The following is a 144,179-nucleotide window of genomic DNA, read 5'->3' as shown; positions in this document are numbered from 1 at the left end:
TGGCATAGGCAGTAATGGAAGATGGTTCTCCAAAACAGCATTGATGTACCTGAACCACAAGATCATCTTTTCTCTTCCTGCAGTCCTCTGCCTCATTCACTCCACACCTTCTGACTCTTGCAACAAAGAAAACAGGTTTCCTAAAAACAAGTGTGATTCATTTCCAGAGCAGGTCTATCCTGTGGACTGAAAGAAGTAGAGCCCTATTGAAAACTAGGTCATGATTGTGTAATAAACTACATTTATCAACTACATATGAAAAAGGAAGCTGTGTTAAGGTTGTATCTTTTCTCCTTTGATAAAAGAAAAAAGCCATCTTGGTGTATGGGCATCCACATGGGTCATCAGTTGGCCTGGAACCTGTTTGTCTATCTACAAATATCTGCCACTTGATTTGGGTAGGTGATAACAGTAATAAGTTGTCACTTCCTATCTAGACCAGCACTGGGGGGTGGAGGTAGGAGCACCATCTTGCCCGAGGCTTTCAGATGTTTGCTGTACATAACAGAAGGGCAAGACTCAAATCCTAGGTGTTAGTCCAGGCACAAGAAAGGGATGTGCTCTAGTCAGTGTGCACTGGCTCCTCTACCGGACTTCTCCAAGCTTGACCCATTCTGCCCCATGCTATTCATCCTGTCCCTGTGCTTCTCTCTTCCTACCTGTGGTTCCTTGTCCTACTCCCAGTCTCTACTCTTCAGGTTTTTCATCCTAGTCTCAGTTTTATTGCTCAGCAAGTTCTAGTCTCTCTCTTTAGAGTCCCTCTATCCTCCACTGTCTTTGCTCAGTGGCCCACACTGTTTATCAATAAAATGATTAAGGTGTTGAAGGTGCTGATTCACAGGAAAAGACTAATTGAACAGAGTCCAGCATAGTGGTTAGCTTTCTTGATAGTGACTAAGAGTGGAACATAACTGTCTACAAACATTTTGAGGGAGTCGTATCAAGAAGAAATATTAAAGCATGGTACAGAGATACACAGGTAGAAATGATCATGGCATTAAAAGAAAAATAGTCTAAATATGAGGAAAAAATCTGCTGAGAATATACTAGAATAGTGTTCTGGGTGGGGAAGGGTAAAGGGAGAGGAGCAGAACTTCTCTGTCATAACTAAACTGGACGAACCAATTAAACTTATTGGTACATATGTTTCCTGCAAGTACTGCAATGAGCCCTTTAAAATATTCAGCAGAAGTACTCTAGGTCCAAATAACATTTGATAAATTTTAGATTCTCAAGGGCAGGAGAATTCTTGCTTTAGATCATCATCCCACATCTGAGAAGCTGGGTAGAATCTTTTGCCCAGTGTGGCCACATTTAGTGTTTGGCCAACAACAGGCAGAAGCCAAAAGTACTCCTTTAAATACTGAAGTAGTTTCTGGCCAATTTGGTCTCTTGTTATTAGACACGTATATAAACTTGAGGAAATTGACACTGAGAATCATACTTACTAGTGAGCAGGTGTCAATTTTAGTTTGTTTTAAGCCCTGGTCAGTGGATGATAATTTAGTTAAATCTTTTGTGCCTCAATGGTGTCATGTGGAGCCTTCTGATACGGCAGCTTGATAGGTGATGGTTGGTAACACCAAAATACTTGCTTTATGCATTTGCAAAGTTCAGGAAGGACTACAAGTTTCCATACAAAAACCATTTCTTTAATTCCTACCCTTAACAAAGATACTGGAGAAGAGGTGTTCATGTTTTACATCTGGATCTTTCCTCTGGAACATCAGAAGCAAACACAAATTAATGGACAGATGTAGCTTCTTTCCAGTCCAGGCACTGTACTTGAATAGAGACAGCCACCCAGAAATAAGCCTGGAATAGGATATTCCTTTTTCTTGGACACCTGATTTCAGTAGACTTTGGACAGGTCTGTATGGATGATCATGCATCTAGTTTTTCTAAATCTCCCCTTCATCTTGCCCTTAGCCTCAAGAAATGAGCATAAACTTAAGTTAAAGAAGTTCTCATACTTTTTAGAGCTAGTAAAGCTTTTCCTTTTAAGATGAAAGGTGATCAGGGTTCTAATTTTGTTTGGAGGGTAGGGATGTGGTGGTGGCAGTGGTGTCTTACTGTTCCTTATCTGGCAAAAGATCTGTCACCACAGAAGAAATCTGTTTAAAACTATGGGCTTGACTTTCATTGCTTTGCAAAATCATCCCTTTGAAAGAAATGCATTTAAAGCATTGATTGAAACAGATTACTATCCCTGATTATAGGGAAGGGAGAATGCTTCCGCTTGCTACTTGTTTTTGTTCTAGATAACTTGAGTTGCAAGGAATCGGGATCTAATGTGGAAAATCTGGTTACCAGACTTCCTTTCTGAGATTGACCTCTCTTCACCATCTTTGTTGCCGGAAGTTCTTTGGATATATTTTATTATGGCCATTAATATGAAGTGATGTTTTGTACCATTTTATTTTTTTAGGTGTGTTGGTATAAGACAAGGCTAGAAAGGGTGTGGCCAAGTTTCAACATCTCATGAGTAAGGTAGCATACCTGCTGATATTTACAGACCTAGTGTCTTGGATAAGAGGAAGAATTTAGTGCTAAAATAATTTTAGCTAGGAAAGATTTAACTAAATCTTTACAGGTCTGACAAAACCACCCATCATTGAAAAGGTATTTAAAGCCAAACACACCTTGGTATTACCAAATTAGGTATGCTTATCTTTAAAAATTGGCAAGCAGCCACATTTCACTTATATAATCCCCACTACCAAAAATAATCTAGAAGAAAGTGGGACAAAGTATCTAACTCAATTCAGACTGATGGGTACCACCAATGGGAAAAATCTTCATTAACCTATCAGTTCTCAGCACTTGTTGATGTAATGAATCCAAAAAAACCTATTGCTGAAGCGTAGAGGACTCCTGGTTGATGGCTACAAGACAGTTGGCTATCATGAGTCCCATTTGATTCTGTTTCCACAGGTATAGAATGCCAAGCTAACCAAGCATCAGCTACCTCTGAAGAGTGCACTGTTGCATGGGGTGTCTGCAATGTAAGTAAACTGCTTTACTGATCAGCTGTTTTGAAAAGATTGGTGCCCCTCTTTCTCCATTCTGATTTGAGACATGGGAAAGTCAGTTAAATAATATGGTCTAAAATAATTCACTAGGAGTGCGAAATGTCAAGGTCTGGCTTCTCAGCGAGGCATAGAGAAGCTGGGAAGCGAAAAATAGAAAAATAAGGATTGAGAATGTGGTGGAGGATATATACTTCCATTGCTCAGATTTTTGCTAATTTAGGAATTTAATTTTGAGTATATGATTTATTTTTGAATATTCAGGGGACTAGCTCATACTTCAGAGTTGTCCTACCATCAGAGACCAGCATTATTTAGATGTGAATGCCCAGTTATTCTTGATATGCAGGGTTATGAGGGACCAGGGGTTTTTTTTGCTGACTAGAGTGTTTCCTCTTGATCATTAGAGACAAATATCATTTGTAGAGACCTACTGAATTCATAGCAGAAGTACAGTGTGCAGTGGTTCCTTTAATCTTGCATGTTCCTGTGCGTGCACCTTGTGCCCGCGCGCCGCCCTCCCCCCCCCCTCCGATTAGTAGAGGACCCTGCCACACACTACTGATCAGCAGGGAAGCTAAAACTGCGGTTTTAAACATGCTGCTGTTTTTGCCTCCCCTATCTAAGCAGGAAAGAGCAGGGCTGTCTGGGGCACCTCAGCCAATCAGTGGCGGGAGGCAAAAACAACACCATATTTAAAACTACAGTTTTTGCCACCCTGCTGATCAGAAGCAAGCTGCAAGCAGGGCCCCTCCACCAATTGGCAGGGGCACAGGGGAACCTGCAAGATTAAAGGAACCACAGTGCACCCCACTTCCACCATTAAGACGGTCTGAACTCAACAAGTATGCAAGCCATTCTGGCCATGAACTGAAGGGGAAAGACTAACTAAAAGGGCTGCATGAAGGCACTACTGTTTGTATGCTAGGCCCTAGTTCATGTTACAAAACTCCTGTGTACTGGAACAAATTACACTGTGCTAGTATCTAAGAATGTCTCAAGCCTGATTTTCTTTTTTATTGTTTGTAAACCAATTTAAAAAAAAAGGGAACACAGGCAGGATTAAATCATGTTTTTAACAGTGTTGGGGCACTTGGGTGTCAGAACTGAGATTCCCAACATCATCTCTTTTTTTTTACTGGTAAATGGGACTGATTTTTTTTTATTTTATTTTTTTAAGAGCCATATTAGGAGAAAAGGACTGTTTGCAGTTTCTCCCTTTTCTTGTCTCCCAAGATGGCTTTAATTCAGACTTTGGTTGCGATCCCTTGCAGAAAGTATTTGTACACCCACATCATTCTTGCCTTACAAGATTTCACTCTGAAATCCCTGTCCTTATTGTTTTGGGGCCATGCTTTTTATAAAGTCTCTACTCTGCCAATACTGGCAAATCTTAAGCACTGCACTCTCTCCTTGGTCAATTATTTGCCATTTCATTACCTGTTGTACAGCTTCTCCATCATCACTGTGTTGACTTCCCCATTCCTCCTAGAAATAAGATTGAAAACCTCTCCTTTCTTGCTTGTTATTAGTCAGGTGGCTGCCAGCTCTCCTTACGTTGTCTAGACCACCCCCGCCCCTCCAACTGTTTTCCCCTGCTGACTGACATTTCTGTTAACTTCTGTGCTGAGATGCCCTGAGCAGTACATCATGAAACTAACTTGGACCTTCTCTTCCAGCATGCTTTCCATTTTCACTGCATCTCTCGCTGGCTCAAGACTCGCCAGGTGTGTCCATTAGACAACAGAGAATGGGAGTTCCAAAAGTACGTATTTTGTGCAATTCCTGACATGGAAAATGCAGTGGTCCATCCATTAGATCTTTTGGTAGATACTGATGCTAGGTGCTTGAATAATCATTTCTTGGGAGTTTTTGGGTCTGGCTACATACTCTCCCATGGGAGGGAGAGTAGTTTTACACTGATGCTGCCCTAGTCACCTGCCAGCATTTAAGGTTCTAAAGTGAGTCCAAGTAGCTCCAAAGTAAATGAGAGCAATTATAAACTATATTGATGCACTCTCTTGAGAGCAGAGGCAAGTGGATTTAGCTGAAAGCAGAGCCTCAGATGAATGTTGAGCTGTCACACAAGTAGCTTGGATTCAGAAATTGGCCTGTATAGTGTCCATTGGTCTGAAATATTTATCTCAAGGTGCCAAAATCAAGTCACATTCATTTTGATTTTTGCCATGTCGATCTTATTTTTTTAAACCCTATCACAGTTGCAAAAGAGTAAAGGCAACTGCAATAGCTTGGCTTGGTGCATATTTGCAGAACCAAGTGAATGAGCCAGATCAGTGGTCTTGCTTTAAAAAAAAAAAAAAAAGACCTCTTATTAAAACAGGCTGAGGAGCTACCAGTCAGAATTGAGGAGCATTTGACAGGTGTGTGTGGGTGTCCAAGTGAGTAAAGACACGGAGTACTGTGGGTTGGGATTAAGATACCTTACATTGGTAGTAGGGAGCTTTGCCTAGTACCTTCTGCCCTCTGCTTCATTTTAACTGCATCATTTCTTGACCTGTCTTTATTACAGACATTTTTCCCCCTAAATTGCAGCCAGATTTAAAAAACCAACAAACCATAAAACAGTGTATTAAGACATTTTAGGACACATTTGGGCACTGTAGGCATGTATTTATATAAATGATCACTATTGCGACAACTTTTGCACCCTAATGCAGGACTTTAACACTTCACTATGGGAGCCATAGTTGAAAACATGGCTCAGTAATACCTGTTCTGTTTGGTTAGTGAGTATATTGTCAGGGTTTCACTATGAGACAAAATGAATACAAATACTTGGTGATATATCTGGGGTAGTGACATACTCCAGGTTTGTTTCACTCGAGACAAATCTGAGAATTAGTGTTCAGAACAAACTACTAATATGAACCTGCCTATAAAATGGTGGGCTGATTAATGTCCTGGTCAGCACTAATATCTGACAGACTTGATATAACTATTTTTCATTATCTTAAGAACCTTCTTAGTGTTACCACTGGGTTTGATGCACATATTTGCATACTGCATGTTAATTGGATATTAACCATTGTGGCCTTATCAGAAAACTTGGCACTAGTGCTCAATATATAAAACACCTTAACATGACATCTTTTTGTATTTTCAGGTATGGGCACTAGAGAGAGAGTGACCAAGCACATTGTTCTGTCATTAGCATGATTAATTCACTTCATGAAGGTGTCTGTTTTAGATGTTGTTGGCAGCAGTTATGTCGTACTTTGTTTTGATCTTAATGTAACCATATTGTGTACTGTCAAATAAAATCTTGTTGTAACCTCCCTTTAACTTTGTCTTGAGTGTTTGTGAATGGAATGATTGTAAGCAGGGGAGGGACATCTCCAGAAGGCAGGGAGTCAACTAAGCTTTTATTGATTGGTTTACTGCTGGGGCTGGTTTTGGGAACTGAAGTTCTGTGTTCCATTAGACAATATCCTGTTAGGCCACTCTCCCTAATCTCCAACCTGGAAGGATTAGTTTTGGGAGTCAGTGCCACTTCTTTAAGCAGTTGAGCCACCATCTTGGACTGATTTGAGGTCAAGGTGAGCTTTGCCATGTACTTCAATAGAAAGAGGATCTGCCCTTTAATTTTGGGCCAGCTGAGAGTATAATTTGTGCAAGTAGTATTTCTGATCTGGACACTGCTCTGTTAGAAGTTGGATCAAAATGGCTCAGTTACGCCATGCAGTGCAAGTTTCCCTGATGGAAATTATTCCCCATTGCTTCTGATTATGAAATTTGATTAGGACAGGTGACTGACAGAGGAAAAGATCCTTAACCATTCCCAGTTCCAAGTCCATGCCTTTTGGTTCTGGTGAACTGAGTTTCTATGTTGCTAGTTATAAAATAAGTAAATAAACAAAAACCCTTTTACAGTTAAAGTGCAAATAAAGCCCCTCCCTCAATTAGCTGACGTTCTAAAGTAGACAACTTTAAAGCCACGAACTCATGTTGAATGAGCAAGATAGAATTAATGGGGTTTCACCTGTACGTCCCAGGACAGATTAAGTCCAGACCTACATTGGCCAGAACTTGTTACTGTCTGTAGGCTACAGAGTAACCTATATTAATTTTGATCTGTCCCATTTCCTCTGGCCAATGTCCATATTGTTAAAATGTGATTGAGTAGACAGGCCAAGATCTCAAATGACCACATAGAATAAATTCCTTTTGTTACAAGAGACTGTTCTTCCATAATAGTAATTATGCACACAGTAGATCAACCTTTGGGAATGTGATTAGCGTGTCAGGCAGCATACCCTGGGTTAGCATTCTTTCTCCCAACTGAAAGTTGAGGGCTTTAGATGACCAGTGGGTGAAGCTGTCCCCAGATGGCAGATGCCTCCCTGCTCCAGTTCTGTGAATGGGGCAGTATCAGGTCTTTGTGCTGCTGCAGGCAGCAAAGTACAGTGTGGTCTGGGTAATTGCAAAGCTGACAGTACAGAGCAGGAGTCAAGACACCTGACTTGCAGGCCTACCTGAGTGACTAGTGACAGCACTGGCAACACATGCAGCTTCACGATATGCTTTGCACACATGAGTTGTGCTTCCTGAACAAGCTGCCTGTTGTCAGAAGAGCAGCCAAGATAGCAAGGGACAATGGAGTACACTGTACAAAGGCAGCATGTGATGGTGGCTCCCTGCTTTTCCATTTCCCTCGCTTATGGCCTTAGTCTAGTTGTGAGGGAATTTCTGGAGAAGAGTGCAGATGCTGCTGCTGATGGTCAAAGGAGGCCCCGTCACCCCTTCAGCCAATCCTGTACAATGTACCACTCACTTAGAGCTGCAGGGGTTGCCCAAGCTGTTGTGCCACCAAATAAAGCAGAAGGATAGAACTCTACGAGATCAGGACACCTCTTTAAGCAGAGAGTAGCCGTGGTGATAGTGCAACCTGTGGACATGTCTAGGTGAGCTCAGACAGACACTTGCCATCCACTCGGCAGCTGCTCCTGAAGAAGCTAGTTGATGTCTTAAGTCTGTTTGAGATCACAGGGATGGTCAGTGAAGATACTGTGATCAACCTGTGCTATGCTGTGGTGCTGGGGAGAGAACTGATGTACATGCAGAAAATTTGACTTCCACCTGCAAGCAGTCTGGGAGATTACCATGTCTAGGCATTAGGAAAAGAGGGTGCTACTGGATGGCAACATATCTGAACCTTCAGTTTACAGCTGTTCCTGGGCTTTGTACAAGCTATGTACAAGGAACTAAAGAAGATGCTTGCCTAGAAACGTCTGTTTGCCTGCACCAAGGATCCCCATAAAATGTTCTCTCAGCTGGTGCCAGACCTGTCAGGAAGTCAAAATGCTTGAGCTGCCAGACCAACAGAACTTCCACTGGCAAAAATTCCAGGATTTACTTAGACTCAAATTGTGACAAAAATACAAAGTGTTTTCAGAGCTAGAATTTCATGTACAAAATGTCAAAATTTTGGACAAAAATAAGCACTTGTGGAATTCAATGTCTAAAATGCCAGAATGTTTCAATTTTGATACTTTCCACACTTTTTTAATGTCAAGAAAAGGTTGTGTTTTATTGCAGCCTGGAAGAACAACTATGCCAGGGGCCATTTTGACTTCAATTTTGACTGTCATTCAGAGCAGGGAAGGCAGGGCAGAAGGAAGTTAAGAGGGCTGTTTTGAATGGACCCTTCACCACCTCCATTTTTCTGCCTCTGCCCACCCACACACTTAATAAAGCCAACAACAAGCAATGAATGGAAGGGAGAAAGAATCCTTTTAATACCTCCAAAAGGAGTGCAAAGACCACAACGCACTTAAAAGGATTCTGGCACCTGAGAGCACTTCACTGTTGTAGGAAGACAGCCAGGTATGGCTGCCTGTCACCTGTGTAACACCAACCCCTTGGTGAGGCAGGCGAGGGAGTTGGGGAGATAACATATATAGACCACCAATCTCTCTCACTGAAAGAGTTAAGTTACAGAAACAAAGAGTAATCCTTCCAGCAGACAGCATGTTGACTGGGGACTAGGTTATAATTACCCTACAGGTGATCCAAAACCCTGCCAGTATTCCCTCTCAGGTTCCATGAAAATCCCCATGCACGCATGTAACCCAGCTCCCTCCAGGCTTCCACAATGAAAGCAAAAATTGGACTGGAAACAGAAAAATTTTGAAAAAACCCCAAACCTACATATGGAAATCTTCTGTGAATATGCAAATGCAATGAGAGCAAAACCTGGGCCTGCTTTCAGAAAAAAAATGTAAGGAAACAAAGTGACGTACATAGGGAATGAGACACATTTCTTCCCAGCACTTCCTTCCCAACCACAGTAAAATAAAATGCATCAGCAGTGTTAATTTCATGACTGTGATAAGTAAACCAAATGCTGTGCAAAGGCACTCACTGTTTTCAAAGTTTGTGTGAAAAAATAGCAAAAGTAAACTAAGGCAGGGGATAAAGGTATGTTCCTTCACATACCACCTGTCAGTTTCCTCTCCATCCCTCCAGGGGACCTAGTGGCCAAAATTCCCCCAAGCAGTGTCCTCCTCCACCTCCTTCTCTCCACCATGGCCTCAGGGTCTTCCAGCAAGTAGCTGCTGCTGTCCTCTTTCACTCCCACGCTGGGTGAGGTTCTTGGGAAGCCAGCATCTATTAATTCTGATCAGCCAAAGTCTCTCAACATTTGTTGTAGAAAGGCTCAATCTTCTGTTGCATAGCAAGAGCAGCTGCTGCCTCAAGTAGATGCTTAACAATGGGAATGGGAGGTGGCTGACCATCAGCATATACAGTGGTAGTCATACTGCCTTCCTTGGTTTATCACACTGCCTTGATTGGTTTATCAGGCTGTTGGGAAAATTGCACCAGGCAAGCTTCACCTTCCTGTCTGCCTTAAGCAACGGCATTCTCTGCCTCTGTGGAGTGCAGGACTCCAACTCTTCCTCATTTGACTTCTTCCAACATATATGTTCATCCCAAAGGAGAATGAAGGGCCCCCAAATATCCACAAATCCCTTCTCTCCAATGTGTTACCACAGGAGATATGACAGCATGGGATGACAGCACCATGAGGCTTGTCTGTGAGCCTGCGGATCTTTCAGCAGGCTCCCAGTGGTATGAAAATCTCCCTGCAGGGATCAGTGCCAAGGTCAGTCCTGAACTGTTCACCCAGATGGACCTTGGGTTTGTCTCAATATTCTTGCAAGGTGATGGGGGTGGAGTAAGAGGAGATGCCCCTTCAATCTAGGTGAGAAGGGGGGATGCACTAGATTATCTCTTCCTCTTTAGACACATGGAAATAGGGAGACACAGACTTTTAGGCAACTTACTAATATAGGGGTTAAATTGTGAATGTCCATTGGAGGCACATTTGAGATTAGTTGCATCCATGCAGGATGACTTTGAGCAGGCTGAGATGAGCAAGAACCTGCTGTTCAACAGAACTGCACAGCAAATTCTTGGTGGAGGGAGCACAATAAACAAGCAGGCAATTGTGAGCTCTGCCTCAGCAGGTTTCCTGGATCTTCCAGGCCTCCTGTGTTCTCATCTCAGCCTTGGGCTTCATTTTGCAGACAGTCATTGAGAGGTGATAACCTGTGCAATAGCTTCCTCAGCCCCCATCATTCTCTGATTCCATCCCTTTGAATCTATATACGTCACAAAGCAAGCTCTTTCTCCTCATCTCTCCATAGCACAAATTAAAGTACCTGTATGCTCTGAGCTGGTGACACTTGCTTGTCACAGGCAGCATCACTGTTATCCTTCGTATAGTTAATTCCTCTTAGTTAGTAATTAGTCTTTAATAAAACTTCCAGGTTTCTTATTTATTTATTTATTTATTCACTTTATGTATAACTCAGGGCAGTTTACGGTAAGAAGCAGAATAAAAGCGGATAGAATAGAATACAAAACAAAAGCTTCTTCAACAGTATTGCAGCTGAGCCTGGCTTTGCCAAGTGCCTGTCCAAAGAGGAAGGACTTACAGCATTTTTGGAAGATGTCCAGAATCAGGCTCTGGTGGGCCTCAAAGGGGAGGGTGTTCCAGAGCTGAAGAGCAACTACTGAGAATGACCTCCCATGTGTTTTTGCCAAGTGAGCTTGGTTCACTGATGCTACTAATAAGAGAATGCTCCCAGCTGATCTTGGGGATCTTACAGAGAAACTGGTTCCTTGGGTATATGGGGCCCAGGTTGTTTAGGCTAGGACCATTTCATTTTATCTTTATGTTTATAATTCTGTAAACAGTTTTGTTTCAGTACTGACTTCCTGTTACATCAGAAATCTCTGGGTTTCAAATGCTGCTATTCACTAGTGCTGCTAGCAAAAGATGACCATATAAACCAGCCATACCTTACTTTGAGATGATACCAACAGAGTTCAGGGATTAGTTTAAATCTATTTTAGCTGAAGGTCAGTTGCTATCCAAAACTTCTCTATAACCGTCTGGTGATGGCCACCCCTGTTACTACACATTGCTCCTCTTGGCTATATCTAGTATTCCCAACAAACTGCAAACAAGAGGGGATTTACTGTTCAAAGGCTGTGACCTGTTTTGTGACAAAATGGATAATGTTTTAAGATCTTTTATGGACTGAAAAATAAGTCTTAAATCTTTAGGGGTCTTTGTCTTAGGCCCAGAGTGAAAACATGTTAGATCTCAAGGATACCACAGACAGCCTTCATATCACCAGCATAGGCCACCAAAGCCTTTGAATAAAAGATGAAAGACTTCCAAAAGGAGAAATTCTACAACAACTTCCACTGCTTTCCAGCTACCTCCTTCCTCCTCAGACAGAGCAGCCTCCCTTTTAGCTTCAGATGTCCCTATTATTTTCCCTTCCTTTGGCCATGGGTTAGCTCATTTTCCAGCATGCCTGATCCACCCTAATTTACGTGAGTGAGTGACTGGGGGACCCTCTGACAGGCCACTACAAGATACAATTCCATTCTTTACCTCCTAATTCCCTTTCCCCATCCTCATTGAGGGACCCCTTTCACTGGAGGACATTAAAACTAGAAGCAAAATCTTTCATAAATCTTGGTGTAATAGAAAAGGTATATTATCAAAGGGGAGAGGGTTTTATTTCAGATAATTCTTTATCCCAAAGAAGACGGGAAGTATTCATTGCAAAAAATTGAAGGCTTACTTCAGAACCACCAAGTTCAGAACAGTGTCTCTACCACTAATCATTCCATCCCTATATCCAAAGGGGTGGCCTGCTGCTTTCAACCTTTAGGATGCCTATTTTCATATTGCCATTCATCCTGCCCACAGATTCCTCCTGTGCTTCATAATAAGCAGTTGTCATTATCAATATCACTTCCTTCCCTTTGGATTTGCAACAGCTGTGTGTTCATAAGGTACCTGTCAATTATAGTTCCTTACGTCAAAAGATTGGGTCTCTGAGGGTTTCTGTGTTTGGGCAAGGAGCTGATGCAAGGTCACTTAATGTAGTACATGCATGAAAATCTCAGGAACATCTGAGGTTTCATCCCTTAGGCTTATTAGTAAATTATAAAAAGATAGTTTTTATACCCCACCAAGACACAACCTCAGCAAAGGCTTCTCTGCTTCTGGATGGATTCTGAGCTATGTTGAACCTCTGTGTCCACCACCAGGCATCACCAAGTTTCTTTGCAACCTACACAAAGAGGATCAAAGCCAAACAGGCATCAGTGACTATCCCACATATCAGACTGTGTTACTGATTGATTGGTATACCCCTGCAAGTCAGGTGTTACCTCATTCAGTGAGAGTTCACTCCAGGTCAGAAGCTTCCTTAAGAAATGTATCGGAGATATCTGTATGGTTGTCTGCATCCACTCTATCAAAATAATAGACACATGTTCAAGCTGCAGGAGATGATTCATAATTCAACAGGATGGTGCTACATAGACTCTTCACCTAGACTTCTTGCAGCCGTGTCTATCTAGAGCTACTGTTGGGAAGTCACCAACCACAGAATATGTATGGCATACAAGCTGTAGGTTACTTAAGTCCACAATAACTTAAAGTTCTTTGAGCTGTTTAGTCCACACAACTATTTCATGACTCACCATCCATTGCCTCTGCTTACACCACAGGGCCTTTTCCTGTCAAATGAACTGGGATGGTTGGGATTTCTTTGTCCCTTTTAACTGTCTGGTCTCAATGCAAGATTGCATCACACTAGTGGATATCACTGATTACAAAATCTTTTGACTCGGGTGCACTGGTCAGTGGAATATGTATATGGACTGACCATCTTGAGGGAAGAGAAACATAAGTTATTATGCTGGTAATGGACTGTTTTTGAGTATTGCATCTTTGTAATCCAGAAGGTGCCAGTGAGGAAAGTGTGTTAATTTGTCTGTTAAGTTAGTCCTTCACAAAGCATGCCTAGAGCAGCAGCTCCTGTTTATATGTGTGTTACCTGTGTTAGAGTTTAAGAAAGTGGTAGCTGAGCACACCCCTGAGAATAAGGAACACAGGCAGCGTGGAGTTGGGGGTGAGGGCCTGGACATTCAAGGATCTTTGTGATTTGCATTTTTGAAAATGACACATGTCTCCAGAAAAGTAAAAAAAGTCCTTTTGAAGCACCCAAATGGCCATTTTTTGACTGCACTGTCTTTCTAACATATTGGTCTCAACCACCAAATGTATAAAATAAGGATGGCAACAGCTACAAACTCATCAATGTGTTGTTAGAACAGATTAGTCAATGTTTGTATAGGTTTCTGGAGGAGCAAAGTTCACCATACTGGTAAATACTTATGTGGGAAATGTGTACAGTAATTTCTCATTATTATATATATGGGGTTTATTCTAAGTCTGTTTAAAAAAAAGAAGTCGCAATAAAAATGACTTAAATTGAGACTGTGTAGAGATGGCAAAATTTCGGTGATGAGTGATGACGGGATCAAAAATGATCTGCATCTAACTTCCTGTCTTCCATTTGTCTGTCCTGAACAGCCACTTCCTGTCCCATTGGCCTGATTTCAAACAACAGGCAGCAGGTCCTATGCAGTAATATTCAACATCCTCAGGGCATGTTGCATATGATTTCACCTGTTCCTTTGAGTCATAGTAAGATTTGTTTAAAATGTATTTATCTTCTTTTTGGGTTTTTTTGGTGAAACACCCTGAGTGCAAGAGAGATTTAAGTTAGATCTAAGGTTTATGCTCTTCTTTGAACAATTTTTCATCTTTCAGATTTCATATTGACCTCTAAAACATAATGTGCAATTAGCCACTGTATCATATTTCCTATTCTGTATGCAGTGTTGAATCACAATATTAGAGAAATATTTGGTATTAGAGAGAATAGCAAAGAAAACTACAAGCCATAAAAAACAATGCTAGAAGCCATGTGGTATAAAGGGAATGTTTTTTCAAGTTTTCCAGAATTGTTCACTCATAATTCTGCATAAAGATTTTAGTCAGTCAGAGAATTACAGATTGTTCTTCTGTTTATTTCATATTTATTCCATGCCTACCCTTTACAAAAGTATTCTCTGGACTTGATTCATCACAACTCTTGAATTCTGAGGTAGCAGTAGGATCCTGGAGTACTTTCCACCTATGGTTTGTTTTAAGAAGCTACAACCATTTCCTCCCTCTTAAGGCTGGATTGACAGGTAAATACTAAAGACCTGTACCTAGAGTCTCAACTCCTGGCGTTATGTAATGAAGTCAAGAATCTCAACTTACATTTTACTCAAATAATATAAACTTTCTAGCCATCATGGTTGTAAAGTGAAGCTTGAAAACAGGAACCAGTGCAACTGAGCCAGAGATGTCTACCTAAGCCCTCAGAGAGCCTGAAGCAATACTTACAAAGGTGTGAACATCTTTACGCATCTCAGTGGCATGTTTAACTGTAAGAGCCTTGTCACACATTGCACTTAGACAGTGGCGGGCAATTATTTTGGGCAGAGGGCTGCTTACTGAGTTTTGGTAAACCATCAAGGGCCGCATGATAGGCAACCGGGGCAGATAAATACTAATTTTCTAAATTTTTTAGGGGCCCACAGGCCGGATAGAATGGCCTGGCGGGCTGCATCCGGCCCCTGGGCTGCATTTTGCCCACCCCTGATTTAGGATGTTTAACTGTACTTAAAATGCTAGTGTCTGAGCATTCAAGCAATAATACACATTGTAAGCAAAGTTAGGACTTTGTAAGCATCATAGCGTAGCAAAGTTAGGACTTTTCTGGCGAGGGATATCTTCAAATTGTTTTACTTAACACATGTTGAGCTAATGTCCCATCCGACTACTCCACAGAGGACCAGGAGACTGTGCAGTTGTTGTTCCCACCCCCCACCACACACTGCAGTGCACTGGAGAAGTCTTCAAGGGCTCCATTGCTTAGGACATGTTTTATTTAAGTCATGGTAAGCATTACTGCTCAGCAACATTTCTAACTCATACTAACACTTATTACGATCTAAATCAAGCTGTCCTAAGTACAATGTTTGGCAAGGTGATAAAACCCACTCTTCTAAGGCAGCCCTGCAAATGTCCCCTTAGCAGAGGATCCTGTATGTCAGGAGGAGAGGTATGCAATGGGCTCAGCCCACCCCCTTTCAGGCAGATAGGATCAAAGGATCATAGAAAGTCAGGGCTGGAAGGGACCTCATATGGTCATCTAGTCAAGCCCCCTCCTCAAGGCAGAATCATTCCTGACTAAACCATCCCATCCAACCAGCCAAGTGTCCGTCAGACATACCTGATAGGATAAGAACATGGGCATAGGCCCTGTGGCCACCCTTGGGCTCCCAAAAGTGGGGGTGCCCTGCTTTGTTACACAGCCCTTGCCACAAAATGGAAGACTGTGTGAAGACCATTTGAATGCTATAGCTAAATAAAAAAAGCAACTGCCTGGTCCATAATGGAGTGGACCCCAGCAAACGTATAATGCCAGTGCTCAGAAAAAGCAATTTATATACTTTTGAGTGGGTGCATCTACACATTGCAGTTCAGTGACATTGGTACAGTGCCGTGCTTTAGTGCTTCCTTTTGGAAGTACTAAAGCATGGCGCAATATAGTCAGTTGCTGCACCATGCGCTTGGCACACAAGTGAATTTCACTGCCACATCGCCATAACGGTGCACTATACCTAGGGAGTGTGCCACTATGGTGATGTAGCTGGCAACTACGTGTAGACATACATAATCGCTATGTTGCCATAGCATGCTGCATGGTGACGTAGCGTGTCGCTGTGTCACTGTAGGGCGACGTAGACATGCCCAGTGTTATTTAAAAGGTTGGTTACAATCTTGAAAGCCAAGAATGGTCTGGAGCCTAATTACTATCAAGACCACCTTTCCTCCTATGTCCTAGCATTACAGGTCAGACAACTGGGAGCAAACTACAACTGTTACCTTCCAGAAGTGAATTTTTCAAGGTTAGTAAGCTGGGAGCAGAGTTTTAAAAGTATTTAAGTGTTTAAAAATGCAGACAGGTGCAGAGTGGGATTTTCAAAGGCACCAAGATACCTAACTCCCATTTCTATCAATATATCTATTTCTACCTTTAGATACCTTCAAAATCTGGTCCTAGGTGTTCTCACTTTAGACCCCTTGCTCTGGAATTCACTTCTGAAAGGTACGGCAAAGCCTGGATTTTTCAGCCTTCAAACAGTGATAGGATTATTTGAAAAAGGTACTCAAATGGTGATCAACAGTCATTATGGTGAGGGGAGGGCCTCAGTTTGGCAGTGGCCATAGTGTTCATGCAGTTATTCATGTGTATAACACTATGCTCTAAGGATTTGTCTGGCTTTGATAAACAGTATCCAGGTGCTAAAGCAGAAGATGATTCAGACATTTCTAAAATAAGGAACCCATTTTGGACACTGCATTTTTTTTCTTCACTTCCTCTTCTTCCCTTTTTTTTGAGCAACTGGATGTAATCTATATGTTATAGCTAGACAATGTCAGGGTTAGGCTAAGGACTCATGCCCTGCAGCCTGATGGGTCATCTGAACCCAGTAAACTAAATAGGGCCATCTGAGCCTTAATCTGGAGGGGAAAGACTAAGTGAGGCTTCTGCCCTGAAGCTGGAGTAACTGAGCCTAACTAGCCCTAGCCCCTTCTCTCTGACTGGTTCTGGGTCAGCTCTTAAGGACCCCCTGCCCCTTCCCTCCCCCCCCCCCCCACCCCCCCCCAGCACCTGTGCCTTGGTGCACAACTTACAGGTCTCCAATCCTTGTGTGTCTCCAGTGCTGGTAACTCTTCCTCTGACCCCTTGATTCCTGGTTAACCCTCTGGCTCCGTGTTTGGAATTCAGTTTGATCTTGGCTTGCTTCCTGGTGTCTGATTCTTGGTTAACCCTTTGGCTTGGTGTTTTGGACTTTGGTTTGACCTCAGCCTGCTTCCTGACCTCTGATCTCTGGTTTGTCCTTTGGTTCAGTTTTGGACTCTGAGCTTTGGTCCCCGCAACTCTGTTTGGAGCTTGGGTTGACCTTGGTTACTCCCAACCCACAGGTTATCTGTGCATCCCCACCAGTCCTCACTTCTGGCACCACCCAGTAGGCCTGACTCCCTTGTGAACTGACAGACATGCTTTGCCTGTTGTTTCTCCATGGGAGTTACAGTGGGATTGGGATTGGAAGGTGGTTGCATATTAGGTCATGTATGAATTGAAAGCAATGCCTCTGAAAGAGTTACGTAGCTGTGAGTATGGGTGCGTATATACATGTATAGATCCTGGATCACACAGCAAGGGGACTGCCACCCTCATCGTGATCCTGGATGCAAGTGAGGTCTCTGCTGGAGCTTCACATGTGCTTTGAGTTCTGAGTTCACCAGCTGGTTGGCATGGTATCTTGCTGGAGTCCCTGCTTTCATGTGGTTCTGGAGGCCAAGGTATGAGTGCCACTGTTGTTCACAGCAGTCCAAGATAAAGATGACTTTAAGGTTTCTTCATTCCTCCTGGATTCTGTCTGTTCTGGGAGCTGATATGACTCCTGGTGTGTGAGAACTGCCCTTGGAATTGCTGTAACCCTGGGTAGCCTCCTGTGGGCTTCCAAGACTCTTGTAGGCTCAGATCAAGTGTATATTTGTAAAACTCCCTGTGAGATCTCAGCCATGCCTTGCAGGCCCCTTGAGAGTCAGCCATAAAATAAATGAGCAGATTATGGGGAAGCAGTTGCTCAATATGTCTTTCCTAGACCTTAACTCAGTATTGCATCCAGCTCCTCACCTGGTTTCTGTCCAGCCTTTCCTCTAGTTCCTACTCCAAGTTTCTTAGTTTTGTGTTAATTTCCCTGGCCCTCGCATGGATGTTTGGATCTGGGCCTTTGGCTCACTCATTGGTCATCAATTCAAGACAAGACCTCGTCCTTCCCCTTTAGTCCAACCACAACTCTGGACTGGGAGCTCCCTGGGGGTTCAGCAGGGCCTGCATATGAATGGTCCTCCCTGGGGCTGTTGCATTTCATTCATATCCCCAAATGCTGCTGGAGTAAGGCCAGAACTTGGCCTTAGTTTTTAGGTTTTAGCCTTTCTTGTGGGAAATCTTGCAAGAAGTTTAGTGTCTCCTCAAAGCAGATGTTTGTCCAGACCAGTAAACGGCTGTGGAATCAGAAAAAATATATGCCTTAAACTTTGATTATTTTAGTTATAAGATGACATAACTGCTTTGTGTAGAATTGCTGGCTCTGTACAGTAGAACAGATAAGGGCAAGTGTTTGTTCTTTGTAACTCTTCTGCAAATGCTTCGCTCACCGCGGCCTTGAAGGTAAAAAAAAAAAAGTATGTACAAAGTAGATTTCCAGGTGCAAGAAGGAGGTTTGTGAACTAACCTCACCTCCCTCATAATTCCCATCCTGATTACAGCAAAGAAATAATGAAGTAATATTATAGCCGCTTTTCATGCTAATTTCACTATATGATCACGTGAGTTGTAAGCGACTGTTAAAAAGTATATAAGCCTCCTGATTTTGCTCTTGGGGGGGGACCCCTTCCAAGTGCTTGGGAAATCCATGTCATTTTGGAACTCCCCCTACAGCTGTAGTTTCTTTTGAATAAAAGCTTCTGCTGACCTGACCCAAAAGTACTCTGTGTGTGTTTCCACGACACTACAACAGAACCTGTCTTTAATTAAAACTGCTGCTCCAAAGAGGCTTACACCTGGAAGAACCCTGTGTATTGAAGGATCACTTCAGCAGGCCCTCGTAGAGCTGCACGGCAGCTGAAATAGGAAGGGAGCGCTATAGGTCCAGACTGAGAGCTGATGTAACACGGAAGACATGGAATCTGTGTTCCTATAGCTATTAAAAACTGAACATATCAGGTCACATCCTTTGATTAGAAGTAGGGATGGTGTGTTGTGCTCAGAACAATCTACAGCAGTTTTGGATAGACTGTGGAGCTGAAGAAGATGACTGACCTATAGTGATGGTTTTACAACTTTCTTCATGAGGAGAGACTCACAGAATGGCCAGGGAGAGATTGGGGTGGGAGACAAATTCTGAGGATGATGGCTAAAAATATCTTCTGTGTGTCACACTGAACATAAAGCTCTGATCTGGACTTGGACTTTGGGATTTTACCCAAGACAGTGCATGAAGTTATTGAAAAGTGAATGCAGGCCCTACTTCTAGACAGCATTATTATCTCAACTTGATGACCATCCCATTCAGTTAAACTTTGGGCCTCCCTGTTACTAAGCAAAGAGCCCTCTGTGAGGGCTCACCTGCAATGCATTCGTCTCTCTACATGATTTATGAGCTGGTTCTGTGCTGCTGTGTAGATAAGCCCTAGCACCACTGGAGCTGTATCACCAAGCTGTTACACATACCTAGTGTGTGACTGGTTTGATAGTTTTTGGTAATAAAAAGAGACTAAACCATCAACAGTTTGGTAACTAAGCATTTTGCTCTGGCCCTAACTGCAGCCCTTCCAATTCCTGGAAATGGACACTAAATATAAGTAAGTACTGGTACGTATTTGCAGACAGGCATTTTACTTCCACAGGTTCTGCCATAGTAGAGGGGCTGTCAGTAGTGCTAGGCCTGATACACCCAACCCTGTCACATCCTTGAAAGAAGCTGGGATGATTCCAATATAAACCCTGTATTGCTGAGTTGCCTGCCCCAAAGATGTTGTGATATGTCCAGTAGCAAATGTACACGTGCTGTTTGTCACAGAATCCTAAAAAGGCAGGGTTGAAAGGGATCTTAGGGGTTCCTTTAGTCCAGCCCCCTCCTCAAGGTAGGACCATCTTTATCCAAACCATCTCATAAAAGTGCTCATTTAACCTGTTCCTAAAACCAAATAAAAACCCTGTTGAATTTAGAAATCTAAATTCCTATGTATGTGCTTATGTAAAACGTAAGTGTTGGCTGTGCTGCAAAAAATGCTCTTGCTCATTTTCCATGCAGTCCTTGGGTTTAGGCCCTTTACTTAGGAGGGTGATTGCTTTGAATGGAATCAGTTATGTTGGGGAGGACTGGAATGGATTTTTGGTGATGAATGAAGCAGCACTTTGTGAAGAGCAATTGTTTCTGTCCTTCCTACTAAAAGCCAGGATTTCCCCTGAGGCTAATAATCTTGTCACTAACGCATACAGTCAGCCAAAATGTTTGGAATAGCCCTCCCTTTTTAATGACACCGATGTCCATGCCAAGCATGTTTCTTGTAACTAGCAGGAACGCCCCCCTCAAAAAAAGCAGCATTGTGCCACCAAAACTGGGAGGGAGCAATCTGTCACTGTGAAGGTTTCCACATCCTGATCGGTCCAATAACATATGACAGCCCCTGCAAATGTCAGACTAAGGAGAGACATTGCACCCTCTTTGAAAACTACTTGAATTTCTATTTCCAGTGATGGCCTATGACACAGGCGACTGGTAGGGGGTGCACGGGGGTGCACGTGCTCCTCCTGAGGGGGCCAGTGCCCCCCCTGACGGCCAACACTGATGCTGTTGGTAGGGCTGGTGCCCCCCTCCACCCCCCCCGACAGGGCTGCTGCTGTTGGCAGCTTCTGCAGGTGCCCCCCAGATTCAGGAGGCACCAGTCACTCACGGCCTCTGAGACCCAGATGATTCTTCGAGGCGGCTGCCACAGGTATGCTGGGGTCAATCCTGTCTTTAACAAGCAGCCTGGCAGCAGTGTCACAGTCTGGGCTGTAACACCATGCAATTTGCAGGCAATTTGTTCTGCCCATATCATTCTAGCAAGTGAAGGAAATCTAAGCCGTGTGGTTTCAGAAGCAGTTTTTCTCAAGCAAACAGTCCCTGGCGTTTCTGAGGTGCCGCATAATTTCTTAGAAGTGTGTGACTGCTCAGTGCCTTATTGCTGAGTTGAAATGAACTTATGGCTTAAAATGAAAGTCTCCTTTCACATCAAGTTCCAAAGACACGCAAGGCGAAATGGATGCGGCTTGGGTTTGTTTCTGTTTCCAGGTGAGTTCGCTTATGGACGGACGCAGACTAAGGGGCTGGCTTCCGTTGCACGCTTCTCTATTGGTGCAAAGAGTGAGCAGCCTGTCTTAAAGGAGCAGGTCTTGGCAGCCACTAGCGTGCAATTAACCAGCTCCCTATGGGAGTGTAATAGGAGCTTCAAGGGAAGATTGGCTGAGATTGAAATCACCCACAGGCTGATTGGCTGGCAGTGAAATTGCCTGTAAATTGATTGGCTGTGATGGAAAGTGGTAAATTGCTCTGCTCTCTTATGCTCCCTTCCCCCCACCCCCATCTTTCAGAAAAAGCAAGGAGGTGACTTAAGTATATACGTTTCCCCTTTAGTAATGCATATAAGCATGCTATGCAATTTACTGCTTACACATGCAGCTCTCTAAGGGAAGTATGTGAAGATTGCAAGTGCACCAGATTCAGCATAGGAAAGCACTGATGTGTATTAACTGCATGGAGGTTTTTTTTTTTCCTGGAGTTCTGGGTGAAAACCTCACCGTCTCTGACACACACATACACTGCACGGTTACATAAAAAGAAATGACTGTCTATTTTTAAAAGGGACACTTACAGGCTTGGTAAATAAAATTAAAGGGTTTGACCAAGCCTGTTGTTAATGGAAAATGGGGCTAGGAAATATTGTTAAATTTCAGAAAAGCATTTTATTTTAAAAAACAAAACAAAACTCCACTGCACTTTAGAGGCCCAGATCTAAGGGCCTTGAGTTAGTGCCTTTAAACAAAAATGTTTAGAAATCGAAAGTGAAATTACTTAGACCAACTTCATCATTCAAGCTGAGTAAAGTCCAGCAATTAAACTGTGTAAATGAAAATTAAGGAATCAATTAGAATAAAAAATAGCTCTTAATCAAAGTGTTAGGAACGGAGATTTATTTTCACAAATCACTTTTAATCTCTTATCACGTCACTTTAAATTTTTTTTTATAAATTGTTTGTTTGCTGTTTTTTATTTTCATTAACAAAATGTGGTAAATGAAATTTTTCACTTTAGAGATCAAACTATAAATTTTCTCCTCAAATTATATTTCCACAAGCTATAAAACCTGAAATGTACCACAGTTACAAGCAAACTTCTTCATGCCTCTGATAGTAAATCCCTTTGAAAAATAGTAAAAAACTAGGTATTAAACCAACTAAATTTATAACAAATGCCAATATTTATCAGAGAGTTCAATATCTCGGCATAATTCAGAAATTAAGCTGGAAATATCTAGGACTTCTGTTACAAATAAGATCAGATTGTTTGTCTTGGAAGATGTGCTTGTGTGTAGCTGGTGTAACATGCAAGAGGGAGCAACAACAACAAAAAAACCCCGCTGTCAAATAGTATTTAAAAACTTTACAGCCCCTAACCACACAGAGGACAGGCAAAGAGTGTCTGAGAATGGACAGATGAGGGATGATATGGCCTTATTCATGTTTCTCTCATGCAATGGTTGACAGCAAAGAGAGGAGTCAGATTCAGATTTATGTTGCTCTCTATTGTTACAGTGGCACTATCAGAACACAATAACACATGTTTTGGTAGTTATTTCCAGCTACTAGAGTTAATGCCTCACTCATAAAGAATCAGCTCCATGGTCTAAGATTTTTCACCAAGGTCTCAAGCTGAACAAGCATTTAACATCATCACGATTAACAACTGGGTCTACATATTTACTATGCCTCAGGTTCTACTTAGTACAAGGGTTCTCAAACTGTAGGTTGTGACCCCCTGGGGTGTTGTGAGTAACTTAAAAGGGGGCCACAAGCTTCCCAGGGGTATGCACAGCGGTGTGGGGAAGTGGCAGCGGTAGCTGCCACGTGCAAGCTCCGTGTCCCCCACTGCCGCTGTTCAGCACTCAGGGTCATGGTATCACAAAGTTTGTAAACCCCTGAACTATTGACTCTTGGTAAGTGAAAAGATGGATTTCCTTCACTAGCTATGCAAAATTTGGCCTTGTTTGTGAGGTCAGAATTTGCAAAGGAGCCCAGTGAATGCAGCTGGGTCTTGCTTGTCAAGAATTCTCTCTGTTAGGTACATATATGGTGCTGCCCACTTTTGAAAATCTGGCCCCAGCAGCCCATCACAATTCTTTTCAGCTTATGCAAATTTTCCAGATGTAAAAATACAGTGTCTCCTGGGCAAGCCGATTCCCATCAAAGGGTTGGCAGCAGTGGTGGATCCAAGGAGATGCAGTGGGGCAGTTGCACCCACCTTTGATTTCTGTTCCACCCAAACTTTAAAACCAATGGCCTGGGAAAGGCAGTTGACATGTCTATTCAAGCAGTGTTGAGGAGTTAATTAAATCCATGGCTTATTATCATCTCCCTGCTTTCTGCTAATCTTTCTCTATTGTACAGGTATTGACAACCCTCTGTACATTTTAATAGTCTTCATGTTCCACTATTCAAATTATCTTTATTTTGCACTTTTGCTATCTTTTGGCCATTCCTGGCAATGCCTCTTTTCTATTTCACAGTCCTGTGGCTGTTTTTACTTCTAGTTATAAACCTTCACTCAGGTGTGGTAATATTAACTCAGAATTGGAGGCACTGTCAAGACATTCAAGAAGGCTAGCTTCTGTTTTTATGAATCTGAATAAGAGATGTACAGTTAACTATAATGACTACAGGACTAGTGAAACAAAATCTCTTTATGGTTTTGGCTATTTTTTGCTTAATTTGTTGGTTTTTTAAGTTGTGTCTGTGCCAGGAGACAGAATGATGCATACACACAAGGGTTCATCTACACAAGACATTTATTGTACAGTAGACTAATTAGCTGTGCAGTAAATGTTTCGGTGTCTACATGTTTGCCCCAGCTAGAATGGAGTAAGCTAATTTACCCTGCAGCAAAATAGTACTTGTCGATACAAGTACTATCCTGCTGCAGAATAAAAAGTCCACAGCGGCACACATGTGGATGCTGGAGGGACTGGCTGGGGCATGAGGGTGCTTCAGTGCAGGTGCTGCCTGCAGGCTAGCCCCACTCCAAAGTACCCGCGTGCCCCAGCCAGCCCTTCCACAACACACTGAGCCGGGAAGAGCAGCTGCAGGCTGGTAAGTCACCGGGGCCCCCTGACAGCTAGGGCTGCTCCGACCCGGTTCAATGTGCGACAATCCCAGACACACATGCAGACATGCATCTGGCAGCAAGAAGCTCTGGTGTGATAAGTTCCAGAACTTATGGCTGCATATTAAAAGGCATGTGTAGATGTGTCTAGGAAGTAGTACAAATAAAAAGTGATAAAAAGTTCATGATCTGGCCTCACATTCAAAAAGGTTGGACACCCCTGGCCTAAGATATCATGATAGCCAGAGGAAATGCTACAAGGATACAGTGGAGGCATACCTCAAGAAGATGGATGCAGACATTAAGACCTGGGAGGAGCTGGCTGCCAACCAATAGCACCACAACCTCAACCAAATGGCAGCTGGTTTTGAGGTAAAGCATCCTGCCCTCGAAGCAGAGAATAGAGAGTGGAGGAAGAAAAAGGAGAGGAATCCTAGCCTGCAGACTACTCTTCCCTGTGAAAAGACCTGCAACTTCTGTGGACAGATCTGTGACTTAAGGATTGGACTCTTAAGTCATCTCAAAACCCATCCAGAAGCCATGGTAGAGAGATTTTTTTTTTGTCACATTTTTTTGTGTTCCAGGTGAAATTAGCTAGATCAGTTCTGAATCCTTTTGACTGACCAAAACTCAATTGCTCAAACACCGTATGTGGTGCTGCAACCAAATCCATCGGCAGGTATCCTATATGCAGGCCCAAGCCCAGAGGCTTGGGGTTCAGATGTCCCCGAGTCTTGCTTTCCCTCAGCCAATGACCACAGCAGCAAGCTAGGGAGGAGTCCTCCATTTCCATAAAGTAGGCATGTAGCTGAGATCCTCCCACTGGAAGCTGGCCAGTGGGAAGCTAACTCTGAGGCTCTCACAGGGAATCCTGTCTGCATTTGGATAGGGGTGCACCCTCCACTACACTGCCATTTAAATCAATTTTGGCTTGGGTACCAGAACAGTGAGGTGATTACACTTTATCTTGTACAAAAGAAGAGGCCGAGAAGCGATGGTAGAGATCATCCTTGAATCAAGGAATTGCTAATGACAACAATGGTAGCTGGGGGGCTTGATTTTCATGGCTCGTACAAAGAGGCCAAAGGCGAAGGGTGGCTTTATCTCACCTGCAATTAACAAGTTTTTAAATAAGTATCTTTTTGGTAAGCTTTGTGTTAGCTGCCAGATTGGGGAGGTGAAGTCCTTGCAATATCTGCAGCACAGGTAAAGGAGAAAATCAGTGTTACTTCATAACCTGCCTCCTACCTTTAACTCAGGCATCAGCCCTCAGAAGTCACAGCTGCAGATGGAAGGGGAAGGCATTTTCTTGGCTAATTTGGGTGGTTAATTTCCTAGCAAATGAATGTCCACATCTCCCTCTCCCTCTAGGAACCCCTGTCACAGTTGGCGATAACTAACTCTTTTATTGGCAATCTCAACACTGTGGCACAAGGGCTGAATGGGCTGTAGGGACCAAACATGCCTCCTTGCAAAGCTCTAGGCCCTACTGGTTGGTACCTCTCCTCTGAGATGAAATAAAAATAAATTCCTTTTCTAAGAATTGTCACTGGAGAACCTCCTTTAGCACAAAATCCACTCCTAGATTTTTTTTTAAATTAACAAAATAATGGGACATGGAGTTTTCTGAAAGTTTCTTTTTGCCAAGTATCAATATTTTCCTTTTTAACTCTAAAAAACATAAGGAAAAAAACCCAATTTGAATCAATTGCAATTGTTAAGCATCAAGAATCATTTCTAGTTGAAAGAGGTGGACCACAAACAGATTGTAAAGCTGCGTACAGTCGCCATAGCGACAAGACTTCCATAACGAAGCAAGGAAGGATCAGCATCAAAGAGCATTGCTAGGAGTCTACAGCAAATTGAGAGGCACAAACAGACCAAAGTGGGGGTTGGGATTGTTTTCCTATTGGGAACAGTCCTTCACTGACTGACTTCACAATTTGCAGGAGGTAGGAGATTAGGCAACAAGTTGTCTTCCTACTGGCCCTATTACTAAAGGACTAATTGGGCAGGAAACTGAATTGCAAGTCTATTGGGGTCTCTAGAAATATGGTGCCTAAAGCACTCAAAAGGGTGGGCTGTGTTTAAGGTAAACTGGAGAAGAGGTTATGGTCAAGATATATTAGCAGTGTTTTCCCATCTCTAATTTCTATTTGTGAGCAAGCCCTGGAGAACTTTAAAGCAGCCAATGAAAATACGAACCAACATAGGCCTATGGCATCTTTCCCCTCAGGCTGCAATGGGAAAGAAAAAGAATAGTTGGAGCTCCTCTTTCTAACAGCCTCACAAAGCCTGAATTGAGTTTGCAAGTAGATATATAACTATACGTAAAAATGATGTAAAGGTGCATTATATTTGCGTGTGGGAGGGTGATAGCTATGGGTCACCATTTGCTTGGGGGATGCTGAAGAGCCGAAGGCTTAATTTGACATAATATTAATTGCAGAGTCCTGCTGTCATACTTTTTCCACTCACTGTCATGTGTGCCCTCCCAGCAGGGTGCCCAGTACAAGGCATGTCTCCTGTGGTGAAGTAGCCAAATGCACACAGGGGGCATCAATTCTTAGTTTTTCATACATCTGCTTCCATTCCATCCCAACTCAGAAAACAACCTTCTTCCATTGCACTGTAAGCATCCCCTACTGATCCGTTCTCCATATGTAAGAGTAGAACCTAAATATCTTTCATTTGATGCATTGGTATATATTTGTAAAGCAATGTCTGTTTTGCTATAGTTACATTATGGCTAGGGACAGAAATGACACACAAGCTGGTGATCAGAAACTGCTTCAAATCTGTAACACACCAGAAGTTCAGCGTACATAAACTGCTTTCAGAATGTCTGAAACTGGTTTAAGATAAACCTGGATGGATGTAGTATCAGACTTAACTGATTTAGCTAAAACAGTTTATTGAACTTCTGTTCCAGATCCCCTCCAGATTCAAGTTAACTTGCAGTCCCCCAGCATCCCAGGATGCTTTGCTCCTCCCTTGTAAACGCCTCCTCACAGGGTGGACAGGCTAGCCTTGGCCCAAGCCATTTGCTGTAGCTAAGCAGGGAGGCATGCTCTAACGGCCCCCAGCTTCTGGCCTGAGCCATTGCAGGCATATGGCAGCATTTCCAAGATAAAAAGTGAATGTCTGTTCATTTGCTTATCGGACCAATCTACACAGCTTAGACTAACCTGCAAAGACTGAATTGATTCAGCCTTAGGCTTTTTGACTGCATGTACTTAACCTATAACTCATCCTAATGCCAAAAAATTGAGCAAAGCCATTATCCTTGTTACCAGCAAGTGTGGGGAGACTATACATTTTGAATTTAGATACATTTTCAGCCATTTGGAGGTTATGATGAGGAACATAGGTCAACCTCTGAATTACCTATGAGAAAACTTTAATTGTTTAATTAATAGCAGAATTGCTTCTGATAAAATGAAAATGTAGCACAAGTCATGTTTTTTTTTAATCGACTCTCTATTTCTACGTAGATTAAAAAGTCCAAAATATTTTAAGTAATACTGAAAACACTTCAGTCATTCTATGGAAGAGATTGCATGTCTGGGGAGAATGGTGCTGATCAGCATTCCCTCTAAGCTGTGCGGTGTGCGCAGCTGTGCAGGCAGGCCTGGCAGTGCGGCATGAGCGTGCCTGCGTGGCCGTGCACACCACACAGCTTAGAGGGAATGCTGGTGCTGATTGGGTTATTAGTGATTTTTATAACATATTATGTTTTACAAATGGTCATGTGATGCCCCTCAGTTGGGAGACTGACTTACCAGCAAAAACTCTCATATATCCCAACCTGATAGGGCAAAATCAAAGCTCATTCACTGATGGAGAATTCCTCCACATTCTTAGGCCCAAAAATTCACCACTGGCTGGAATATGGGTTGGGGCCTCAGACTGAAAGGAAACTGGGTCCTTTGTATGTTCTGCACCCCTGCAGCCTGCAGCCAGCATACTGTGTGGCCCCTAGCACCAAAGTTGCATAGCCCTACTGTAGAAGATCAGCCACAAAGATATGAATGGGTGGTTTCCCCATTATGAGGGGGAGGTTCACGAAGAAATAGATGTTTGCTAAACACAGTTGACAGCCCCCTTTCCTCCCCTGCCAGGAGACAAAATGAAAGGTCAGTTCTGCCAAGACAAGATTAAAACAAGCTAGTTCTTTCTAGTGTTAACCTGCTAGTTTGATTGTATTCCCTGCTATATTAATCTGATGATTTGATCATTTTAAACTATTGATTCATGGATTCAGGATTAACAGTAGACTAATTAGCTGCACAGTAAATGTCTTGTGTCTACACATGAGCCCCTTCTAGGCTGGAGTAAACTAATTTACTCTGCAGTAGGATAGTACTTGCAAATATAAGAACTATCCTTCTGTGGAGTTTTTTATTTTGTAACAACACACATGTAGATGCTGCCCCAGCTCTGCTGGTCCACAAGAGTGTTTCAATGCGAGGGCTGTCTGCCAGCTAGCTCCTTGCCAGCCCCTCCATAGCACATTGAGCTGGGGGGAGCAACCCCAGGCTGGTAGGCTGACCTTCTGGGCCTCCTGCCAGCCAGGGCTGCTCCTACCCAGCTCAACATGCTGGGTGCACATCCTGGGTGCACATGCAAATGGTGCAACCGGAGCAATAAGCTTCCATGTGACGAGCACCAGAGTTTATTGCATTGGATCAATATGCACATCTAGATGTGTCCAGTTTGACCATTGTATCATTCCATTAATTATCTTAGTAAAGTATAGTAAATTAGCTTGGTGTTTTGCTTGCTTTAGTAAACATTTGGTCACTCATTTTTTAAAAATACCAGTAAAATTTATACCAAGTACATAAGGCTGAGCTCAGAAATTCACAAGTGCCATGGTCCCACTTTCAGCACCTAACCTCCTTAGAAATTGTAGGGTTACAGTCATTTTAAATCATACTTAGCCCTTCAATAACTCATAAAGATCCCTTGGTGCAGTGGCTGAATGGTGATAACAAGGGCTTTAGCCATAGGCAACACATAGGGGGGGCACAGGCAGGGCATGTGCCCCCCCTGAGAGCGCTGGGGCCCCCCCTGACAGTGTGTGGTCTGGCTGGTAGGGGGGCACAGAGAGTGCTTGTGCCCCTCCCTAAAATTGGCTCCACTGGTGTAAGAAGTGGTGCCAGCACTTCTGCCACTACCGTGCCGCATGCGGAAGTACTGGCACTTCTGCCGCTGCTGTGCCTCCAGCATGCTCAGTGACTGGACGACCCCCCTCCCTAGTCGCCAGCTGGCCAATGGGGGACCCCCTCCCCTCCCGGTCGTGCCCTGCGGGTACCTCCCCAGACTTGGGAGGTGCCAGTTGTCCATTGCTTTAGCTCAAGCATTCTCAGGCTTTTCCAAGACCTCCTTGGTCACACCAGAACCCCTCTCCCATTTAGTGATCTAGGCATCACAGCTTCCACTCCTATGACTGTCTAGTTTAAGAGACCTGAAGTCTGATGATTCAGCCTGGATTATGTCCACAAACATCCAAAAATAGCTTGGCAACATTGACATCTTTAGAAGAATAGACAAGCTATGAAGAAAACCAAAAGGCCTGTGAGGTCATATGAGGTTTAAAATCTAAAATTATTCATCTACCTTATTGTGATCATAAGCATTCTGTTCTATTTGGGTTTTTCTTTATGAAAAATAAGTTATTTTTCATCTCCAACTTTCATCACGGCAGATTTCGTTTGGAGGTTAGGAGGAACTTTCTGACTATGAGGGTGGTCAACACTGAAACTAGTTACCTAGAGGAGATGTGGATTTTCCAACCTTGGAAGTTTTCAAGAGTAGGTTAGACATGCCTCATGAGGTCACCTAGTCCAGCCCCCTGCTCAATGCAGAATTGTCCCAGACTAAACTGTTCCAGCACATCTGACAAGTTGTGGGCATGCATCTTTGACTGGAGAAGGCCACTGTGTCTGATGCAAAGCCTACTGAAGTTAATGGCAGTATTTCTGTTGTCTTCATAAGGCTTTAGTTTGGGTTTTGTGGCAGCAGGCTCTTATTAACATTTTCTTTTGGCTGTGAACTTGACCTCTGCTTTACTAAGCTTAATTTTGCCTCTCCCTAGACTAGACACTGGGATAGCTGGAAGTCAGTGACAACTACAGTTACAAATCATTTGCACAGAGCTGTTTTTTGAACTATTGCCATTTCTTCTTGCAGGTGCAGGTAATATGGAATATAACTTGGGAAAGAAGTGAGATGCATGAAACTTTGCAAGTGAGGGTGCTGGTGAGAGGGATGTAATTTCCCTTTGATTACCCTCTACATATAACCTTTCAGGAATGATCCAAACCACTTAAGTGCATTTCTTGACCTATCTCCCCTCTGCCTCCATTTGGATACCAATAGCAGTATCTTGGACCATGTCATATGCTGTGGAAAGATTAATCAGGCTATTAATTTCTTAATATAGGATAGACACACATCTACCTTACATATAATGCTATTGGTTTGTAGTTCTTATGCCCTCTTCTGTGCTTCACATCATAATACATTTTTTTTCTGCAAGCTAAACAGCATGTATTGTCCACCATAGACAAGTTCCATCCCCTATGAGCTGACACAACCCTCTGCAGCTACACCTGATTTAAGAATTAGAACCTCAATTAGATGAAAATCCTTTCTGGAGCATTTCAAACTTATCTACCAAATGTGCTAGTAAAGATTGGTTGTCTTTAGCAAAATGCATCTACTTCCAGTCCCAAGCGCACAATGCTGCAAATGTGCAGCATTCAAGATGACTGAAATGGCAAAGTGAAGGCCTCCTGTCCTTAGAAAAATGTATCTACTTCACACACCATGTATAGAGAAACAGGGGGGAGACTGGGACAGAGTTTATATTGCTTGGTGATTTTAGTTTCATTTCTGTACTTTCCACCCTACTTCCATGAGGTTGGTGCTTAGATAGCCACCTGATTTGTGCCTTAGAAATACCTTAGATTAGATAGTAGTATAATAACTTTAACTTTAGATTTATTACCTTACTAATTAGGTGAGTTTTTTAAATCTATATTGTTTTCAGGCCATTTCCCTCCAAAGTTACTTACTTGAATTTTGAGACGTCACCAAACCTAAATTCAGTCATTTACTTTTGAATGTCAAATGTTCAGAAAAGCCTTGCCTGGAATGACTGTATGATGGGATTCTAGGGGGCCTTGATAATCCCAGCACTGGGCTATGTTGGGTATAGAAGCTGTGAGCCCATGCTCACATAGCTACCTCTGCTTTTCTCCTGCCTACATGCTAACTCCCCCTCCCCCATTCTACTGCCTACCACACGCCCATATGTGGTTACATTTTCTGCAGTAACACTTGCATGGACCCATACCACCCCACCACTCCCAGGTGGCTCCCTATTTCCCATTTCCCCCTCCCTCCCAGACAACATCTTCCTGCACACGGAGAAGTTGCTGTGATCCAGGCCTTAGGAACCTTGAAGCCTGTGAACTATCAGACTCTGGAGTGTTGATGCACCTGTCCCTTTCTTCAGTCCATCCATATATAGCCATTTTTGAGACCCATACCTAATGAAGGTCATTTCAGTATGTTGTATCCATCTGTTTCTATTAGCCTTTCTAAGGCTGCAAAGGCCTTTTCAATGCTTGTCCCAGCTGTTATTCTGTAGTAGAATTCTGCACCCAATGTGAGACAAAGGCCTCTTTGGTGTTTCTTCTGTCTGTCATCACTTTCACCTGTCTTCAGTCCCACTACTGGGAGGAGGAGTCTTCATTGCTGGTCCCATCCATCTCACCTATTCTCAGCTTCACACCTCTTCATTCTTGCTGTGACCATATAGTTATTTCAGTTCTTGTCCCTAATATGAGGTCACATAAGCATTGCTTATGTACATCTATAGGGTTTCTTCTGTTATCCCTCCTACTGTAGGTTCTAGCCACATTGCCATTTTTGAGATGGAAAGGAAAATATGTGTCCTAAGTGAGGTTAAAGTAAACATCACCAACCAATGCATAAAGTGGTATTGCTTAGATATGCTTTCCTTTAGTCTGTTCCAGTGAATGAAGATGTCCATGAGGAAAAGTATGTGTCTTATAGCCAGTATAACTTTGTTTCTTTTGCTGAGGTGCTGGTGGCTTTTAAACAATATTTTGGGCCAGGTACAGTACAGACATTACACTTTTCTGGTATAAGTGATAGGAAACTGGTGCATACCCATAACAGAACAGAATTTTGACATTTATAGACTGGTTTAAAACTGACAGAACCCAGTCTAAAATTTGCCCCCTGCCTCACCAAAGGGTGAATTTGTGTTCTGTTCACTACTGATCTAAATGATGCCACTTACAGGCTACCACATAACTTAGATCAATTCTGAGTCAGGCTTTTTGAATGCCTGTACCTAGCCTTAATGTCCTGTATTTATCCCCTTTCAAAGAACCTCCTTGCCGGTATTAACTGGTTGGTCAGAACTTGTTGTTAATAGCCTGCAAGGCAATGGGTGATCATGGAATTGCCCATGGCTGAGGGAAGACAGGAAAATTCATAGCAGTTGAAAATTGAGGACTAACAGTGGAAGTTGCATGAGGAGGGGAAAAAAGGGACACGAGATTAAATAAATGAGGAAGAGCAGCTAAGTGATTATTAACTCTATTGTTTTAGACAGTCTTTGTGCAAGAATCAATGGGCTTTAGATATATGTTGTTAATGATTGACTTTTATCTGTGTGCAGAAAGTATGCAGCAATTAAGACATCTCTCTCCCTCTCTCTCCTTCTCTCTTCACCCCCCATCTTCCACTTCCAGGGTAAAAAAGCTCAACAAAGTGAAAAATCAACTAGAGATGAAGAAAATAAACCAAGGCCCCCCAATTCCTTGCAGATGATTTCCCTTCTATTGTTAAGGAACATGGGATTTGCCTAAAATGACCAATCACCCCAAATATTCCAGGATAACCCTAGATTTCAGGGGTTTGTGTCCTGCTGTCCCCCAAGGACTCCATGAAATGGGACTTTTTTCTCTGAAATTTAAAAATCAGTCCAGGATCAGCACCATGCAATGTTCTGCTGTATCTTCTGAGAAGATGCCTTGCCATGCTGCCAGACACCACATGAGCAGGCTGTACAGCTTCCAGTTCAGGAGGTCCCCTTGGCGCTACTACCTGAAAAGCAGTATAGCCATGTTCATGTAGCACAGGTCCTAGGCTAATTAGTCTTGCCTCAGTGCTGTATGAATGTGGCTACTCTGCTCTTGGTTCCAGAAATAGCCACAGGCATTCATGTGCATACATGAGAGTGAACCCAGTGTATTTAGCTTTGGCTTGCAGCTGTACAGGACACTAGCATTCAGCTCAGGGAATAGAAGTATAAAGTGAGTTAATTTAATCTAACAAGTTTCAAAAGACATTACAGGTAATCCTGCTTGGTAAAATCAAACGTCCCCATTAGCTTTTATGCATTTGACTTGTATCAAAAGACTCAAGAACCTAGGCTGAAGGTGCGTAGAAATTGTCTTCCTCATTGTTACAAACCTAACATCAGTAACAAATCATGCTACATGTTGATGCAGGCATAAAGAATGTCCACGGTGTAATGACAATTATTTTTTGGCATCTCTAGGGATATTGCATGTTACATTTTAAATATAATGATCAGCTTGTTTTAACACTGAGAAATCTCCCATTAATCTAACCTCCAGAATCACATAGTGCATAAGACTTGAGATTTCATCCCCAAACCTCTAAAATAGTGGGTTAAATTAACCTCTGGTGTCATGACATTGATTTCAGTAGAGTTATGCTATGGATGAGTTTGGTCTTGGGTATATGGTAAGATCTACAGTGTACCCAGTACCTGACCCTTTTCATTCATAGATTTCAAAGTGTTCTCTGAAGTTGAGAACCAATGATTACTTCTATATTATAGAGGGTAAAACTGATCCATGGAAAGGTTAAGTATTAATTAAGGTCACCTAATATGTCAATGGCAGTGGTAAGACTAGCATGTAGGTCTTTTAGTCCTGAGTCTCAGTTCATGTTTTGTATGTGAACAAAAAAATCTAAAGCCACTTACATTTTCAGGCATCAGATGTTAAATCTGACAGTATTTCCTATCAACAACCTAATCCTTGCCCCTTACAAAACTGAGTGGCCAGTTTTCTTTCCCTTTTGCTTTCCTCTCTTGCCAGGGAGTACTAATGTATATTTGTGAGGGCTATAACGTTGCATTTGTTAATGAAATAAAATGTTTGGGAGAGCTCCTTTTAAGCAAAAACATGTGTTCTAGGGAGGAAACATTCTTCTGGTAAACAGCCGAGCCCTACACATTCAGCAACATAACTTTGTGTTTGCAGTGATTGAAGATTGTGAGACTAAGGGAGACCGTATTTCTGGGGCAAAGCTCTGAAATTATGTTGTTTGTTGTCACAAAGCCAGTCTTTTCTTTTATGTGAGAACCAGTTATTGGATGGTTATTCTTATGGTTTTAAAAAACATTTGACTCATATCAGAGCACTGTTGGGTTTTAACTTTGATATTCTACTCTGTAGTGTTCTGACTCAACCACAGCAGTCTCTTGTCCTCCAAAAGTATAAATGGGCACTGACATGACTTGCTACAATTACAGCATTAGACAATGTCTCCCTGGCTCTGCACAAAGAGGAACTCCTCCTCTATGTTGAATGGGCCACTTCTTTTCCAAACTCCTTGAAGAAAGGAAAAGAACATTGTTCTGGGAGCAGAAGGAGCAGACTGCACTGGGACATGCATCACCCCAACTCTAGGATTATAGAGATTGTCAGAAATTATAATGTAGTTTGGGGCTGCAGTCAGGATGATGCCCTGTTAGCATGGTTGCAATGCTTCCAGGGATCCTTACCTTTCTACACATCCCCTAGAATCCACATTGCATGGGGGCAGTTTTGCCCTTATTCCAGGGGAGAGACAGGTGGCTTTCTCCTGCCCCTACTCTGAAAACCTGACCTTGGAAGGAATGATCTTTGCCTCAGAGATTGAAGTACTGTAATAAAGTGTCACAAAGTTGTGTAGCCAATACCATGAGGCAGTGCGTAGTGCTGGGTAGCCCTTCCAGGGCTACTAGTCCTGGAAAACTTTCTCTTACTGTGAATTCTTTTCAACGTGAATTTAGTGAATGGAAGAAAATGGCTTAACTGCTTTGGACAACAGCCCCTATTTACTCAGAAAGCAATTGCACCACAAGCACCATAGCATGAACTGCCCCAAGCATGAGGGATAAGAGCTGGTTCTTTCTGTCCATGCAGATCTTTGCCTTTCTTATGTGACTGGAAACATGACAGACCATTACTGCTGTTCCTTATGTAGACTTGGTGGGAAGGAGATACTGTTGTCATTTCTCACAGTCCATGAAATAGCTGGGCACAGCAACACTTTTTTTTCACTACCAACTGAAGCCAAATTAGATCCAGTATTATGAGTGCAAGGTTCCATACATGGGCAGATCTAGGGTTTTGGAAAGGGGCTGCAGATAGTACAGTGTGTCATCACATATAACACAACACATTTTGACCTAGTTAAACGGAAACTAGGAGCTTTACTAATAAGCAAGGGGACCCAGGTCAGTATTATTCCATTTTAGATTGGACCAAAACACACATAACTATTGGAATCTGCATTAATTTGCTATATCATATATGATTTTTAAAAAATGCAATGAGAATCAAAATATGTTGTTTCATTAGTGCTGCATTTCATTAGAATTTGATGGACTTCTCTTTTTCAGATTGATAAAACAAAAACTAGCCTTCTTGAGCATCTTGACAGTGCAACCAAAGTTTCACTTAAGGTTTTTTCAACACCTGAGTTAATATTTGTAGCTAATTAAAAACAGTCTACAGGGCTGTGAAATAGGAGCTACATTACCAGAGCAGCTCACAGACAGCAGGATTGCAAAAGAAAGGCTATCTGGATTAGCTGAACATCAAAACTATTAAAAAGGAGAAAGGGTTGTTAACACCTGTGGAATTAAAAGTTTAGAAGAAATCAAGTAGATTTTAATGAGCTATTAAGTCAAATGACTCCCTCACTGCTGCCTGGGTAGAAATGCTGCTGTCCCTGCCAGGCAGTAGGTTTTAAACTTTGACAAGAATCAAAGTGAGGATGTGACTGCACCGCTGCATCCCTCCTGGATTCACCCCTGGTTTCATATTTCTGTTGGTTTCATTTCATTGTTCCCTAAGATGACACTCAGCATAATCATGTTTGTTTATGTTGTAGCACCTTTCATCCAATAACCTCAAAGCACTTTACAATAACAATAATTACTTATAAGAATAAATTACTATGGCATATAACACCTTTTTGCAGGAGATAAGTATCATTATTCCCACTGTACAGATGGAGAGACTGAGGTATGGAGGGTTTGCTGGATAAACAGGTTTTATACCACTGATTGTCCAGCCTTTAGTCAATTTGTTTTTGTAAGAATAGACATGTAGACATGCTTCTGTGTTGATGTATACTTGGTAGTTTGTGGACCATTTTCCAATAACATTGTACCCTGTTATTTTGGCAGGGAAATATTAGATATAGCAGGACTAGGGTAGACTGTTACTGCATGTGTATATTTAGATTAATTAGACAGAACCTCAGTATTTTAGCAAGAGAAACAAACCCAAGCACTCTGTTTCCTTTTTTTGGTTGATCTTAATCCCATTTTCAGGTTTTTCTCTCATTTTTCCATAATCATTTCTTTTTCCAGAAACCGACAGAGATGTCTCATTTTAATTCCTTCTTCTCCCTAGTATTCCCATGTAACTTGGTCTATATGTTTATTCCTTTGAAGGGGAAATAGTTTGATCTGGTATGCTCCTGTACTAATAATTATAATAAAATATCTATTTACCAATGAACAAAAATAAGATATAGTTACTATTTGAAATACTTTAAAAGCGTAATCTGGATATCAGTCTAATATATTATTTGCTAATATTAAGAATGCTAATACTATTTTGATTTCATTCATAGTGTACTACACATTTCCCAGATAATCAAGAAGGGACAGTTCTCGCTCCAAAGAATTCCTAGAGCTGTTTTCAACCATTTTAGTCTTGAGGCCACTCAGAAGATGCCAGCTCTTGTTTTACTGCAGAAAAATAATAGAGCAATTCTTTTCTTGCAAAGAACTCAGAAAGACCACAATAGGTCAGAATGTATTTGACACTTTGTAATGCTATTTGAAATCTTTGGCCATGTCCACATGTGCATGGGCGTTTGGTTCCCTGGACTAGTGACAGTATCTTGTGTCGCCGCTAGTTGTCCCCAGGGAATGCCTGTGCCATGTGCCCTCTGGCACACAGCAAGTTACCCCAGGTGGGGCAGGGGAGGTTGGGGCTAGCAGTGGGCTGGCCCCAGCAGCCTTACCTCGGGTCCTAGGGGCCTTCTGGGGCTGCAACAGTGGCAATCCTGTTGCACAGAGCCCAGCTGGCAGCTGCAGCGTGGCTCCAGCCGGCTAGACTCGTTTTGAACAGTGCATGCTGCCCCTGCATGTGCCGCTCTGCTTTTTTTCTGCAGGTTTTTTTGACCCCTGGATATCCCCTCATCTAAATGTGGCTTTTGGATTTATCATGTGCCGGTGGTTGGATAGTTTTGTTTTAGCCATGATAACAAGACCTGGTCACCTGAAGAAACCTGTCTTGCATTTGAAATGCTTGTCTAAGTTTTTCCCAACCCAAGAATTTTTCCCAAGAATGATATCTTTAGCTACACTAAAAGATATCATTCACAAAAATCCTTGCCTCTCATGTAGATATTTTCACATCTAACAGTGTTAATATTGCAGAGCACCCTTAAAAGTATATCATGGCACCCCAGGGTGCTGCATCACCCTTGTTGAGAATCATTGTCCTATTGGAAGGGAAGGTGGAGAACCAGAAATTGAAGGAAAGGAAACAAGTTATCATGCCATTTTCCTAATTGTTCAGCTGAGGAATCTAGTATTTTGGGGAATGACAACTCCACATTTCTCTCTCTGGCCCTGATCCTGCAAGCAATGTATATGTGCTTAATTTTAAAACTGGGAGTAGTAAAGGGAGGTTTCAGTGTGACTACTCACTAAGCATGCATGTTTTCTTGGCAGGATTTAGGCCCTGGGCAGGAACTGGTGACTCAAAACTTTTTCTTCTCTTCGATTGAGTTCAGTAAAGCCCCCATTTTAAGGGTTTTCAGGAATTTTTTTGCACCTAGGTACCTTTTAGGAATCTGGCAGCAATTCCTTAGCAAAAGCAGCATGATCATGAGATGCTGACGGATCTGGAAACTTGATTTCCCCTGACCAAATTAAGCCACAATTTAACATTTAAGAGTCTTGGTCAACTTAAAAGAATTAAAATTAGTCTTGAGTACCACACCTATTCTGGAGTCCTCTCACCATTGTCTTGTGGTTTTACAATCACCTTCTCTTACAATAATATTTGTATTGCTCCCTTGCTGTTTAAAGGATCAAGGGAAACAGTGAAATTGAATGCACTCAAAGTGCAGCCCAATGGTGACAAACTAAATAACAGGAAGAAATAAAGAATGTGTTTTTCTTTTCTCTGTTTTGTTTGTTATAGCAATCTTAGGACTTATTTGTAGGAATAAATAAAAATAAACAAGTGAGATTGATGTGTAGTGATTCAAGTGATGCCTTTATTTTGGGTGTTTAACTCTGCAACTATAATAATTTTATTTATTTTCAAAACACTTATTTTTCTACAACTTCAATATTTACCAAGACTTTGTTCTTTAAAAGAAAATGAAATCTTACTCCATCCCAAAGCTTAATCTCAGAGGAAATAAATATATCCGCACACATTCTATAAATAATCTTGGAAGAGTTGGAGCAAAACTCCATTTGCATAGTTCAGGTGTGTACAACTTAAGGCTTGTGAGTCCCCTGTAGCCCTCCAAGGCAATCCCAGTAACCTGACATAATTCTTTATTAAATCACTTTGTTAAAAGAGAGGATCTGAAAAGAAAGTAGAGTCCTGTGTCCCTGCTCAGTGACAATTCATTAATCAGTGCATGCGTCTGCATTTACGGTCAGTTTCTTGCATCCAAACGTGCTGAGGGCTCACATCTGATCAAAGCAGATCCCCCCTCCACTGGAAACTGTGCCTTGCAACTGGCCATTGAAAATGGCTGTGTTGGGCACCCCTAACATAGTCCATTTGGTGCTAGGGAGAGATGCCAACTATCAAGTCTGCATGTAAGGAAACTAACAGGTAGTTGTTAATAGTGGAAGTCTAAATCTGCCTCCATCTTTTCTTTTGCTGAAATCGACTCTCTCACTTACAACTGGGTCTCTTCAAATTCCAGGTGCAATTCTTACAATGTGCATCTGTAGATGTGCGGTTCTGAGTAGGTAAATGTGGGTAGTATGAAGGGGGAAAGGCCTAGAACTCTCTGCCTTAGAGATCTCACAGCTCTTGCTAAACTAACAAGAGGAGGGTACAGACTAGAACTGCAAGCATCTTCCCAAATTGATATAAAATATCTGCAGAGTGCTAATGCACTGAGAATAAATGTAATATTGAAAGAAATGACTGATACGATTAATTAACCAGTTAATGTACGGGGCATCCATTTATGAATATCCTATTCAGATAAAATGAAACCTTATTTTCCATTAAACACGTACACATATCTACGCCTCATTTCCATTTTTATCTTGCAATAGCACCAAAAACAAAACAGAAACCTTGGCCAACAGCATTTCCTGTACAAGAATGACAGACATATTGAAGATCCGAGGAACTCTTGACCAGTCAATGACCCCCCTTAATCTATAAAAAGGCTCTATAGTTTTGAGGATTATTAAATATTATGTATTTCTTAGGTTAGCATAAGAGATATTCTGTAAATCAAGTCTATATGGGGAAGAGATGTGAGTATATATTAAATATGCTGTATAATGCTGATACAAACCTTTTAGTTGTGATTACAAATCTATAATATTTCAATTTTTTTTATAAAATTTTTTATGGTGATGTAAAGTTGCAATTACTTCCTATCTCACTGAGTTATATGCTTTATTTGTTGAAATGCCTCTTGAAAAAGCAGCTCAAGTTCAGCAGGCCTTCCAATACTAATCCACCTGTGAATATGCTGTTGTCACCGCTCCTATTTTTATTTAACAAAATCAGTTTCCCCTTCTTCCCCTTCGGCGTCTTGGGATATATTCTGATTTGTCCTTCAACCTTGTCCTTTCACGGCATCCGATGAAGTGAGTTTCAGGCCAGGAAATCTTGTGCTATCTATATCTATATAGATATACCTACTTTGGCTAATCTATAAGGTGCAAAACTACCCTGCCTTCTTCAGACCAGAGCCTACAACTTGCTTGGCCTGGGTGGAGTCCTGTGCTCATGTAGTACCCCACTTAACTCAGTACGGCCGTCCACAGGTGCCTGGCTCTGCCCGCACAGAACACGTTGCAGGCTTGGGGTCAAGGGGTTAAACCACGTGGATGGGCAGTGCATTTACGTTGATAATGCAGCACATCAGATGAATAACCAGGAATAAAGAAATGACTCCCTACACTTGCGGAGGCCACCTCTGCCCTTGTGGGGAGCCTGAGAAATCAGCCTGACACCACTGCTGGGAAAGCGTTAGAGGTCGCAGAACAAAATCTAAACGCTTGCCCACCTCCGAGGATGGCTGGTTATCTTAAACACAACATTCTTTTTTAAATTAATATATTTCGTGTTCCAGGTCAAATCAGCCCAATCGGTTCCAAATGATATTGGCTGAGCAGAACTCAGCCGTTCCAAACCCCGCATGGACTGAGCAGGCAGAACTCAATCATTCGCAGCACCATGTATGGCGCTACAACCGGGAGCATCCTCCATCCCAGGGACTTCAGATCCGCCCACATCCATCGGCAGGCGTCCTACGTGCAGGCCCAAACCCGGAGGTCTTGGCAATCAGATGCCCCCACTTGATAGTTGCATAGTTGTTGGGGGCTGGAAGGGACCTTACAGATCACGGGGTCCGGCCCCCCTGCACTTGGGCAGGAAAGGAAAGGGTGCGTAGAGCGTCCGTCCGTACAGGGCACAAACCCAGGACCTTGGCGTTATTAGCACCAAGCTCGAACCACCTCAGCCCACACGAGATCTCAAGTAAGCAAAGCTGCCTCTCCCGGAGCAGCGAGCGAGGGCACTTTCTGCCTGGCCGCTCCTGCCGTGCTTGGCGTCCAAAGGCCGCAGGGAAGCAGGACGGGGCGACGCAGCGTGTGTGGGGCGGTGCAGACGGACCCCAAAACCCCCACAGGCTTGGGACCACCCCTGCGTGCGCAGAACCATGCGTGGAGCCCGGGCCCAGCCCTGCTGGCTCGTACAGGTCGCCCCCTCCGCACTAACGGGCTGCGCAGCCTGAAGGGAGCTCTGGGGGGCTGCTACGTGCCAAGGCTCTGGGGCCCCGCTGCAAGCGGCGCAGCCACCCCCTGCCTGACAGCCCCGGCATGACAACGGGCCTGCCCCAAGCACCACAGCGCTTTTCGGCCGACAGAAACAGAAAAGCCGAGCACAGGGAGGCTAGGAGGGGCTTTGGCCTCTCCTCCTCCTTCCCCTTTAAGGGGGGGCGGGGCGGAGGGAGTTTGCGGAAGGGAGCGGTGCACGGCGCGCGCTGAGTGGCTGTCGGCGCCTCGTGACCACCCCCCCGCCCCGCACCCCCCGGCGTTCCATTGTGTGCGCGAGCCCGGCCGCGACGCCAGGCCCCGCCCCTCACCCCTCAGGCCCCGCCCCTTCCCCCCCGCCTCTTGGCTCACTTCCGGCTGCCGCCGCCGCCGCTCGCTTCCCTCTCGGAGGACTCGGGAGAGCGAAGAAACAACAGCCGCCATTTTGTTTGTGTGCGAGCGACTGAGGGAGGGAGGGAGCCGGAGCCTGGGCCAGCGCCGGCCGCACGGGCAGAGCCGCACGGAGGCGGGGAGTGCGCAGAGAGAGGCGCCGGGACCCCCTCAGCCGCCCTCCTCCCCTCGCAGCCGGCAGCCGGGCAGGACAGCCCGGATCCCGCCCCGCGCCCGCCCCCCGCCGCCCCCCCCACCCCCCGGCCATGGCGGAGGCGAGAGGGAGGCTGCGCCGCGCCTGAGGGGCGGAGGAGGCCGGGAGTCGCCATCCCCGCGCCCCGCGGGGACAACCCGGCCCGCCCGAGCCCCGGCCTCGCCCGCTCGAGAGGGGGGCTGTAGGCAGAGGGGGGGAGGGGCCGGCTGCTTCCTCCTCCTCCTCCTGCTGCTACCGCCGCCGCTGCGGGGGGATCGCTCCATCTGCCCGCGCGGGGGGGGGCGCTGCCGAGACGCCGAGCGACGCCTGCCGCCGCCCCGGCCGGACCCCCAGCGCCGCCGCGGCTCCGGCGCCCGCACAGCAAGATGTGAAGCGGAGGCTCCTGGGACGCTCCTCATCCTCCCCGCGCTGCAGCCATTAGTGCCTGGCCCGGCTGGGAGCTGGGCGCCCCGCACACGCGCCGCCCTCCCCGGCCCCGCCGCGGGGCTTTTTCGCAGGGCGGCGTCGGAGGGGGAAGGCGCTGCTAGAGGACGGTGATTTTTTTTTTTTTTTTTCCCTTTCCTCCTCTTTTTCCCCCCCTCCTCCTTCTCTCCCCTCCTTCGCCCGCCTCCTTGTGGCGATGAGGAGGAGGAGGACGACGCCGAGGAGGAAGAGGCTGATGGCGGCGGTGAAGAGGCAGCGGCAGCAGCAGGAGGAGGAGACCCCCCGGAGGATGATGAAGATGATGGTGGCGGTGAAGAAGCACCAGCAGCAGCAGCAGTGCACCCGCTGGGATTAATCGGACACGGCCTCTGGCAGCTTGATTTTTTTTTTTAAATTTGATTTATTGTTATTAATCTTTTTTTTAAAAAAAATTGGCAGTGTTGTTGCTGGCCGGGGCTTTCCCAGCTGCTCTTCTCATCCGCAGCTGCCCTTTGGCCTGGGGGGAAAGGCTTCCCTTCTCTCCCCCCCACCCTGCTGCCTGCATTTGCCCCACGTCTCCGCTGCCACCCGCCTAGAGACTGAGCCTGAAGGGCAGAAAAAGGGGAACTTGCCCTGCTTTCATCTCCTCCAGATCCTCCTGCCTCTCTCTCCGTGTTGTTGTTCTTCAGCTGAATCAGGGCCCTGAGAGAAAGGGGCGATCTTGGGGTTCCCCCTTCCCTCCCCCCCTCCCCAGCCTCCTGCGCTGTTTGTCTAAAAAAGAATTAAAAATGGCCGAGAATGTGGTGGAGCCGGGCCCGTCTTCAGCCAAGCGGCCTAAACTCTCCTCACCGGCGCTCTCCGTGTCCGCCAGCGACGGCACAGGTCAGTCTCAGGGGCCCAAGCCCCCACCCTCTTACTGCCCCAGCTGTATACCCAGAGCTGTTTTTTCTCTCTCCCTTTCCTCTTACCTTCAGTTTTACTTCTTCCCTGCCCGCCCCCCCCTTTACACTCTCTTCCTTTCCCTTTCCCTCTACATTCCCTCCCTGCACCCCCTTTCTTTGCATCTCTTCTGTGCTAACATCACTGGAGGGTGATAATTGTTGTTACTTTTTATTTACTGGAAGAGCTAGAAACGTAAGGTGGTTGTCTCCTGCATTTGGCCATTTGCAGAAAAGCCTTAATTTACCCCTTTTTTTTCCCCCATCCATTTCATTTCGCAGCAGTAATTCTTTCAGAGATCTTTATTCTCTATCTCTGTTCCAGTTGCAGGCATAGGCAATAGTACACACATGCAGCATCTTCGTTGCATTTCTCTCCACTGTCTTTCTGTGTGTGTGTGCACGCATGCAAATAAACAGGGTCAGCCCATAGGGGCTGTTTTTTTTGGCTTGTATGTAAGGTTTTTACATAGCATTCAGATTTTTCTTAGCAAATGGTTTAATTCTCTTCCATTCTCAATTTCCCCCCCTCATTTCACTTTGATTATATTATTGACTTTTTAACTGTTCCTTTTCACTTTTTCTCTCTTGCACAAGGATCTCTAAAGATGAGGTATTCTGCTGTTTTCTTTGATTATTTCCAAACTTATCTGTCTCAATCTCTATTTAAAATAAAGATTATGGGGTATGTGGGTTCACCAAGAGCATTTATATCTTCATACAAACATGCATTATTTCACCTTATTTGCATTAAGAATCAATATGGAGCGCAGTTCATTCTGTATCTCCCATTTCTTTGCTGCTGAGACCAAAATGTCTGAAATTCCCATTTAGATTTACCAGGTAGAGAAGATGAAGAGGGTGTTCTTTGCAATCTTGCAAGGGTTTTTAATGATGGTGTTTTAGGGGGGGAAGACTACTCTGTAGAAATGTCACAACAGAGAAGAAATATCACTAAAGGATGCAAGTTTTAAGTGTCCCAATCCTCAGCAAACATGAATGAGCTGTTCTTGAAGCTTCCAGTGGGGTGTCTGCTTTTTAATGAACCTCTGGTGAGCAGATGATCTTTGGGGATCATTTTGCTTTATGAAAGGACCAAGCCACCTGCTCTCAGAAGTTTCTTAAAATTCACTTTTAGGTTTTTCTGGGTAGTGGAATTTTGGGGACTCTGTCTCTCCCTGTCTCACATGCAGAAGTTTGCATTGTTCCTGATGGCCACCAGTCTTGTTCATTGCAGTTGTTTGCACTGCCAGAAAAATGAAGAGTGAAAAATGGTTGGCCACCTGATCGTAAACAAGATGCTTAAATGTCCTGTTGTGGTTGAACACTAGTTTAACTGCATTCATCTTAAAGTTTTCTTCTTGTTTCTCTTCCTTCTTCTGCATAAATAAACTTTTAATTAGTTCAATGTAATTTTTTTTTTTAGCTTACAGAGAACTTTTAGGGCACACTTTGATAGAGGCAGTATTATGTGGGCTGAAAAATGGAGGTGATTAATGTAGTTTCGAAGTCAGCAGGTCCAGTTCCTAGTAAACTAGATGAAGAGGGTTGAAGGAAGTTTTCTCTGACCCAACCCATTTGTTGATTTTTTTTAATATCAGACTTGGAAAGTGAATACTTAAGTTCAGTACTATTCACATTTAACTTAGTTCTTTGCCCTGGTGTTAATCTTGCTATAGGTTATAGGGTTAGCTCAGAATTTCACTTAAGGATTTTTCTTTAAAAAAAAAAAAAAGCTGGAAAGGCAGGACCTTATTTTCAGTCAGATGAAATGTATAAGAATATTGTTTGTGTAAGAGTATATAACAGGTGCAGATATTGACTGTATATTTATCTTGCACTTTTTAATCCAGATCTCTTGAGTAGTTTAATAGTTGAGGAATTACTATATAGGTGTGGTGAGACTTTCACTGTACCTAGTTGGACAATTTCAGGAATTCAGATGTGCATAAGAGAGAGCACACTTTCTTTCTAGCCTGCCTAACCCTAAACTTTCTACAATCCAACCTGGAGAGGGTCTTGATAATGAGATTTGTTTTCACATAGTTGCACAAAATGATTATTGATGAAGACTTTTCTTTATCCTGGGAAAGTAGGTAGTGGATTAACTTTATGGGTTTGGGAATACTGTATTAAGTATGTTAGGGTTTTAGGGTTGTATTCTTCTGTTCCTATTGCCTGGGTGACTGCTTTGCTGTCTTGCTTTCCTGTGTCCATAAACAGCAACTTTAGTTTCATCAAGAGTGTTTTTTTTCTCTCTGTGCTCTCAAGCTAACTTTGAATTAGTGGAAGTTGTGTGTATTGTGGTAAATCCCAACTATAGGATGTGATGTATTGTCCCCACTTCTAAGTTATCAAAAGTATGTGGGAACATTTTTTACCTTAATTGCATACTTACTAGGAACGTTATATTTTTATGCTATAGTTTTATACATAGTCATGCCATTTGGCTTTGCCTGCAGGTGTATAGAGGCATGGTTTGGTTGGTTTCTCTCATTATTAACTTTTATTTGGTTTTGAGTCTACATCTGAAAATGTGGATTTGATGGGCTGGAGATCTGAAAGTAACATGTCCATATGAGTTGCTCATGATCAAACTAGCAGATGTAAAATATTTTAGTGTACAGGAGTCTAGGTTTGGTCTGTAATTCATTTCTTACTTTTGTTACTACAGATCAAGATTATATAGTCTGTTTTCAGAATGCACAAACTATGGATGGTTTAAGGCTTTTGTTTCAGAACCCAAGCTGTCTTGGGAGTATCCAAAAGGTGTCAATATGAGTGAAACCAAAAAAACCCATCTCAACCCTCCCCCCATTCTGCAAGTCTGATCAAATATGTAGTCTCTTCCTTCCTATGCTACACCTCAGAAGCCTTGGATGCTTTGTCTCTCTTCTATTTGAATGTAGTTTTTGTTTTAATGCTGTAGAATGTGCTATGTTTTTAGTTTAGAATTTTTAAATGCATTCCAAATTTGGTGGTTTAAATTCCTTGCCTTGGAGGGAAGCGGGGTGGGGGCGGTGGGAGGAATACTGTTACCAGCCAGCTCAAGTGTTTCTCTGCAGGTTTATACTGATTACAAATTCTAAAGTATTTTACCCCATTGGAGTAGCTCAAGAGATTCTTTATATTGAAAATTAGTTTTCTTTCAGTAAATTAGTAGTTAGTTTTGTATCTTGTCTCTTGATTCTCTGCAGCTCTTGATTTCAGGAGCAGTATTTCTTTTGACTTCCCCAAGAGTTATGAAAAAAGATTTCTACCACTTCAGTGGAAAAAGATAACAAGAATGGTGGGAAGGAGAACTGATGCTTGTCTGTGCACATGAAATCTTACTTAAGCTTTGCAAAAACCATGAAATCGGAACCCTTAGATCTGTTGTAACTAGCAAAAGTTGCTAGCTACAAGATTGATTAGGAATGTGACTTTTTGTTGACAATTTTATGCTACAAAAAACCATAATGTGTGCATGGTTATATTGACATAAGTGCTTTTGACCAGTGCAGTTTCCTTCACTCAGCATATATAAACTCTCTACAGCCAAAGGTACTTTTTGTTGGTCTTCTTGGAGTTTGTGTCTTCCATTTTAATTTTTAGTTACTAAATGAAATGCTTGATGAACATTATATAAACTTAGCATCACACATTCTCTTAAAAAATCATTTGGGGCAAGATTTCTCTCTTCTTAGCGAATACTTTCTAACATACTCGATATTTGGAAGATTTTCTGGATTTCATATTCCTTGGTAAATGAAATAACATTGTAGTAGAAATGCAGTATTGTTTGGCTGTTGGATTCCAAAACGGTGTTCAAAGTGCTGAATATTTTAATTTATTTAATATTTTACAGTTAACTCATTCTTTTTAATAATTAAGACAGATTTGCCATAAGAGAGAGGTATGTGTGCTTGTAGTATGTGCTTTGAGCTACTTCAACTTAATCTATCCAGAAGTTGTATTCTGCTGATTGATAGCAGTCCTTAAAGCCAAGTGAGCACCTCTTTAATCTCCCTCCAATTTAATATTCACCTCTTTATAAATCTGAATTTTGTTCCTTTTGTCAGAAACTCATCCTGACTTTTTCTCCTCTGGCTTTCCTCATATTCCAGGTGTGTAAATCTCTTTCCTGTACTTAAAACCTTCTCCTCTAATAATACTTATTCCTGCCCTCTTGTCTCATCTGAACTAGTATAATGATTCTTTGTGTCCAAGAAAGACTTGACTTTCATCTCTTTTAAAATGTGGTGGGTTGTTTCTTTTCTGCATATGCATTGCCTGGAATCTTGGTTCCCTATTTCTTTCAGAGATGGGTACACAGTTTCTGTTACTTTTTCAGGCTCCTTCATGCACTTGTTCTTTTTCTCTCTTCATCTATTTAACTTCATCTTTTTACCTTTTAGCTTGTTCCCTTCCCTTCTGGCCTGACTACTCTTTTTTGCACAGTAGTCCCATCTTACTTGAGTCCTCTTCCTTTCTAGCTTAGCATGCCCTTTCTATCTGAAACGTAGATGAGTAACTGTGTTTCTTGTCTACCCTGCTGCTTAGGTGCTTTTTTTATATTAAGTGGTAATTTATATGATCAACATTAGATGTAATACAATAACTTTGTTTAATGAAACATTTTTTTTTTATTTGTATCTCTAGTGTCTAGAGGTCTCAGCTGTGCTAGGTATCATGCAGACACCTGTTTTGACAGTGCTTTACCCAGGGAGCTTATAATTTAAATAAGCAAAGGGGAAGAAGGGAAACAGGCACAGGAAGGATAAATGATTTGTCTGAGACCAAGTGGTCATTGGCAGAGTGCAGGTGAAATCCAGGTCTTGACTTGCCTGCCTGTCAGACCTGTCATCCTGCACTCCTTACTACGAAATAGTAATGTATTTTGCAGTCAGTTGTGTTCTGCATTGGAACTATTTATTTTCAGGCCTGTTTTCAGGCCTGAAAGTTAGTTGGTATATTTAAAACATTGATATATATCAAAGACCCCCACATTACTTAATTTCTACAATTTAAATAGAGAAAAACAGGCTACTGCCTTTCCTGCCAAGTTTTCTCTGCACCATTCTTGCAAGCCCACAACTGTTGTAAACTCTTAGAAGAGGAGCAGAGACCCCTTCATTTGTGTTTTGAAAGACAGAAAGCTGTATGTCAGTGGTGGCCAAATTGTGGCTCATGCATTTAAATGTGGCTTTTGAAGCAAGGGAAGGTGACTTATTGCTTTCTACTTGTTTTTGGCTTTTGCTTATTATTTGTTCTAAGAAGTCATTTAACAACAAATTGCTACTTGAGAGAGGCTGCTGGGTGCAGATCAGCAACTTGGGCATGCACATCTTAAGTCTTGTGTCCTATGGTACTCGGCCATGTCAAGGTTTTGGGTTGCAGCTAGAGGGGGTAGTAAGTTTGGCCATCCCTACTACATATTGTAACATTTGGCAGTTCTTATCATTGGTTTTCAGGCAAACAATAATGTGAGGAAACTGAAATGATTTCCAGTTTATAGTCAAGTGGCCAATCAAAATAACACTGTGCTTAATAATGACCTGTTTTGGTTTGGGTTTTTTTTGGTTGGTTTGTTTTTTTTAGAGAAACAGTGATTTCTCATTTTTTAGGATACTTACTTAAAAAAAAATCAGTGGTCCTGCTGACTTTGAATTTGCTGAATCTAGTCCTAAGCTGCTCATAGTTCAGTTTTTTTCTTAAACTATTCTTAGTGAGAAGGTAGGGTACTGTGGCACTATAGGTACTTAGGGGTTCAGAGAGGGAGTGAAGCAATAGTCTGCTTCATCAAATGCTATATGAATGGACTGATGAAGTGGGAATACTCTGAGGTGTATACACACATTGCTTTTATCTGAAAATTGTGCCCGAAACTGCAATGTGTTTACTGTAAATCAAGATTTCTAAATCTATAATATTTGATTCTAAATGCAGAACAGTCTTGGGTACCATAAAGACAGCCCTAAGAGCAGAATGTGGCATTTAAAGTAAATTTCTAGCACATAGATCAGAGATTGTTGGGGAGAGTTTTTGTTTTTTGTTGTTGTTTTGAATTCAGAAGTTAGAATATTAGATTGCAACCATACCTACCTTATTTTAGATAGTGGCTTCTTGTATATTATTTTATACTAAGTGGAGATAAGGATTTAGCCTGAAAGAAGTTGTTAGGTTGGGTCCTGAGTTAATTAAGAATCTTGCCAGTTACACTTATTTTTAATGTATACACACAAGTAAAAAAAAAAAAAAAGTGTGTGTGGCGAGAGGCTTGGGGAGTAGAGGTTATTTTATTTTTTTAATAGTGTGTGTGTCTTTGGATTAGAGGAGATGTATATTGAATTTCTTACTGCAAGAATTTTGGCATTTTGCTAGCTATCTTTGCTCTGTCCTGATTAGCAAAGAAAAATACTGCATGGAGAACTTCATGTGACTTGTATGCATCCCCACTGCAACTATTTTCCATTGTTTGGTTGGCTGTCTTTAGTTTTTCCTCCTCAACTTGCATAGTTGGTTCAGTGGGAACAGCTTTTCGATGCATGCTCTAATGTAATATTCTTTCTTTTAATCTTTCTTTTCACATTAACTAGTTCCCTCTCTGTGAAGATTCAGCCTAAAGTCATTTAGGTTTGTTATCTGACAAACAAAGTAATTTTACTGGATTGTTTCCTGTCAGATTAAACTGTGTATACCTGTCTCCAAGGATTTGGCTTTTCAAGCTTTACCTAAACTGTAGCAGCAGGTTGAAGTAAAATACATCTGTCTCTGCATATGGTTGTATGCTCTGGCATGCAAAACACCCTTGATTGCATTGAATTTGGTTATATGAAGCCAACAAACGGGGCATAAATTATAGCAATTCTATACACAGGTATTCTTGTTTACCATACAGTAAGTAATGTACCCACAGGCCTGCTCTGGCATCTTTTTCTAGAACCATGTTGCTTTGTGGTATCTGAACCGTAGCACAAAGCAAAACAACACTTAATTTTCCTATGTATGTAAAGATTACATCATAGACCAATAACTGTTTCGGGGAGTGGGGGTGTACAGAGAGAGAGATGTTTGTAAAAATAAAATAAAAAGTAAATCCTATATTCTTTTTGTCAGGAATTTTGAACAGTTCCTGTGTTCAGATGAAGAAATTGTACTCTATATTCCAAGTCAGTTTTGAAACTATCTGAACTGCCGCTGTCAGCAAAAGAGACCTAACATTAAGGTCCTAGCTAGTTGCATTTCTTTGCTCCTTTCCTTGAGATTTTATGTTCAGGAGCTTTAGAAATAGATGTAGAATGGAGTGTCTCCCTTCCTTTTCCCCCAATAGCAGTATGAAATAGCAGCTATACTCTGTTTGTTACTTAATTTACTATTTTCAAAAGAGGCAGAATGGAGTTCTGCAGATGTTAAGGAAGCATAAACAGGAGTGGCGCAGTGATTCTCCCATAGAGGAACTTCTAAAATATTGAGCAACATTTTGACTAGATAGTTTGAGCATAAACTACTGATTTTACTGTTTGCTTTGTAAAATGGTAAGTATGGGGTGAATAGATTTGTTTGTTGTAGGAGGTTAGGGTATGTTGTGATTAAATTGTAGATTACTTAACCCCAGGTCTTGCAGGGCTACTGGCCTTTTAGTGGTCTAGGTAGAAAACTAATTCATCCTAGTACAATACTGAATGGTTTTTTATTCTGCTTTCCAGAACCACTTTCTCTTAGTGGTCTGTGGTATTACTGAGCTAAATAAGGCCATTCACCTTTACTAATTTTGTGTAGAATTCTGTGCATTTTAAAATAAAAAAAATCTGGCAAAGGCTGGTGCCTGGTTTGTTCAGTGGAGTAAAATAGGTCCAGAACAGAAGTTAAGCAGCTCAGTGTATATTCTAGGCAACAATGATTCAGTACTGGAAAAAGTGATAGCATGATCTCTTAACTTGCAGGCGTACTGCTTTTATATTTAAATGGCTATTGATTTTTTGATTTTGAGAGCTATGGATCATTACATCTTTGTTCCCAAGTTAACACTGCTTTTATATTTTTTTTCATGTAGAGAAGTGCTCTTGGATGATTCTTGAATAAATATATCTGAAAACTGCTTTACCTTAAATCAGGTGTTTAAAACCACCAGTGTTGAGTTGCCATATATGTGGCATGTGCCCATGTTTGACAGGGGAACATATCAAGCATTCCATTGATTTGAAGGAATTATTAACTTGGATTTAAGACAGATTCTTAAATTGGTATGTTTTTTATTTGCGTTATTTATTGAAATGTTGAATGCTGTCTTACTTTTTAATTTTTTTTAACTTGGGTCAGTAGTTACCGTACAAAATTAATTCAGAGGCTCTTCCTTAAGTACAATCAAGTCTAATTAGATTTACTCAAATAGTAATAACTTGCAACTTTCTCCTTAAAATCTTTTAGCTCATCTAAGCATCCCCTCTTTTTTAAATGAGTACCCAATTCATACCATAGAGCTGCTGCAAAGCACCAGCCTTTTTTCTAGGACAATGGCATAGTGCTTCTTCCAAAATTGTCATCAGCCACTTTTCAAAAGAGTAAACTGAAAACTCTACATTGCTCTTGCTGGTAGCAATAATTTTTGACCACTTGTAGAACTTAACATTTTTTAATAATTAATCTGTATAAAAACTTCATATAAAAATAGTTTCTGTTAAAGCCAGGAAGTTCTTTTGACGCTGTATCCAAAAAAACAGGATGGGAACTGCATGGCAGTCCTTTTCAATGATATGGCTAGCCAGATACTGTGTAAATGTACTGCTCTTCATTGTGGCCCCAATACAAAGCCTATTGAATTTAACCTTCCCATTAACTTTAGTATGCTTTGGGTCAGGTCCTGAGTCAAATTTCATATTGCATTTGTGAGCAAAATGGAAGAGTTGTTGTGAGAGCCTTGACACAGAATCTGTATTTGAGTTCAGAGTATGTGGGCATGTGGATATATTATTAGACAAAATGTAAGATCTACACCAAGAATGAAAAACAGATGTATTCAGGTTGAGGCAAGAGTGACAGATTGCCACTTACAGTATTTCCTTGTCCTTGTGTAACTTGCAAAAAATGATCACATATAACAGGTTTTTACAGCGTAGTTTAAGGTAATATGTATCCAGAGCCAGTGAGTTGAGCATTTTGACCAATAAACTTTGGTTTGCTGCTTAAAAAACCCCCAAAACCCTCTGTCTGAAGCTCTTGCTCTGCTCTCCTAACATTGCTTTAGTGCTTTCATTTGCAAACTGGTTCCAATTACTCTAAAACAACTTTGAAAACTTGTCCTGCTTGAAAATGTTTACATAGGATGTTGCTTGCAGTCTCACTTCAGAATTAAAACTCTTATTTCTCTTTTGAGTTCCTTGAAACACATAAATAATGCACAGAAGTAGACCTTTAAGCCATGCATGATGGTGTGGGAGAGAGCTCAATTTCCTACAGTGAGAAGAATTAATAATAATAAAATCTAATGCCAGAGGCTCTCTTTGCCAGAGCACAATGTATTACAGAAAAAGGGTTCTGGCTTGCTTTGAGTAAAGCAGCAAAGAAATTGACAGCTCTCAATCAGGCTTCTACTATTTAGGAACAAAAGGATAAAGCTGCTTCAGGTTATGTAGGGATTGGTCTCCTTCTAGTACACTGGATTTCTTAGTCTTTAATTGAACTTTCTAGCCCTTGAGTCTGGACCTTTTTAATGAAAAATGTTTAGGTCCTGGCTGAATTTTTTTCCTTTGGTCTTGAATCAAATTAGTAGATTCATTCTATTGAATGCAGAAATAGTATAGATAAACGTAGCTCTCTAATTAAAAGTGGCCACACAATTAAAAAACCAAAACAATTTTGCAGCTGTCAGGCAGAGACCTTGTATGCTTAATTTCAGCCTGAAGAGAATTGCTGCCTTAGAGGTTTACAGTGGAAGCACTGTTAAGCTTTGCTAAACCCCATGAATACAAAATAAACTTGACTTTCTCCAGACCATCATCTGGCACGTTTCCTATTCCTGAATCTCAGCTCCTTAGGCAAATCAGAGCTTGGGTAGCTTTACCTGAAAACTCTTCTGTACCAAAGCATAGCTGTAGTGACTAGATGCCAGCCTCTAGTTGTGGTTACAATTCACCTGAATCTCCAACTGCTATGAATTGTAATTTCCAATCTGTTGTACCTATGCTATAGATGAAGTTCCCTGCAGAAACTGTCTATTCAGGCGCAGTAGTAACTCTTCACCAACACAAGTTTTGGAAATATCCAAAGATTTGATTTGATTTTGCTTTCAGGGGGAAGTCTATGAGGAGATTGGTAGAAAGAATCTTGTTCCCAGATGTTCATCTCTTTCCTTCGCTGACTCTCTGGAGGACAGGATTGCTTGCATTAATCTTTGACGTGCTTACAGTACTGCAGTAAGATAATGATTATAGTGAAATTGACATGCTTTTAGTCTAGTTCTAGCTTTGTTGACTTCAGGGGTCAGGAAAGATTCTTGTGTTAGGGTGTACAGGCAATCCTCGACTTTAGACATTTTGAGTTGCAACAAATGGCACTTACGCTTATAAATTGACACCCTCTTTTGACTTTCTGACCTCAGTTTTGACTTTACGATGCTTGAGCTGATGCCATGCCAGCAAACAAGTTCGCTGCGTCACTCATCTCCCTGGAGAACATCTGTTCAAACTTCCTTGGATGCTTTCTTTAAGAAAGCAGACAAGACTCCAGAAAAAACCTGCAGCGAAGACTCCTGAGAAGACTCCAGCCAAAAGCCCTTCAAAAAGTCCAGCAAAGTCACCTCAAAGAAGTCCTTCCAAATCAATATGATTGCTATTTACAATGTAAATACATTAACGTAGCTATATTACTCATCTACAAAATTCTGGATAATTTTTGGTGAAAATAGGGTATCGGGCCTTGGTTCAGGTACCAACCCCCCATTTATAACATTGTTCCTATGGGAAAATTGGTTCTGAGTTACGATGTTTCGACTTGCAACACAATTAGTTTGTGAAAATTATGTCTTAAGTCCAAGGACTGCCTGTAGCTTGTCCTCTGGATTTTCTTCCTCTTTCTGGCCTCAGTTTGGTGGGCTGTAGGTGCTTGTGGGCTTGGCAGGTGCTGTGAGGTAGTACAGAGAATCTTGGGTCCCTGACTGTAGTCTGTCCCATAGCAGCCTAATGACTGCCAGATTTGGCAGGTGCCCCATTGGGTTGTTTTATTTTTGTGTTCTGGCATAGTATGGTGCATTCATTTTCTGTGATCCTGTTGCTTCAACCCCTGCCATTGCATTTGGACCTTGGTCTTTACTGTTTTTACATAAAATGCACACTTTAATTTTTTTTTTCAGGACTGAAATATGTGGTCTCATTAATCTCTGGGCTTTGTAGGATACTGTATGAAACTTTGAGGCCTCTGGTGAATGAGTGACTAGATGATCTAATGGTTCTTTTGGGTCTTAAGTTCCCTGAAATCTCAATCCATTCTCTTTCTGCTTATCATTCTTTTTGCTTGCTTCCCTCCCATCCAGTCAAGTTGAGTTGTTGTTACTTCTCTATGTCCTTTATTTTGTCATAAGTTCACCAAACATTTTTTTTCCCCTGATTTTTAGTGCTTGTAGTTTGAAGTTTTAAAGTTTTTACTTCTGAGATTCAGGTTCACTGCATGCTTTAACTTTTGCCTCAGAATCTTAACCTGTCTTTCAGGGCACCCCTGCATTTTACCTTTTGAGTAATCTTGACTCTGACTCTCTGTGGGTTGTTGTCTTGAGACTTCTTGGTTTAGCTTTTTAAGGGCAATTCAGGTTGTCATCCTTTGCTCTTGAGGCCACTTGGGTTGTGGCTTAACTGTGAACCTGGTCAGCCAGGATGCTGCTTGTGTCTAGTGGGCACTTTCTTGCCCCAGTGCCTTAGTCTGTTCCTGGATAACATTCACATCATGATGCAGGAGTACCTTATCTTAGTGCCTTGTTGCTGTTGCTTCTGTCTGAAAACATGTGTGACATGGTATATATTTCAAATACTGAGAGAAGCCAAAGGCTTCAGTTAGTATTGATTAGAAACTTTCAGGTGTTCCTTTCGACCCTTTGAGGGCTCTATGCTTGGAGTACTATTGGGGTAGCCTTCACTGAGTGCAGAGCACTTATCAACACAAGTTTTACTCTTGATGCTCGATGGTGAAAGCTAAGGGTTTCAAGCAGCAATCATTGAGTCCCTGGTGGACAAAGCTGAGGGAAGCTCCAGTATCAGGCTTTGCCCACTGGTCGATTCGTTTTGTATGTAGAGCTGCGAATAACCTGATTCATGCATGCATGTCAGTAGTTCTGGCATGCTGTGAAGGATGAAGTCTCTGTTGAAATTCCACTTTGATGCATCTCTTTTCCCAGTGCAGTACAATGAAGGGGATCTAAACTAAAGCCTTAAGGACCTGTTTTGCTTGATAATAAGAACGTACCTCAAGGCTTAGCTTGCAGGTTGTCATCTTGCACAACTTTTTACGCCAAGGTTCTTCAAGCATCACAGCATACGTAATACTGTCACTTCAGTTAGAGCACCTACTCTTTGGAGACCAAATGCTTGGAGGCTTTCTGTTCTTATTGTGCAGAAATCGCGTATGAGCTTAGAGCATTCTTGGTGACCTTGGGGCCCTGGACCAGCTTCCAGAAATTAGAGATTCTTAATTTCTTTAGCGTTGCTGAAACCTAGCTACTCCAAAGTTTCATAGAAAGGTCTGTTAACGTTCTCTCAAATGTGCAAGTGTCTCATGACAAGTAAGATTAGCTTTCAGTTTTCTAATAAAATCTTTTGAATTAAAATGTATGCTAGAAGGTGTGCAAGGGAGCTGACCAAAATTGCTTCAGCCCTTTTGCAGACTTCCTTTTTTTGACTCTGAACACTTTGGGGCAGTAACTATTTTTGTTCTGTCTGTACAGTACCTTGCACAGTGGGATGCTGGTGTAGGATTGTGGTTGCTAGATGTTAATTAGTACTGTTACAAATCATAGTTTTAGATAATGTTTTGCATCTTAAATGAAGAATCTTTTAAAGCCATCAGGGCTTTAACTTTGGTTTTAAACCAAAGTTTGTATAGTCCTTTGCACCTTACAAATCAAATGATTGGCCTGAATAAAATCACTGAACTCAATTCATGGACTGCTTGTTGTGTGGGCCGGGAGCGATCCGGGGCCCTTTTTTCGCGCCGCGGGCTGTGGCCAGCAGCCCGGACACGCTGGGTCGGAGAAAGCAGGCGACACGCTAGAATTAGGCACGGACGCTTAGTGGTTGATTCAAGATTGTTTACTTACACAGTAGATGGTCGCGGTGTAGGCTGGACAGTTTCCCAGGTAAAGCTCCACTTAAATCCCTGTGTTAAGGACTCGGACAAAACTCTGACTCACACGGAGTTGTCGAAGCTCCGTGGAACTTTTTGCGTGCAGGGAAGAGGGATACGTTGAGGATTGTGCTTGGCGACGGGGAGAAGAATCGATAGGTGATCAGTCTATCGATCAGCCAGCCGCAGGTCAAATCTCCGTAGAGGCACTCTGCAGCATGCTTGCAGTTCTCTGACTTGGGCGGAAACCACTCAAGCCTCTTATACGGCTAGCAAGCCAATCGCTAGCCGCCACATAGGAATAATTTAGAACTGACCAATAGTGGGGTACGAATTTAAATACAAATGGCGGGAACTCCTTGCAACGTGCATTTCTGTGCTGCAATGAAGAAATGCACCCTGCAAAGAAAGCTACAAACGGCAGGAAAATAATTTAGCAGTGCCGAAGCGCGCACAAACAAAAAATCACACCCTTGGGTTGTGACACTTGTAGGCTGGAAAACCTATAAAATTACCCATATTATACCTAAAACTTGTGGTTGTTTAAGATAGAATAGCAAGGACTCCTAAAATTATCAGAAAGCAGCTTGTGCTGTGAAGATAGATGAAGTGCACTGATCTTTATTCACTATACTTTTGTGACAAGCTGGCTGGTCTATGCCTTATTTAGTAGAAATTAATACAATCCTATTGCAGTATTGGGATGCGTAAGAGAACTTATGGCAAGTCAAATCCTGTGTATCCTGTGGCTTGCAGACCCTCCCAACAAGATGAGTTGAGGAAGTTTAAGATGAGCCATAATAGTGCATGTTCTAGTTGTTATCTACACAGTCAGATAACTAATAACGGCAAAAGCTCTGTGCCTAGAGTACGGAAGGTAAGCTTCTGGTAACTCTGGTGTAAAATTTGAAGCATTGTCCCTCATAGGATGATGGTGTATTAAGAAGCCAAGAATTGAAAGCAGCAGGAGACAACAGTCATTTTTGCTTTTGGATGACTAATTTTGTCAGCATTCTGGCTTTGAAAGTTGTGGTGCTCAAGCAGTTTGATCCGTTTATACCAGAAGTCACTGTGCTTTATGTGAACATAAGAATGTGTGGTTCTTGAAATGGTAACGTCATGGGCTGTGCCGTGCTTTTGTAGGTTGGTTTCATGAAGTACTGGGAACAATTGACAAAGGAATTTTTCTGGAATTGCTAAACTGTAGGTACTTCAGAGTAGATGAACTGATGCTGTTGTAGAAGGGAGTTGATATGTATCTTTGTACTTTAGGTTATTTTAGAATGACACTTTTTGGGTACCTGGATATTGCCCAGTCAAAAATGAGTTGTCTTTATAACTCTTCATGGGATCTATAGCCGATGACATTCTTCTTCATATTAGCTGTGAAACAAGGGGTAGGGAAATTTACCTAAAAAGACTTAGCTGGTATTTATTCCAAATAGAATGATCTCCAAACCATCTTTCTGCAGTTTTGTTTGCTTTTATTTTTTCTCATTTTTGCATAACTGTTGATTTACTTGCCTTTTGGGGAAATGTTTAATTCACTTGTTGTTTGGCTTATTTCTTGGAACCATTCATTACCTCTTGACAGTCAGGAAGGGGTTACTGCTTTCTTGTATCGGGACACCGCAGTTTTTAGGGACCAGGAATCTGTAAGTATAAAGCCCTTCCCTTTTCTACTGGGAAGTAAATATCTAGGAGGGAGAAACCAGTTAATTATATCTCCTACCCCCTTCCATGTGAAATAGGGCATTAGCTTTCAAACCCTGCAAAGAATGTTGATTTATAGGAGTGGCATAAACCTTCAAACACCTTACATCAGACTTTCAAAGGAAATGGTTTTCCATGATTGAAGAGGGGGTTTGTTCTTTTTTTAAAAAAAAAACAGAACAAACCCAAACATGGCGCTGCTTTACTTTAAATTTGGCATGCTTACTGCCGTGCATGCCCAGAAGAAGCATTGCGTTAGTTAAACCTGGCTTATCCAGTGTCTGTATAGATCAGGCTTTTTAGTGAGTTTTTTTTTTTTTGTATGCATTTATCTAATAGCTGATTGACTCAGCTTTAGCTAAAAGCGCCAAAAAACACTGCTGAAGCACCTGATCTATAGAGATGCTGTGGAGCCAGGTCAAAATAATGCGCTGCTACTTTCAGTAAAGCATGTGTGTGTGTGTTTGGTTTTTGTTGTGTTTTTGTTTTTAACGTCTGTAGGCAGCCTCTGGATGAGCCTTGCATTTCTCCAGTGCATATAGATAGGAGGTTCAAGCTTGTCATTTTTGTAGTGTAAGCTTCAAGTTTTAAGGAGTCCTTATTTTCTCTGAGCCACTTTTAATTTTAAAGGGAGTAGGAACAGGAAAAGTAAATCACATACCTATCAAAAGAAAGATGCAACTGAAAGATCTACCTAAGTGTAAAGGTTTACCTAGCATAAGGAAGACCAAAGACAAGCTTTCCCTTAATAGAGGCCACTAGATAAGCTGATTGCATTTCACTGAGTCAAATGACTAAAACCTAAACCATTTAAAGAGAATACTGATGTAACAAGGGAGTATTTCAAAAGTAAAGCTTTTTGGGTTGGAAATATTGCCTCTTGGCCCTTCCAGTTCAAATCAAGGGCAATATCTACAGGATTTGGATGCCGCATTGATGGATGAAAGTGCATGCAAATAAATCAGTGACACCGCTTCAGACTTGGTCCATGCATGTTTAGCCTTTGCCAGTCTCATGCAGCAGTTTTCAGAAAGCTTTTTTTTGGTTATGTGCTTATTCTTCCTTTCTGAAGTAACCCTTGCAATGTTGCAGGTCCTTTTGTTTTGGTGCTGGAGTCTTGCAGTTCAGGCTCAGTATCTTGTGAGCCGTCTTGAAAACATTTCTAATGGAATTCAAAATGTCAGACTTCATCTACTGCCTGTTTCTGACCTTAATTCTTTGTTTTCAGTTTTACCTGAGTAAAGGCTATCCTGGCTGTATTCTCCGACTTTCACCGGTGTTGATCAATATTGCAGTTACTGAAATAGCAAGCAGGATAATTAGTCAATCTTAAATATTTTCTCCTTGGAACTGAAGTAAAATGTCTGCTATAGAGCATCTATGAAGCACGATTTGTGAAGAGTGATATTGATACACTAGAAATATTAAGATTAAACTTGATCACTAACTGAAGATCTTCTTTATTGTATCGGCTAACTCTAAACAGCAGGCAGGCATATTTATAGTCACAGAATGGTATGGATGCATAATGCTTTCTTGCATCTATGGTCACAGACTGCATAGTGTAGACTAAGAGACGAATACCATTTATTGCATATCTGAGTTTTCCTGACTTGGATTTCAAGACTGCAAGAATATTTTAATGCAACTATGAAAGGAATAAAAATTGATGTGTTTCTTTTTGCTACTTTGTTTTTTATAGGTATCTTAAACACTTCATAGAAACATTTTTCTTGCTTAATACCGCATTAGAAAGGCAGGTCCTGGATATTTAAGTCCCTTCTGGAATAGAATTAAGCAAAAGATGATGAATTTTTAAGAGTTCAAAACTTTTCAAAGTTAATTTAGCTTAATTGACTTAATACTTGGGGGAAATATATCTTTGTTCAAAATTTTAAATGAAATTGTGTAGTTTTAAGAAATGAGAGCTCACAGACCTGCTCTTTAGATATCCAGGAGATCTGCCCCTAAAAACTACCTGTGCTGGGGGCATTTATGTTATAAGAAAATGCCTCAAGAATCTAAAGGCTATTATCCTATGCCCTCTTTGCAGTTTAGAAGTGATATTTATCAAGGTATATTGAATAATTTCACCTTATCATTGATACAGTAATATTCCTGGAATATAGTTTCTGGTGACTTTCTTATTCTGTTGTATCCTGATGTTAGTTGCTCTAATTTTTTTGGTAAAACTCCTTATTTCTCTCTCTCTCTTCCTCTCTCCTTAGATTTTGGATCTCTCTTTGATCTGGAACATGACTTACCTGATGAACTTATCAACTCCACAGAATTGGGACTTACTAATGGTGGTGACATTAATCAGCTGCAGACTAGTCTTGGTATGGCACAAGATGCTGCTTCTAAACACAAGCAGCTATCTGAACTCTTACGGGCTGGTAGCTCCCCAAACCTCAACATGGGTGTGGGTGGACCTGGCCAGGGCATGGCCAGTCAAACCCAACAGAATAGCCCTGGAATGGGAATCTTAAACAGTATGGTTAAAAGCCCAATGGCACAGGCAGGGCTGACTTCTCCCAATATGGCAATGGGCACAAGTGGGCCAAACCAGGGTCCTTCAGCCCAGTCCACAGCAGGAATGATGCCAACAGTAAATAGTCCAGTTAATCAGCCTGGCATAGGAATGAATACAGGGATGAATGCTGGCATGAATCCTGGGATGCTGGCAGCAGGCAATGGACAAGGAATGATGCAAGGGCAAGTAATAAACGGTTCAATTGGAGCAGGAAGAGGACGTCCAAACATGCCGTATCCAAACCCAGGAATAGGTAATGCTGGCAACTTGTTGGCTGAGACCCTGCAGCAAGGCTCTCCCCAGATGGGAGGACAGACAGGACTGAGAGGACCACAACCTGGAGCAATGAACAAGGTAAGGAACTTTATTTAACTCTCTCTGTTGCATGTGTTCATCAAATAAAAGAATGATAAAATGACAACTGAGGTGTAGAAAAAAAAAATTGTGTTGAGGTATATCCTTTTGATAGGGTTTGTGAAGATGCTTTATTTTAGTCTTGAAGAGCAATTGACAGAAAAATATTCAGGGATTAGAGGCAGACCAGTCATGTAAAGTGACAATTGTGTATTACAAGGCATTTTCATTAGGTATTTTAATTAGTATTGCTGGGTGAAAATGTCTTACTTTTATGTTGCCACAAAGAATTTAAATTTATTACCACTACTCAAACAGCTTAGGTGAATCTTGTTTTGAGAATATATGTCTGTGTGCCACCTCTGACACTGGTTTTCTTTTGCATTTACAGCAGTGCCAGCTAGTACCATTAGAACTGGTCTGTTTTTTTTGTAAAAAAGGAGACGAAGAATTGTTAGGGGTATGGTCAGCAGGTATTTTCTATATTTCCAGATGTCATGGTAAATTTCTGGATGCCATTTTGCAGAAATTTGTTGCAGACATAAAATATTGTTTTTTATTGAATAGCTAAAGCTGTTCAGAAAGATTAATATTGTACCTGGTAAAATACTGAGTCAGTGGTCTTGGTGACAAATGTGCAGTCAGAGTTCTTTGTGCAACAGTTGTGTGTAGCCTTATTAATTAAATGTACTCCACTTCTTTGGACCAATCTTAAAGTTTGTTTGGCCTGCCTAATTAGGTCTGTCTAGTTCTGATATAAAAAGCTGGAAGATTTGCTCTGAGATGAAGGGAGGGGAAAGCACCCAAAAATTTACTCCTTTTTCTTTTGGTAAAGAGAAAAGCTAGGGAAAAGGCTAGAAAGCAGTTCTGCGTCTCTTGGAAAATGGAAGAGAGATGGCCCTAGGATTTAAAATACGAATAGATTGTCCCTTACCTCTTCATCCTAATGTCCTGCCTGGAACTGGGAATGTGGCTAAGTATTTTCCAGGCTTGTTGTCCAACCCTAAAACTATAAGTTTGAATACTCGGCTATTATTATTCAGTCTGGGTGGGAATTGTGTACATCCTGGTCTGAAAAAAAGTTGTTCTAAAGACAGTTTCAAGAACAACCTATTTGGAAGACTTAATGATTGGTGCAAAACAGTTAAGTTATTGGCTGATACTTTTTCTAGTATCATGTTCCATAAAGAATAATCTTAAACTTTTAATAGTTTACAGTCTAGACTAAACTTTAACCTAGTGTAAGTAAGGCAATTTTCAGAACATTTTATTTAATACAGTTTAAGAAACTATTAAAATCAAAATTCAGGTGACCCTGATGCACCAGATGTGATGTCAACATGCAAGTAAGTCCATTTGTGAATTAATAAGCTTATTTATGTTTTTAAATAGACACTGTACTTTCCTTCATTCTGCCTTTCAAAAAACAAGGTGTGCCTTATTTTCCAGTGTTCTGTATGAGAGAGACCTTGCCAGATCTATAGCTGCATAGAGCAGGCACAGAACCTAACTTTCAACTGACTTGCCCTCCCTTTCCTGCTTAACTAAAGCTGAAACCCTAGCTGTAGCTAAAGACTGGTTTCCATGGGTGGATCTGTGATTTTATGAAGAGCTTAAAGAATTTCCAGGGCTGTGAAAGAGGAGGAGAGAAATTAGGAGCAGGTAGCACACAGCAAAAAAACCCTTGAAAGTTAGCTTGGTTATTGGAACATCAAGACCATTAAAATCATTAAAGATTCTGGAGTGAAGAGCAGGGAGCCATTAAATGAAGTCACTCCCTCACCTGGCTGAAGACTAATACCACAGGTGTGCTGCACTATAGAACAAGAATTGAAGCAGGGTACTTCTATCCCAAACAGATAATCAGCTTCCCCACCTAATTCCCTGAACATTGGGGGAAAGGTGTGTGTTTGTGAGAAAATGCAGTATTTTTTTATTAAACTAAGCTCTCTTGGACTGTTCAGTTATCACAATAGGGACATCTTAATATGCAGTTTAGATAGTACTGTAAGAAGGAAACATGCAGCCACTAAATCCTATGAAAATAGCTTTGTACAATAAGGTTATCTTGAATTCAAAGAACAAGATTTCAAGTTAAAAAATGACTCTAGTTAAATGCAAGTTTAGTACAGTATATTTCAAAGTGTTTAATATTAGATTTATGTAATAAGTTAATCAGATTTTATAGTTTATGATGTAATTTGGTGAAACACTTCCTCAAACAGTCTTTGAATTGATGATTGAATTAAGACAGACTGCTTCCTCAACCTTTCTGTACGCAAGTCCTGCAGTTTGCTTTGCAGAGTCAAATAGAAAAGACATTTGAAATGTCATCTAATTCTTTGCTTCAAATCAAGGATAGAGTACTTTTAACTTGCTGGTAGAAAACATTTGCTCTATAGCTTTTAACGTAGTGAGAGAAACATTAAAGCTTTGAAGGTAGGACCAAATACATTTCAGTTTATTTTGGTTTATTTTGCCTGTAATATATATTATCCATAAAGCAGCAGCTTTGCCTGATGAGAGAGAAGAGTCTGAAATGGAGTCTGAAATTCCAGAAGGTCTTCAATTGGTCTGGTTGTTGGCAAGCAGCCTATGTTTCACTTTTTGCAGTAGTTAGCACAAACTGATGGTAATGTCTGACCCCTGTACCTCTCTACTCATCTGCCTTTATGGCTAAGCTTCAAAAAGTAGATGGATATCATCATGCAAGACCTTATGGAAACTCAAAAGCATCTTTAACAAATCAAAATTTTGGTAAATTCCACTGAGGGATTATGGTTAATCTGGGATCCTGGGTTTGATAACTCTTAGGAATAGCCCTCACAACTAGAAAAGGTGCATTTTTTAACTGTGAGAGTTAGCTGTGGAACACAGTGAAGATGGGGCATTTTGGTTTCACTGTGAGGTCAGTTTTTTTCACGGTCAATCTCAGTGAGCATAATGCTGAACTTCTTGAAAATTGTCCTCATGGTAAATGTGAATTTTGACCTAAGAGGAGCTCATACTTGTTACCCTAAAGTTAAAAAACAAAAAAACCCACAAAAAAACCCAAAAACCCCATAAAACTGAAAAACACAGTTTTCAGCAGTGAAGGCCAGACCTTGTGGCTTGTCCAGTCCAGTCCAGTCCAGTCCAGATAGCCAAACTATTTATACTTATGCTGTGGCCTGTTGTTGCTTTATGGAGGTAAGTGTGAAACGTTTCTTTCATGATCAGCTACTGATGAAGTAGAACGTCATCTTTTTAGTTCAGATGCATGTCCAAGGGGCACTTGATAAGTGGGAGAGAAGCTAGAACAGGGAGTTGTTTGCCTCAATTAATTTGCTGCTTATTCTGTTTGATTTTAATAGAGTGGGGGGAGAGGAGAAATCCCCCCCCTTTTTTTTCAACATGGCTTTGATTGCCATCTTTTAACACATACAGATGCTTTTTCAAACTGTCTTGCTTTCTTTAAACACAAATTAACATTTAAAAAAATAAAATTAATTTGCCTTGAATTTTGTTACATACGTTGATATTTTTTTATTTTTTTTTTATCTGGGAAATAGGTGCAGTCTTAATCTTGTACTAAAATCCTGGTTTATGTATACTGTTTTGACCTTAATTTATCAGTTCATTAAGTAAAAACACACCTTTGTAAAAGTTTTTGTACTAGATTCACCAAGTAGTATCTTTATTTGTATTAAACTTGATTAATCAAAAATGTCCTGGTTTTAATGTAAAAAGGAAATAAAAACATTATACTTCAGCAAAAAGGTTAATTTTCCAAAGTATCTGTTTGTAGTCCTCTGGAAGAAACTTGACACATCTCTTTGCAATGGACAGATTTGTTTACAATGTTCCTTGTTGAACTGTATTACATTTTGTTTCCAAGTGTGTTGGATGCTTATTTGGAGATGGGATTGTGTACTTGAAACAGACCCTATTGCTGTAAACTGACAGAGGATTATTGATTATAGATAAAAGGTCCAGGCAGTTATCTAAAGGCAGAAAGGTTTACTTTACCCTCTTAAATAAGTCTGGAATTGAGACTAGTGTGGTTAGTTGGAGCTTAGCCTTAAGAAGTCTAAATATCAGTCTTGGATGAATTTCCAGGTAGTATTTTATAAATGCACAAGTCCTTGTTATCCCTAATATACATGAATTGGATCAGGGTATATAGCTGTTGGGATAATCAGGAAAAACTCTAGGGTTGTTTTCTGACATTGGCTGTTCGTCCTGTGAGCTCCTTTAAGTTATTCTGTTGTGGCCTTCACTATCTGTTCTTATTCAGAGTGGGAGGGTGCCTCAGATCAGTCTGTGCATTTCATTCTTGCTGGTTGCATACTGATGTCTTATGCTACAAATCTGAAGATGAAGTGACTTGTCTACTTGACATACAACAGTTTATTTTTCTAGTTCTTTAAAAATACACTATTTACTCCTTCTGCGAAGTGGAAATGAAAGGCTAACTTGTATTTTTTGGGCAGGGGATGTACTAGATGACCTTTTGAGAGTCCTTCCCAGTCCTGTTTTGTATGATTTATAGGGAAATTATTGGCAGATGTCAGTGACAGCCATTTGGAACACTTAAATTATATGTGAAATGTTGTATCTATTTGAAATAGCCTTAAAGAAATACAGTTTAGCAGTCTTTATCATTTAGCTTAATAGACGGTTTGAAGGTACAGAGAATTCAGAAGGCAGATTGTTAAAACGTTGGACAGACCATTCAGGTAACATTGTAGAAGAAGGCCCCTCCCTGCCTTATCAAGAAACTCTCCTACTTGCAGCTGAATTCTGTTGCTTAACATTTTTTTTCTACAAAGAATATCACTTGTTTCCTCAGTAACTTAAAAAATCTCCAGATAAAATGATGAAAATATGCTGAAGGTATTACTAAAATGCAAACTTAGTACACATTTCTTGTCTGAAATAGTAAGAAGAGATGGGAAAAGGGTGTTTTATAGAGGTGCACCAGTGCATCGGTCTGATATTGTATTGGTACGATATAAAGAAAACTGGCTGTATCAGAAATTGGCCTGATGGGGCTGATAATTTGGCTGATTAATACCCATGCTGCGCGCAGCTGCGGTGCAGCACTCAGGCAGCAAGGAGCACAGCCTGCAGCTGCCTTCAGCTGGTAAGTCTGGTGTGGTGGCAGGGGAGGGGTGTGGGGGTGGTAGATCAACACCCCCTATGGTGAGGGAGGGGTCAGGGGGGCGGAGCCACAGCTCATGGGGTGGGGGGGTGGAGGTGGCTCCTGCTGCTGGCTGCACCCTGGGGAGGGTGGTATGCCACCTGGATCTGCACATGGCAGCGCTGAGAGGATGCTGCCTTCACCCCAAATTTCACCACTGCTCCACTCCCAGCGCCACTGCTGCCAGCTGCCAAGCACAGTCTCAGCTCAACACTCTGCCTCCACCCATGCGCTGGAAAGAGCTGGGGCTGCACCGGGCAGCTGGTGGCGGCAGTGCTGGGAATGGAGCAGTGACAAAATTTGGGGTGGATGCAGCATGCTGCCAGCACCTGTTTCAAGCCCAGCCCCTGCCGAAAAGAAACCCCACACAGATCTGGGGTTCTCCCCGCCACGCCTTACAAGCTGCAGCTCCACCCCCTGCCCCTCCCTGCCCCACCTGGGCAGTGCCTGCCCCCTCCCTCAATGGGGGGGCATTGATCTGTGCTCCCCCCATGCCCCTTCCCTCCCCTTTTGCTACATCGGACTTACCAGCTGCCTCCAGCTGTTATCAGAAATCGGATTGGTATCAGTTGATATGCCTCCTTAAATATAAGCTGTCAGTATTGACCCCAAAAATCTCTATCGGTACACCCTTTTACCATAGGTTGGAAGTTTGCTGAAGATAAGAACACTTCTATTCTGTTCCTTCTAGGATTAGGGAATTTTCTGTCACAGTTTTACAGGATGGGATCTTAACCATTATGCACTGGGGGAGGGGCTATAGCCACCCCAAAATTCCCCATAGCCACTCCTCCCAGTGCTGCCACTGCCATCCCTCCCACTCCTAGCCCTGGCCCAGCCCTCCTGCTAAGAAGAGGCCAGCACTGCCCCTGGTTGCAAACCCACAGTGGGCAGCCTTCCCTCACCCCATGCACAAATTAGGGGGGCACATGCTTCCCCTGGGGATGCATGCAGAGGTGGAGAGCCACCACCTCCTCCCTAGCCCCCCACACAGTATGGATGAGCTACCCATGGCTCTGTTCCCTTCCTGGCCCCTGGGTTGCATTCACCACCCTACCTGGGCAGTGTTTGCCCATGCCCCACTCCCTCACTCTCACTCAGTATGAGGGGCCTCAGTTTGCCCCCTGCTCTCACAGACTTACTGGCAAGATGTTGCTCTTCAAGTTGCCCGACTGCATTCCTGGCCATGTGTGTGGCAGCTGCCTGCGTGCACACAACATTTATGGGTGATATTATCAGCTATACTGATCAAGAAAGCCAATGGCTGATAATATTAATTTTCCTTTTATCAGTGTGAATCCGATATGCAACCGATCAGTGTACCTATAGTTAATGCATTAAAAAAAAAAAGTCTGGGTATTTAACATTTTTTTTTCTGCTGCTTCATGCAAAAGTCAAATGATTATCCAGGAAGAAATAAAGTTGCTCAGGGAGAAACCCTTGTGGTCGGTAGGTTCTTGGGGTGAGAAGATTAAATCCTTTTATGCAGGTAGTGGTGAGGTAGTGTTAACCATCACTAATGCAGTTCATAATATTTTGCTTGTTCATAATATTATCAAAGTGTAGGATTGGCATGTGGGGAATAGAAGGAAGACTGAACTTCTCTGCAAGTCCTTGCTGCCTTTGGTCTTATACACTTTGGTCCTTTAGAATAACTGGTATCTGGTGAAATTTTCACTTAATTACCTATTGTATAATGAAAATTTTAAGTTGTACAGCAGTTGTTTAGAAAAGCAGTTTTCTGTCTTGTAATTTTCTCCCTCATGAACGTGGATCTGGGTTTTCCATTTCCTGCAGAAAAATGTGGATTTTCCCCTTTGAAGGAGAGAGAGGTGGATTTTTCCCCTTGCAGGCTGGCAGAATTTCAGCCTGCAGTGAGCTGCTTGGGAGTGGGGGGAGGACGATCAGAGGCAGGGCCTGGCTCTCCTCCTTTGGGCTGGGGCTGGGACTTGGGCGACACCTCCCAAGTTCCTTCCACTTTGGGCATGGGGCTCAGAGCTTGGAGTGGTGGCAGTGCAGGCACCCAGGAGTGGAGAGGTTGTGGTAGGAGTACTGGTGGGGGTGGTTAGATTTAACCTGATAGTCACCTCCTAGCTAATGATGTTGTTGAGGTATGAATCGGGCTAGAGCCCAACTCACCTGGGACATACAAGCCCCAGGGTCAAGGCAAGCCCAGAGCAGTGAGCACACAGAGAGGGAAAGCCAGGGGGCTGGGCTGGAGCTGGGTACTGGGGCATGGCACAGTACCCCTTGGATACATGGGATTCCCCCTACACACATGTCCTTTCAGGTATCCATGCCTCCCAAACCTACTCAGAGCTTCCTGCACCCCCCCCCCCCCCCAACAGGACCTCTTGCCATACAAACATCTGATATTCTGTGAGTCTCACTTACCAGCCCCAGCCCTGAGCACCTCTGCCAGTACTTTCCTAGTATCCTATCCCACAACAGCTATGTTGACTGGTAGCGTGTATGGTTTCAGGATGCACTCAATCTGCCCCCAAACCCAGTAGCATGAAAATAGGATGATAAATGGAAGAGGTTTATGTTCCTTTGCACATTCATATTGTCTGCCACACTGGGATTGAGGCATTCCAGTGCTCCACAAGCTTGTTCTTCCATAGTCTCTAAAAAGTGCCAAGAAAGGTATGTAACCCTCAGCTTTATGGCATTTTTTGCTCTCTAATGCAAAACCTTAACAGTGACCGTCTCACATTCTGTACATCAAAGAAGTTACTCTGCCTCAGTGCTCCTGGGATGATTTATATGGCCATGGACAGATACTGGTGTAGGTGACACTGGAGATATACTGGTGATTCAGTGACCAGTGAAATATTAAGAATATTAAGGCTTGACTCCTCTTCTTTTTCTCCCTTTCTGTTGGTTGGCTGATGTTTACATTTTCCCTTAGTATTACAGTAATCAGCTTTGGGCGATAGTTATGGTAGGGCTCATTTCCAGCCAGCTCTGAAAATCTGAAGTCATATAGTGAGCAGGTTGGCTTTTAAAAAAAAGAATCTGAAAGTATGAGCAATATAGAACCTTTTAGTCTTGATTTGGGGGGGTGGCACCCTCCACACACTTGGGGAAGGATAGACCATGTTCCAAGGAGTTTCATGGGGAGGCAGATAGAGGTCCCTGTGGTGAGGGAGGGAGTGGGGCAGGGGCTGGGGGTAGGTTGGCTTTTGATGAACTTTAGTTTTAAGCGCCAAGACGCTGATCCCCGGGATGAGCTGCCCGTGGCTCCGTCCCACTCCCTGCCTTGGCCCTGGGTCCCGTTCATCACTCTAACTAGGCAGGACCCCCAGCTCCTTCTCTATTCCCTGCCTTGCTGCAGGGGCCTCAGTCTGCGCCTCCTCTCCACCCCCTTCTCCATAGACTTGCCTGCAGGGAGCTGCTTTCCATGCTGCCTAGCTACATTCCTGTAAATCAGTTATTGGATCAGTATTGGCTGATGTAGTTGGTTAACAATAGGCTATTGGTATTGGGCAAGAAAATATCAGTGGCACCCCTAGATGAAAGTGAAGTAGACAGTGGAAATATAATAGAATGAATGAGAAGGTGAAAATGAAAAGGCAGAAGGAACTAAGGAAAGTGAAATGCAAAAGGGAAGGATTGTAAGACCTGCATGCTTGAAGCATGAAGTTCAAGCAGTCATTTGTACACTATAATGTCTCTGAAGGTTGCTGTCATCAGCTGTAGATTAAAGACCACAGCTAGCTTTGGCTGAAATTTCCATCTGCCTCACGAGTAAGTAGAAAGGAACATGATGAAAACATCCCCATACTCCAAACCCCATGCCTCTTTGGAGTTGCAAGAGAAACGAATGTTTTGTGAGGCTCTCGCAGCTGATAGTCACAAAATAAGAATGCCAAACTGCTTATTTTTGTAGAAGATCTAAGGAATGAAAGCCTTAATGACTTTTTGTTGTTGCTTTTGTGAACAAACTGGATGCTTACTGGTTCACTCTGTTATGGTTAAGACCACACAGGCTGGCTACCTGTGGACTCCTGAGACGGTTCTTTTTGTAGCTTTCTGTGTTGCATCCAATATTAAATGTAACATCTAGAAATATTCTGGATCAAAAAATGGTGGGGCGTTAATGTGAGGACCACTGTCAAGGTTGTCATACTGTATCTGGGTGTTTGGTAGAATAGCTTGCACAACTGTGGATGTGTAGTCCTAGTCTTGGATGCGAGGGAATCCAAAACCTGTTAGAAGTAGATTGTGTTGTTAAAATTCTAATATGATGTGCAAGTCTTCTTAAAATTATAAGCTAGTAGTATCAGTGTTGTTTAGAAATGCCCTTTTGTCTGTGACTTGGATCTAGTAAATTCTTAAAACAAAGTTCAAGGTCATCCCATTCCAGACTTCCTGGTTAATTTAGGATAAAATCTGTTTTGAAGGAGAATATTAACAAAACTGTCCTTCCTGTCATAGGATAAGTCAACCATGATTTATTTGCAAAATGCAGCACTGATTCTTGTTGAATCATTTTAAAGACGTACTCCTTTGAGGATCAGAAACCTAATTTCCAACCTAAATTTATTAATGGCCAATTTATAGCCATTAATAACATTGGGACAAGCATTTAACTTCTGTATAGCTCTTCTTCCTCCCTCATGGTTACCTCTGTAGTCACTCATGTATTTTATATACTAATGATTAGGACTGTGCGAAGCTTTGGGTGCTGATTCAATTTGGAGTAGATTCAGCCTGATTTGATGGCCGGATGGCCGAATCTCCAAATCTGAATAGAATCAGGAGACCAGTAAAAAGGTCCGAATTGATTCGGAAAAGTTTCAGGCAGTCCTCGCTGCTGCAGGGAGCTGGGCCAGGACTCTGTGCTGTTAAGAGTGTGTTTGTGGGGGGCCCTGCCAGGCCCCATCCCCCAACACCCCTGAGTGCCCCCCAACCCCTACCTGCTCTCCCAGCCCCATCAGGCCCTGCCCTGCCCTGGAGTCCTGGCTCTTAAAAAAAAAAAAAAAAAAAAAAAAAAAAAAAAAAAAAAATTAAAAGCCCTGCAGTCACTGGCTCCTGCCATTGGGGGGGGGGGGGGGTCGATCCCCTATGGGGCTCCCCCACTGCCCAGCGCTGTGTGCGGGGCTCTGCCATGAGCACCTATCCCCCGCTTGCTCTCCCAGCTTCATCAGTGGGTGCCCTGCCCGGCCCCCAGCGTCCTGGCTCTTTAAAAAACAAAGAAACAAAAAAAACTCTGTACTTACTGGCTGCTGTAGCAGCTGTCAGGGCTTCTGGGGGCTTGTGGCAGAGTTTCTTTCCTCTCCCTCCCCCCCCCCACACACACACACAGCATGGGGCAGTGGGGTGCAGCGCTGGTGAATGCAGGGCTCTTTTTGTAAGAGCCAGAACTCTGGGGCTGGGTGGGGCAGCCATTGACAGGGGATGGGACCTGTTTGATTCGGAGATTCAGTGGCAGCCAAATCTCCAAATCGGATTCGGCTGAATTGATTCTGGACAGTGATTTGAATTGTCAAATCACTGTCCCCTGAATTGGCTGAATCCGAAGTGAATACTAGCCACTTCACACAGGCCTACTGATGATGTGTTTTTCCCCTCATGACTTGTTTTGCTGGGTTTAAACCAAGCTTTATTTAGTCTCCTCTAGGTATGCTTGCCATTCCTCCATCTGTTCCAATTTGAATAGAGTTGAATTGATTTACTGAACATGGTAATTACACACCATTCTAAATAGTTTCATTCGTGTCTTGTACAGTGGCATTAATACTTTCCTTTCTTTGCTGAACATACCTTGATACATTTAAGAAAACAAACAAAAAGCAAACCCCTGGAAAGGACCCCTCAGTATGTTATCTGTTCCAACTTCCTGCTTAAGGCAGGATAAACCCATCCTCGAAAAATAAATGTTTGTCTAACTTGCCTTTACATACCTCAGTGATGGAGAAATTCCTCAACTTTTCTAGGCAGCGTGGTTCAGTATTTGATCAAAGTCATAGAAAGTCCCTCCCTGTCTTCTTTCCCTCACCCATGTCCATCCCTGAAAATCTCTTGTTGAAATTTAAGCCCATTGCTTCTGGTTGTATCCTCTGTGAACACAACAATTAATTGTATCCTTGTTTTATATATAACAGCTATTTTTGTATTTTAAGATGGTTATCTGTTCCCCCCTCAGTCACTGTGTTATGGCTTAAATAATTTTAATTCTTCCCATCTTTCCTCACTAAGTTTTCTGGACTTTTGATCAATTTATTTTGCTTTCCTGTGGATTCTTTTCAATATGTCCACTTTTTCGTGTGTTGCCCTAAACTTCATGCAGAGCTGAATAGTGGAAGAATCTTCTTTTTTTTGGAACTTTTGTGAAGCACTTCTTTTAATATATTCCAGTATGCGATTTAGCTTTCGTTGCAATAGGACTATGCTGACTTCATGTGTAGTGTGTGATCCACTGCAACTCCCAAGACCTTTTCCTGCAGCACTGCATTCTAGCCAGTTGTGTGCTCTCTTGTATCTCTTGTGTTGTATGGGTCTTTGTTCTTGATAAGTATATTACTCTGTACTTCCTTTATTGGACTTCATCCTGTTTCAGCCCATTTGTCCAATGTATCAAAGTAATTTTGAATCCTAATCCTGTTCTCTAAAGCATGTGGTACTCCACCCCCATTTCACCCCACTTGGTGTCATTTGCTACTTCACAAAGTGCATACTCCAATCTGGACCTATGTATTAACTGTTTTTGCCTCCTGCCTGCTCCATAATTGCCAGAAAGGAGCAACCTTTACATTATAACCTTGGTCTTGTAGATTGGAGAGAGTCAGCCTTAAAAATAACTTGGACATTATCATACAAGGGCTGATAAGGGCAGTGCCATTATTGTCATGGTCAAAACGGCATACACACAGGAAGCCAAGAGACAACTTTCCAATACAGAGTTTTACCAACTCAAGACAGAAGGCCCCATGCCACAATACCAGGAGGAGCTAAATAAACTCTTAAAGAAAGTTCCTCTAGGAACACAGGAGAGAATTACTCCTTCCACATTCTGGGAACCTAGACCAGGCTTCTTTTACTTATTGCCCAAGATCCACAAAACTGGCATTCCCCATTATCTCTGGCATTGGCATCATCACAGTGAGTTTCTAGCCATGTTGACTCTGTTCTATTTCGATATGCCAATGGTTCTCAACCTTTTTTGGGACCAGGACCCACTTGTAAACATTGGCCAGTCCCGACCCAGTGCCCCTCACTTCTGACCTGCTGCCCCCCATCCTCAGTCCCCATCTCCCCAGTACTGGGGGGGGGGGACGCACAGACAGACCCTATGCAGCCCCTTGCAAGCTGGAACTCTGCCAGCCTACAAGGGAAAAGCCATGGTTTCCAATGTTTTTCTCTTTTAAAGGAGAACCTACTTTTAAAGTTTTATTGATTCATTTTTAAAGTTTGTTTGTGACCTTTTCATATATTTTTGTGACCTACTTTTGGGTTGTGACCCACAAGTTGGGGAATGCTGCCATATGCCACTGGAGCTGCCAGCTGTTTGCCAGACACCACAGATTTTTTGTTAACTTAACTGGTCTCCATTGACAAGCTTCCAGCAAACAGCATATTGGCTACCATGGATGTCATGTCTCTGTATGCCAACATCACTCATAAGGATGGATTACAAGCCATAAAGAATATTATCTGTGATGAGGAAAGTTTCTGTTTCTTGCAAAGCTGTCTCGCTTTGCGCACACACAACTGTTTCAGTTTGGGGACTCCCTAACAAATGAGGGACTGCCATGGGTACATGTATGGCTTTCCCTATATATGCCAACATATTTACAATAGACCTTGAAGTTTGTTTCCTCTACAGCTACCCTCTCATCCTCGTGGTGTACCTTAGGTACACTGATGACATTTTCATAATAGACGCATGGAAAAGAGTCTCTAGAGAAATTTCACCAAAACTCCTGCCCCTCCATCAGACTAAACCTGGAATATTCCACACAGCAGATTCAGTTCCCAGACACTATGGTGAAGGTTTACAGTGGCTATGTTGCCACCACTCTGTATTGGAAACCTGCCAACCACCACAATTAACCTTCACATCACCCATAGGGGTACACCGATATATCAGTTGGCTATCGGATCAGCATCAATTAAAAGGAGAAATGACATTATTGGCTGTTGTCTTTTTTGGTCATTGTAGCCAATAATTATGGCCGTGTCCAGAGCGCCCTGGCAAACATAGTCCAGTTCTGTGCCCTTCTGCCAGCCTGAGCCCATGTACACTACAGGTCCTGGTGAGCAGCAGGAGGGGGAGGGGGCACAAGGGAACAGTCATAGGGTGCTATGCTGGACAACAAAGAGAACTTCTGCTACCATGGTAATGCTGTACGTGCGGCCAGAGGCTGAGTGCTAGGGCTGTCTTGGAGACATTAGGCTGCATGCATACAGGCAGGGTAAGGTGCTGTGCAAGGGACATTCTGCTCCACTGGGCACCAGGTGCCTTTGCAAAGGTGGCTTCTCCCTGGCAGCCATGGGAGCTTGGCTGCGCAGGGCCTGCCAGTGCTCAGGCAGTGATGTGCTCTGGGGCTCCAAACACATCTGGTGCTGCTGTCTGTATGAGGGTCTGCCCTGGCCACCTGGGACAGCAGCATGAGCTGCGTGGGGAGTAGGGCTGCAGGCAGGAGCCATAGGCGAAGGGAAACATGCGTGGGAATAAGGCAGTTACCACCTTCCTCATGGAGGGCTGGAGCAAGCAAGAGGTGTGCGTGTCCAATGCAAAATAAAATTATAAAAAAGGTTTACTTATGCCAGTAGTTTAAAATGCCTTGCACTATTACTAAATATTGGTTATTTAGGCATCAGTCTATATGGATTGCTAATCATCATCTATCAGTAGTGGCCAGGAAAATCTTTATTGGTGCACCCCTAGTCACCATTTTACATTCTAAGCACACTGCTAAATCCATTGTCTGAAGCCAACCTCTAGGTTACAACTGGCGCTGTTCTGACCCAACCAACTGGGATGAACACTCTAAGGTTCTAGTGTAGGGATTCTCACAATTGCAATAAAATCCCAAAATTGTAATTGCTCAGATCAACAAAGCCAGACTTGGACCTTGCTTCTATCTGCTACAGTACTAACCCTGGACAAAGGACAATACCTCTGGTTGTCATCTACAGCCCCCAGCTTGAACACCTACGGCACATCATTTATGACCTCCAGCCCCTCCCTAGAAAAGGATGGCCATCTAAAGGTAGCCTTTGGGGACAGCATTCAAGGTTAATTTACCTGAAAACCTACCAATGTTATACATGCCATCACCTGCTTACAATGATCTTCTGCTGTCTACGTCGGACAGACGGGGTAACCTCTGTGTGCAAGTATGAATGAACGTTGATCTGACATCGGCTACAGAAAGACACAAAAGTTTGTGGCAACCTCCCTGGCCACTCCATTGCAGACCTTGGGATTGCTGTTCTCGGGCAAAAAAAAATCTTAACCAGGAAACTGTAGAACCAAGAAGTCATACACACACTCAAGTATTAAGTCATTTAAACAGTCTATGAGTTCTTATTTCATTACCTGGATTAGCTTTCGTGACCCTTTTGTTCCAATGGGTTGTTTGCTTCTATGCTTCTCGGAGCACTTCTCCTCCGTATTTCCTCTCTTGCTCTGTGCCACCTAGTGTATTCTAATTGCTCATTCCACTTTATACTCTGTCTCATTTTTTATTAGTTTATAAGGATGCATGTCTAATTTAGCTTCTCACTCCTATGATTCAAGATGGAATTAAGAAATTAAACAGTACCTTACCCATGGGTCCACCCTTGAGGGAATTGCACTTGATTTTCCAACCAGGTGTATATGCATCTTACATATGTTTCATACAAACCTTATTTCCTTAGTTTGCTTATGTGAATGTCATGGGAAACGGCGCATAAAGTCTTACTTAAAGTGTATAATTGGTGCTGCTATTCCTTTATTCCTTGTCATAGAAGGAAATTAGGTTGCTTAGGCATGACTTCTGCCTGACAAATCTGCATAGACTGTTCTTTATTGTGTTATCCTCTAGGTGAGGGTTCAGCAACCTATGTCCTGTGGGTTGGATCTGTCCTGCAGATCCATTCTATTTGGCCCACGCAGCTGAGACTTCTATGGTGTGTCAATGGCAGGGGCTGCTTTGGCGGGGCGGTAGGGAGAAGTGATGGTGGCTGGCCTAACTTGGACTGAGCTGGGTAATTTTGATTTGCTGCTCCTGAAGCACACTGCTGACCCCCTTGCTCTAAGTGCTTGCAAAAGTCATATGTTTGGTGTGCTGCCAGTGTCTTTCTAAGTAGCTTAGTTGTACACACACACACTGTCAGTAAGTTAGACTGACTGACTTGCATCTTGGGTCTACTCCCCCCCCCCCCCCCTTTTAAAGAAAAATGTACAAATTTCCCAAGTACAAAGCATTCTGTCTTTGTCCTGTTCTTGTCATCTAATAGTTGACCTTTTTTGGTGAAGGCTAAAGTAGAAAAAGACTCTCGGCATTTGGGCTTTCTGCGTTATCCATTATTAGCTGCTTTTCCCCATTCAGGAAGAAACTTGGTTTATTTGATCTTTCTTTTCTCACATGTATTTTTTTTGCCTTTCATGTCATTTGCTCACATCATGTTCATTCATCCTTAGTAATTTGACCTGTCTTCCACCTTTTTTTGGTAAAATTCCTTTTTAAATTTCAAATAATTGAACTTATGGTTTAGCCAAGCAAGAGAAGGTCACTAATGGAAATAGTTCCTAAGCCAGGGGCGGACAATTATTTCGGGCAGAGGGCTACTTACTGAGTTTTGGCAAGCTGTCAGGGGCCACGTGGGTAACCCCGCTTCCTAACAGTTGCCCCTGGTCTCTATCTTGTGACTGGAAGTCCTGCCCTCTAACCTCCTACCTTTGCCAGAAGTCCCTCCCCTTGTGTGTATGTGTGTGTCATTGTCTCTTTCCCCCCCCCCATTACTCCTTTCAGCAAATGGTTTTGCCATCTCAGAACCAAAAGAATACCAAATTTGTATTCTAAAAATTGAACATCTACAACATTCATTGATTTGATTTCAAAAATATTTTTGTCTTGATTTACATGTTTGTATACACAGGTGATTGCACAATAGCTTAAAATGAAGTCTTACTCTTGTATATTGTGCTGGGGAGAGAGTATAGGTTTGAGGGGGCTGTGGGTATGTGGGGGAGGGTGTGGGTATGTGTAGGGATTTTGTGGATATGAGGGGTGTGGGGGTCTGCGTGTATGGTGGGGTGTGCTTGTGGGAGTTGCCCTATGAACACACACACCTCCTGCTCCTGGCCCCAGGGTACTGGTGTGGCCCCATGCTCCCATGGTTTGGTGATGCAGCCCAGGGCAACGTGGTGCTGGAGCCAGGCACATAGGCAAACAGTGAAAGCTGCGGCAGGCAGAGGCTTTCGGTTGGGAGAGGCAAGGCCAGGCCAGCCTTGTTGCTGGCTCCTACTGCCCCTGGCTCCTGTCATCTTTGACAGGCAGGCAGGAGCGGATAAATATTAATTTTCTAAACTTTTTAGGTGACCTGTGGGCTGGAGAGAATGACCTGGCAGGCCGGATCCAACCTGCAAGGCCAAATTTTGCCCACCATTGTCCTTAAGCTGTTCCCTTGAAAATCCTGAGAAGTGAGGGTTGTGGATAGAGAAACTGTCTTCCATTTCTCTTGAGTCTGAATAGTAGGGAAAATTTGGGTTTGGGGGTGGGAATTGAAGAACTTTATGAAATACTGTTCAGAATGAACAGTGAATGAATTTTTAGATTAATGTTTGAAATTATTACTAAATTTCAGTCCTCCATTACGAGGAACTTTGTGACTGGAAGAGTGGTCAAGCATTGGTACAAGTTACCTAGGCAAACTGGAATCTCCATCCCTGGAATTTTTCAAGATCAGGTTAGACACACTTGGCTGGGATGGTTTAGTCAGGGATAATCCTGCCTTGAACAGGGGGCTGGACTACGTGACCTCATGAGCAGAAATCAAGGTTTTCAGTTTCCCATGGAAATCAGAAGTTGAGCATGTTTTACTTTGTTTTCAAACGCTGTACTGATCAGTGACCACTTTACTTGTATAAAGTGATATCAGCTATTGAACATCATAAATTGGGTTGACTGCAAGCCACATGAGCTGATGCAGAGCCAAATGACCTGGCCTGGCAAAGGCAGTGCACTACCTCCTGGCCCACTCTGCCATTACCTCTCAATCTGTTTGTAGAACCACTGATGACCTGTTGCAGAACCTCAGGGTTCTGTATGGGTACAGTTTGAAAACCACTATACTAGAGAATATTGTAATGGGATCAGTATTCTGGCAATGCCAGTAGCATGAAAGTAGTATATTACTACTATATGAGTAATGTAGTATTCAACTATTACTGAAAAAGTTAAGAACCTTATGTAGGCCACAGGAAACATTCTGTTTCATAAAGTTGGACACGCTGAAAAATATCTCCAAAAGCAAAAGAAATGATAAAACATTGGGAAATTATGTGCATTGTAGCTTTCATCTTTAAGAAGCAGCAGAAAAAAGATCACGGTAAAAGTACAACTGACTTTCTAGCAAAAAAGATGCGTGAAGTGTGATATGTAGGGGTTTTAGTTAAATTAAAAAAAGAAACCAAAAAACTTGTTAAAAAACATTGATAAGTGAGGATTTTAATTTTAATGTAGTTAACCTCATTAAGTATATTTATTTGAATATAAGATGCAGGGTTTTTTTTCCCCAATTAGCATTGGGGGGATGGACGAAGCTCTTCATCTTATATTTGCATTCAAGGAAACCTCACTAAATATAATGTGTATCGTTAAACTGCTGCCAAAAGCAGCATGTGCTCAGTAGTGGAAACCAACTATCAAGTTTGATTTAAATGCAGCCAACACTGAGCATAACTATAAAACACATCACCCGTATTGAGCAAACATTGATGGGAACCTACTACAGTGTGATGCATTAGTGCTGCCTGTGTGAATAAGATGCATAGTAGTTGCCCATTAGGCTTAGTTCCTCTTAGCACTGACTTTTTCAAAGTCATGATGAGCTGCTACATTCAATACATTTTGACTTCTTCACTCTCAGAGCTGGGCTGTGCCTTTCTTTTCCATTTCCAATGATTTATGTCTTCACTAACTTTCAGTGTCTGGCAGACGTCACCAAATAGAGCCCCAGATGGTTCACCCAGAACCCCTTTGTTGCCCCCTTGCTTACTGTTGCATATGATTTGGGTGGCCCTGCCCTCCATGAGGCAGAGCTGAACCAGGTTTCCTTATGCCTTGTCTGCATATAATTTTTTTGGAGGATTCCAGGACTTATGACAAGAACACCTGGTTCCAGTCATGGGTGGGGGTTAATTAGCATGTGAATCCTTTGTGGGGTATATCTGGAGTGTGCACACATTCTGAGCAATGCTGAGCTATAGGGTCACCATGGCTTTGAAACACTGTTGACACTGCTGGGGCCCAGCCCAATGAACTATATGGTAAATCATGAGCTTTTTGTTTTTGGACTAACATCATGCATAGTTTGTACAATATGCAAGTAGGTAAAGTGCTGCTTAAAAGTGTCTTTATGGAGTACTTATGCTAAAACTTGTAGCAGTTTAAAAAAAAATGTATCGTGCATCAATTCTGGACAAATTAATATGCAAATATGTAAAGGAAAGCCAGAAGGGCATAGAAAGCATTAGTCTGTTTAACATATGGGTCAACAACCCACAGTCCACAGGTCGGATCTGGCCTGCAAAGAGGCCTAACCCTATCCTCAGGCATCTGATCTGGCATTGCTGGGGGTAGGGATCGCTCTTGCAGAGCTACGCTGTGCCGGCCACCTGTGGCAGGGCTGTGCCCCAATATCTGAGCTTACCCTTACTGGAGAGTGGCTGGGAATGGGAATCTGGGAGCTCAAGGTGGAGGGGCAAGAGGGTGAAAACTTCCAGTCCACTGCCCTGTGCTAAATGAATTAAGTTGAACTTTTTTCATGCTTTCAAAGTATTTAATCAAGATCCTTCTTTGAAACATTTGTGAAAGCTTGCATCACCAATAGCATGGCTATTTCATGGGTAGAGCATATTGAGTGTCTTAAGAAAATTCGAAGTATCTAGTCAAGGATACTTATTCATTTGTAACGCCCTGCAAAATTGAAGTCCAGCTAACAGCTCCCTATCAGTCTGTCTTTGTTTTTTTCAATTACATTTCTGTTTTAAAAAGTATGTCCACTTGGTATGTTTCAACTTGTGATCTTCCTATTTTTTCATAGGTTGCTGGAACTTTCTTTATGGCTTGCCTCTTTCTAGAAGTTGCGTGTTTTAAAGAGGAAGGGAATTCTGTTGTAGAATTGTTGTAGTCTGCTCCTGGTTCTGCTGGAGACTTCTAGTGTGGTCTTAGGGACAAATCACATGAATTGAGTTCTCTGTAAGGAGAAGATTGTTGCGAGTGTCAGTGCATTGTTCTCAACTCACTATAGTCATTATGCTCTTCTGTGTTGCTTATAAAAACATAGATAATTCTTGAAGTGATCAACTTGCCAAACAGAATGGTGTACAGTGGAAAATATTGGAACAGCCCTGACTAGATTTGCACTGATGCGTTTTATCTGGGTCTTGCTCTTTAAAGGAAGAAGCTGTTTTATCATGATGTTTAAATACTGCCCTCATATGATTGGAGTGGAAAGATATGTAAGTCACTTTAAGAAAAGAAGAGCAGGATATACTATTGCAGCAGAGTTTTTGGTTCCTGCCTCTTTGCTAACCAGTCCTTATTCTTGGTATGTTGGCTTGTCGAACTAGGAGTTAAACAATGTTGAATGGAAATGTCTTTCTGACTGAACTTAACGTTTTTTTTAATCCCTTTAATTTCTAGATGGGAATGATGAGTAATCCCAGTCCTTATGGCTCACCATACAGCCAAAACACTGGGCAGCAGATTGGAGCCAGTGGACTTGGTCCCCAGATGCAGAATAAAGCTGGGCTACCAAACAGTTTACCCCAGTTTACAATGGACAAGAAGCCAGTCCCTGGTGCAGGAATGCCGAACATGGTAAGTTAAATCTAAGTTTTTGTTTTATTGTTTTTTTTTCAAATGATAGTGGACCAAATATGGAGCACTTGCAACATTCTGTTGGTAGTACGTGTAAGCCTATAAGATTTTGCAACAGTCGGCTACAAATTCTGTGCTATCAAGCTCCCCTATGGCAGTGCTAGCTCCCATGATGAAAGATGGAATCCACACAAACACTCCCTCATTTCTCACTCTCTTTGAGAGCAGATTAAAGGATCCCTGGAGGAGTGTTGAGGGAGTGCAGCTGTGCAGGGGGGAAAATATGATGGAGCTCCTCGCTCAGATTTCAACTGAGCTGCCTGCTCACCAGTTTTGATCTTTTCTCTTATTCCTTTATTGGTGGTCTGCTGGGGCCTTTCCCTCTCCTTATACGCTCCTTGGAGGCTTGCTTCTCTTGCTTCTGTCCCCTGACAGTTTTGGGACTAAAGGAGGGCATAAATGCTTCTGTATTAATTTGTTGACATGGATAGCCCCACCCACTGTTCGCAGTGCTGCTGGAATAGGCAAGTAGGATTCTTGGGTAGATCACTAAAAGCCTTGGAACTAAAAATAAACATGTTTAAACCTCCAAAATTGATCTTGTTCACCAAGTCTTCATTGTTTCATAGAAGCAAGGGGGTAGTTCCAACTGCTGTCTGATTCTGCAGTTCGTTATTTTAAAAACTGCAGATGATCAGGAGGCTTTGTATAATATATTCTTCTACTTTAATGGTGGAAAGATGATGAAAAAGATATTGAAGAAACCACTTTTTTCTTTATTATTATTATTATTATTATTATAATTATAATAAACCTACATTTTCTAATGTCTTCTGTGAAGCTTGGGTTTCTCCATTCTTTTGCCCTCAGAATCCAGTCTGGCCTTTCAGCAGAGGTTTGTGGCCCAACAGCTATTTCCAGCTGACTTTCTGTAATTAAATTAGGGATATTAAAGCATTCCTCATATAGGTGCACTGATACATTGGTCCATATTGTATTGGCATTGATAAAAGGAAAATTGACATTACCGGCAGTTGACTTGTTTTGACTGATGCGGCTGATTAACGTCTCCAATAAATGCTGTGTGCGCAGCCTGGCAGTATAAAGAGGATCGTCCAGCTGGTAAATCTGTTAGGAGTGGGGGAGGGGCATGGGGGAAGGAAAGGGTGTGGGTGGGGTAGATCGAGTCCCCTGCGGTGAGGGAGGGAGTGGGGCTAGGGCTGGGGTAGGGGCAGGCATGCACAGCTGATGCGGGGTGCAGGATGGAGCTGCAACCAGCTTGGGGGTGGGGGGTGACTCCTGCTGCTGCATGCACCCTGGATGGGCATGGTGGGGGCGGGGCGTGTGCCCCCTCGTGGATCTGTGCACAGGGCCAGGGAGGGATATTGCTGTGGGATAGGGCCGGGTGCAGTGCTGGGCTCTTCCTAGCCAGAGCTGTGCTCAGGCCAGGCAGCGGTGGTGCTGAGAGGGGGTCTACATCAAATTTTGGGGTGGCCACAGCTCACCCTGTAACCCCCCTCTCAGTGCTGCCACCACCCGCCCCAAACCCAGCCCTCCTGCTGGGAAGAGTCCTGTCAGCAGCCCACCCTTGCTCCATGCACAGATCCAGGCCCCCCTCCCTGCCCCCACATGCCCTCCCAGGGTGTGTGCAGCAGCAGTTGCTGGGTCCCCCAAGCAGGCTGTGGCTCTGTCGCCTGCCCTGCCCCACCCCAGCTGTGCAGCACCTGCCCTAGCCCCAGCCCCACTCCCTCCCTCAACGAGGGGGCCTCGATCTATTTTCCCCCTCACCCCTTCTCCTCCAACAGAGTTACCAGCCAGATGCTGCTCTCCAAGCTGCTGGGCTGCATAGCGGCAATTGGATTGGTATTGGCTAATATGGCTTGTTAAAAATCAACCACTGGTATTGGCCTAAAACACCTCTATTGTTGCACCTCTAATTCCTCATTTTGTTTTCATTAATTATATGTACAAAGTACTCTTCCTTTTGAGGCACTAGGGTGTGCTGTACAGCAGTTCAAAATGCAATACAATCAAAACCCTAATCCACCTGTATAAGTTAGTCCTGTGTATGGACTAATGCTAAAGATGGGTCTGAAAATAGGTCTAGAAATGAATTTTTCCTGATTCTTTGTAAAATGGGAGGGGTGCAACTTAATGGATATCCATGGAATATAGGAAATAGCAACAGGAATTTGGAACTCTTGGTATGGAAAAAAAAAAGAATTGTGAGAATGAGTACCAAGATCAACAATTCCAAAACTAAGGGGCCCAACACCTGGTGAGGGTTGCAGGCCACATAGCACCTCTAATCCCTGGAGACTGCAGTTGCTCAATGTTTGTAATTAACAGGGGATGGGGCTTAATTGTGGCTCAGCTGCTTTCCAGCAACTGAAATGACAAGTTTAGCTGTGTTTCATTTAAGGGTAATCTGCCTTAGTTTTTCTCAACATGGGGTAAGAGTGGGCTGATGGACAACTACAGAGAAGTAGCTCAGGCAAGATTAAGTCCCCACCTCTTAATTGTTGGCACATGAAGTCTATTCTGATAAGACTCAATCTTTCTTTAATTAAGGGCCTGGGACCTTAAGTGGTGTGGACTTTATCATGCAATAATTATTCTTTGATAATTGTTCCTGTATCCTCAGTTACCTGTGGTGAGGGGTACAACAGGGCAACTCCTCCCCCCACACTGAATGAAACGGGAAAGGTGTGCCTGTTCAGCGCTGACTTACTGTAGGGTGCAGGTACACAAACAGTTCATGTGCCTGCAATTAACAGGACAGGGACTTGCCATTTTTCTGTGAACTGAAGCTGCTCTGATTGTTTCTCTCTGTACGGTAAGAGCAGATATAGGTACCACTGAGCAGCTGAGGTGCAGCACGTGGTTTGCAGGCACTCAGACAGCAGTAATGGTGTGCTGTGTTGTGTGAAACTTTGACTGCAAAGAAGACAGCAAATAGAAAAAGCTTGGATTCTGTTGCTCAGGAGTCTAAAATATAACGAAGGACCCTTTCTCTTTTTGGAACCTTGAAAACTGAGAAAGGAATATCCAAATGAGTCTGTTACTTAAGGCATCCATCACTGAAGTTGGAGAATTGCAGCATGTTAAGTTTCTTGAAACTATTGAAGAGCTCTGCTTAGGTGGCTAATGCCCATGTAGGTGGGCATTTATTTATTAAGCCTGTTGTCTTGAGTGAATGTTGCTGTTACAAAGTTATAGGATTAGTGAAAGTGCAGCCAGATATAAACAAGTTTCTACAGTAATTTGTGTCTCAGAAATGTTCTGTTGAAAGAATATGGTTAAATAATGCCAGCACTCTTAATATCCTCGTACTTCCAGGCCCATCCCTTCGGTAGAAGGTTGGGAGCAAGAGGATACAAAGAAGGTCTCACATTCATATTAAGTACCTACGTACAGCCTCAAAGTTTGATATCATTCATGTCTTTCAGTGACAGTATTGATGAAAGGCACAACCAGGACAGAGATTGAGCACAATCTTAAGACAAAGTGCACACAATAGATGTGTACCGATAAAGATGTTTTTGGCCGATACAGATGTCCAATTTATTAGCCAGCCATATTGGCTGATACAGTCTGGTTGCCGATATGCAACCCAGCATCTTGGAAACCAACATCTGCTGATAAGTCTGTTTGGGGGGGGGGGGGGGGAAGGGGCATGGTGGGGGCAGATCGAGGCCCCCATGGTGGGGGAGGGAATAAGGCAGGGTGCAGGACAGAACTGAGGGTGGCTCCTCGGGGGGAGTGGCTACCAGCTGCTGTGCATGCCCCCAGGGGAGGCATGGGAGTCATGTGCCCCCTAGATTTGTGCACAGTACAAAGGCGGGCTGCCCACTGCAGGCTCAGAGCCAGGGCCTGAGCCAGCCTTTTCCCACCAGGGGTTCTGGGCAGAGGCAGGGCAGGCGGCAGTGGTGCTAGGAGAGGGGGGCTATGGGATAGGCTGTAGCCACCCCAAAATTCCCTGTAGCCCCCCCTCCTGGCATTGCTGCCTCTGCCTGCCCTGCCCCCACCCACCCTAAGTACAGCTTTGACCCAGGCCCCCCACCAGGAAGAGGCCGGCGCAGCCTCCAACCCCAAGCAGGCAGCCCACCCTCACCCTGCGCACAAATCTGAGGGGCACATGCCCCTTATGCCTTCCCCAGAGGTGCGTGCAGTGGCTGGGAGTGGCCCCCCTTCCACTCTTACCCCCCCTCCCCTCCCCGTGCCCTCTGGATGAGCCACCTGTGGCTCCATCCTATACCCCACCCCCCATCCCAGCTGGGTAGCAACTGCCCCTGCCACACTTTCCTTCACCGTGGGGGGCCTCGATCCGTACACCCCTTCCCCCCCACAGACTTACTGGTCAGACACTACTCTTCAAGCTGCCAGGTTGCATTACTAGCCATGTGCATGCATGCAGCTGTGAGCATGCACGCGGCATTTATCGGTGACATTGAGCTACGCTTGCTAAAAAAAGCTGATTGCTGATCATGTCAATTTCCATTTTCTTGGTGCCGATCTGATATGGACTGATATATCGGTGCATCTCTAACATGTAATTCAATGTGCTGTTCATTACAAGTGATCCATAGATACTGAACACAGGAAAAATGTAATCATAGAAACGTAGGGCTGGAATGGACCTCAGAATGTTACCTAGTCTGTCCTTTTGCTCGTGGCAGGATCATCTCTATCCAAACTGTCACCCCCCATACAAGTGCTTGTCTAACCTGTTCCTGAAACTACACAAATAGCAGTTGCACTTTGCCCCCAAATACCAAGACCACTTTAAACTGCTACAGGCAAAACAGGGGGATAAGGATGATGTCAGTGTCCCACTGCTGTTAGATCTCAAGTGTATTTTTAAAATCCTAAGTGATAGTCTTGAAACATTTTGTTTCAAGTTACTTTGGAAATTCATAGCTAACTATTACCAAGTGATTTCATTCCTCCGTGTATACGTATAACTTTTGAGAGAAACTGTATACACAAAAGCATAGCCACTTGCTTGCTGAAGAAATGTGTGCTCAGAGAAATTCTGAAAACATCCAGGAAGACCAATATGGTCATGTCACTGAAATATAAAAGCAGTTGGATATTTTTGTTAGTTGGAGTCCTGAACAATTATACCTTCTCAGAGCTTCCATCCATACTAAAAACCCTTCAATTGGTGATACGGTGCACCTACAGCTAGAAGTCCCCATGGTGTGTATTATTCCCCCAGACTGAAACTTATTGAACAACCTAATAATGAGGGGGAGGGTAAAGGGCATTTTACTAGTACCATCCTTCTCTTGCAAAATGAGCCATTAATGCTATTAAAAGCACCTAGAGAAAAAAGGATCAGAGCCACAGGTGGAGGATCTCGAAATTCACAGTACTTTAGAGATGATCCTTGTGTTCCAGTAATTTTCCCACTATCTTCTCTTCAGTCTGATTTCCTGTCAATGGAGAAAGACTTCTATCAACATTTTTTTTTCAATTGTACAAGAGCTCTTTCTTGGGGCATTTAAACAGCTGTGCCCATATCTCTAATGTTTAAAGTTGATGAAGAATTAAACTGCATTTTAGTATGATGGACTAATTGAAAAGTCTCAAGTGATGCTGAAAGTGTGTGTAAAACTGGGTGCCCTTAATCACTTCATCAGCCATGATAGGAGGAGGAGAAGAACATGCTCAAAGTAGTTCATTGGGATCAGTAACAAATTTCAATTCTGTTATGAAATAATATTGATAATATTAATAAATGTATAATTACTGATAAAATAAATAATCAAGTATCAAGGAATGGAGGAAAAATTCTTTACATGTGTGATCATCTTAGTGACATTTTAATAATTATTTTGAATACACTCTGGTTAACTCTAAGTGACTTTTTTGGGGGTTTTTTTTAAAAAGTGACTTGGTTCTAATGAGTACGTCTCCTGTCTTCTCCTGAAGGGCCAGCAGCAAGCGCCGCAGGTCCAACCAGCTGGGATGGTGCCAGCTGCTCCCCAAGCTATGGGGTCAGGGGCCCCTACAGCAGACCCAGAGAAACGTAAGCTCATTCAACAGCAGCTCGTTCTCCTCTTACACGCCCACAAGTGTCAACGGCGAGAACAAGCCAATGGTGAGGTGCGACAGTGCAACCTCCCTCATTGCCGTACCATGAAGAATGTCCTCAACCACATGACACACTGCCAGGCTGGCAAATCTTGCCAAGGTAAGTAGGGGGGGTAGGGGGCATGCATAAGTGTATGTGCACGTGTCCCAGCCTACTGTGTTTAAAATAAATACATAAAAATAAGGTTTGGCAAGACTCCCTGAAGAAGGTATAAGAACTTTCATAAACAAATTTAAATCACTTAAGCTCAGGAAGTGTCTTTTATTTGACAGTGCCACCATGACCCTATCTGTATCTTAATAGAAGAATAAGCAGCTTTTGTACTTCTGAGATTTAACCTTTTCCGCCATTCCAAAACACTGGAGTATCTAGCACTGGTCCATAGCCCTAAGACCTTTGGCCTTGATACTGTGGTCTCCCACAGGAGAGATTTAACTTTGAGCAGTACTTGGTTGGAATATTCCACTGCTGCTGCGGTGGTGTTGGAGATCTGAGCAAAGAGCACCTTTTACAGAATTTATATTAGAGGTGCACCGATATACTGGTCCATATCAGATTGGCACCAGTAAAAGGAAAATGGACATTATTAGCAATCTGTCTTTTTTGGCCATTTGTAGTTGATAATGCCACTGATAAATGCTGCGTGCATGTGTGCAGTCACAGCATGCATACTGTGTGCACCCCCAGGGGAAGCATGAGGGGCATGTGCACCCTGGATTTGTGCACAGGGTGAGGGTCGGCTGCCAGCTGTGGGCTCGGAGCCAGGGGCTGCTCCAGCCTCTTCCTGGTGCGGGGGCTGCGCTGAGGGTGTGCGGTAGTGCTGGGAGAGGGGGTTACAGGGACGCTACAGTGAATTTTAGGGTGGCTGTAGCCCACCCCTTAGCCTCCCCTCTCAGCACTGCTGCCCACCTCTAGCACAACCCCAGCCTAGCCTTTCCACTGGGAAGAGGTTGGCACAACCTCTGGCCCTGAGCCCACAGCAGGCAGCCTGCCTCACCCTGTGCACAAATCCAGAGGGTATGTGCCCCCAGTGCCTCCCCTGGGGGTGCACACAGCATCAGGGAGCCACCCCCACACCCTCTGGACAAGCTGCCTGAGGCTTCACCCCGCCCCAGCTGGGCAGTCCTGGCCTCTGCCCCAGACTCATTCCCTCCCTTACCATGGGGGCCTCAATCTGTCCTCCCACGCTGCTGCCCCGCCCCCCCCCCATAGACTTACTGGCCAGATGCTGCTGCTCTCTGTGCTACCGGGATGCATGTCAGCTGCCAGACTGATACTGGCTGATATGGCTGGTTAATAATCGGCCATTGGTATTGGCAAAAAAAAATCTGTCGGTGCAGCCCTAATTAATATCATCTAGTACCTGAGGGGGGTGTTTCTAAGTTATCTTGCATGAAGACCCATGTTTCAGAGGAAAAGTGAAATTGAGGTCTTGACAACTTAAGGCTTTCAAAGAAAACAAAGTGTTTGGTCTCAGTATTTTGCCCGAATTCCAAGCTAGTTAACTATTGTCTGACCTTAAATTCCTCATGCAGTTTTAATGGATATGGTTTTCTTTACTTTTGTCTGGGATTGTTTTGTAGGCTTCCGCCTCTCAACAGAAGCCTCTGCCTTAGTCACCTTGGAGGTGGCTGCTTCTCTGACTGCTGAATGATCCATGCGTATGCAATTTCTAAAGCATGTTGGGATCTTTCAGAAAGTGGTGATATTCTGTCATAATGGAATAATTTTTCTTTGATATGCCACTTCAGCACTCCTGTTAGCAGAGATGTTACCCCTTATATTGTTAATAAATAATTTAAGGGAACCCATATTTTATAGTCTTAACAGATTCTGTGCAAAGCAATTTCAGTTTTGCCATCAATCTTGATTCCTAAATGGAAGTAATAACAACAACATAAATGGTTAGCTCTTCAGATCCTTGTAATAAAATATGGACTCTTTCATATATTTCTTTCCTTACCTGGGTTAAGTTTGATCCAATGACAATTGCAGTTTTATGGCTACGCGTTTGGCTTTTTAAAAACTGATTGGTGGAGAGGAAGTGTGGTAAGTTTGTAGTTAGCAAGTGTCCTTTTTATGTAAACTAGTTTAATTGGCAGTACCTCCTCTGGATGCTTCAGTAATGATAGTATGCCAATTAGCGACATGGAGATTGAAATGCCCTCTGCCCCAAAAGCTGGTTCTTTCAAATACACCCCTACTTTATACCAGTCCTTTGGAAGGAGAAATACTGTGCAGGAAAGCTGTTAAATTTGTGGTTGCTATTCTAATAACTTTGCATAGTCAACTTCAATATACAAGCAGAAATGAACAAGAAGAGAGTAGCATAAAAGCGAGTTAAAAAAAACCTCTTCATTAACAGTAAAACTTAACCATAAGACTGGATTAGATCTTTTGATAAGAGCTCAAAATGAAAGTAGTATATTCTTTTTCTCTTATCCCTGCACTGTATTTTACAGTGTAGACATATCCTAGAAAGTATAATAATATTTGATATTTCCCATGAGCATGGGTGGGTCAGATCTGGAAGCAGTGTAGTTTCTGCAGTGGTGTGAAGTTCTGGGTGACCTAATTTTTCCTTTGGTTAGCACTATCATTGTGTCAATGTATAGATAATCCTAGAGAAATAATTGATTCTTTAGTTAATTTTGTATGGAACATGGAAATATGCAGACTTGAAGATTTCTCTTAAAGGCTTCCCTTCCCATTTTCCTTTTTTTTTTTTTTTTTTAGTGGCACACTGCGCATCTTCACGACAAATCATCTCGCACTGGAAGAATTGTACAAGACATGACTGTCCTGTATGTTTGCCTCTAAAAAATGCTGGGGACAAAAGAAATCAACAATGTAAGTATTCTATTTGCTAGTTTCATCATAAAGTGTCCATGACCATAAGGTGTTATCTCTCTAGAGTTGGATCTGTTTGTATGCCTGTGCAAGGATGGATAGCAAAGCTGCCAGGCCCATCAAGAACTGAAATGGGTTTTCCTCTCGTTTTGGAATTTTATCCTTAATTTCTCCAGTTTGTTGTCCACTGTTGTTACCCAAGGTGGTCTTCAACTTAATATATTCCTGACCTGGAAAACTTACCACCGTGGTGCCGGATCTGAAAGTTGGTGATCCATTTGGAGAAAAATTTGTTGAGGGTATCATCCTTGCAACAGAACATAGACTGGATCTTGCACCTTAGCAATAGAGCAGAATGTTCTTACTACAATGATCTGCTCAGATCACTAATGTGAAAGTATTATTTGAGTAGCTGCATTTATCACAGGTTATTTACTGCATTCTTTCAGAATTATTTTTTAAAATGTGCTTTACAGGCTCTCCATTCATAGTTACCCTTATAACAGCATACCCTAAACAGGTTAGAGCTGTGATGCAGCTCTGCAAGGTGCAGAGGGTGCTGCAAGATCCTTTTGAAGGGTGTTGGGAGGTGTGAGGAGATAAGCGCAGGCTTGGGTTTCTTTCTGCCTGGCTGATTTCCGTACCCCCACTGCCCAGCCCTGCAAGGAAGTAAGCACTGTGATATATAAATATGTTTCTGAAATTTGGTTGCCACTCAATTCATAGAAGTTATGGAGGGGGTGCCTTGAGTCCAAAAAAGTTGAGAACCTCTGGGTCTAAGGCAAAGTATTTGATGGTTTTACTGATTATTAGGAATCTTTTCCCTTCAGCTAAGGTCAAATGAGAATAATTGTCCTTCACACACCCAGCAAGTTACTTTTACCGGTTAGCCCTCCCACCTTATGTGCTTCAGCCACATTAAACAAGACACTAGACAAATTAATAGTCTTTGCACTGTCCCAGCTGGTGGTACTCCTTTTTTACCCTCAGTGTTATCTGTCCAAACTCTTCATGCTGCCTGACTCTCTCGGTGTTTCAATCAAAATCCTCTTCTGTGCTCCTGTTCTCCAGTATTATTCTGCCCTCATTCTAGTTGATTTGAATATGCTCTTATGCACTCTTTTTATAACTGCCCCCCTTGCCTGCTTTTGTGTATCCTGGAACTATATAGAAGTAAGAGTGAATTCAGGTGGGTTAACTCCTTGACAGATTTGAAGTATTCTGCTTCTCTTGACCTTTAACATCTACAGTTGTATGCAGCTGTTATTTCCACTTGGTTAAAACAATTGTATGTGCCCTGTATATTTAAAAATAAAGCATAAATTTACCATTGTTAGTCCATAGTAAAAGCAGAACATTATGATTTTAAAGGCTGTTGAGCAACATTCCTCCAACTTCTTGTTGTTGACGTTGTGCTGCTAATCTGCTTGCTCTTGTAAGGGTATTATTTGGATTTATTGAGCTTCTGCACATTTCCACCTTTTTCTTTAGTTTCTGATGTTTGTGTTAATGTAGCATATCTTTTCCAGCGTTATTAGGCGGAGCTACAGTTGGACTTGCAAACACTGGCACTGTAGGGGTGGGGCAGCAGACTACGTCCAGTATAAACACTACCAGTCAAATTGACCCTAGCTCTATTGAGAGAGCCTATGCAGCCCTTGGACTGACCTATCAAGGAAACCAGATGCAGACGCAATCCCAGGCTCAAGTGAAGAATCAACAGCAAGGGCAGTCACCCCAGGGGTTGCGCCCCATGAATCCCATGAGTAAGTTGATCCTCTAGTCTTAAACTATAAACTATATGTCTGGTGTGTTTCATTTTGTTTCATGATTTTTTTTTTTTGAAGGATGCTTCAGGTGTTTCGGAGTTGTAAATTCATACCCAGCACATACTGGATTGCAGGGGTAACTTCATGATCATTTACAGTTTTCAGTATTTTATACCATCTAAGTCATGTGACGTTTGCTTAGAAATTTAAGTGAAAAGGGAATTGTTGTCTTAATGTTATTGCTTAGAATCATCTGACTAGAATTTCTTGGACCCATGTTGCTCATTTTAGAGCCACTAGGGAGTGTTTAAAGGTATTACCTTTAATTAGAACGACACTTAATTCGTTCTGTCCCCTGCTGTCAGGAGATATTTAGGGTCACTTAAAGATACAGCAGCACTTTAATTTTTGATTGGTTCCAAGTGCATGTGAGGCAGTTGTTGTTAATTTGGCATATTGAGTTTATAGTTGGCTTAAACTAACAGTGGGCAATTATTTCAGGCAGAGGGCCGCTTACTGAGTTTTGACAAGCCATTAAGGGCCACATGACAGGCAGCCAGGGGCAGATGAATATTAATTTTCTAAATTTTTTAGGGGCCCCACAGACCGGATAGAATGGGCTGGTGGACCAGATCTGGGCTGCGGGCCATGTTTTGCCCACCCTTGGCTTAAACTGAGTATTGTATTGCAGAGAAGAATGACTTTCCTTTGTTATGGAAGTAAAAGGGAAGTTGATGGTTAGTCGTGGCAGATTTGAAGAAAAGACTGAACCAAGACCTGTCATGCTTGTAATACAGTTTGGGGAAAGAAGTGCCTTCAGTTATAATTTTTCTACTCATACACTGCATCTTTGAAACACTGTGTAAAACAAAACCTCTTGTTGTGTCATGTTGAGAAGATGTTGAAGTCCCCCTGATGACCTGCAACCAAACAATCCACTTGTTCACAAGTTCAAGAACACAGGAGTAAACATTCATAACTCTCTAGTGCGAGTTTTTTGGCAAATGAAGATGATGCAAGTCAGATTTTGTATAACCTCATTTAAGTCCTTCCAAACCAACTTTGCAAATGCAGTAGCAGGCTGATTGAATACTTGAGTTTCATCATAACTTTTAGTGCCTGTGTTTCTGTGATAAAATGTCTTTTTTGGCAAAATAATCCATATAGTTATTTAGGTTTGAAATCAAACTATAAGTATTGATTTATAGATAGCAAGAGCTTTCCATCTTAATTTGAGACTTTTATGGCTTTTCAATGTTTTTGGGGCTGTTTTCTGTCAGGCTCTTCTCATATATTTATTTCTGCAAGAAATCTGTGTTGGAGCTAATCCTATTCTAAGAAGAAGAGCTATCTGAAGTATTGGGAGAACCTCCTTAGATTCTTAACTGTTTGAGACTCCTAGGCTAACGTAGAGAATCTGAATGTAGTTTCTCCCTCTCCTCAAATTCTTTCAGTTTTATTTGGTCTATGCCATTTCTTTTTCTCAATATAAGGATTATGAACAGTGCCCAAGGGGTGTTCTTGTTCTGCCTAGCATTAGAATGTATCCTTTCTTGGACCCTTGTTTTTGTGCTCAGCATTTTCTACCATTGGGATACAGCATGTCTTCATCTGACACAGCTCTTTTCTTCAGCCACATTTCTGGAGTGGAAAAAATGCCATCTTAATTTGTGACACCTTGATGGCCTTTTAACTTTCCTATGCTTTGACAGTCTGCCAATAAGCATTTTCTTTTTCTCTGTTATGACAACAGATAGCAAGGACTCTTTTTTTAAGTCTTGTTTTAAATATGGTACTTGAAGTCATGCAAAAGTCTTTTATAAGAAATTGAAACCTGAACAGGTAAGAGGAGAGGCGAGGTTTTAAACCAGACCTATTTATTTAAAACCCATTAATTTTGTATCAGTTGGACTCAGACTCTAGGAAGGAAAATAGTTTCTCAAAGATTCAGCATTACAGCACTTTTTAACTGCAAATTCCTACTTCTATTCCTTTACCTGTCATAAAATTCTGCAGTAAAATAAGGAGTAAACACAAACTTTTCAGGTACCAAATACCCTTCCTCAGGTATGTGGTACGTAAAAGCTTGCCTATATCCTTCCCAACAATACAGTTGGTCCAATAACACTCACAAAAATCCTTGCCTTTTGCATACAGGTCAGTTGCATCATATGCGCATTTAACTTGCGCAAATTCAACTATACATGGGGGGGCGGGGCTTGAGTTGGCATGCGATGCTGCCGCTTACCTGGAGGCCCATTATGGCGGTGACGGCCACTGCCTCAAACCTGCCTCTGTTGCCATGAAGCCGTGCCCAGAGCTGTGTGGCTGGCTGCGGGGCAGCAGCGTGGTGGTGGCCGGGCAGCACGCAGCCATCCCCACCACCACCCTGCACTGCGCCACTGCCACCGGCTGCACAGCTCTAAGCACGTCGCCATGTGCAAACTCAAGTCCCGCTCCCCCTCCCACCCTGTGTATAGTCACCGATTTTCACCTTACATGATTTTCGCCTTACGTGCTGACTTCAGCACCTAACCCCCGCGTAAGATGTGACTGACTTGTATTTCCTGGACCATCATGGCCATAATATTGCTCTAACAGTGCTGCAGCACACTAAGATGTTTTTGCGGTAGTACAAATAACAACCATGACACCATCAAGTTTTAAAGACTTTTTTTCCATCCTAAAATGAAATTCCTCTTCCTCTCCCCTCCTTTTTTTGTTCTAAATACCTTGTAATTGATTTACTAGGTAGATGATTATCATCTGTAGGCAACATTTATGGTGACCAGCAATTCACATTGCATTTAGGAAGCTAACATTTTTGTCCAGTTTGGTTTGATCAGTGAAATGATAAATCTTGAAACCTCTGCTCATTGAGGAACCATATCATAGGTTTATGGGGAAGCTGACCCCTTAAATTGACTTTCAAGGCAGTTGGCATTGGTTCTTATTCCTTTGTCCCTAAAGCAAAAAAGCTCCATTCTCCCTTTTCAGTAGCAGTGTCACTTTTATAGTGCCAGCACTTTGCTAGGCGTCTGAGGATCTGTACTGTCACTTTTTTCCCCCCAAAATACCAAAGTGCAATGTAGCTCTGCCATTAAAGAGAGACTGGCCATATTGTTTAGCCCACCTTAGACTGGGGCTAAGAGCAGCTCAGGATGCATGTTGCCATTCTTTAGTTTGTGCGCTATATTACAGCTTAAATGTAGTGCACAGCGTGGGTTTACTATAGCACTCCATGCCCTGTTGGAGGCCGTGCATATGTGGCCCAGCTTTCTTCTAGTAGTTTTGTTATGAATTCTCTCCTGGTGTCATTGATTAGTCTCTCAGGGTGCCTATACGTGTGCTTAAACACGTTCTAATTAGAATGTGTCACAGCGGACTCAGTTAATCCAATCTGCTTCACATTCTAATTAGAATGCTGTAGCATTGCCGCAGTGTCATGTGTATAAGCCCCTGTGGGTTTAAAAATGGTCGTTGCAGCACTTTTAATTAAGCTTGTTCAATGAGCTTTAGTTAAAGTGTACTGTGGCCATTTTTAAACGTGCTGGGCCTTAATACATGTGATCCTGCGGCATTTTAATTAAAGTGACTCTCTGGGAACTGCTATAATTAAAACACCTCTGCCCCACAACCCCGAGCACATGTATAGGCACCCTGAGATTATAAATTCAGTTCCTGGTAGGTCTTTTTTTCCTCTTTGTTTATCTGTTTATTTGGTCCCAAATACGCTTGAGTGTTTTGCATGCCTTCTGAATAGCTTTGTAGGCTATCATAGATTTTTTTTTTGTGCTGACTTTACCACTTATAGAGATTAAATACCTGCATTCCCACACTTTACTTAAATAGATTTATCTTCATCTCCAATACTATGTCTGATTCTGTCAGAAGTAGCAGAAATAAAATAGATCTGGAGAGGGCCAAAAAAATGATGCCTTTAGTGTGAGGACGGGTAGTTGAAAAATTGAGATTAAAAGCTATGGCTGCTTATCTTGGAAGAGGATGAGGTGTGATATACCAGCCACATGAAAATAACAACAAAAGGCCTACTTGTAGGCATTCCTGTTCACTTGTTATCACTAAAAGAACAGGTGTGCTTATTTAACTTAAAGGCAACTACAAAATGTAGAAGAAATATTTATTGTATGAAGAAACTCTGTTAGGTAAGAGACAGCACAAGAACAATTTTCTGGAAAAAAGATCTGATGCTTGAGAGCCATGCAACTCAACTCAGTGGAGCCCTTGATAATTCTCTTTTTCTAGTCCTCCTTTCTTTACTGACTTTTCCAAATTCCATATTTGGAAGTACCTAGTAAAGGATATTTTTGAGCCAGATGATTGTAGTACATTTCAAAATGACATTATGCATATGGTTTAAGAGTAATATGTACATCCATGCTAGAAGAAACATTACAAAGGTTATAAATCTTTAGGAAGCAGATTGATTCCCAGCTGAAATTTGGAGGGGAAAATATTTCCTTCTGTGCCATAGTATTCCATAATTAGAGGAAGAAGAAACCCAATCCTCCTCCCCCCCCCCCAAAAGCACTGGCCATTCTTAGGCAAGGTGTCGAGTAGATGGACAATGTCACTCTGAGTATGGCAGTTGCTATCCCTGACTCCTGTTTCTGAGCTGTCTTTATCTTGGTGAAATTCCATGGAAATGTAGCTTATCTAATTACAAAGTTCTAGTGCCCTGACTATTTTATACACACCCCATTGCATAAATTAGTAGGGGAAAATAAATACTGAAGGACTTAAACATATATGGAGAACACAAAATTCCCACAATTAGACTTGGAACTAGCCATCTTCTGAAAGGTCACTTTTGACGTCTAGAATAAACTGACACTTTCTTGACAGCTTGAGCACAATGATTTAGTTTTTTATTAGTATTTCAGAGGTGTTGGGATAACAAACTGAAAGGATGTGATTATGTAAGTCTTTTGGTTGAGGGGCAGACTAGGTAGAGAAGCCTTCTGCAGTAGCATTACTCATTAGCAGGTGTATACTGTGACAGGAAAGATCTTGCAGTCCTTTCCAGGGTATAGCATCTGCCTCCTTCCCCTTACATCAGTAGTTTTCAACCTATGGTCCATGGACCCCTGGGGGTCCACAGACGAGGTCTGAAGGGTCTGCAAAAAACTACTATGATCAATCAGAAGTATGTGAATACCCATACTTACAATTCAAAGGAGCCTGCAGCTTCATTCAAAATTTTTTCAGGGTCTGCAAATGAAAAAGATTGAAAAACACTGCCTTTCACCAAAACCTACTTAAAGGAGAGTCTGCTGTCTAGTGACACTTAAAATTCATCTTGGCTGTTGATAGACATTAAAAAAAACAAACAAACCCGCACTTTGCTTTACCAGAAGCAGCAGCTCGTTAGTTCAGCTGGGCTCTACAGCATCTGTATAGATTGGGTGCTTTAGTATAGGGCTGCGCGAAGCTTCAGGTGGTGATGCAATTTGGAGGAGATACGGCTCGATTCAGTGGCCAAATCTCCAAATAGAATCGGGACCAGTTTAAAGGTCCAAATCAATTCAAAGCTCTCCGAGTCTTCGGCAAAGATTCGGAGAGCTTTGATGATTTGCTGTAGCCACTCCAAGCTGGTAAGTACTAGGGACGGGGGAGAGGGGGCTGAGGGAGGGGACCACAGGGGAACCCCTGCCGGCCCCAGTGCCTGGTACTTTAAAGATTTAAAACTTTAAAGAAAGCCCCGGGACTCGTTGCTCCTGGTGCAGCCTTGGGGCGTCGCTGGGGCTCGTGCACAGTCCCCCACATAGCACAGGGCAGCAGGGATTGCCCCCGCCAGCAGGAGCAGTGAGTCCCAGGGTTTCTTCAGGGGTTTTTTTGTTTTGTTTTTGTTTTGTTTTTTAAGGTCCAAAGCTGGCCCGTGTGGGGCACCCAAGGGGAAAGGAGGGTGGGTTCGGGGGCTCATGCAGATTGCCCCCTGCCCAGCAGCACCCGCGGAGCCAGGGCTTTTTTTCCCCCCCAAGTGCTGGGAGCTGGGTTGGACCAGGCAGCCATTGCTGGGCTGGGAGAGGGGCAGGGGATGGGCCTGGCTGATTCGGAGATTTGGCTGCTGCCGAATCTCCAAATCAGATATGACCGAATCAGATCAGGACAGTGATTTGAATCACCGAATTGAATACCAGCCGCTCCACACAGGCCTACTTCAGTGGGCACTTTGGCACTTTTATCTAAAGCTGATTCAATCAGCGATTATATAAAAGTGCCAAAAAATCCCTCCTAAAGCGCCCAATCTATACAGACATTGGGTGAGCTGGGTCCATCTAACATGATGCCTCTTCTGGGCTCAGCACAGGGGTACACTTAGTTTAAAGTAAAGCACCTTTTTTTTTTTATGCCTGTAAAGCAGCCCTTGTTCCTGAAGGAAATTACTTTCAGCTGAAACCTTGGCAATTTTTTGACATAGCTTAGTATTGTGTTGCCAGAGAGCCCTTGAAATATTTTGAAGCAGTCCTTCTGTTAGAACTGATAAAGGAAATATTGAAGCCATTTTCCACTCTTTGGTGGCTTCAGTTGTCCAACTGTTGTTCCAACCATGGCCCACAGGCCTTAAACATTGATATTATATGTGAAGTTTAAACTACTTATAATTACTGCTACAGAGTGCTTCAATGTGTAGGGAATGTTAAATGAAACAAACCTATTTCAGGGCTTAGTTTCAAGGGAGTTGGTGTGACAGTGGAAAAACATGGTATTTTTTTTTAGCTGGTGTACTTTCTGGAACTAGTGGATTTTTCAGAAGTTAATCACGAAATGTCACAAGGTGAATCTTAAATGTATATAAGAAAAGCAGTGCCACTTAATTCATCTCCCTGCTTTAGTGTTGGTTCTTTCCATTCAGTGTGTTTTCTGGGATTTGCCTAATTTTAAACTGAAGAGGAAGAGGTCTTGGCATATGTCTTACTGGGAAACCATCCCAAGAGTAGGAGTGATATAAAAGGCACAGAGAAAGTAAAGACAAAACAAGGAGTCAGTATGACACAGTGTAGGAGGAATGGATTTAAACTCTTAAAGTGCAGCGCTTGAGTTGTGTGTAATAATAAAGTGGCTCTCAACCAGGATGCTGCGCACCCCAGGTTGCCGTTAGATCTTTTTGAGTCTGTGGAAGCAGTGCAGTAGCTTGGAGATGAGCTTTAAGATGCTGTTATTCCCGATCGGGCAGGCACCTGTGTGTCAGGGCTGGAAATACATGTCTGTAGCGTGTCCAGGAGCAGCAGAGCAGGGAGTTCCATGGACAGTGACAGTGGCAACAGCAGCTAATATAGGTAATGAGTGGCCAGGGCTCAGTGGGTCTAAACTGCTTCCTCCCTCACATCCTAGTGTAGCAGCCAATACAGCAGTCTCAAAAGGATCTCTCAGATGCTGGTGCAAGCAATGGACTGGTTAAAGCCTGGCTGGCTGGCAGTGGAGGGCAAAGCAGAGGGCTCTGATTGCAGAATAGGGAGTATGTACACACTCTTTCATGGGCAAGGGAAGGGAGCTTTGTCTGAAGGAGCAGGGCCCTGTGTGCCCATGCTACGAAAGGGCTCTGCTCATGTGTGTGCATGCAAGGGAAAGTACATGCCTGTGCAGGGGCACAGTAATAAATAATTTAGTCTGGAAGGGGGTGCCACTAAATTCCAGAAAGTTTTATGGAAAGTCCACCAAGTATTTAAAAAAAAGAAAGAGAAAAAAGTTGAGAACCACTGGTGTAATCAGTACAAAAAAGGGAGAGAATTGTTTTTCAGTCTTACCCCCTGATCTTCATTGCATTGATGGGGGTGAGGGACAGGAGGAATAGCAAAAAAGGGGGTTATAATAGCTGAACCTGGGAAGCATCAATATATGGGCTTGTTTGATGGTAGGGACAGAGGAGGGTGAACCTTTGGTGGGGAGGTTGAAGGAAAATAAAGTTGGGGCTCTGCAGTCAGAGGCAAACACTTGTGCCTGGTTGTGAAGGAGACTAGTTTTGCAAAGGAACTTGTGGACCACATGCTTCAGAGGTTGGGCTCCTTATGTTGATCTTTTTTTGTGTCCCTTCCCCATCCCCCGTCCCAGTTTCTGGAAATATTCCTTAGCTCAAGCTCACTTTAGTGAGTTGTCGATATACAGAGCATATTCCTCCCCCAAAAGTCCTAGTTACAATGAGTTGGCTGGGGGCCCTCAGTCATCTTTTTACCTGTTAACAGTATATGCTTTGCACACATGGATTATGCCTTTTCTTTGTGGGAAGGAAACCAAGCAGCTGCCAGCCATTTCATTACTCTGCTCCATAGGCCCCAAGTTGAGGAAGACAGAGCAGTCTTCTAACAGTCAATCTGTTGTCCTAACAATGCCAGTCAAGTTTGTGCAACATATTCTTCCACCTGCTGAGCACTGACACTGAGAATTATATGCAGGCTGTGCCTCCTCTAATGTCACTCCAAAACTGATTTGCACAACTTCATCTGGCAGGAAAGGAAATCTATTCAAGTATATAGGCTTGAGTTATAATTGTGAATGGAGAAACAAGGAAGTAAACAAAAACCATATTGGTCGCTGCTGCATTAAAATTCCAGGCAAATTGTAAAAGTGTCACTACTGTCTAGTGTGGGGGTGTTGAACATATGGCCTATGGGCCAAAGGAACCCTGTGATCCGGTCTGTGCAGTGCCCAGACTGAGCTCTGTACCCCAGGCACTGCACACAACACAGGTAGCTGGCATATGGGGCATGTGCTGCATGCTGTGGCCCTCTGCACCAGCTCTGTACGCCAACTGTGGCACAGCCCAATCCAGCTCACAGGCTAGCCCAGTAACTCTCTTCTGGCCCACTCCAGGTCTAATGGAAAATATTCTGTATTAAATAGGGGTAATGTTTGAAAGCCACAGTATTACGTATGGATAGTTCTGAAGAGCTCTGAATGTATTTTTGTTGACTATGCTGAGAAGAGGATTTAGTACAGTTTTAGTGTTGTGATAAATCATTCATTTTAAGATTACCTTTTTATTGCCATTTAGGTGCAAATCCCATGGGAGTGAATGGAGGTGTGGGGGTTCAAACCCCTAATCTACTGCCTGACTCAATGTTGCATTCAACCATGAATTCCCAAAAGTAAGTTAATTTGTCCCTTAATCCAGAAGAATAACTCTGTTCAGTTGAAAATGCCTGTTAGTTCTAAAATAGGGATTCCAGCTCCCCTGTTGAGCAGTTTATCTGATCTTTGTATTTAGGATTGGAAAATATATCATTGGGTTTGAGGGTGTTTTTGGTAAGTGGAGAGAATTACTGAAATTGTTTGTATGTTCCTGGACTCCAGTTTGAGCTTGTTAAAGGTTTCTTCATTGCCCAATGAAGTAGATTTCATAGGTGGCAAGGGTTAATCTGGATCAGTGTTTGGGCAGACCTCAAGGAAAATGCAGAAGCAGTATGGTGATACATTGCACCTCTATAATTTACCATGCTATAGGCCTATGAGGCACTGTTGCCCTATCTTTGTGGGATACAGCATTATTGATTTGTAACTTCCAAGTCTATAATCTTTTTGAAAAAGGAATGGAGTAGTAGATTCTAATGTTGTCCAGGTTCCATTTGGGTACTATAACTTGCTTGGTTTTCTGTTGGATTTAATAGCTTTAATATTCCGAATTGTTGTGTAGGGCTGTCATGTGCTGTCAAACAGCCATCTTGCATCACCCCAGAGGTGACTGCATTTCATTGATTATTGAAGTGATTACTGCTCAGTTTGGGAATTAGTAAAAGAACAAGTGACTGCTTCATCATCCTTCGGTATAAAATTAGGGTATCAATGTGAAGTCACAAATCAAATCTAACATTTTTTTCCCTTCAACAAATTTTTATTTTGTTTTCAAGTCCCATAATGAGCGAGAGCGCCAGTGTTGCCAGTTTGGGGGCTATGCCAACAGCAGCACAACCATCCAACACTGGAATTCGAAAACAGTGGCATGAAGATATAACTCAGGACCTTCGAAATCATCTTGTTCATAAACTGTGAGTATCCAAAACAAGTTCATGTTGAGGAGCTAAAAGGTGCTGGCAGTTTTCTAAAATTAAGTACATCCAGCTCCTTAGATTTACAAAGAACCTTGAATAGAACTTCTTTAAAAAGTTCAGTCTGGTGCCTGTGGGTGTCTATACATGAGCAGCAAGGCTGCTCCAATGCGCTGTAATTATGTCTCGGAGCAGACTCGATTTAAGTCTGCTGGAACTTGGTAATTACCGCGTTCCAGCAGACTCCAGTGTCTTGTGTATCAGTGTCCCCGCACTTAAAAATGGCGGCAGGGGCACTTTAACTTAAGTTCGTTGAACAAGCTTTAGTTAAAGCAACTCTGCTACTATTTTTAAGCTTGGGAACGCTGGTACATGAGATGCTTCCTCTCCCCCACTTCCCCCCACTCCTGGAGCATGTGTATAAATGCCCTGTGAGACCAGGCTTAGAGAAGCTATGAAATCTGGGTAGCTTGTACATTTATCAAAAGCAAAAGGCTTTTCCAAGGTTGGACAATGAGCGTAGATTTTGGATGTCAGTAGTAAGAAGGAATAATTCCAACAGATGCAGTTATTTCCTCTTATTTATATTGTTTTTTAAAGTTGTCAGCTGCTTTAGTTCTGTCCCTGTTGTATCTAATATATCCCACTCTTTATTCCCAGTGGTAATGTTGGGAGAGAAATGAGATATAGAGCCCACTAAATTTATCACTCCTTATTCCTAAAACACTGTGAAGGAACTCAGATTCTTTTGAAATGGTCTAAAATCTCCTAACTGATCAGTTCACTTACTTAGGTTCAAGGGGTTCATTTCTTTTTTTCATCTGTTTGCCTGGGTTTTTCTCTTTTTCAGAGTTCAAGCCATATTTCCTACTCCTGACCCTGCAGCATTAAAAGATAGGCGCATGGAGAACCTGGTAGCATATGCTCGAAAAGTGGAAGGGGATATGTATGAATCGGCAAATAGCAGGGTAAGTTGCAATTTCCTTTCTTGCTAGCATGGGCTGATGTATGGACAGTAGACAGTTGACGGTATTCATGGAGTCGATCTTGAACATGCCTCAGTAGACTACAGAAATGAAGTAGTGGTTGTGGAGTGATGTAGAAGTTTTAGCTGGGACAAGTCGGGTCCCAAAAATGAATAATAGGCCACGGAACTTTTTGAAAAGGGTGGCAGCCATCCATACTGCTTAGCTTTCAAGTTTTGCTTTTTTTTCTTAAGCATGTACATTTCCTTTTCTTTTATCCTTCTTGGGCCATGTTTGGGATTTCTGAGTTTCTCCCAAATGTACTGTAAAGTCAGTGCTTACTCTTCACTGTGGCATCTATCAAAGAAACACTCAGTGTCAGCAAAGGAATCTCCACAGGATATCCCAGCCACCTTACAGTTGCCAGAAATACTCTGAATTATGCCTGCGTAACCCTCAGGAAAGATTGTTGCTCAAAATGCCGCAAGAAAATAATGTGAAGTCACAAATCAAATGGCTTAACCATAGTGCATATGGAGAAAGTCCTTTTTCCCATCCTATATTTGATCAGTTTTAATCTGTCAGCTTCACTTATTGCATGTCTCCTGTCTCATGTTCCCCCAACAGGCAGAGTACTATCACTTGCTAGCTGAGAAGATATATAAAATCCAGAAGGAATTAGAGGAAAAGCGGAGGACCAGACTGCAGAAGCAAAGCATGATACCAAATGCACCAGGCATGCCTCAAGCTCCCATGAATCAAGGGCCTAATATGGGGCAGCCACAGCCAGGGATGTCTGCAAGTAAGGACAGTTGGGTTAGTTAAATGGGATTACCTGGTGCAGTGAAACTTATCATTGACCAAAATCCATATCCCCTTTGTTTTACAGCTCATCTTATAAAGTTGCTAAATGCATGATTTTTTTAGTAGAACTCAAAACAGTTTTTTCTTTTTAGTGTATGGCCAAATGGTGTTCTCGTGGCTGCTTATTTGCTGTTCATTGTTTTGTAAAATCTCATACTCACTTGCATTGAGTTGGTGAACAGAGTCTGGTATCCTGACGCAAATTTGAAAACCAAGAATTCAGCTTTGGTCACTGGCATGTGCAGGTTCTCAGTTAATAGCATGTGCTTTATGTTGCTTCTAGTGAAAGTCCTAGACCAATGGTACCTTTCTGTCTAGTGGGCTGTATGGGTAGTGTCTGGTCCCATTGGCCCAGATCCAGCTGGTGGACTCAATTTGGTGGCCAGAGCAGGTGTGATGGGGGGGGGGGGGCCCATCTGGCTACATCAGAGAGACAGGGGACAGCCCTGCCTTAATCTTGCTGTGCTAGGGAAGGGGACTTGGCCTGGCCCTGCAGAGGGGGAAGGGACATTAATCAAGGCCAGGAGATGGGTGTGTCCTCACCCCACTCGGGGGGAAATGGCATAGCCTGGCTCCAGCCTGACTGGGAGAAGGAAAAAGGGCATGGCCCAGACCCATGGGGGAAGGAGGAGATATAGGCCAGCCCCAAACCAGCTGCACAGGTGGAGGGGGCATGGTGCAGCCTCAGCCCAGCTGCATAGAGTGAAGTGGACATGGCCCAGCCCCAATCTAATCGTGTGGGGGTATGGTTGCAGCCTAATTCTTATCTACCACATGGGGCTTGGGATTTTGGGAGCAGGGACAGGTGGTAGTATTAAATGCCACTGTTCCCCTGCTGCCAAATTTCCCAACCTGTGGGAAGTCCCAGAGGCTGAATTCCCAGGCTCTGTGGGCCGTCCTAGACCATGTGCAGCTTTAAAAAGAGAATGTGATTAGTACTCAGTTTAGAGGCCATGCTGTACTTGTTTCCCTTTGCCTGTGAATTTGCATTATGCACTAGAGGCAGCTTCTAGGAGGCTCTTTTTAAAGGTGGTCCTGAAGTATAGGGAGTATAGCTGTAATCCTAACCTAGGGATAACTTGCTGAGATGAGCCTGACAAGAGTTACATTAGAGAGAGAGAGATGCTCATCTCTTGAATTTAAAAATTAACAGTAATGGATTTGGGAAATCAGCTTTAGACGTGCAGTGAGACTCTGTATTTATATTGTATGCTACCAGGATTGGTGGGTTAGATGTCCTCCATACTTTTGAAGTCTAAATCTCAGCTTATTCCATTTCTCTCTAGCAACTACCCCCTCCTGTTACTCAGAATGAGCCCCTATGGCCCCTACACATGACAGGTACTGCACAATTAACTGGTTAATTTCACAATTACCTGGAGACCAGCTACATATGTGAAGTAGCTGTCACACAATAAAAAGCTCTGACTAGCTATGACGTTAGTACACGGTTTCAAGTTCTATCCTTATACCTGGCTGCTGTCGAGCTTTAATTTGCGCATGTAGCAGTGTCTACTCTGAGGCTGGGAGCCCCTCCCAGCAGCACGGGTGCACAGTGGTGGGGGTTTCCTGCACCCCTGAGTCCTAGGGATCGTGGTAGACGTGATCCTCCAGGCCTGGAAGTTCCCATGCACTCCCAGAGCAGGAAGATCATCCTTTGTTGATCCTCCAGCCCCAAGGGTGAGTGCGATGCCCTCACGGCTGGGAGTCCCTCAACTTGGGTGCATGGGTTTTCCAGGCACGGGAGCTTGGTGTTTTTTGGTACAGAGGGAACCTGGGATCAGCATCCCCCCTGCACCAGCAATAATGCGGGATTATGTGAATTGTGCGTTAGATCCCAACATGCCTTTACCCACATGTGTGGAAGGGGCCTCAATGTTGTGTTCTGGTGTTTGCAACCTGGCAGCTTCAAGAGAAGTGCCAGGACCAGAACATTGACCTTGCGTTCGTTGACCTGACCAAAGCCTTTGATGCAGTGAACTGTGAAGGCCTCTGGGAAGTCATGAAGTAAGGATGCCCCAGGAAATTCATCAGTATGGTTCGACAGTTCCGTGATGGCAAGATGGCACGTGTCCTTGCGAATGGCGAATGCTCTGACCCCTCTCCGGTCACAAACGGTGTCAGGCAGGGTTGTGTGCTTGCACCTTCCCTCTTCAGTATGGTATTCTCTGCCATACTGTCAGATGTCTTCCAAAATGATGACCAGGGATTCTGGTTTTCTCTGATTTAAAAATCGCAAATTCTGTGATTTAAAAACCTGAAATCCATGATAAAAATTAAAGACCCCCCCCCAACCCCCCCCCCAGCGCTGCCGGTGCCCTGCACTCCCCCCCGCCCCCTCGCCTCAACAGCCCTCCTGATGCCCCTTACAACGGCCCCCCAGACCCACAGACAGAGGCGCACAAACACTGACACCCACCCCAGCAGGTAAGAGTGTGTGGGGGGAAGGGGCTGGGTAGGGCAGGGGAAAGGGAAGATGCTGGGGCAGTAGATCAAGAAATGGGGGAGTGTGCCCCTGTGCCCATTCCCAGGAGCAGGGCCAGGGGGTAAGGGCGGGGTTGCCACTCTGAGAGCCACACACGTGGTAGCCAGCCTGATGGGGTTTGCATATGGAGGCCACCACCACAACTGTGCCACTGCACCCTGCACCACCATCCCATGGCCACCCGCACAGCTTTATGGGCAAGTAGCACAGGGCACAGCAGCGCGGTGGCAACCACTGTGTGCGGGCCACGTACATGCCACCCAGCCAGGGGGTGGAAAGGGGGACTTACATGTAGCGGCTGCCACTGTACCACTGCTTATGCCTTACAACCAGCTGCACGGCTCCGCAGCGGTGCGAGGTGCTGGTGGCTACATGCTGGCTGGGGGGGGCTATGTGGGCAAGCGCTGCCACCACAGAGCCATGCCCTTTGCCCCTGAATCCTAGAAGTAAGTGGGGTTTGGGGGCTGTGGGACAGGGCTGGGGAAGATGGTTGGGGGCTGAGGGAGTATGTGGGTGCTGCCGGCCCCAGGTGGCACGCTGCAGCTGGGAGCAGGGCCAGGGGGTGAGGGCAGGGGTGCCCCTGTACGGGAGGCTTCGCAGGCAAGCAACGTGGGGCACAGTGTGGTGGTGCCTGCCATGTGCAGGCCGCACACATGCTGCCCGTCTGGCTGCCTGGGGGAGGGGGGAGGCTTGCATGTGGCCGGCTGCACAGCTCCATGGCCAGCTCTGCAGCAGTGGTGAGGGATGGTGGCTGGGGGGGGGGGGGGAGGAGGGCGGCTTACATGTTGCCACTTACCTGTAGGGCTGTGCCAGCAGTGATGGTTGCTACCTACAAAACCTCCCCTTGTCTCTGTGCAGCTGGCTGCAGGGCAGTAGTGTGGTGGTGGGGATGGCTGCCACATGGCACAGGGTGGTGGTGGGGATGGCTGCGTGCTGCCTGGCTGCACAGCTCCGGGCATGGCCCCGCAGTGGCACGGGGAGGTTTTGTAGGCAGTGTCTGTCACCACTGGCATGGCTCCATAGGTAACCGGCAGTGGCTGCTGCATGCAAGCCCCCCCTACTCCAGCCACCATCCCTCGCTGCCGCTGCAGAGCTGCCCGCAGAGCTGTGCAGCCGACCACATGCCAGCCTCCCCCTCCCCTGGGCAGCTGGCCGGGCAGCATGTGCAGGCCCCATACATAGCGGGCACCACCACGCTGCGCCCCGCATCACTTGCCCGCAAAGCCTTCACAGAGGGGTACCCCTGCCCTCGCTCCCTGGCCCTGCTCCTGATTGCGGTGTGCCCCCTGGGGCCGGCAGCAACCACCATGCCCTCAGCCCCCAACCGTCTTCCCCAGCCCTGCCCCACAGCCCCCAAGCCCCACTTACCTCTAGGCTCCAGGGGCGAAGGGCGACTCTGAGCCTGAACCTGAGCCCAGCCTTGGCTGATTCAAGAGGCTCAGGCCCTGCCCCTTCCCCCTCTCCCTCCCCCTCTGGGCAGGGCTGGGGGTTTCCCACCCTTTCTGCAATCTGGTTCTTGCAGGTTGGAGCTGTGCCAGCCTGCAAGAGCTCTTTGCAAAAGTGGAGAATCCGCAGATTTCTCTGCTAAAAGGGAAATCCACATTTTCTCAGATTTAAAAATGGGGGAATCCGTGGTTTTCTCCATTTTTCCGTGGGGAAATGGGAAACCCAGATCCCTGATGATGACCTTGGTATGGGGATCAGGTACCGTTTCGACAGAGACATGCTCAACCTGCTCAGCCTCCGAGTGAGCTCCAGAGTCCAGACAGCCACGCTTTGACTTCCTGTTCACTGACACCTGTGCAGGCTCACAGGCTGATATGCAATGGTCCATGGGCCTATTCTCATCAGCCTGCGACAACTTCAGACTCACTGTCAACGTGAAAACCGAAGTGATGTTTCAACCTGCGCCTGGCACGATACCCCAGGGAACCACATGTCTCAGTTAAAGGCAAACAACTGTCAATGGTCAACAAGTTTGCCTGTCTAGGCAGCACATTCTCCTGTGCTGTCCACGTTGACAATGAAGTCAACATGAGGCTAGCAAAAGCCCAGCGTGCCTTTGGCAGACTCTAAGTTGGTCTGGGACCGCAGAGGCATTGGAAGGTTGATGAAACTGAAGGTTTACAAAGCCATTGTTCTCCTGAACCTCCTTTATGCCTGTGAAACCTGGACTGTCTGCCAGCATTATGCCAAGAAACTAAACCACTTCCACCTGTGCTGCCTGCGAAAAGATACTAAAGATTAAGTGGCGGGACAAAATTGTGGACATCGAGGAGATCAGCTCAGAAGATCAGCTCTCCACAGTATCCACACCCTACTGAAACTGGTGCAGCTAAGATGGGCCAGCCATCTTTCAAGAATGCCCGACACTCGCCTGCTGAAGAAAACCTTCTATGGCAAACTGTCAAATGGAGTACACTTTCGCAGTGCGCCAAAGAAGTGTTACAAGAACACCCTAAAGATGTCCCTAAAAGAGTTTCGGCATGAACCTGGAGTCATGGGAGCAAATCACTCTTGACTGTCCATCCTGGAGGTCATTGGTCCAGAACGGAGCGCTGCCCTTTGAGCAGTAGCTCACAGCAGAGGCAGTGAGGAAGCATGTGGCCAGGAAAATGAGGACCTCTTGTCGCTCTCCTGCCCCAGCTGCAGCAGATTGTTCAGGGCAAAGATTGGGCTTATAAATCAGCTGTGTACCCACGCAACCTAGCCTCCACCCCCCTCCTCTCTTTCCTCTCTCTTTTCTCCCTCCATTTTTCTTTCCTGCTTCCTTTCTCCTTCTCTTCCTCCTCCCCTCCCCCTCCCTTCTCTGCTGGATGTGGTCATCTTTGCTTGCAAAGGACAAACTTCAGAAGGGGCCTAAATATTGTTATAGACTTTTTACCCAGGTTCCTTCTTTGGTCCAACATAGGAACCATCAGAGTTGTGTTTGGTCTTTATGAGGAGCTAATGTCAGTGTTACTGTGCTACTGGTGTACTTTCAGTTTTCTCTCCAGTAGCCCATTGGACATACTGAATAAATTAAGTGCCAAGATTGAATTCTTAAGGACTCTCCCTGTATTTCATTAGTCAGTTAGGTAATGCTGAGCAAGAATTTTTAAGGCTTGAATCTGGCTTGAGGGGTAGTCGAATTTTCAGCTAATTACTGCTTTATAGCTCAGTCGTACCTTTGATATTTAGTAAATATCCAGCCTGCTAATCTCCTTTGTAAGGCTAAGAAATCCCAGAAGATAAACGCCCTAGCTTTAATTTTTCTAGACCCTGTGTGAAGAGCACCGGTTAATGTTTCTGGTTGCTCTTACTCTTTTATATATTTGAAATGCTGCATCTTTATCTGCATCTTTATCATACCTCGATAGAGGTTCAATACTTCTTGTTTATCTGTGGTGAAATATACTTGTTCTTTAAGATTATTTTTGTGCCCATGACAGGTGCTGGATTGACAGCTCTGGAGGCTGAAACCCTCTGTCTTTCTATAAAATATGACAGCTCTGCAAACTTACCTCCAGAGAGCTGTATCTCTTGCCCTTCCCTCAGTATGATTCACCCATTTTCCTGAGCCTTTCTTTTCCCTCAGTATGATTCACCCATTCTCCTGAGCCTTCCTCCTGACGACCAAGAAATTTTCTCTCTTAGCTTGATCAGTTCTTCATCTTTGTGTAAACTTCACAACTAGGAATTGAGTTCCTGACCCATTTTATGCAGGCATGTGAGCAGGCATTTGTTGTATACAAGAGTTATGGTCACCAAGTTGGGCCTGGACTCATATGAGTGATCTAGAGGTAAAAAGCTTGATGTTCCATGTCCAGTCACACCAGAATTATGCTACAGTTGGCTTAGTCTGAGGTTTCTAAAACCAAGGGTGCATTTTGTGGTAGACACCAGAATTGCATTTTATTGCATGGAGACCTAGATATATAGATGCTTTTGAATATGGTATTCTAATTGAATGTGTAAGTCTGCTGATCAACACACAAACAATGCCAGTGCAGTGCTGGGAACATTTTAGGCCCTTGTTACTTTAATTTCTTTATGCTGCAGATCAGCACTTGACTTCCCAAAGTTGACCTATGAAAAATAAACTCTGTTTAAGATGTCCTGTATGCTTGTGTTTACAAGAGTTTCCCACTCTTTGCTTCACTGAGAAGCTCCTTTTTCTTAAGACTTATAAAAGCCTAACTGTGTTAAAAGTTAATTTGAACATAACCATGTATTTTAATGAGAATAAATTGTGATTCTTAAAAATGAAGCTGGGGAGCATGCCATAATGTCCTAATTCCCTAACCTCTTTTTCCAACTTTTTTTCCAGATGGTCCTCTTCCTGACCCAACCATGATTCGAGCCAGTGTGCCAAACCCGATGATGAATCGCATGCAGACGCAGCCAGGTAAATCTTGAAAGAAGAAACATTCTTATAACTGCAGACCACTGTGAAAGGAGTGTTTTGGTTTCTGTTTTCTCCAGTATGTATAGTATGCCAAAAAGTCTGTATTGGAATCTTTTGCAGGATGTAATTTTTCCCTGCTGTTGTGCTATTTTGTTTGGTGGGAGTCCTTTATAATTCTGGTCTGAGAGTTGTTTTTTTCTTGGAGAGCTATTTGCTAAATGAAGACTGACTGAATGTGGACAGTATTAGTCTTGGAGGCAGTCAGATATTCTACATACAGCTGTGGCCAGTTTATGGAGTAGATCTTACCATAGCTATTAAATGAACTGTGAGAAGTATGGCTGCAGGATGAAGAGTAGGTTTTTCATAATCACAAACATCATTTTAATGGTCCATGAGAAAAATATAACTGGTCTTGAAGCTGGAGACTATTTCTAGACTCTAGAATTCCTTAAATGAATACTTTTTAAAATTAGGAGAACTATGCCAGCTCACTTAAAACTACACTCAGGGATGTGAACTTAAGTGGTTCAGGAAAACATCTAGCTTGTACTCTGAAAGAGCATGGAAGAGGTTTGTTTGATGCATAAAACTTGTTTTCATGTTTCTCCAAGCAACTGGTTAATATGAAGATGGATTTCTCTGAGTTGATTACCCTTGTATAAAACACCCTATTGTAAATGCCAAATTTCTTTGCTTAAAAGCTACTTTTAAAAAAAAAAATATTTTATCCAAGGCTTGTTACTAGATTTGTGAATTAACAGTGACTTAGTCTGTTTTAGGTCCTTAGAAAATTAAGTTAGCTAACAAGGTATTTCAGGTTGTGTGGCATGCTCAAAGGTGTTGATAAAAGGAAATATGGAAAGCAGTGATGATAATTATTGGTGTTCAAATGTTGAATGTTGACCAAAGAAGAATTTGGAACTTTAAAAAAAAAATATTTTTGTGGTAAACACACAGGTATGAATCAGTTTAGCCAGATGAACATGCCGCTGTCAACAATGGGACCCCGGCAAACCCCTCCTCTTCAGCACCCTGGACAGCTAAGCCAGGCTGGGGCCATGAACCAGGTCAGAATATTTTTCATTCTAGCGTGTTGAAGTCTTTAGGTTTGCTCCTGATTAACTATAATTATCCAGAAAGTACTTATTCTGTGGACCATTTGTTTTCTTCCTTTGCATCTTAGCTGGACAGCCATGTGGCCTGTAACCATCCTTTATGTTTTGGTTAGGAGTGTTAATGTAGGCCAAGAGTTAAGTTTGTGTGCTGCTGCACCCTTGAAACAATGTAATTTATCAGGCAGCTAGGCCAGAGACCCAGGCTGAATTCCAGAACTCCAGCTTTGTGAATAGGTGAATAAGGAAGTTTTTTGTAAAAGCATTTCTCTTTTTTTGAGAAGAGCTTTAGCAGGTTTGCCATGTTGGATCATGTGAAGATCTGGCAGGTATCAGAATATTTTTCATGTAGTACATCTAGCTTTGGAGCATTAGGGAGAATTAAATATGCATTATGAACTCTTCTTTTTTTCCTCAGCAGATGGGCTTTCCCTCACGTATGCAGCAGCCAGGGGTTGGCCAGCCTTCCAGTCAGAGTCAGTTTCTGCAACAGACCCAGTTCCCTGCCTCCTCCCCAGGAATGAATGCTACAAGCATGCCTATGACCCAGCCTGGCAATCAGCCTCCAGTGTCTCAAGTACGTTCCTCACTTACGGAAGCAATATGACTGTTGTGGTTCTGTGTCATGGACAGTTGGAGGTATGGGAATGTTGTTGATGGAAAAGAACATTTCCTCAACTATTGGCATAATAGTTTACTTGGAAGTAACCTCCTAAGAAGCTTGTGCATTTGTCTGTCAGCAGTCCTGGGCACTATTAGCTAGTTTGTAGGGCTAGGTTTCACAGCCCTTGCAAAAATGAAGCTTTGTGAACCAGGTGTGGGGAAGGGGTGGGATGGTTTACACTGATTCCTGCCAAACAGCAAAGTTTAATTGTATGAGAAATACAAAGAGTCTGGGGAAACGAAAATGGTCATGCAAGGTTGTCCGCTATGTACTTTCAACTCGTTGCTTACAAATGAAACTGATTTGGGATTTTTCCATGACTGGGAGGCTGCATCAGCTTTGAAGACAGGAGAATTTTTCCTGTCAGGTGTCCCCGTTGTAGCTGCCACCCCAGGCTAGGAAGTAGGATGAAAACTCTTAATTACCAAACAAGTTTAATGCTGCATGATAGATTTTATTCTATCCCTGTCCTAGACTTCTTGACCTTGATTGCAGTGCTTTTGCAGCTTCCTGCCCCCTCCCCCCCATGGGAAAATGGGAGATGATCTTAAATCTTGTAATTCTTCTTGAGTTGATTCTAAAAGTGTTTGAATTTCTTTCCTTAACTAATGCTCACCTGTCATTTATCCAAGAACAAACTGAAAGTGTAGCTTTTACAAAATGATATGAAAAGGTGCAGTTATGGAGTTTTTTATTTGAATGTTAATGAAAAATGGTTGTTACATAGAAGCTTCTGTTTAGGACTTTTTTCAGTCACAAACAGTGCTTTATGCTAGTATCTGAACAAAATGAAGATGAACAAAACAATTTTCCTTTTTGAACTGAAATGCAAAAACTCAGTGGTGGTATTATACTTTTTAACACTGGATGCTAATAACTTAGGTGAAGAGCTGTTTGTGTTGGAATAATCTTCTTCTGCCTCATGCTAATATGAAGTCATTGCAAATGTCTATTTGTTTTTCCCACAGGCACAAATGACCAGCTCTTCCTGTCCTGTGAACTCTCCTGCAATGGCTCCTGGTTCTCAGGGGAGCCATATTCATTGCCCACCGCTTCCACAGCCTCCTTTGCACCGAAACTCTCCCTCTCCAGTACCTAGTCGAACCCCAACACCTCATCACACGCCCCCAGGCCTGGGATCCCAGCCACAGCAACAGCAGCAAGCAGCTGCAGCAGCCACCACTGCCCCCACCCCTACCCCTCAGGCAATGCCACCTGGGCCTCCATCACAAACTATGCACCCTCCTCAGAGGCAGACTCCAACTCCTCCACAAGTACAGCTGCCTCCGCAAGTGCAGCCTCCAGTTCCAGTCACCCCTTCAGCAGAGCAGCAGCAACCTCTGTCACAGCAGAGCACAACTGCATCTGTGCCGACCCCAACAGCACCGCTGCAGCCCACACACCCCACGACACCTGTAAGAAAATATCTTTGTTTATGCTTTCCTTAAGGATGCTTTGGATATAAGGTTGTTTTCAGTCAGCATCTTTGGGTTTTTTTGATGGTGTCCATGACATTGACTGCTGGTGTGCCAAAATAAGTATACATTACATTTGAGAAGTAAAACTTTTGACTGAAGATGCAGGAGCAGTAAACTGCACACCTTCCACTTCCACCCCGGAAGTATTTCAAAGAATTATAGTGCTTGTTTAGGAACTTACTGTAAAACATGGAAGAGCATCTCCAGTAGTGAGTTATTTCCATGGAAGTGATGTCAGTGTGCCACGCACATTAACTATTGTTAAAATACTGTGCCATCCAAAGTATTTCAGAAACGTATTTTTGCACAACTCAGGTTGCTCTGTGGTCTATTCTTTTTCAGGTGAAGATACTGTGGAGTATGAGGGAGTGCTTCCAGTTAAACTTGGAAGTATGATAACACATTAAAAGAAGGTCATACTGTAATAAGCTTTTCAGTGTAACTTATTGGACCCTTTTTAATTTAATGCGGGTTTTCTTTCAGCTTTCACAACCGGCTGTGAGCGTTGATGGGCAGGTATCTAACCCACCATCCACCAGCAGCACGGAGGTGAATTCTCAACAGAATGCTCCTGAGCAGCAGCAACCACCCTTGCAGGAAGTGAAAATGGAAATGAAAATGGATGAAGAGGAGCCAGAACAAACAGACCTTCAGGGGGAGGAGAAACCTGAGGTAAGATGATAGCTAAGTGGTTCTGGTATGTGGTTGCGCCTGGACAGTGCTTTGATGGGAAACTGGAATGAGTGGACCAAGATGCTCTCAGAGGTGCTGATCGACAAAGGAAGTGTTCCCTCCAGGGGGAATCTTTTGTTTCTGAATTAGTGATAAATAACTACTTTTCATTCACAGAATTATTTGAATCTTGGCAAACTGACTCTATGGGGAGTTGGGTGGACTTGGATGAAACCAGGGGTGGCTGAGAGAGAGGAGGGATGGGGGAGGAGGCTGTCCTAGGGTTATGTCTATGTTGCAGTTGAGATGCATCTGCAGCTTGTTGTGGATATACTGAGCTAGCTACTTCTAAAGCTAGCTAAGGTATTGATAGCAGTAAAGCACAGAGTTGGTGCAGGTTGCAGAACTTGATCAAGAAGCTGGATGGATATTTGGGCTCATGCTGACCATCATGCTGCTCTACCTCCATTGCTATCAGTGTTCTGTCTAGCTAAAGTTAGCACAGGGGTCTTTTGTACAAGCAGTAGCCAGACCCTGACTGTGGTAGAAGACAAGCCTTTTGTTTTAGGGAGAAGTAGGAGGTAAATTGCTAATGAAGCACAAAAGACCGAACTTGGATGATCTTCACAGAAGTGATAGATGAAAAGATTCTGATTTGGCCTTTCAGATTAAAGTTGAACCTGTGGTGGAGGAATGTAAACCGGACCCAATGGAACAGGAGGAAAAGAAAGCAGAAGTGAAGTCTGAGATGAAAGATGAGGAAGAAAGACCCAGTACTCCAGCTACTCAGTCTTCTCCAGCAGCTGGGCAATCTAAGAGGAAAAGTAAGCAAGAAAACTATTCTGTTTCTGAGACTCTTACTTCTGAGGGACTAGACTATCTATTTGAGAGACAAAGGAGAGTTTTTAGCATTTTTTTTAGTGTTCTCAGTTTGCTTGATAGCTCTATTTTGTGATTCTGACCCAAATGTCTAATTTTTAATATTCGTAATTGGTTCCACTGAGCTAAGTAAAATGATTCACTGTCAGACCACAAGTATTAGAAAACCTATATCTAAAATGGAAGTCCCTTTCCTTTTAATAATTCCTTGGTCAAATTCATTCTCTGGACATGAAAGGTTTGTACCCAGTGTAAATTGATCTTTTAAAAACTTGTTTGCTTCCTGTAATATAACATGACCCTGTTTTAGCATTCAGTATGTCACTTCTCATTATGAGCTTTGTCACTTTGTCTAATTTCTGTCTTCTGCAAAATCCAGCATTAGAGAGAGTGAACAAACTATGCTCTGTGTGTGTTTTTAGCAAATACGTAACACAATTTCAAATCATATAGCAAGCTTCTTGCTTCTAGCCATCACTGTAACCTTGCTTATATTGGTTATTTTATTTCAAAAGTTTTCAAACCAGAAGAATTGCGGCAGGCGCTTATGCCAACACTGGAGGCACTTTACAGGCAGGATCCTGAGTCCCTTCCTTTCCGACAGCCTGTGGATCCTCAACTACTAGGAATTCCTGTAAGTGCATTAGCAAGCTGTCTCCCTTCTTTAACTCATAACCACTACTCCCAGGACATGCCAGCTTTGAAGAAACCATATGGTCTACTATGGGTCTGGTCTGCAGTTTTTTAGAGATGTATTGAAAGAGCTTGGGTTGGGAGTTGGAGTGTTCTATACATCTCTGGTTTTGAACATGTTTAAGTATTGTTTGGCTGTGGATTCCTCTTACTAAAACAATCAAGTGGGTCTTATTGACAGATCCCCCACATACTGGATTTTACTTGGCATTTGCACCTGCCTGGATTTGCTTTCTGCCTGGATTTTCCAGGGTTGTACAGTCCTGGGAACACTTCTTGCCTTAAGTGTAGCAACAGTAGTTTCTCAATTTGTCAGTAAGCTGTGAAATTGTATTATGTTGTAAGCAGTTGACTGGCATTACCCAGATCTTGAGTGCCAGGCTTGGTACTTCTTTCTTGCAACTGTTTTGCAAAACAGCCTAGTCTTATGGAAAGTGCATGCTCTCACCTTGTAGCGAAGTGCCTCTGGTCATGTTTTGAAATGCCCCTTGTTCTTGCAGGATTACTTTGATATAGTGAAGAACCCCATGGATCTCTCTACCATCAAGAGAAAACTAGACACAGGGCAGTACCAGGAGCCTTGGCAGTATGTGGATGACATCTGGCTCATGTTCAACAATGCCTGGCTCTATAACCGCAAGACATCCCGAGTGTATAAGTACTGCTCCAAACTGGCAGAGGTGTTTGAACAAGAAATTGACCCAGTTATGCAAAGCCTTGGTTATTGCTGTGGGAGAAAGGTGAGGAGGGTAGCTGGCTTACACTATTCACTCCTGGTTGCAATACGCAATATTGAAAGGACATAGGAGTTGTAGTCAGGTAATTAAAGGATAGTATAGGAGTTACAGGGGAGTTTTTCTGGGTGCTCAGAACTTTTGAACATCAGGCCTTTTAAGTATTTAAAGATTTCAGAATTTAACTTGAGAAACCCTTGGCTGAGTGTTTAATCCTGCATACACTGCTTAAACATCACTTCTTTTTTTTTCTATGAAAGCACCATAGCTGATTTACCAGGATATATCTTTAGGCTTAATGTAGTTTATAACTGGGGTAAATCAGCTTTTGGAGTTATAACAAAGTGAGCTTTGCACCTTGCACAATTACAGAAAAGTGATTTCCCTGTTGAGAAAAGTGGTATAAAACAATGGCTAACTAGTAAATAATGCCCAAATAGAACATGTTTACAGTATAAACACATAATATACTCGTATTGTACTATTCAGATCCATGGAATTATGTAATTTAAGAATCCAGAGTCCAGATGAAGTTCATTATCTGGGTCATACCCACTTCCCATGGACAATGAGTAGAAACATGCATGAGTACTAAGAAGATGCATTTCTTTTTGCAGTTGGAATTCTCACCACAGACTTTATGTTGCTATGGCAAACAGCTATGCACAATCCCTCGAGATGCCACTTATTACAGTTATCAGAACAGGTAAGGAAAATAGGTCACAGCATGTGCAGCATTGCATCAAACTATATATATTAAAGACATGCATGTATACATACACATCCTTGGTATATGTGCACACCTTCATGTCACAAATTCACAATAGCTGCGAGTACCCTGAAGAGCTTCTTTTTTTATTAAAAAAGCTGTCTTTCTGAATGAGTTCATTGCAACCTTTGGTCTCCCTCCTTTATATAAACACCCCAGATTTCTGAAACCTAGGTAAATTGGGCAATTAGTTGTTGTTTTTTTCAGGTCTCTACCTACTTTTCTATAATAGTCTATTGTCTGTCTTCCCTGCCTAACCAATAGATAACAATATTTCAGGACCTAAGCTAGTAAGGTTTTGAGGAGGGGGTGGGGGGAGGTGAGGGGGAAACCATTTTTTTTATTGTACTCTGAGCAGTTGGTTCTTATGATTACTGTAATGAAGAATTTTGCCACAAATAGCAAAGCTGTCTTTGGCACAAGTCTTCAGTGTAGATTTGTGTATTCAGATCTTGTTGAGTGAATTGATGCTCTTTCTTCTCATAAGGCCCCTTAAGGGAGTTGTTTTGTTGTGGTTGTCAACAGCAGTGGCAAATGCTGTCACTTTCATAGCTCTCCTAGCTAATCTTTTTGACCTGCATTTATTGAGGGATTAAAGTCTATGAAGCTACCAGGAGAGTGTTTCTGCTAGACGCTCCTTTTTCTCTTAAGAGGGGGAAATATATTATTTAACACTTCGAGATGGTAGTTCCCTGGTTTGTCAGGGGAATTGGTTATCTTCCAATTATTCCAACTCCATTCACTTGTTCTTGCTTTCTATTCTTGAGGTCCAACACCTTTCAAAGAAATTAGTCTTTTACCCTGAAGGCAGTGAAGTCTTGCAAGACAGGCAGTATATTTGGCCTTTAGGGAAAGAAAGTAACATGGAGAAGATGCAGAGTATAGGACCCTCTTAGGTGCAAGAAGTTTTGATGCAATGCACTGGATTCTTAAATAGCAGGGGAAGAGAAATAGCTGTACTCCATAACGAAATCTGAATCTGGATTTTTCAGTAATTTTGAAATTACTGAACAACTTCTCATGCCATTAGTGAATATTTTCCCCACATATGGTATCCATGAGTGAACACCAAGTAGATCAAAAAAATCATAATTCCAAAACCCACATTTTGCTTCCCTGATGTAATTGTTCACTTCAATATGAGATATAGTTAAATCATGATTCAGCTTCCATGCTGAAATTTAGGTGAGGTTAAGCGGCCTTCCTCCTTAGCTTTATGGATACCATAGTTTTGGTTTGTGTTGCTTTATAATAAACTGTCGCAATTTGTTTTGATTTTTCTTTTGTTGCTTTTGTTTTAGATGTTTTGTGCATTCTAATTAACATGCTTAGTAATGGAGAAGCCGCAGATTCAATATATTTTTGAGGGGTGGGGAACAGATCTTGAATAAATTACTCTGGTTTCATTCAAATGCAAATGAAATCGTTCTCTACAGTGCTTATTCTGTTGATGTATGAACTGTTCTATAGCTCCAAATTGGGGTATGGTGGAGCTGTATGAATCTAGAACATTACGGATGCAACTAATGTCAGATATATACTTTACATATAATTTGACAGATTTAAAATAAATGGATGAAGGTTTTGAGGACAGATCAGACTGTCCCTTAAATTTTTGTGTAAGTGAAATTAGGTAGTTTAATTTCCCTTATCATGGGGAAGAGAATCCTGTGGCCCTTCAAGATGTGTTTAAGGTGGAAGAATTACTCCTCTTCCATTTGTCTCCCAGCAGATGCTTTTGCAGACAGAATTGCTATCCTGATATGTCAGAATAGCAATCTCTCCTTCCTTCTACCCTTTCCCTTCCATTTTAATTTTTTGCTGTCAATAGCACGGATTATTAAAATGGAGAGGGTGTGGGTATGCTAAAATGGAATACTTTTGTTTTATTTGCTGCTTGTGAACCCATTTGAGAAATTTAATGCTAATCTGTGCTTTGCCTTGGCTTTCTGCTTTGTGTTGTCTTGTCCTGCTTTTGTGTTTTTGTTTTGTCCTGCAAACCCCCATTTCTTTGTTTGTTCGTGTGTTATTTTTATTTTTCCTTCATGCTTGTCGTTGTCTGCACTTGGCTTTGATTGCAAAAAAAAAACAAACCAATACAAACAAACCAACCAAACAAACACACTGTGGGGCCCATAAATCTACATCATTGAATATCCCTGTCGCCGTTGATGACCTGCTCTCTGCTCCCGCCCCCTCCTTGGCCTGCTGTGATTGGTGGCTCCGTTGCTTGGCTTGGGCTGTGTTGTGTGGACGGAACAGTTCACCCAAATATGGCCTTCTTGCTGACAGGTATCATTTCTGTGAGAAGTGCTTCAACGAAATCCAAGGGGAGAGCGTTTCTCTGGGGGATGACCCATCACAACCTCAAACGTGAGTAGCCATATGTCTGTCTGGGATGAACATTTATATAAAAAATATTGCTGTTTTTGTGGTGGTTTAACCTACAGCATGCTCCTAAAATGTGTCTCAAGGGAGGGTAGGACATATCTAGCTAATAAAGGAGTTAGCATTAATATAATGTTAGATCTGATAGTACTGAAGGGGGGGTACTTCCTTAAAAACAAGGATTCATGTTCTCAGTGGTATGTGGGCTGAACAATGTTAACAAGGAGTGAGCATCTCTTCCAGTAAACTTTTTAAGGAACTTTTAGGAAAAGGTCTTACTAAATAGAGCTGAAGAAATTTCTTGCTATGGGAAATAGCATTATTGGGGATAATGTGCATAGCAGGCATCCTTCTAAATATCTGTTCAACCTATAACTTTGTGCCTACCAAGCTTTCTCTTCCGCACCACTCCGAATGGTCTTATCAAAATAAACAAGGAGGTATAGCTTATGTTTGCAGTTCTGATTTTTAAGAGCCTTTTTTTTTTAATCAAAACACCATCTTATAGGAGATGTTGCAGACTTGTTAAGCTGACCTGGAGAGGCAGATGTAGAATTGGCTCTTTTGTAGTAATGGTGGGGTAGAAGCTGTTAGATGTTAGCTATTAATATGTTAGATGGATATTGGACTACTGGGGTATCCCCAGATATGAAAAGGAAGGAACTGAGGAAAGCTTTGAAGCCAGGTGGCAAGTGAAAACTGGCAGGCAGAAAGAGTATGAGATGATGTATTGGAAGGAAAAGATTGCCTAAAGCAGCAAGTAAATGGTTGAATTCTGATCTTGCTGGTGGTTTTGTCACTATTTAAAATAGCTGGAGGAGAGGCATGTGAATCTTTTAAGCACTTACCACTTTTCTTTTGGGGAACGGGAAGCAATGGACTGTGCGCCCTTCATGTACTAGACAAAGATTTTCCCTGTGACTTAAGAAGGAAGGAGCATAGCTAAACTGAGCATGGCCCAAATTTGTGATCCTTGTTTTTGGTACAGTAGTAATCTATTCTAATCAGAGATATGTAAAAGCAATAAGTGAACTGCCCCTTGGCTATTAGCTGTGCACAAACTACCTTAGACAAAATTAGGCAAATGGATAGTAGGGGACAACAGTAGACAATAAGAAGAGAAGAAGGCACTCCGAGTGCTTTTTAACTTGGTTAAATGCCATGTGTCAATGTGGTTGTAAACAAGAGATTGAAGAATTTCATACTTTAATTAATAAATTGGGGAAAATTTTTGAACATGTGCTGTGAAAAATCAAGAAAGTTATTCCCAACTTGTGTTGTGTTTTTTTTTCCTTCCTATTTAAAATTCACTACACAATAGCAATTTTTTTAAGTAGGGATGCACCAATAGAGATATTTTTGGACCAATACTGATGGCCGATTTTTAATAAGCTGTATCGGCCAATACCAATCCAATTTGCCAATATGCGTCCCGGCAGCTTGGAGAGGAACATCTGGCTGCTAAATCTGTTGTGGGGGAATGGGCATGGGGGGGCAGATCAAGGTCCCCACGATGAGGGAGGGAGTGGGGCAGGGAAAGCACTGCCCAGCTGGAGTAGGGCACAAGATGGAGCTGTGGCTAGTCTGGGGGGGGCGTGGGGAGGGGGAGGAAGCAGCTCCTGCTACTACGTGCACCCTGGGAGGGCTTGGGGGCATGTGCTCCCTGGATCTGTGCACAGGGCACAGGTGGGGTGCTGCTGTGGGCTGGAGCCAAGGTTGGTGCCAAGCTCTTCTCGGCAGGGGGGGTTGGGTCGTGCTGTGCTCAGGGCAGGCAGCAGTGGCGCTGGGAGTGGGGCTACGGCAAATTTTGGGGTGACTGTAGCCCCTCCTCCCCTTAGTCCTTCCTCCCAGCCCTGCCACTGCCCCCCCTTCCTCCCCCCCTTCCAGGAACAGCTCAGTGCAGCTCTGGCCTCAGCCTCCACACAGATCTGGGGGCACGTGCCCCCCATGTCCTCCTGGGGTGCACATAGCAGCAGGAGCCGCCGCGCCCCCCCCCCCCAGTCCCCCGATGAGCCACAGCTCCATCCCGTGTCCTGCCTTGGCTGTGCAGTGCCTACCCCAGCCCCAGTGCCCCCCTTGCTACAGGGGCTTCAATCTGTGCTCCCCACGCCCCTTCCCTCACAACAGACTTACCAGCTGGAAACTGCTCTCCAAGCTTCTGGGCTGCACTCCTGGCCACCTGCATGCTGCGCTGCAGCTGCACGCATGGATGGGACATTTATCAGCCACATTATCGACCACATCAACCAAAAAAGGCCAATTGCCGATAATGTCAATTTTTCTTTATATCAGTGCTGATACAACATAGGACCAATGTATTGGTGCACCTCTATTTTAAAGCCTTTTCATGAGTTAGTGAATTTTTGTCTTGCTTCACCATTCTAACAGTTCGATTTTGTAGGTTAATTCCACAAATAAAGCTTACTGGGCCCAGGGAGAAGGACCTGTTCCTTCCTCTGACAGTATGTTGGTGGGTTGTTTGTCTTTTTGTTTATTTTGGGGGGGGTTTTAAGTCATGGTTGGAGCTGTTAAAATAGTGTGCAACTTGAAGCGATCAGGAAGTTTTGGCTTTTTTTATAAATGCATAATGGTTGTTGGGGTATGGATGGTTCCATCCTGCCAAACATAGACCCAAGCACCAAAATGGAGTGGTAAGAAGGATACATCTTACCCTAGATTAAACCCCTGTTCATGTTGCAGTTTCTGTGAATGTTTTGACAGTTGTTTATCACCTCCAAATTATTCAGCTCTATTTTAATATAGATTAGAATGAAGGAGTTAGGCCTATTCAAAGCTATTTTCTGTGTAGTTCTTTGGACCATTTTGAGCACGTAATGGATGGTATCTTCAGCATGTGCCTGGGGTCATTAATAAAAGAATTAGGGGGTTGGGAGGGATTTTCCTGTTAAGAAGTAAGAGTGGAGCTTTTAAATGAAAGTGATGTAGTAAGGGATCAAGGCAAGTCTGCAGGAGGAAGCAAAGTTTCACTATCAAAGTGTTATTGTAGAAGGAAGTCTAGCACTTCATTGGAAGAAGGGTCTGAATATTCCAGGTTATCTTAAAAACAGGGTGCCAACAAAGAAGGATATTTTGTGACATTTTTCCATTTCTTCTTTTATAATCTTCCACAGTGCAAGGACATGTTTTGTAAAATTTGTCCAAGATTAATTTTTATTTTTCTAAAATGAAATCCAAAATCAGTGAACCAACCTCTGATAACCATAAGCCATTCTGGGATGTATATTTTGGGCTGTTGATGCACTTAGGTGATCAAAACTTAAGGCATTCTCCAATAACCGAGGATTCACCCGATTGTGGTTCATGTGGTTTAACAAGGAAAAGAACAAACGTCATATAAGTTTTTCTGTTGAAGGTGGAGGGCAGGTCAAAATGTGCATATACATTGTTTACCTTTCCTGTTATAGAATCCTACTCCCTTTCACACATGATCCTAACTACAGTGCATGTCTGGGTGTAATGGGGGGTCGCAAAAGAATATAGCATACTGTGATTATTTTTTCTTGTGTTACAATTAAGTTTTATTACCTATTTCTCCTTAGTACAATAAACAAAGAGCAATTTTCTAAGAGGAAAAATGATACACTGGACCCTGAACTGTAAGTAATACTTGGGCAACTCATGTTAATTTTTAAAATCACTATTTCTCTCTTGAACCCCCCCCCCCCCTTGAAAAAGCAAGACATTCAGCACCAGCTGTTACTGTCTCTCTCTCTCTTTTGAAAGCTTAACTTGACTTTGTCAGTTGGCCATCTAGGGTTGTCATTGAAGTAGCAAGCATTGCATTTTGTCCTAAGACCCCAAATCATTACAGGAGAGGGAGTCATGAGGCTTATGGGTACTGTAGTCGAGTCTTTTTTTTTTCATTCTGAGCTTGATCAGACAAATGCATGCAGATAGCTGTGCTGCTTGAAGCCCTTTGTTCTGCTGAAGTGCATAGAGAGTTCAAAATTGACTTGGATTGTTCTGCTGCAGCATTTTTGCTGCTGTTGGTTCCTGTAATCATTCTGTTTTGCAGGCAGCTGTGCTTGAAAGACAGGCTATGGTAAATGTTATGGTGTTGACTGACTCTTCTTCACTGCCTGCTGGGGGAGCAGAATGGTAGCCTATCAGTAAAGCTTTCTAGGTATTGGAAGCAGCGCCTGGTCAAATAAGTGCTTTCCCCCTACACTCCCCAGTTCTTTGGATCACCATTTAGTTCCTTTGCCCTGTCACCAAGTGCTCATCTCAAATTAGAGCTGCTAAAATGGTGCCTTCCATCATAATGAATGAGCAAAAAGAGTCCATATCTGCACTGGGATCTGTCTGTACTGCTTTTCAGTTTGCCAAGGGCTGTGAGAAGGAAAGAATAGTAACATGGTTCATAAATGTACCTCTTCCATCATTATAGAGCAATGAAGCCTTAAAGAATTAACTCCTAAGGAAGGGACAGAGTCCTTGTCTCCCTTCCTTATTTTGTATTGGAGAAGAGACGATTGTAAAAATCATTGTGTGTGTGCGTGTGTATATTATTGAAATACTGGTTTAAATAATGATAATGTAATTACTGACTATGTATTCTCTCTACACGGCTTCTGAATTCCAGGTTTGTTGAATGTATAGAGTGTGGGAGAAAAATGCACCAGATCTGTGTCCTTCATAATGAGATAATCTGGCCTTCTGGGTGAGTTTCCTACTTTCTTTCCTTTCTGATGCTTGATTGCTCTTTTGGTGTTTATGTCCACCCTTTTAGAGTATTGTATGTGAACAGATATGAAACCATATGGCTAATAAATTTATTGAATAGAACATTTTCAGCAGTAATTAAAATGCCCATGGATATTCGGTAACATTTCAAGTAAATTTAAATGTTTAATCACATCTTGATTATGATGTCCTGCATCTTACCTTCGCTGCTTTTTAAGATGCCTCTATTTAAGAGAGCACCTTTATTCTGTATCTACTATATTTGAGAGAGGTTATAGTAGTCTGCGGCGATTGCTGACACCAGTTGCCAAATCTGTTGCTTTATTTTCAGCTCTTCAGACTTGTTGAGATTGTTTTCAGTTGAACTGACATATTTGGTTTCTTCTTGATCACAGTTTGTCAGATTACCTTCTAAAAGGTCAAGATTAAAAACTCTCATTTTTATCCTGGTTAAATCTATCTTAGTTAGTAGTTACAAGGAAGTACAAGAAGCTTTAGTAAACTTTTGATTGTACTGATATTTCTTGCCATTTTAATAGCATTAATATAAGTAAATGATTACTAGAATTATGACATCAGGAACTTTCTTCAGAGATTTAAAGTATTCTCTGCTTGACTTGTGCAGCTTTAGGATTTGCAGTTTGTTATCAACATTTCTTTTATAAAGGGTGAATGACCCTTAGCTGTGCGAGACGTCCTGATGATGCCTCTTCAACATTTTCTGTATACTAGAACACAAAACTAATACATCAGATCAGCCTGTTAGTGGTGTGAGCTAAGATACTGGATTAAACACAGTGGTAGAACGTGAGGCTTCGGAGGAATAGGAAGCTTGTACAACGTGGCCAGAAGTGTAGTGTTCTATTCAGTTGAATGCCTTCTGGTCGTTCATATGGTAGTATGCTGTGTGTTTTCCACTGGAAGATTTAATACCCTTCCCTTCTGCTTGTCTTTTTAGTTTTACCCCAGATTTTTGAGTTGTAGACACAGTTATATTTTTCACTCCTTTTCCTCATGTTTTTGCTTCAGTTTTGTCTGTGATGGCTGCCTAAAGAAAACAGGTCGAACCAGGAAAGAGAACAAATTTTCTGCTAAAAGTAAGTTTGGGGAAGATGGGACTTCAAGTATTTTCTGCTTTTAGTTAAATAGGCCTGTGTGGTAGACTTAGAGTGTCCTAATATTTAAGAATGCACATATCCACTGGCACTTAATACGTTCTTAACTTGCTGAATGCGTTTGTTCAAAGGACTATACTTAAAGACCAGTGTTAGAAGATGGCCACTTGATTGCTGTCTAATCTAAACTAAATTAGTAACCACCTTCTAAGTCCCTAGTAGAGCTAATACTTTGGATACGTTAGCAGAGAAGACAAAGGTTGGATGGACCATAAACAGATCTCTCCTCTTGAGGTGGTTCCTTCTGTTCAGGATCCACCTGGGGTTGAAGGTTATGGTTTGGAAACATCTATTGTTGGCCTGTAGACAGAGGGAAGATTGTGCAAGCTTTTTAAACTTGTACCTTCCACTCAGAATTAAATTGCTTTTATTAAAGTTCAGAGTAAATGGCTGCATTTTGTTTGGCTCATTCTATAAAAGCAGCCCATATAAAAGACTAGGTAAACCTGCAGGAAGTGTTAGTTATTGTACAGTATTGAAAGGTCCACGTTTGTTGTGAGCTCTTCTGACAAGGGGCAAAGAGGAAATCAGTTGTATAAATTGCCTTGAAATATTGGGGGAGGAGGAGCCTAGTTGTTGGCAGCTTAGCTATTCCAGAGCCTGTCTCTTCAGCTACTTTCTCATGAAATAGAAACCAAACCACTCTTCAGTACAGCGCTTCAAGTTACAACATCTGTATGCTTTTTCCATAATCCAGGCTTCCTGGATTCACTGAGAACATTCATTGTAAGAATGCAAGGGCTGCTTACAATTTTATTCAATTAACTGTGGTTTCCAGCCACTTGCATGCAAATGTTACTCATAACAGCATCCTGTGGTCAGGATTTGTTGGAAGGTGCCAAAATGCAAAAATTGAAGGAGTTGGAGGTGATGGATAAGAAACTGTAAATAGTAGTATGAGGAAGGGCTTCTTTGTGCTAGGACTCTTAGACTGCCTTCTGGAGTCAGGCATTCCCTCATACATGGATGCCAGCACTTCTTTTGTCTGTGTTTTATTTGAAAGGAGAGGTGGATATAAGTGGAATAATGCATTTAGTAGGGGCTGGTTAAAGTGGGTGATTTTATTTATTTATTGTTTTGGTCGTCAGAAAAATGGAAGTGTTGATATTACTGGCTAGGTTTGGGCAGTGTATGCAGAGTTAGGCCTCCACATGCAGCATTTCATATTCTTGGCTATTTCTCTTCAAGAGAAGACTTAATAGTGGTAGGCCTCTGCAGTAAACATACAGGGACCAGAATAAAATGCATGCTAAATTTCCACTTTGGTTTGAATTGCGTTTTAAACCACAGGTATGTCTAGAGGTGAAAAGCAAATGTACTATTTCACTTGAACTAAACCCGTTTAATCTCGTGTGGCATAGCACATTGAAAACTACTCCAGTTAATACAGGTATAGAGAGATGAACTTAACTTTTTAGTCATGCATATATTGAATTTTATTTTTTGTAGGGTTACCTGCTACAAGACTTGGTACCTTCTTGGAAAACAGAGTCAATGACTTCCTGAGAAGACAGAATCACCCTGAGGCAGGAGAGGTCACAGTTAGGGTGGTTCATGCCTCTGACAAAACTGTAGAAGTAAAACCAGGAATGAAAGCAAGGTACATTCCTTCAAGTCCTGTTGTTGTCTTCCTTCAGCACTGACTCAAAAGATGGGTGCTTGAACTTCCTACCTCTGCAGATACAGAAGCTGCAAATATATGTTTTGTATTCAGATCATGATGGAGTATATTTATTTCCCCCCCCCCCCCCCCTTAATTTATGACATCTGCAGGTTTGTAGACAGCGGAGAGATGGCAGAGTCCTTCCCCTATCGAACAAAAGCTCTCTTTGCCTTTGAAGAGATTGATGGTGTAGACTTGTGCTTCTTCGGCATGCATGTACAGGAGTATGGCTCAGATTGCCCTCCGCCCAATCAGAGGTGAGAAGCTATGTGATGCTCTAGTCAAGGGGTACCTAAATTTTATTTAGCCAGAAGTCTTGGTTGGGTGATCCATCTGAAGTCCTGAATTTTTAAGATTTGAATACAACTTAATTTTTGTCACTTATACTAGAATATCTCAACATAAAGCAGTTAACGGTAGTGGGAATATTAGAGTAAAAAGAGGATAGTTCAGGAGTAGAATATATGTCTGGTGGTGGCATCTCAGCCAGAGGAAGGAGGTGAATTTGAGGGTCAGCATTTTAAAGGTAGATGATTCCAGAAAGGGATGAGGCTACAAGGGCAAACAAAAATGCGAGCTCATGGAGGCAGATGGCATCTCAGCCTCTGAAGGTAGTGACTTGAATTGGGTATTTCGAGGTTAGACTACAGTGGATGATGTGTAAATGCTGTGGAACCTCCAGCCATCTATTTTGTGTTGTCATGGATTTTTCTCCTTTGTCTAGGCGAGTGTATATATCTTACCTCGATAGTGTTCATTTCTTCCGCCCTAAATGCTTGAGGACCGCAGTCTATCATGAAATACTCATTGGATACCTAGAATACGTCAAAAAATTAGGGTAAGTTTATGATTTTTTCTTATTGTACAGCACCCAGTTGTATACCTGTACCTCACTGGGTAGATAAAATGATGTGGTTACTGTCCTGAAGAACATATCTGTCCAGTTTCAGTGAGAATGAAAGGAAAATATCCATGGCATGGGTTTGAGGGAAGAAAGAAGATAAGTGACTGCAGTAGGATTGCAGATTTCTCAGTAGAGGCTTGAATGTCAGTTTGTGTTATTCTGTCTAATAAAGTATATAGAATATGACTTGAACATATTTTAATCAATTTTGAATTAGAGGAAAGTAACTTGAATATCTGTACCGTAAGATTTTGCTGTCTGACAGATACTCTCATTAATTCAGCCTTTGCAATATTCTGCTCTCTGTCAAGTAATGTTTTTGGGCTAGCAAGTATAAAGTATTCTTATCTTTCTTCATCGTTTACTTGTCTGTTAATTCTCTCTGGACTGGTCAATTTCTGTGGCAGCTTTTTTTCTTAGGTAGCATCTTTACAGAGCTGGCAGTTGAAATAATGACATCCTGCCAAAAGAAGTCAGAGGGAAACGAGAAGGAACAGAGAGGATAGAAAATCCTGAGGTTTCACTCGGATGGAAACTAAGGCATTGAAGGACTTTTTAGCAAGCGAGTTGCTGAAGCCATGAGTGAGGTAGATTGCCATGTGGAGCACATGGAAGCCAGGATGTAGGATGTAAAAGGCCACACCTCTTTGTGGTTAAGGTAGCAACAAGAGAACAGCAGCATCCTTAGGACTTGTGATCCAGGTCCTATATATCCACCCTTCTGGGTGGTGTCTGGTGCCTGTTCTGAGAGGACCAACATTCAGGCATTTTAATATCCTCTAACTCTGCTTTCCTGAATGCATGGAAGAACTCCTGGCTTAACTTTTACAGAGGGAGGGTGTGAGCCTGCTTTCAATTGGGCAGAAAAATTTTACTTGCCTGTAATTTGACTTCTGAATATATAGTCTTCTCTCCTGCTTTTGGAGGTTGTTTGTGTGTTTTGTTTTGTTGTTTTGTTTTTTTCCCAAATGACAAGTAGGAAAGAACTTGGGTAAATTGGGCTTTGTGGATTTAGGGCCATTCAGTTACTATTTTAGATGGTGTGGGGCTTTGTGCTACTGGAATACATGCTAGCAGCATGCATCTACAGGAACAATATACACCAAGAACTAGCAGAGGAATAATCTTCCTTTAATTGACCTTGAAGGCAGAGGAGAGTTATCTAGTAGGGAAGTGTAGTAAGTGACAGGAAACAAGGTAGTTGGACTGTTATGTGCTTGTTAAATGGCTTCTGTCTTTAAATCCTTGGCTTTTAATGTTGAAATATTGTCTGAAGTCTCTACTCCTTTGCTCTGAGAATTTACAGTTCTCTTCTAATTGTAATTCTGTTCTCTTCCAATGGTGGCTGACAATTGCAAACAAATGTTAAGCTTCAGTGACTTTTACCTTGAGGTTTGCAGGTGAAGCAGGTTTTCCGTAGAGTTATTCTGTGCAACACAGCTGTGCATCTTATTAGTGAAAAGAGGCCTCCATATTGCATGTCCATACCAACCAGGACATAGTTCAGTTGTTACTAGTGCCCATTGCTTATATGTACCAGCAGCTCTGCAGTAGATATCTGGAAGACTTGTTGTCCATCTTGTAACATCAGCCAGCTTCTGTGCTGGCTCCATCTTGTGGCTGAAGGGCCAGTGATCATCAGCACCCTGATAACCTGTCATTTTTTACAATGGTAGATATACTACTGGACATATCTGGGCCTGCCCACCGAGTGAAGGAGATGACTACATCTTCCATTGCCATCCACCCGATCAGAAGATACCTAAGCCCAAGCGACTGCAAGAGTGGTACAAAAAAATGCTGGACAAATCAGTGTCTGAGCGTATTGTCCATGATTACAAGGTTAGTTCAATATAGAAATTAACTGGATTCTGTCTTCATGACATGTCTGTCTTTGTTCTTTTCCTACTCCTTGCTCTTCAATAAGTGGGGTTTTTAATTTCTAACATATTAACCTTGTTTCTGATCTAGATTGAGCACTAGCAGCAACATGTACATTCTATTTAAACTACACAGCTTTTGAAAACATTACAGCAAGAGACTTCAGTTATATCATGCCTTCCTTTCAGCTTTGCTTTTTTATTATTTTGAAAAAAGAGGGAAGTCATGAGAGTGCTGCATAAGAACACTTTACCTGGACTGTCAGTTTGAAAATTAGAGAATCTTTTGAGATTAAAATAAAATTATCAAGCATGTTTGGTGGGCTGATACATTTGCAAAGACCTGAAGCCTGCAGGATTGTTCAGAACGCAAATTAAGAGGCCTAGGAAGTATAGTGATGGCGCTGTTGTATCAAATAAATGTACAGTTTGCAGCAAGTGGCAGGCTAGAATTCATAGATTGTAGAGTCGGAAGGGACCACAATGGATCATCATGTCCGACCCTCTGCCCCTGGCAGGAAAGAGGTCTGAGGTCAGATGACCCCAGCCAGGTGACTATCTAGCCTCCTCTTGAAGACCTTCAAGCTAGGTGAATAGTACCACTTCACTTGGAAGCCCATTCCAGATCCTGGCCACCCTTACTGTGAAAAATTTCTTCCTAATATCTAACCTAAATCCACTCTCAGCTAGTTTACATCTATTATTCCTAGTCACTCCCTGGGGCGCCTTAGTAAACAGCGCTTCCCCTATTCCCCGTTGACCTCCCCTAATAAATTTATAGGCGGCCACAAGATCTCCCCTCAGCCATCTCTTGTGAAGGCTGAAGAGATTCAGCTCTCTCAACCTCCCCCCCATAGGGTCTATCACAAAGGCCACTAATCATGCGAGTGGCCCTCCTCTGGACCCTCTCGAGATTCCCCGCGTCCCTCTTGAAGTGCGGCGTCCAAAACTGGACACAGTACTCCAACTGCGGCCTGACCAGTGCTGCATAGAGGAGGAGCATCACCTCCTTTGTTCTATTAGTCATGCACCTGCTAATGCACAACAAGGTGCGATTGGCCTTGTTGATGGCCTCGTTACATTGCTGGCTCATGTTCATCTTGGAGTCAGTTATGACTCCAAGATCCCTCTCTGCCTCCGAGCTGCTGAGAAGGACACTCCCTAACCTATAGGTGTGCTGGGGGTTCCTCCTTCCCAGGTGGAGTACCTTACATCTATCTTTATTAAATTTGCACCCTATTTCTCTCTGCCCATTGATCCAACCTGTCCAGGTCAGCCTGAATCTGCTCCCTGCCCTCCGGTGTACTAACTTTGCCCCATAACTTGGTATCATCAGCGAACTTGGAGAGGGTGTTCTCCACGCCCTCGTCCAAATTGCTGTTGAAGGTATTGAATAATATCGGTCTGAGGACTGAACCCTGCGGGACCCCACTGCCCACCTCCCTCCAGGCCAAGAAGGAACCATCCACCACCACTCTCTGGGTGTGGTCCCTAAGCCAGTTGGCCACCCACCTGATCGTGTAGGCCTCCACTCCGCAGTCTGCTAGCTTCTCAATGAGGATAGGGTGCGAAACTATGTCAAAGGCCTTCCTAAAGTCCAGGAAGATGACATCAGCCTCGGCTCCCGCCTCCCGGCAGTGTGTGACCTGGTCATAGAAGGCTACAAGGTTTGTCAGGCAGGATCTACCTGTGACAAACCCGTGCTGGTTTCCCCTCAGCATCGTTTCCCCTGCTGGGCCTGCACAAATGTGTTCTTTGGTTATTTTCTCTAGCATTTTCCCAGGAATAGAGGTAAGACTGACTGGTCTAAAGTTACCTGGCTCATCCCTTCTCCCTTTCTTGAAAATGGGCACCACATTGGCCCTTCTCCAGTCCTTAGGGACCTGGCCAAAGCACCACGAGCGCTTGAACAGCTGTGCCAGTGGCTCAGCTATGACACTGGCCAATTCTTTCAGCAGCCGTGGATGGAGGTCGTCCGGGCCTGTTGACTTGTACCCATCCAGCTCCTCCAGGAGCTCCTTAACTATTTCAGAACTAACTGTAGGCAGACTGGTGCCATGTGGACATCCGTCAATGATCGAGGTGGGGGAATTGGCTTGGTCGGTACGTAGAAATACTGAAGCGAAGAACTCATTGAAGAGCTCTGCTTTTTTCCCCACGTCAACCACCAACTGTTCTGATTTGTCCTGCAGGGGCCCTATGTTGCTCTGAGCTTTCCTTTTCTTTTGCCTGCTATATACCTGAAGAAGGACTTTTTATTGTCCTTGATTGTTGAAGCCAGCCTGAGCTCAAGCCCCGCCTTAGCCTGTCTAACTGATTCACTGAAACAGCGCACCAGGGGGAGATATTCCTCCTTGGTGGCTGCTCCCTGCTTCCATTGCCTATACATCTTTCTTTGCCCCCAGACTCTCCTGGAGTTCCCTGTTCAGCCAAGGGGGCTTTTTTGCCCCCTTACCTCTCTTCCTATGTAATGGGATAGACTCCTTTTGAGCCCCAAGGATCACTCCCTTGAGATACCCCAACCCTCCTGGACTCCCCTTAAATCTATTGAATTAAGGGATTTGTTTCTTTGTAGACTAAATATTTGAAGCATCATCCCAAATTGAGGCACCTGTACATAACCAACACAAACTTTAAATCCATGCTTGGGCTGTGCCTTAGTAAATTGAGCTGTATTGTTAAGGGTTTTTTTGGGTACTGCACAGAGAAGCACGTGCCTTGGTTAACTTGCTTTGTGATAACTGTAACCTAATATATCTGATCTGTTTTATAGGATATCTTCAAGCAAGCAACAGAAGATCGTCTAACAAGTGCAAAAGAGCTGCCTTACTTTGAAGGGGACTTCTGGCCCAATGTGCTAGAGGAGAGTATTAAGGAACTAGAACAAGAGGAGGAAGAGCGAAAGAGAGAAGAGAACACTAGTAATGAGAGCACAGATGTAAGGAAACTTTCTACACAACTCTTGGGTTTTTTTCCTTTAATCTATTTCTTAAGTTTTCACCTAATTTTCTTCTGTGCTTGGTGTAAAATTAAGTGTTCTACTAGAGTTAGCTTGTATTTGTGGCACTGATGTTTAATTTTACATTGGTAATGTGATTCAGTTCTCACTTTTACTCAGTAGCCGCTATCATCCTCCTTCCCCCCCCTTGGTTTCCTTACTTGCAAGTTGAATTCTTTCTTTCATTCTGCTTGCCTGAAACTCCATGGCTGGAGCCTCAGAAACCATTCTCAGGCGGTTAATTTTTAAATTCAAATATCTGTGTAGTGGCACTGGGTTTTTTCTTAATTGCTATGTGAGAGTTGTGCTAGAGCCTGTGGACTACCAAAATTACAGTTGAGAATCCATTCTAGTTCTCTTTCATGATTCTTATCTAAAAGTTGAAAACTTCTGGCTAAATAGGCTAAGCTTGTCAGGCATTTGGGTTGGCCATCTAATACCTACCCAGGAGTACCCAGGAAGTCTGGAGCCTTATTTCAAGAACTGTCTGGGTTTGGAGTTTTTTTAAATATTATTAAATCATAACATTAAAACTAAGTTACTTTATTTTCTTGAATACAAGATGACCCTGAATATAAGATGTCCTACCAATAATTTGATTCTGTACCTGAAAACCTATAAATTTGTTATAATTTTCCAGGTATAGAATATAATTTATTGGAAATGTGCCTTGAATTTGTCCCCCTCCCACTGCTACAGCAGGGAAGATAAATTTTGGGGTCTGGTAGCCCCCTTGCCCTCTGCCTACCCACATCTTCCCCTGCAGCCCCTTCCTCTCCCCCCTTCTTTATTGTCAGATATCTGCTCTCCCTGAGCACAAAGAAGTGAGGAGCAACTTTGAAAATGCTGACTTGAAATGAACATACGTGTAGTAATTTGCATATAGTACCCATAGACTTAGTTAATCCAGAAGTGATGCATGTTACCTCTTTTTGAAACTGCTGCAAGTTTTAGCACAGGTACTCCATAAACACACTTTTAAGCAGCACTATTGTACCTACTTATATAGTACAAACTATACATGATATTAGTCCAAAGCCAAAAGGCTTATCATTTCTCATGTAGTTCACTTGGCTTGGCCCCAACAGAGTCAACACCGTTACACACATAGTGGGCAATGTGGAACTGTGGGGTCACCATGGTTTGAATCTGCTCCAGATATGGCACGCGCACCGCTGCGCCGCCGCCCCCCCCCAAATCCATGTGCTAATTAGCTTCCCCTTGCATGACTGGAACCAGGTGTTCTTGTCATGAGTCCTGGGGGCCTCAAAATGTATATACAAATGAGGCATAGGGCCAGCCTGGTCCGGTTTTACCTCATGGAGGGCAGGGCAGAATCATATGCAACAGGCTGAGAGATGGGATGACAGGGATTCTGAATGAGCTGTTTGGGGCCCCCATTTGGTGATGTTTGCCAGACATTTAGGGCTGATGAAGGAATGGGAATCATTGGGAATGAGAAAAAGGCAGCTGAGCTGTGGGAGTGAAGAGGAAATGTATGCAGTGTAGTGGCTCACCATCAAAAGGAGTTGGCGCTGAAAGAGACTGTGTTCAATGGACACTACTGTATATCTTATACAGATGGGCTGCGCTAACCTATCCTGGTGGTAGGTTCCCATCAGCCTGTTTGCCCAATATGGGCCATGTGTTTTATAGTCATCCTCAGTGTTATCTGCATTTAATCAACTTCATAGTTGGTTTTTATTACATGCTGCTTTGGGCAGCAGTTTAATGAGGCCTCCCTGTGTACAAATGTAAGACAAGGGGCTTTCGGTCCCTCCCCCACTGGAGTAGGGGGATGGACAATCTTGTCTTATATTTGTGTAAATAAGGTATTTAGAGTGCTAACTAAAAAAGAGTAGAACAGATAATGAGTTGAGATCAAGTTGAAATCTACATATTTGCATCCATATTGATTTGGAATTCAAATATTTTGTTATTTGGGTCATTTGACTGACACAACAAATAGCCCTTACACCTTAAGAGAGAATCTAAGGAGATGTCTGTCTGCTTGTGAGCCTTAACAAAACAGCTTTACCAAGGTCAGTTAGTCAGAACTTGAAACTGGTTAAACATTTTGATACTGAAATCAAATCGTCTGTTGCTTTGAACCACAACCTCAAAAATTATATAAAAGCTGCTTCTTCAGATTTCAATTCCTAGGAGGTGGCTCACCATTTTTCTTCTCAAACATCAGAAAGATGACAATACAGACCTTAACAGAATGCTGATAAGCAGCACTTTGCAAGCTCTGGTTTAGCGTAATGTATAGATACTGACTTTTAAAGGTGTTTGAGGCTGTAACTAGAGAACACACTTTAATCAGGATTTTGTGAGAATGTTAGGGCTATTTGAACTTGGGGAAAATGTATTATTTTTCTACATGTAGAATTTTTTTTCTCATGGTCATGTGTACAAATGCACTTTCACACCGTAGAATTAAAGAATAAAAAGGTTGGAATGTCTTCAAACATTAAAGAAAAGCAACAAAAAAGTGAAGATACTTACGATGAAGATACTTATTCATGAATGCATCAGCTCTGTCTTCTGTGCTCTTTTGAAACAGGAGTGGGAAATGCATTCAGGGAGCCATGATGCTGATCCAGCACTTCTTACTAGAAAGCTTGTGTAGGTGCTGGAGAGAAACTGGGTGTAAAGGCTGATACAGCTTTTCCCTCGAGGTCATGACTTTCTCTCCCAGAAGTGATCAGTCTTTGTTTTAAAACTTGCCTTCCATCCAGTGATTCATTGACTACTAGAAAACCATGCTTTTCATTGTTACCCATACTTCATATGATTTTCAGTTTTTACTTAGTCTTGCTTTCAAGGCCTTTAGACAAATTGGATGTGAGGTTTTGCAGCTCTGTCTGCGTTTAAATTTTCTTTTGGCAGCCATATATCAAATATGGCAGCATATTTGAGAAGCCCCATGTAAACCAGCAATTCTAAACAAAGTTGCTCTTTGCATGTCTGACACGCCCAAAGATATTAAATACACAAGAGAATACTTTTGAGGATGTTGATCTAGCCTCTTCGAAGGGAAAAGATTTACAGGAAGCTTGATACAGAATCCCGTTAAAAACAACTGCTTGAAAAGGCCTCAGCATTTAGCAGAGTTAAAAACAGATTTAAAAATCTTAACCAGAGTCACCAACCTTCATGGTTCATTACAGCCTAACAAATACTGTTACTAATCTTCATGAACTTCACCAGTAATAACCACCCTATCTTTTTGAATAATTGCTCTGCCAGTAACTAGATTGCTGCTTCTACTACACTACTTTTGTCCCATAACAGCTTTTCAGACACCTTTTTAAGTCCACAGCCCTCCTCTATCCTTCCAAGCAGACTGATTGATTGTATTTCCTGTGATAGTTAGTTCAGACTGTGCCTGCCCCTCTCTTTTCCTTAGACTTGAGGAAAGATACTTGATGCCCAAAAGCTTGTCCAACACCTCTCCCAACTAAACAGTTGGTCCAATAAAAGATATCACAGAAAATCCTTGCCCCTCATAAGTTTCTTGGACTGTTACAGTGACAACTCTCCAACCCTACTAAATAATCTTTATCATCCAGGAGCCATATGTTAGAGCAAACAGCTTCTTTTGTTGGAACATTTGTGCTTGACAGAAAAAGCTTATTTAGAGCTCATCAGTATAATAAAAATGTTCACATAAGGTCTGCTCCTATATATGTGTGCTCTCAAAAAAACTACAAAGGGCATCTACACCATGAACCCCCAGGAACCATTGTTCTCATTAGTGAGCAATGGTCAGACTAGTCTAGAAATGGGAGGAAAAAACCTGTTTTTAGTTGATATTGAATGTCACTTCTCTGTCCCACTTCCAGCCAAGATCAAAGTGGGAGTGGAAACTAATCTCTGAAATGAAAAGTTCTACTAACATTTCCTGGACATAAAGGTCCCATCTTCTTAAGCTCCTATTTGACACTGTATAAAGAAATGAACAAAAAAAGTGGGGGGTAAGGGCTGTGACACGAAGAGAGTAACAAGGATAGGAAAAACCTACCAAGTCATCTCATCTGTCTCCTTTATCTTCAAACTTCTGGATAATGCAAAATCATTTGTGCTCTTCAGTGACTTATCAGTTTTAAATACCTCATCAGTGGTCCATCTGCCATGCCCTTTCAGGATTCTTCCAGTTGAATAAGAGTTCATTGGAGAATGTTTTGATCAGTATCTTTTTTTTGGATCTTCAGTCAAACCCACATATCATCTACTGAGCATTTACATGCCTCGGTGCTTTTAGATGGTTTTGTTGCTAGTGAGTAATTCAATTATATTTTCTATTCTAAAGGAATTGGTAAGTTTTTTCCTTTTTTAAAAGCAGGTTATTTTGAAATATTACTATATATAGTGCTGGAATGACAAAGTATCAAAATAATAAAATGTTATGCTGATTTATTGTCTTAAATAGCCAGGGACCTCATGTGCCTTTTTTATTTTGCACATTGAAAGTTGCTGATTCCTCCTTGCTCCAACAGGTGAGCAAGGGAGACAGCAAAAATGCCAAAAAGAAGAACAATAAGAAGACAAGTAAAAATAAGAGCAGCTTGAGTCGGGGCAATAAGAAAAAGCCTGGCATGCCCAATGTCTCCAATGATCTTTCACAGAAGCTGTATGCCACTATGGAGAAGCACAAGGAGGTAAAATCTGATGGAATAAGAAATGTTTTAATGGCCAAGTACCCAAAGCTTGCGTATAGGCTTAATGCAAGATTATATTTTCATCTGGAATACCTGTCCAGACAGTCCCCTTCTCTAGTGTTGGTGCACCAGACTGGTGTGACAGTGAAGCATGGGTTTATTTTCCATCAGCAGTATGGGAATATTCATCACTGCTGTGCTGTGCTGTGCAAAGAACTTTTATGAAAATAAAGTTTTTGCCCTGCCAGAGAATATAATGCAGGGGCCAGCACAGTCTCTGGGCAAAGTGCCGAAAACACCTGCAGCCTCAACGTGTGAGATGTTGGCATGCCAGGGGCAGATGGCAAGGGAACTGAGAAGGGTCTAATCCTTATTGTGGCAGATTGCAGGGAGCTGCAGCCACTCAGAGCTGGTAAATATGGGGGGGACCCCTGCCAGCCCCCCCCCCCCTGCCCACTCCCCCAGTCTCCCCCAAACCCCCTCATGGCTGCCCCTGCCTGCCCCAGCTTGGTACTTTAAAAAAAAAAAGAAGCCCTGGTGTTCACCAGGTACTGCCAGGCAGGGGGGCCATCTATGCTGCCCCACGTTTGGCTGCTGCCAAATCTCCAAGTCAGATTCAGCCGAAATCGAATCGGGACAGTGATTTGAATTGCCAAATCAAATCACTGTCCCCCCAAATCGGCGGAATCCGAAGCAAATACTAGCTGCTTCACACAGGCCTACTGCCTACCCCTATTCTAGTGCTCTCTGTAATAGGTCTGTATAAGTCATGTGTCTGAAGAAGCAGAGGGGAGCACCTGCAATGCACTTAAGGATGGGAAGTGCTGTCCATACACTTGTGGGCAGCTGTTTTGACCTGCAGCCCCCCTTTTCAGCACATGCAAGCTTCAGCAGTTCTGGAATTGCATATATTGCATAATTAAGGCTGGTGGCTGAAGCCTTCTGGCCAGTGGCTGACTAACTTCTGTGCTGGTCTCTTTTTTTTCAGGTCTTCTTCGTGATCCGTCTCATTGCTGGCCCTGCAGCCAATTCCCTGCCTCCTATTGTTGAGCCTGATCCACTCATTCCATGCGACTTAATGGATGGACGTGATGCCTTCCTCACCCTTGCTAGAGACAAACACCTGGAGTTCTCTTCACTCCGAAGGGCTCAGTGGTCAACCATGTGTATGTTGGTGGAGCTGCATACCCAGAGTCAGGATCGTTTTGTTTACACCTGCAATGAGTGCAAGCATCATGTGGAGACCAGATGGCACTGCACTGTCTGTGAGGTATGCCCCGTAAGATATTTTTTCTCCACTTGCTTTGGGCACTGGAATAAGAGAGCAGTAAGCTATTTTTTCTCCACTTGCTTTGGGCACTGGAGTAAGAGAGAGCCTGCACCAAAGGTTACTTCTGAACCTAGATTCAATGAGATTTCTCCTGCTTCTCTTTTGAAAAAGAGCAAGCTGATGACTGGCCACTTGACTTCTTCTCTCCCTTCTCTGTGGGGAAGTAAACTGTGGTTCCATTTGTCCTACTGGTCAGGTGAAATTTTTACTGCCTATGGGTAAACAGGATTGTCAAACTTTGTATATTTCAGTGTTTATTGATGTCCTGCCCCCACGTATTTCACTGCTTAGAATTTGTACTCCACTTTGTCAGTAGCTGGGCACAGGGGGCTACTATAAAAGGTTAGATTTCTTTCCAGCAATTCATCTGAACTAGTTGGGGGTCCCTTGCTGCTGCAGTGACACCATGTGTGTTTGCTGAGCTAGGCTGAATGGACAGCTGCTTAATTTTCCCCAACACTTTGCTTTTTCAGGATTATGACCTGTGCATCACCTGCTATAACACTAAAAACCATGACCACAAGATGGAGAAATTGGGCCTGGGCCTAGATGATGAGAGTAACAACCAGCAGACTGCAACCACACAGAGCCCCGGTGACTCCCGCCGCCTGAGCATCCAGCGCTGTATTCAGTCCTTGGTCCATGCCTGTCAGTGTCGTAATGCCAACTGCTCACTGCCGTCCTGTCAGAAAATGAAACGGGTTGTCCAGCACACCAAAGGCTGCAAGCGCAAAACCAATGGAGGGTGTCCTATTTGCAAACAGCTCATTGCTCTTTGCTGCTACCATGCAAAGCACTGCCAGGAGAACAAGTGTCCCGTGCCCTTCTGCCTCAACATTAAACACAAGCTCCGTCAACAGCAGCTTCAGCACCGCCTGCAGCAGGCCCAGATGCTCCGAAGGAGGATGGCAAGCATGCAGAGGACTGGCGTGGTAGGTCAACAGCAAGGATTGCCCTCACCGACACCAGCCACGCCAACAACTCCAACAGGCCAGCAGCCCCCAACACCTCAGACCCCACAACCTCAGCCACCACCCCAGCCTGCCACGCAGCCCCAGCCTGCACCTCCCAATAACATGCCGCCCTACACTATACCAAGAAATCAGCCTCCTGGTGCGGTGTCCCAGGGCAAAGCAGGTGGCCAGGGAACTCCTCCAACTCCACCTCAGACTGCTCAGCCACCAGTTCAAGGTCCTCCTCCAGCTGCAGTGGAAATGGCCATGCAAATCCAGCGGGCAGCAGAAACTCAGCGTCAGATGGCACATGTTCAGATTTTCCAAAGGCCAATTCAGCACCCAATGCCGCAGATGAATCCAATGCCACCCATGGGGATGAACCCTCCCCAGATGACCAGAGGTCCTGGTGGTCACATAGATCAAGCCATGGGCCCAGCAGGCATCCAGCAGCAGCCACCATGGGCCCAGGGAGGGTTGCCCCAACCTCAGCAGCTGCAGCCAGGAATGCAGAGGCCATCCATGATGTCAGTAGCCCAGCCAGGGCAGCCTATGAACATGGCACCTCAGCCTGGGATGGGCCAGGTACCTGGTACAGCTCAGCCAAAACAAGGATCTCTTCCCCAGGCAGCATTACAAAACTTACTTCGGACTCTCAGGTCTCCCAGCTCCCCCATGCAGCAGCAGCAGGTGCTTAACATCCTTCACTCCAATCCTCAGCTACTGGCTGCATTCATCAAACAGAGGGCAGCTAAGTATGCTGGATCTCAGAACCCGCAAGGTATGCCAGGGCAGCCTGGAATGCCACCCGGACAGCCTGGGCTTCAGCCACAGCAGGCCATGCAAGGGCAGCAAGCAGGGGTGCACCCAAACCCAACCATGCAGAACATGAACCCCATGCAAGCAGGCGTCCAGAGGCCCACCATGCCGCAGCAACCACAGCAACAGCAGCCTCAACAAGCCATGGGCGGGATGAACCCTCAGACGCAGCCAATGAACATGAACCATTCGGGGATGAACCCACAATTCCGGGATCTTTTAATGAGACGGCAGATGATCGAACAACAGCGCCACCAGCAGCAGCAGCAGCAGCAAGGTGCAGGACCAGGGTTGGGTCCTGGAATGGCCAACCATAATCAGTTTCAGCAGCCCCAGGGAGTTGGGTACCCCCAGCAGCAGCAGCAACGGATGCAGCATCACATGCAGCAGATGCAGCAAGGAAATATGGGACAAATGAGCCAGCTTCCACAGGCAATGAGTGCAGAGACAGGAGCCAGTTTGCAGCAGGCTTTCCAGCAGAGGCTACTTCAGCAGCAGATGGGGTCTCCAGCTCAGCCCAACCCCATGAGCCCCCAACAGCACATGCTTCCCAGTCAGGCCCAGTCCCCACACTTACAGGGCCAGCAGATCCCTTCATCGCTCACCAATCAAGTGCGTTCTCCGCAGCCTGTACCTTCACCACGACCCCAGTCCCAGCCCCCCCATTCCAGCCCTTCCCCTCGGATGCAACCTCAGCCTTCTCCACACCACGTCTCTCCGCAGACCAGCTCCCCACATCCAGGACTGGTAGCTGCCCAGGGTAACCCCATGGATCAAGGGCACTTTGCCAGCCCGGACCAGAGTGCAATGCTTTCTCAGCTCGCTAGTAATCCAGGCATGGCAGGCCTCCATGGTACAAGCGCCACGGAACTGGGGCTCAGCTCCGATAACTCAGACTTGAATTCAAACCTTTCACAGAGTACACTAGACATACACTAGACACATTGTAGCATTTTGGGAGCAAAAACAAAAAAACAAAAAAAAACACCTTATTTTCTCAAGACTTTTTGTACTGAAGACAAATTTTTTTGAATCTTTCTTAGCTAATACAACATTTTTCCCTGGAACACATCCGAACTCTGCAGCAGTAGTTTGTGGTTTTAAAAACAAACCAACAATGAACCTGAGGGACGATAGAATACAAAGAATATATTTTTGTTATGGCTGGCATCATAACCAGTCCTTTTTTTTCTTGTTTTTCCTCGCGTGCGTGCGTTGAGGAGGTAAGGGGAAAGGGGGTGATCAATAGTCCCCTTCTCATGCCTCCAATAGGTTTTATTTTTTTTTAAATTAATGAAAATATGTAATATTGATAGTTATTATTTACTGAGGCAGAAGGTAAACATTTTCCCTATTCTGGTTTTTTCCTCACGTCACTGCAAAAAAGAAAAAACAAAACACAGGAGAACATTTCCTAAAACCGGAGGACAAAAGGGGTTAATGTTGCTTTAAAAAATACATTGCATATATATAAATATATATTAAAAATAAATACCAATTTTTTCCTCTTTGGTTGGAAATATGTCAATTCTTTGGGAAAATGTAAAAATATTAAATAACCCAATCCCCTCCTGAAGTCTACTTTTGTCCTCCAAGAATTTTCTATACAAGAGTCTGAGCTTAAAAAAAAAAAAACTTCAAGTATTAATAATTTGTACATGTAGAGAGAAGACAATGTTTTTTGCAAATACACAGGGCAGCTGCCAAATGGATGTAGTATATATATTGTGGTTTCTGTTTTCTTGAAAGAATTTTTTTCGTTATTTTTACATCTAACAAAAGAAAAAATAAAAAAGAGGGTAAGAAACAATTCCGAGGGGATGATTTTAACCTGAGAAGTCCCTGGGGTTTCTTCTTTACGCTTGCTTTCTCTCTCCTTCCCTTCCCCACCCTCTTCCATTTTCTGTAAAACTTGAAAATAGAAAGCAAAAAACCCTCAAATGTTGTAAATCATGCAATTAAAATTGATTACTTATAAATATGAACTTTCGATCACTGTATAGACTGTTAAAATTGATTTCTTATTACCTATTGTTAAATAAACTGTGTGAGACAGACACAGCCTGCTCTTTTAATGCTTCCCTTCTCTTTCCCACCTGTTGTGCTTGTGTTAAAAATGATGGCAGCAGATTCTATGCTGCTTTAAACTTCTAGTGAGCAGAATTTGCAGGTTTTTTTAATGTTCCTTTGGTGGTTTTCATTTGAACAATGGTTAGAACATAGAATGGGTAATAATTTATAGTTAGCCTGATAAAAAGGCATGTTTGGGTGCAAACTGCTTTGATTTTTGCTCATTGTGCGTAAGTTGCAGAAAAAGT

General features: G+C 43.0%; 2 protein-coding genes and 1 long non-coding RNA gene across 4 annotated transcripts in view; 2 read left to right on the top strand and 1 right to left on the bottom strand.

The window, feature by feature from the left end:
• Positions 1-6,332, top strand: part of RBX1 (ring-box 1) — a 15,557-nt gene extending 9,225 nt beyond the window's left edge. The window contains exons 3-5 of the mRNA XM_006258547.4: positions 2,935-3,005; positions 4,709-4,794; positions 6,154-6,332. Of these exons, the coding sequence (XP_006258609.1) occupies positions 2,935-3,005; positions 4,709-4,794; positions 6,154-6,166 (170 nt within the window). The 3' untranslated portion in view covers positions 6,167-6,332. The remainder of the gene's footprint in view (positions 1-2,934; positions 3,006-4,708; positions 4,795-6,153) is intronic.
• A 4,420-nt stretch (positions 6,333-10,752) lies between these two features.
• On the bottom strand, positions 10,753-21,405 carry LOC109283587 (uncharacterized). Its single transcript, XR_002090808.2, has 4 exons — positions 21,016-21,405; positions 17,182-18,561; positions 12,747-12,829; positions 10,753-12,646 (listed from the first exon to the last, which is right to left on the bottom strand). It is a non-coding gene; the product is annotated as an uncharacterized LOC109283587 (long non-coding RNA).
• A 20,860-nt stretch (positions 21,406-42,265) lies between these two features.
• EP300 (E1A binding protein p300) lies at positions 42,266-143,918 on the top strand. Of its 2 annotated transcripts, none has more exons than XM_014607611.3 (31): positions 42,266-43,765; positions 61,071-61,729; positions 81,779-81,955; positions 87,893-88,154; positions 90,792-90,905; positions 92,435-92,671; positions 101,688-101,781; positions 102,541-102,678; positions 103,529-103,646; positions 104,271-104,445; positions 111,302-111,379; positions 112,340-112,449; positions 112,916-113,071; positions 114,127-114,573; positions 115,120-115,308; positions 115,976-116,132; positions 116,703-116,821; positions 117,381-117,620; positions 118,232-118,320; positions 120,676-120,756; positions 124,332-124,388; positions 125,375-125,452; positions 126,505-126,572; positions 128,100-128,250; positions 128,424-128,570; positions 129,038-129,151; positions 130,894-131,059; positions 133,871-134,035; positions 138,598-138,759; positions 139,748-140,029; positions 140,563-143,918. In XM_014607611.3, the coding sequence occupies exons 1-31, from the start codon at positions 43,672-43,674 to the stop codon at positions 142,798-142,800; spliced, it is 7,362 nt and encodes a 2,453-aa protein (XP_014463097.2). In that variant the 5' UTR covers positions 42,266-43,671; the 3' UTR covers positions 142,801-143,918. The 2 variants fall into 2 exon arrangements, with proteins under 2 accessions (XP_014463097.2, XP_014463094.1); XM_014607608.3 differs by having other exon boundaries at positions 112,913-113,071.
• The last annotated feature ends 261 nt before the right edge of the window (positions 143,919-144,179 follow it).

The sequence above is a fragment of the Alligator mississippiensis genome, chromosome 4 (genome assembly GCF_030867095.1).
Source record: "Alligator mississippiensis isolate rAllMis1 chromosome 4, rAllMis1, whole genome shotgun sequence".
Classification (NCBI taxonomy): Eukaryota; Metazoa; Chordata; order Crocodylia; family Alligatoridae; genus Alligator; species Alligator mississippiensis.
This window is presented reverse-complemented; position numbering and strand designations above follow the sequence as displayed.

Bases quoted from the DNA above. Each gene is read 5' to 3' on its own strand.
- EP300 (XM_014607608.3), top strand. From the start codon at position 43,672: ATGGCCGAGAATGTGGTGGAGCCGGGCCCGTCTTCAGCCAAGCGGCCT. The intron at 61,730-81,778 runs GTAAGGAACTTT...TTTAATTTCTAG, and splicing joins AACCTGGAGCAATGAACAAG to ATGGGAATGATGAGTAATCC. The intron at 118,321-120,675 runs GTAAGGAAAATA...TCTTGCTGACAG, and splicing joins TATTACAGTTATCAGAACAG to GTATCATTTCTGTGAGAAGT.